General features: G+C 37.7%; 1 protein-coding gene and 1 long non-coding RNA gene across 3 annotated transcripts; one reads left to right on the forward strand and one right to left on the reverse strand.

The window, feature by feature from the left end:
- Nucleotides 1-771: 771 nt before the first annotated feature.
- Nucleotides 772-51230, reverse strand: LOC135239379 (uncharacterized). The gene is made up of 5 exons (XR_010325359.1): nt 51114-51230; nt 47627-47684; nt 17198-17276; nt 5150-5236; nt 772-2167 (listed from the first exon to the last, which is right to left on the reverse strand). It is a non-coding gene; the product is annotated as an uncharacterized LOC135239379 (long non-coding RNA).
- Nucleotides 42787-65050, forward strand: olfm1b (olfactomedin 1b). Of its 2 annotated transcripts, none has more exons than XM_064307988.1 (6): nt 42787-43244; nt 54973-55122; nt 56157-56312; nt 58223-58442; nt 62455-62561; nt 63974-65050. In XM_064307988.1, exons 1-6 carry the CDS (start codon nt 43179-43181, stop codon nt 64646-64648), a joined length of 1374 nt encoding a protein of 457 aa, XP_064164058.1. In that variant the 5' UTR covers nt 42787-43178; the 3' UTR covers nt 64649-65050. The 2 variants fall into 2 exon arrangements, with proteins under 2 accessions (XP_064164058.1, XP_064164057.1); XM_064307987.1 differs by lacking the exon at nt 42787-43244 and adding an exon at nt 51267-51773.
- The last annotated feature ends 79129 nt before the right edge of the window (nt 65051-144179 follow it).

Raw genomic sequence — 144179 nt, forward strand, 5'->3', positions numbered from 1 at the left:
AGCAACACCCTAACAACCATGTAAAACACCATAGCAACTACCTAGCAACACCCTAGCAACCATCTAGAACACCCTAGCAACTGCATACAACACCATAGTAACCACCTAGCAACACCTTGGCAACCACCTTGAACACCATAGCACACAAAGTTTTGATGAAGAGTTAATTTAGCTCTGTATATATGTGTCGCATATCAACTCGTTACCGTGATGTTATAGCACATACACAATACTCAGTTTCTGCTCATATTACAGACACTGTTCAGTCGACTTTGCATTGGCGGCAACCACACTTCACAATTTCTGCAGGAATTGTTTAGTTATTATTATTATTACTATTATTAGATGGGAATAGATACATAAAGAATACATATTACACATGCATGAGAGAAACATTCCAGTTAGGAAATTATACATACAATGTATTCATATGTAGTTGGAAGGCATTTTTCAGAAATTGAGCTACCTGGAAAGCTTTTTTATTGAACAGATATTGAAACTTACATTAATCAGTCACAAAGCAAATCTCTGCTGATCACAAAAAAGTTGAACCCTTATGTTGCGGTACAATGGGCAGTAAAATATTAAATACATGTAATTTTCAACATCATCCAGATCACCCAACAGACATTTCCTGCCCTCCCCTGGGATACCATAACATTATTATGATGATTATTATTATTATTGTGATTATTATTATTATTATTATTATAGGAATAGAAATTAAATTAATTCCAAAATGCATAATAAAGACGATATTTGTCTTTTTTAAAATTGTCCTAAGTCACTGGAGCATTAAATTAATATGATCCTCTCATGATCCAACACAACTGTTTCATTTGGTCACCCTGAATTCTCATTGTGTGTGACATGATGTATAGGCTATGTAAAAATGGTTTCTTTTTTACGACTGGTGCTCTGTTGGATTTACAGCAGGGACATCGAAGTGCTCAGTCATGACACTATGAAGTCACATGCCAGACCACAGACCAGGGTGTTTTTTTTTTATGACCATGATTTTACCTGGGCTAAAGAACTAGACAGCTGCTACATGAATTTATTGGTGCATTCATCACTGCCATTGAGGAATGAGGATTTATAGTGGAGCTGATCGACTTGATGGAGGTACCACAGAAGACACAATCCGCTGCTGCACACTCCAGTGACTTCAAGAGACACAGGGTTCCTTTCCACTCTTAAATTCCATCTATAAAACAGCATCACATCTGAAGAATGATACAAACATTGAGTGTTCGACATCGATCATATGTGCAAGACCGCAATATAGAGGACAGAAGGCACTACAAATAGGAATCAGATTTAATGGCACAAAAGGAAAATAAAACAACATGAAATGGTGAACAGAACAGAGCACAAACACAGTTTACAATGAGTAGTTAAGAGGTTCATCATAACAAACCCTGCAATGGGTGAATAGAAAGAATGCTTTGAACAAGACATCAATGCAATATTGATGCAATGTAATACAAAAAACCTAATACTGTAATACTTTAAAAAACCTTTTATACGAGAGTTAACTTTTTATTTCATAAAAAAATTATTTTTACTTTATATTTCAAATGTGACATAGTCAAGATAGCATACAGTACTGTACATACTTACAGTATGTAACTGATAACCATATATGTCTCTTTTCATTTTAACATTTGCACCCATGGGGCGACATAGCTCAGGAGGTAAGACCGATTGTCTGGTAGTCGGAGGGTTGCCGGTTCGAGCCCCGCCCTGGGCATGTCGATGTGTCCTTGAGCAAGACACCTAACCCCTAACTGCTCTGGCAAATGAGAGGCATCAATTGTAAAGCACTTTGGATAAAAGCGCTATATAAATGCAGTCCATTTACCATTTACCCTACATATGGTAGCTTATTTTCCAATGTTTCTGCAACAAGCTCTAGCTTAAAACATTCTTTGTAATTCATGAGCAGAACCCTTCTTCATATGTCACAAGTGAATTTAAATCAGGGCAAAGGAAAGAGAATCCTTGTTACCACAAACAAAACAAAAAAAAAGAATCATCATCAATCACAGGAAATCTGGGATTCCATCACAATTTTACCTTCTGCGTATGTAATTCACGCCCAGGCAGTATATGTCTTCCTTTTCCCCATGGGGGTTCCACATCTCTTCTTGTCTCCATAAGAGACCTGTTTCAGAAAATGAGGGAAAAGATGACATTTGATATGTAAATTAGCCATGCAGATTTAACCTGAGACATTTTCCCTTTAGGAATGGAAGTGAATCATCCATTCATCATGTCAAAAAATTAGAATATTATTCAGGAAGATTTGATCTGATACTTGCACGCATATACTAAATTTACCCTTACTGTTCTCCGGTGGCATTGTCAGGAAAAACAGCATTGCTTTCTGTGGAGTTATGCATATTCAAGGCAAATGTAAAAAAACGGTGATGTTCTTTAGGGAATGGAGGACACAACATTTCAGATTGTAGAAATATGTAGTATATTTTGGAACATATTCTTATGTTTGGTTGGAAATAAAGAAATAGATTCAGCAATCAAAGTATTTCCAAAAGATAAACTCAAACTTGATGCTTTTCCCCCAATGTGTGCAAAATGTAATGATTGAAAGGCAGACCTTATTTGACCATAGCTTTTCCAATCACCCTACAGGGTTTTATAGCTAAGTGTACAGGTAATAAAATATATACTTTTCTTGATGTCACCTTAAGAAAGTTTTTAGAAGTGATACTATGTATGACTGTATGTGTCATTTGTAACTAGTATTAATTGCAGGTGACTTTGAGCATTTATAAAGGCGACAAATAAATTATATATTATATATCAGGACGGAGTGTAGCGCAGTGGGTAAGGAACTGGGCTTGTAACCGAAAGGTCGCAGGTTCGATTCCCAGGTAAGGACACTGCCGTTGTACCCTTGAGCAAGGTACTTAACCTGCATTGCTTCAGTATATATCCAGCTGTATAAATGGATACAATGTAAAATGCTATGTAAAAAAGTTGTGTAAGTCGCTCTGGATAAGAGCGTCTGCTAAATGCCTGTAATGTAATATATAATTGTATTTTTTACTTAGGTAACTGCCTGACTGAAAGGTAACAAGCAAAAAAAAAAAAGAATAATATTATGAGTGACCTGGTTTTAAACGTTTTTATTTTTTCTTTTTTTCACAGAATTGTTCTCATTGCATAATTATGTTGGTCATTTTGCCAGTTTGTGAAGTTTTATATCAAACAGGGGCAAACAGATTTGTAGCACAGACAGAACCATAAAGCATCTTACCATAAACCATATTAAATCATTCAATGAAGTAAAAGATACAGTGCCATTAAGAAGTATTTGCCCCCTTCCTGATTCCCTCTATTATTGCTTATTTGTCATTTTTTAGAATCTTCGTGTTGAGTGCATCCCTTGGATTTTAGGTTCAATATAACTGAGGTTCAGTAGGGTAGGCTGCAATCACCATGAACCCACCTCCAGTCGACCAGATGTTGAGTCTGTGCACTTCCAATGTCACCACGAAATGTTGTGATTAATAATTTCCAATTATTATTATTATTGTTATTATGTGATACAGTATATGCTAAATGCATTACAATTATTTTTAAAAACTTTGTTAATGGATATAAATGCTGTGTTGTTATTCTCAGGTTCCTGATTAAGTGATAATTGAATGATTAATGATTATTGCTTGTTTGACATGTGACTTGAAATCACTTTCACTGTGAACTCAGCCCCATTAACCCCTTGGTGGTGGTGAACTATAATATAAATAATGCAAGATAACATATCAACATTCTCTTCAGACCCCAGTGGTGAGCATTTGAACTTTGCAGAGAAAATACTTAAATGTGTCTCATCAAAGATGAGTAGGCCAATAAAAAATTCCCTATGTTGGGGAAATAATATATAGTTTAATAAATAATTTGCATTAAGGAGCTGAGCCAGCGTAAAAGCTTTCTCAAGGGAGTGCTGGTTCAGGTCTGTTATATTAGCCACTGTGGTTCATGACATACTGTATGCAGAATTACGAAACCAGCAAGATATTAATGGCAGCTGGTGATATTTAAAGTGATAGTTTACAGCTACCATGATTTACATCTTCATTTTAATCTAGGTAATAAACCAGAACACATCTAACCTTGTGCACGACAAATGGTAATTTCTATTGCTTTCTATTGCCACATTCAATCACTCGTTCAGATTATTGCCATTAGCTACATGGCTCAGAATGCAGCCATTACTCCAGCCAACATGAAGAAGATCCAGAGATCATCTGTCAGTTGATCTCACTTTGTGGAGAAGAGTGTCGGGGCCACTCCTCACAGCTGAGAGATGTGTGGGTCGGTTAGTTCAGGCTCCAGATTGTTTGACCTCTTGGGAAGGCGTGGTACCACAAGCACCTAATTGAGCCAGAGGCAGTCCTGTAACTGCTGACTGTGCATTCTGACTTAATCACCAGAGTGGAGGAGAGCACGCAGGATGGTCTGATGTAATCAAAGAGATTTATAGTCTGCGGGAGGAGCGGGAGGAGGTTCATAACTGCTTAGAGACCAAGTGCAACACCTTATCCATGCAATAATGCCTTCTTAAATCCCTTCATTGTATTTGGCTGCCATGTTTTTGTTGATTCTCTCTCTGTTGCTCTATTTCTCTCAATGTCTATCTCCTTTTCCAGTTGTCTTATCTCTCTGTATTTTTTCTGGCAAAGACTGGACTTGAATATTGTGTTACTGTTTAACTGAAACATCCATTATGCAGGTGGCTTGTGAAATGTAAGTGCACTGTCAAATAAAACCCGAATTTCCAAGCATCATTAGCCACTTAAAATGGCAAATAGTATTTATAAGCGTAAACTCCATTTGTCTGTTACTGTGGGGCTGAATTATGAATAATTGCATTAAACCACCTCTAAACTCTAAACAAATACAGATTGATTTAGGAGGCACTGTTAATATGTACATGATTAAAGCTCACATACTGCCACAGATAGTAAGAATAGTTCTGGCAATTGCATCAGCATCACTTTGCATGGCAATTTGAGGGTACTGTTTCTTTCCTCAGATAATTGAGAGCCCCATAATATATTGACCTTTGAAAATACACATCTACCTCTACAGTGGCCAAATAGAAAATCTGAAAGCTCACCATATCTGCTACACGGTATATATCCTCCTAAAACCTGGAATCCCTTGTAGGGGACATGAGTCTCTGGTCTTCATCTCAAGAACCAACCTGTTGGTCAAGAGACATTCAATAAAAATAAAATAATATTTTCGAAAATATTTTCACTGAAAGTTTTTGTCACCCAAGAGACACTCTGTCAAGGGTAATTACATAAATGTTATTCAGTAGGTTTACAAGAGCAGCAGCTCTATGGCACAATGAAAGAAATTGTGCTGGGAAGCACTAGATGTTTTGTAGAGGAAGAGGAGGAGGAGAAGAGGAACACAGTAAATGTGCAGCTATGAACTTGAGACAATTTATTTCTGGATGATCTATTTTTGGATGAAGTGATTACTAACTGATTTGTGTTTCTGGAATTTTTTGCCTTACCTTTTGGCTTGGAGTTGGGAATCTGAGCTGGACTCTGGCCGCATTCACTTGGCTCAGCATGTACTGACTGAACATGTACAGAATGCACACTGGATCTTTGTCTAGGAACTCTGCTGTGGTGTCTTACTTGTTTTACTGCAGTGTCACACTGTCACCATTCAAATTTACAAACTACAGATGATTAGGAAGACTACCAACAACCTATTTTAATTAGGAAAACACACACACTGAATATCAAAGTTTGGCTTGAAAACTATTCCCCCACTTCTGAGTAATTTGGAGTAACTTGTTAAAAAGAGTGAGCAAAAGAATATAATCCCCAATAAATAAATAAATGTGTTTGCATACACGATTGCTCTTCTCTTTTAATAGGTTATTAATATTTGGCCAGCAGGAACAGGAATTTGATATTCTCTGAACGCTTTCCATGACAGTGGGTGTCTGCTGCTGAAGTGCCAGCAGCTATCAGCTAAGATGTTGAGGGGCTGACAAGTGCGATCTCTCACTAGTGTGGATCTTCTTCCCTCAGCCCCCACACCAGATGGCTGCTCACTCCTGGACACACGACAGTGAATATGAATACATGAACGCACAACAATGGAGTCTAAAATAATAATCATGCTTGGTTTCACACGGCCAGTATGAAATAAATGATATGAGCACTACTCACTCTTTCAAGGCTGGGACCAATTTGATATATTTTTGCTAGCCTAGAGTAATCAATGAGAAAATGTTTCATATCTACCTTGGTGCATGCATAGCATATGTGAGCAATACTTTGGGGGTTGTGGAAAATAGAATGAGACGATGGATGTAAGATGTGATTAAATGAGAATATATGGCCTTGCAAATGACACCAGAGGGATTGCATGGCATGATTTACAGCGCAGAGCTTCATGTATGAGTAAGTAATATTCTCTGCTTTGGCAATTAAATATATTTTTAGTCAAACAAAGGATATAATCAAAAAATTAAGCATTGCACTGTTAACTTTTCCAAAACTCAATCTGAGTTTTGTTGATGGATATAAATAATAAATCAACAGATAAAAGCTATTCCTTTCTGTTTCCACTACATTATTTTGATGTATGTGTTTCATCAAGCTTACAAATTTATGACTTTGAAAATAGAAAGTAATATATGTACATATATTATTATTCTGTATGCTAAATGTGACACAGAAATGAAGACAGCACACACACACACACACACACACATACTGTCACATTCACAGACACACATGTACATGCATGAAGTATCATATCATGTTTACAAGCACACACACAAGCGAACATGCACTTGTCACTTTTGCAGGTCCATACACAACCGGTTGCATTCATAAACCCACACATAACATATTGCATAACTGGCACACACACACACACACACACATGCATATAAAGCTGGCGTCTCATACCATTGACCTGTTCAATTGCATGCCATGTATATCTTGCAAACCATCCATCAGTTTAGAAGCAGGAGGAGAGCACAGACAGTAAGAGAAACATTAGTGAAGGTCAAGGACATGAGAATGAGCAGGATCATAAATCCCCATGGTCCTCCACTCAAGGCTAGCATCCGCACTCAGAGCGCTTCCATGATTCTAGCTTGGCAGGTTTTCTCCTTGCTGTATGACCACATTCGCTCATGCAGATTTGTGACCACTGTCACTTGTTAGGGTTTAGACCACTGTTACTGTTTCATCAGTGGAGCGGGATCCACTAACAAAACAATATCGTTGTCTAATCAGAGCATGGATAGTACTAGTTTCTGTGATTATGGCTGAAATTCAGTTGAGCTCCCTTGCATGATCCGTTGCACAATGTTCTAGACTTGGGACAGTCTTTGCATCTGTTATACAATTTAGTGTACAGTGTTTTACACTTAAAATTAAAACCCGTAGAACTGGTTCCTGATGTTGCACAAGAGCCATCTGCACTAACGTTATACACTCTCTTGGTTGACTCATTACCAAGCTACCTACTGTTAAACTCAAAATGTCAAATGCAAAACGTTGTATGCATGTGTATGCATGTCTCTCTCATAGCCTAAGTTTATATGCATTACTATTGCTACTCATAACAAGCATAGTACAAAAAGAAGTTATATATGAAGAAAAACGCAGTTTTCAACGGACACAAATGACAAGTTACTCACACATACAAAACACTCTCTATAAGTCATTAATTCAAACTTGGAAAATCTTAGCTATTAAAAGAATTGATATCAAAATTAGGCCCCAAGTTACAAGAAATAATATTGCCTCTTAGCCTCACAAATTATGCAAGTTGCATTCCAAAGCAATGCTGCTACCCAATGTTTCCTAAATTATTTCAAGTATCTTGGCCCTGTGTTTTTTCATCTTACCATCTGAAGAGAATGGTAATATATAATGCTGCCTGATGTATGTGTTGAATGGCTATACGCAAATGGCACACATGAGGCCATCTGACCAGCCTTCTCAAACCATTCCACTTTTTCCCCTATGCCAAGGATCGAAGGAAAACCCCCAGTCATCAAATAAAGACACAATCATAACAAAAGAGTTACATTATTGATTCTGCTTGTTCATTCTCTGTAAGCCTATCAAACCGGGTTAACCTTTGTAGTTCAGTTGGGTGCTGACTTGTTCAATTTTGAACGGTGTTCCAGAATCTTTAGTCAGCACCTACTGTACCACACCATCAAAGACACCAACTTAAGGTTTACATAATGCTGATCGAGTAGAATGTTTAGCAACTGCTATCGTCTCTTTATAAAACCCTTCTGACTCACTGTCCACAGTGTAAACACAGTCTGTTTTCCTTTAGGGGTCTGATGAGGGGCACAATTCTGTAAACCGCCTTACAGCTGTTGCAATAATTCTTTAGGTTTATCACAGAGAACTGTCCATACTTTGTCTTTTTATTTTTATATTTCACATCTCCAATCACACCCAAATTTGGAATGTCCAATGTGCAAACTATGTACAAGCATTCTCATATACACCCCTGCTGCTAGCTCAGGAGAGTGAAGACAACTTGTGGTTCTCCTCTGAAACACATGGTGCCAGCCAACTGCTGCTTTTCACACCACAGACACAAACTGATCATGCGCAAAGCGAGGGTGGAGAAAAGCCAATCATACACATTTGCAGAGAGCAAGCTGGGCCAACAGGGGTCACTGGAGCCATAAACACTGCTATCCACACTAACTGAATCCCTATATATATCTTGGATGGCACAAAGCCAACTGAGCACTGCCCCTACTGGGCAGCTGGCCACAGTTGGCACCTGCACAGGTTAGATTCAATCAGAGACCATGGTGCTCATTCATGCACTGCAAGCAGTGCTTTTACCAACAGAGCTAGATGACGGAAAGCCTTTACAGCTTATTACAAATCAATGCTATAAGCAGCACCTTTTATTACTTGTGAAATGTAATTCATGTAAAAACAGTAAATAAATAAATGAAATGATACAACAAACTGAACGATGAAGATTCAAAATAACAAAAATGCTCTCCTTTCCTGTCATTAAAATAAGGTAGAATTAGCGTAGTGCTGCAATGTGTCCTTTGGCACAGATGGGATCTCGGCCAGCACCTGCTGTGGGAGTCCTGTGGTTTGATGTATAATTATAAGTAATAGTATTAACAAGGATAGGAGGGTTTAAGTCAGGTCATCTGGCTCATCTGGTTGCTCAGCTGCTAGATAGTTGCCATTAATGTCACCCCCTCTAGCCCAGCACCTATGGGATTCTATTTTCCAGCCTTTACATTGCATGTTGCAAGCTGTTGCACTGGTTAAGTGGTATTTTTGTCATGGATCTGGACATGCCTGAGCCATTTGATGACTCGCCATGCAGGAGGAGAACTGCTGATGGGGGTGTGTCAGGACAAGATAGAGCAGCACACTGCAATTATGGTGCAGCGTGTATTCTTATTTACAAAACAACAACAAACGAAAAAAAACAGCAAAGTAGTTCTCATTTATTTAGCGCCGTTAACCAGCAAGTATAGCTTTGTGCAGATTTTGATGGGGAACAGTGGCACAGTTCCTCCTGGCTGTCAGCCATTAACTGAACAACCTTTTACAAGCACTCTGGTGCAATTATACAACTTCCATTAACCAATCAGGTGAATTTATATGACATTACTTGCAGCAGAGAAAAACCAACTGTCAATCAAAGCTCACCTCACTGGTGTCCCTGGTATGAATGCAGCATCTTATATGTGAATAACACTTGCACAAGTTAGGCATAAACTTGGCACATACAGTGCTGGGAAAATGATTTGTCCTCTTCCTGAATTCCTCTATTATTGCATATTTGTCATTGAATACGTCACTCCAAAACTTTACATTTCTTCCTTTTCAGATATCCAGTTGTGAATGTCCTTCTGTGTTTTGGATCATTGTCTTGCTGCATAACCTAATTATGCTTCAGCTTCAGCTCCCAGACTTTTCTGGTACAGAGCAGAATTAATGGTTCTTTCAATAAGTCGTCAAGGCCCCTGAGGTAGTAAAGCATTTCCTCACCATCACACTACCACCACCCTGCTTGACTGTTGGTATGTTGTTCCTCCAGTGACACGCTATATTTGCTTTATGCATACTGTATTTTTTCCAGACATAATGGGACCTGTATCGTCCAAAAAGTTCCACTTTTATCATCAGTCCGTAGAAAATTATCCCAAAAGGCTTGTGGATCATCCAGGTGTTTTTTTCTTTTAGTTTTTTTTGTTATTTTTTGCAAATGCACAAAGAGCATGAACGTTTCTCTTCTTTAGCAGTGGTTTCCACCTATTTACTATTTACTATTCTCCCATTAATCCCATTTTGGCCCAGTCATGAACACTGACCTTAGCTGAGCCTAAGACTCCTGAAGTTCTTATGCCCCATTGATGGGACCTTGATTGCCCTGATTGGATTTCACATCTATGAATAGGCATTCTGAGGGCAGCCAAGGAAATGCTCTGTGCATTTTTGTAATTTAATTTTTGCCTCTAGAGCTGTTGGTTGGTCTATATATAAACAAATTATTTTCCACAAGCAAAAAACTTTTTCTTCCCCCAGCTCCCTAAGGACTGGGGCCATAATGTACAGTAGGACTTGATTGGAAATATTCTCACCCTCACAGTTTGGCTGCAGTTAGAGAGCTATGAGAGGAGGGCGGTGTTGAAAGCTGACAGGTCCTCTCAACAGTGTGCATTGTAGACTGACACAGAGAATAATTCAACTAATGGCTGCAGGCTGATGCAGCCTGATATTGCTATCGCCCTCTCTTTTCTATAGATAAATCAAACTGTCGCTGAAAATTCCAAGGGCCAAAACACTGCTTGAACATCACAGGGAAATAAATGCTGACACTCATTTGTTTGTTAGCGGCCTGAATTGTGTTATGCAGATTTAAATGTGAGCCTCCCACTCTGTCTAATTACTCACTCAACATTACCTGATGAGGTTTAGAAACACTGTCAACATTCTCCTTGTATTTAGGGGTGAGTCTATGAGGCAACGCCACTAGCTGAACCAGAATGCACAGCTTTCTGTACAAATTTGAATTCCACAATTCAACCAACATTTATTAAACTACTTAATCAAATGAACCTCATCTTTGTGTACCATTAGCATATATGGAATTAACTAAACTGTTGTTCTTTTTTAGACAACATCTTCATCCAGGCATTGATAGTCCAGCATGAGAAAATATACTGCAGAATACTATTACTCACATACCCTTCAGGCAGTCCACCAACTTACCTGGGAAACAAGAAATTGTCCCTAAATTTCAAACAAAGTTCCCAAAGCATGATAAATCAAATAAGAATGATAAATTCAAGCAAGTGAAAATGTATACTACTGAATGTAGAAGTTGCTATAAGTGACCAGTTTTGTTTTGCCATTCATTTTGAAAGGGAGATATACACATGGGATGAGACACCAAATCCATTGTCGCTTTTTCCCCATGTCACTATAGAAGACACTACTGGGTAGGGCTGGGCGATATGGCTAAAAAATAATATCTTGATATTGTTAAGCCTTTTGGCGATGCATCTCTCAGTATTACTGTTTTTTTTTCTGAAATTGCTTAACAGTGATTCAAATCAGAATCATCTACTTAATGTAAACATATTCAGTACAATTGATTAATATCTTTTAGGACCTGGCTCAATAAAACAACAACAGTGCTCAGACACATTTATGATTGGACTAAGGATTGTTCCAAATTTCAAAAAATAATTGCGTGCAAAACAACTCATATCAAATGCAACATATAAAACTGGATAACTGTCAACTGAAAATAAATTGTAGCACATTGGCTCGATGACAGCATGACAAGGTAAACAAAAATTATTCCCTGTACACAATATATTTTCCATAGATCCAAAAAATTGAGTGGAGCCTCTGAAATAGTGCACACTAAATGAGCACAAGGCACACACAAAACAAAGTCCAAATTAACAGAAAAAATGGCTTCTTTAAGCAAGTAATCTTTCCAAGTATTCCCTTTCATGTTGGTGGGCATGCATCCTGACTCTTGTGTAAGGCAAACTTCTCTGGCTGCTGAGCTGCTTTTACAAGTTTTTAGCCAGGAACACAAGTCTATCTAGTTTCTGGCTTGAGTGATGCTCAATGGCATGACCCAATGTTACCACTGGAAATAACTGCCCTCCCAGTGGGACACAGCTCATTCAAAAAGTAGAGTCAACCTTGGAACTGTTTTTTTTTTTTTTTTTTTGATGCCAACAGCCAACAAAGATACAAAAATATAAATGTTATATGAACAGATATTAAATATAAAATAGAAGTGTGAGAATGGGGTTGAGGATGGAAGAGACTTTGATTGTAAACACGAGACCACAGCAGACCTAAAAAGCCTGCATAGATAGTATGCCTTTAAACTACAGCAAATAGTATTGTTCATTACAGATACTTAGAAAAAGTACTTTAAACTGTTTCTCAAATGTTAGCAGCACTTGCAATGTTGACAATAATACAAATTAACACAACTTGAAAAATGTAACTAATTGTGGTATTATCAAAAATTTCACAATAATGTCAAGGATTGTTGATTAAGGGATAAGCCGTGGAGCCGAATAACCCACCGACCAGAAAGGTCAATATTTCCCAATAGATGACCACCGGAGGGGGGATTATCCCGCTTATTACATGGCCTCCTTATACAACATTTACCAACAATGATTATACTGTTTATTACTTACTTGTACCTTTATTGATTTGAGATATTCTTTCATGACCCTTTGATTATATTGGTTTAGTGTTGTCAAGGAAAACTCTGGTTGTTAATTCTTTTATTCCATGAAAACAGTAATTCTATTGGGAAAAAAATAGTTCCTTCTCATTTTTATTCAATATAATTAGCACCAATTTTGGTTATTTGTCATTACATGAAGAAAATTGAAAAAACTCAAATTTATCTCCCTCACTTTTTAAAATGGTTTGGTCACGCAACGTAAACAGCGTCTTTTTGTCGCTCTTAAACCAGTTAGAATGTAAACTATTGTTAGCTTTATGCTAGATTTACTGTTACGTTACCCAGTGAAAATTCAGTTGGGTTTATAGGTCAAAATGGTCTCAAGGCATGCTTGCCTATTCGGGAGTTTTGACTAATGGGGTATTGGAGTAAGATACGAGGCAAGTTAACATTAGTAACAGAGTCTCCGTAATATATATTTATATAAAATGTAATAACTAATGGCTAACAGTGATTTCATAGACTAACACCAACTGAAATAGCTGTGCACAGAACCACTGTATCGGTAGCCGAAAGACAACTCCTTTTTGTTGCTCTGTCTCTGTATTTCTGGCTCACTGTCACTCTCCTGACATAGTCAGTGTCATTGACATTAATTTCCTCCCCAGTATCTGATTCAGCTTCACACATCTTGTAACATCGCTAACACTAGGTCAGTTTTTGCTTTGCCGTTGTAAATAACGCAATGTTCTCCATGTAGCTTCATTTTGTATCCCCTACACAATTTTATTGAATATTAAATTAAAATTCAACATATCACCAAGCCCTGCTACTGGGATAGTATTTCTGTGTAATACATAAGTACACTTCTCCCCATTAGAGTCTGTGGTGCCATCAATCCTCTTTTTCTGACACCTGAGCAATGAAAGCCCTCTTCGTTCAAGCAGATGTCTGGGAAAATGAGCATATGTTTTGTAATCATAGTATTGAACATTATATTTAGAGTGTTCACACAATTATTAGTCATAAAATGACAAGTTTAATGACTGTGCTTGGGTTAACCATGCACAATCCAACATTTCTTTTAAAAAGTCAAACGGGGCAAAAGGCTGATGCTGAGCACCATTATGCTTATTCAGCTGGAGAGACAAATTATACTTGACAGTTGAGCTGAGAAAGCATTGGATGCCTGAATCCTGGAGTTGGACTTGGTTTCTAAATTTTAATATGGCCAACTATGTATGCTATTATTAAACTTAACAAATATCTTTTAAAATATTTTTTTACTGACCCCTTCCAACACTTTTGATTTCTAGAATTTCAGTTGCTTAACCATAGACAGAAGTCTACAAAACAGTATTACTGTGCTACATTGAGCTAACCTATATATGATTAATACAGCCAAATGAAGTTCAGATTATTGGCAAATTGATTTACTGAATAAATAAATAAGCATAGACCGTCAACAATCTAGTGATTGAAAATTTACTCTTTGTGATCCCCAGAACTGTATCTTGTGGTTAAAACAAACCAACAGCATCACCAAGGCTCCTGATGTCACTCAATATTTATTTTCCATATATTTCAAATTCATTGACACAATATGCATTCTTGCAACTTGCAACACATATTCCAGCAACAGTGTGCAATCATTTAATCACGTCAGGTCTTATGCTGGGCATGAGTCCTCCTTCACATTTTGAACTTTATGAGTAGACATCTGCTGACCTACAAACTGCCTCATAAATACCATTTCCAATATGCCAGGGTATTGTAATTAATGTCATACCATGCTTTTATGTGCCACTTCATCTAACATGCTTGGCAGTCCTTCCTCATCTAGCAAGCATGCGGGCAATTATGTGGAACATAAAATAATGAGGCAGTTGAATAAGATGTGAATGCAGTTCAGCATTTATTCCTTCGGGAGTGAATGCCTCTATGCTGTGTAATCACGGTGCAGCACATGGCCCAACATGAAGCATAGTTATGCATTCAGGCACGTTATAAATGAAGGCTTAACTGTAGGAGGTGTAAATAGGGGCAGTTATTCACTGAAAATCTTGTTCAAGTGCAGTACTGCTGATTTCAAGGACATTAGCATTATCGGTGTCCCTCAGGATACCCAGCTTACAATCAGCAGGAATCAGCAAACCACTACAGTGCAAACATGCAGCACATGCTGCTGCTGCTGCCTCAGAATATGTTGCTCTCTCACACATTATTAACACCTCCATGCAGTAAAGTTTACTGATATTTACCAAGATCTGAGTATGCACATACACTGGACATAGAGGGAGCTACATTTGAAAATGTTGGCGAATGATGAGGGATAATGTTGTTATTTTTCACATGCTGTACTTCCGAACAGGTAGGAGGATGTTTTTTGTGTTTATTCAATTGGTTGATCACTGTAATGCGTATCTGATATTTATGCTGGATTACAGTCAACTCAACTCTGACTTGTATGACATATGCTGAAATGCCATATTTACATTTTGACTATGAAAATGTTCTCAAGATTATCTTTGCAGTTCTGTGAAAGTCTTACAATGGTTGATTCCTCCTCATAAGCAAGAGTAAAGTTAATCAGGAAACACAGCTGTGCACTGTTGAAGATGTCTCATCTCAAATAGGCAGTGTGGAACACATTCTGGTTTTATTTCACAGTCCCATGGTTATGGTAGTCAAATAACAAACACAAAAAAATTAGGCCCTGTCTCAGAAAAATGCTAGAGTACAGCATACAGGCAGTATGTTTCATTGAGATTATGGCTTAAAGGATCCTTTGAAAACAAAATCACCTGTGCTCCCATTTCCCAAAGCACTAAAACCATCATAAGAACCCTTCTATGATGCATTATTAATTTGGGTCATTTCCCCAAACCCTCTTTACTAACATTGCACTTGAACACTGTCATAATTTAACGAGCGGCCCCGATCACTTGCAGAACGGTGCACTGTTACCTCATCTTCAGGCCTCCTGAGTCAATGTACTGTACAGCTAGTAGACTGACCATGAAACACAGTAATGATGTATTGGTCCTGGCATGATAGCATCATAGTTGAATTCATTGATTAAGGAATGATATTTAATTAAATCTGAGATTTCTTTATAACATAGAAGGTATTTGTAAATAATTTCCATTTCTGACGCCTTTTATAGGCCACTCACAATCAGCCAATTCACTCATCATTTAATTAGGATACAGTATGTTCAATTTGCATTTTTAAATTAGAATATGTGGTAGTAGTAGTAGTAGTATCATCAAGTATGGCCTAAATGTAAAAAAATTATAACATTTGGAGGGCTGCATGCAAGTGTGCATTCTTCACTCAGTATAATATTTGCAAAATGCTTTCTTTCCTTTAAAAATGTATTGTCTTCACATGCATTATTACACATATAGATTGCTTTATAGATTGCCGAATTGAAGCCTTCTAAATGGATTTTTAAACCTTTTCAACACCTGACACCAGTGTCCTACCACATATTCTTTGCAGTGTTTTGGGGACGCACATTTGATATTGAAAAAAGTGGGCCCTGGACATTGATGTATTCAGGTGTGTTGCAGAGGTCATTGTGGATCACTGACACTTTCACTGGCTGTACTGTCTCCGTAAAGGCATGGGAATTACTCTGTGGCAGACTGGCTTTCAAAAACCCCAGGGTCATGTGGATTTTCACGCAGTACATTATGACAGAGTCATAGTATATTTTTTCTTGCGGACGTTAATGTGCAGCGTTGCACTGCAGTAACTCTGGCCAGATTTGCATGAGGCTGTAAATAGTTCAGATTGGGTTGCTGAGGCTGGTCGTCTGTATAGGGGATAGCATTGGAAAATGTGCATTTAAGCAATTTTATCGCATCATATTTCTTTAAAGCCTTGACAGCTATCCCTGAATGAACTGCAGAGAACTAGACACCTTTTTTCAGTATGGGTGGAGACCAAGGCAAGATTCAAATACTTTATGCATCCTTCCTTCCTGCCATCCTCACCTACTTTTCTTCTTGTGACCTGGAAGTGGCTAATTGGCTGTCATGACAGGCAATGTTTAAATTGTTTAGTAAATGGAGGACATAAGCATGATTTATCCTTGTAAATCTCCTTCAGCAGAGAATACAGGGAGGTGTCCTTTGTGGAAGTGATTTTGAAATGACTGCACATTCGCCAGCTCAGCACATCTAACCAGTAAGGGAAAAGAAAAGAAAAAAATAGGAAAGAAAGAGGAAGTAATGAAGTAAGGATGTTGTTCATCCATTCAATTTATTGAATTATTCAGTCAAATTGTGTTTGTTGTTGCAATTTCTTTGTGGAATTGTCACAAAGCAAAATGTATAGTTAAAACTAAAGTGTTATAGTGGATCTGCGTGTGCTGCAGCTCTTAGTGTCACTAATGAAAAACAATGCTTCAAAAGAAGAACAGAGTGAACTGAAATACCTGAGTGCTTTCCAGTGCATAAATCTGCTCTTGTTTCCTCGTCTCCTCTCCTGCTCCCCAACCTTGTTTCTCATGATTCCTTTTAGAAACAGAACATAATGAAACAAGTAAGAATGTCGCATGAATAAAATATTTAAGTTGAATGCATGTAGAATCACCAGCCAATCTATCAGAAAGATCAAAAGCCCATCAATAAAGAAAAAAATCCCCCTCATCTACTCATTATTTTCAATGAATCCCCTGTACTAGTACTTGCTTGTCATGTTGTAAAAATAATTACTGCTCCTTTGTCCTCAACCCCACCCACACCTCCGTTCAGGACACACCCTTGAGCACTGTAAACAAAATGTCAAGAAGAGGTGAGGTGGTCAGAGGGAAAATAGCATCTTTACACTGAGTGCAACCCTTAGCGTGTGGGAACATCTTACGGGAGCCACTTAGTGCTATTGTAACTATTTTGTGTTTTCCCTTTTTGGTATTTAGCTATTCTGGGCCCTGTTTCACGAAGTAGGATTGCCGAGTTAGCCGGATATCTGCACTGAGTAAAACTTGGAACCCTCCCTAATCTGAAACATGGACCAAAGTAAAATGAGATGTTCTGGGTTTTACTCCCTACAGTTATCCAGCTACCTCAGTAATTCTGCTAAGTGAAATATCCTCCTGGACATTTACTTAGAATTGGGTTGTAAACACGGAATCATGTGTGGAATAAGTAACGTTAGCAGGCCATAGGTCTATCATAGCTAGTTAATATACTGTACTTGTAAAGTGAATGACTTTTTCTGTGAAGTTATCTGTACCCTTTTCAAAGTTGTTAGCAATGTTGTTAGCTTTGTTAATGAAGCTGGCTTCACATGACGTTAGCTAGATAGCATGCATGCTGTACTGAATTCAGTTTACCTCATTGAAACAAATGCAGGTGAATTACCAAGGTAGTAAACAGTATAAACAGTAACAGCAGTTCCCATAGGGGGGAGACATCTTGATGGAAGAATGGAATTCGATACAAAAGCTACCCAACCCTGGGCATCTAGCTGCATAACGTAACTAGCTGAAAGTAATGTTACGTACAGGTCCAACAAAAACAGGCCAACTTGGCATCGCTTTTCATCACCGAAGAAAAATAATTCCAAGGTTTCAGTCGATACTACAAGCATTGTTTCTCCTGAATATTTTTTCCATTGAGTTCAACAGGAAAATGAATCAGGAGAAACAATGCTTGTAGTATCTACTGCATATCTGGCAGCAGCACCGTGGTTTGTGGCTCATTTGATACCTTGGACCCTTGATGACTTAAAGCCATTTAGCCAACAAATGTGTTCCATACTGTAATAGCATAATTTACAGCTGAATCTAGTCCCACCTCCCAATCCCCGTAGAAATCCATTCGAATGCAAAGGGTTGTTGTATCGCTTGTAGGACAACCTGACAATAAGATATCCAGACTCTGATGATGTCGATAGGTCACAGACATCAGGAAGTCATGGCATGTAAAGGATATGCGACCAAATACAAAACATGACTCTTTTATTTGGCATTATGTTAATTTGTCTAAAACACTGAAATGGGGGACTACGTGTAAAAAGTGCTACAATTACTACATGGTGAAACGAAAATGTATCAGAATACCCTTCAATAAAAGCTCCGAGTCTGCACTTTGACCACATGTGAATTGTTTGATTACAAACAGAGAAAATAAAATATAAAATTAGAAAAATGCAGGTGGTTTTAATGTTGTGGCTGATCAGTGTATATAACATGAACAAAATCACTCAGGCTCTTAAAATGCATGCTCTCATAACCACACTAAAATGCAGATTGGGTAAAAATAGTGCCTTTGTCTCCCTTTACAGGAAATCCATGCTTATGTGATTTCCCTTCTCACCCAGAGAGCATGTTAATCAAAGCATGGAGAAGTCCTCTAATTGAATTTCACCTCACAGAAATCCTGCAAGGACAGCATAGACAAGAACAAGACAAAGGACACTGTTGATTCTGAAGAGTTAGCTATCAGGTCAAACCTTTTCCTCCCCATTAATGTCCTTATTCTATTTTATTAATGCAATTATCTTTTGGTTGTCTTTTTTGTCAGTGACTAGCATATTTAAATGAGTTGGGCTTTGCAACAAATCACTAGAGGATTCGCCTCCGTTAATAGCAACCCTGCCCTAACTCTATTATGCTTGATGCTCGCTGTGCACATGTGGCTCAAAAACTTCCATTTCCTGCAGAGAAGTAAATTCATGCTGTCGCGTTTCTATCTGGTTTTTGCAGGCCTAACTATGTCACAAAAGCAGGCCTCTCCCAGATTAGTGGAATTAGGATCCAGCTGGAATTCACACTTGCTTTGTTTTACTATAAAATGTGCACTGGCAACTGCAGTAAGTCAGGAATGGATGAGGGACAGACTGCCTTGTCTCTTTTGGATTATTTCTTCCACATAGTTTGGATGGGGCCCATATTGCACCCTAGAGAAGGAAAAATATTTTTGTCTTTTTGTTCTTGAATCACATTATTTTTGGATTTTTGTGATGGTCTGATTAGCAGGGCTGGAGTTTTTATTTCTCAAACAATATTTAATAAATAATGTAGACAATCACAACCAATAGCAATTGCAGGCCAAATATCATATGGCCATGTTAGATGCCGAATTAAATAAATAAATAAATAAATAAATAAATAAAAACTAGTTATCAGGAATCTTGTAGAGTATAACAACTAACTTCTCATGTAGTATCCCACTTGTGCAATTTCATATTGTTCAAAATAGATTTTTTTGTCATCATAAAATTATTGTATATTTTATATAAGTATATATTAATATTAGTATATAATATTTGTGAATGGGCATATGCAAATATGCAACAAACAGTTGTTATGCAAAAACTAGATTTTTGACTGGACTAATATTGACATGTGGCATAACCTCAGACATCACACATTGATATTATACTAAGCCTGGAAAAATCCATGTTTGACCATGATATCAGGCTGAGCAAAACCAATCAATGCCACTGCATATGTCAATACGTAGCAGAAGAAGATCAGCAGCAGGCTGGTGTCTTGGGTAAAATTTGTTTGCCATCATTGATACTCCGAACACAGCTGGGATTTGGAGTTCTGTGCCAAATTTCACACTTGGTCCTATACATCTCTAACCAAATGAAATTACAGCTGGCTTTAATAACATATGGTACAAGAACTGTCTAATAGCATAGTATAAAATATCTAGTTTGATTTTGTACAATTTTATTTCAGTGTACATGTTAATTTGTTCACTGTTTCTATATATTAAGCTACAAACTCTGGGTATTCACCATATTATTATTTCTTTCCTCTGGTTTAGTCCAGGATCATCATTAGTATACAGATCCCAAGGGTAATTTCCATTCACCATTGTATTTACAATGTTCAGTAAATTCTACAAAAAAAAAAAAAAAAAAAAGTAAAATGAATACAGCACTGCCACATTTAACATCGTATGTCCTGGAATCACTTAGAATGCACAAATGTGAAATCTTTAAATGGTGCCTAAAATCCCTGGTGGTACTCCTGAACATTAGTAATTGGCAGTAACCTGCATGCAATTATACATATACAGGTTTCTATATCATCTAGTGTGTCCTTTTAGTGCCATTCAAAAATTGTGCTGACCCAGGAATAACCTCATATCCTTGTCAAACAGTTGAATTAGTAATGACCCACTTCCTATCACTTTCAAAAGGTTTTCATAATTTCTTTTCAGAAAATAGTATTTATAATGTATTTTGGTAGGTTTTTTTTATATATTCAATATTCAATCCATGTAATGTCTTGCACGTATTTTTAAATACCACAAATTGTGTGATGTTCTGCTAACTTATCCATTTCTCATCAAGCTTCATAGCCTACTGTATGAACCAATTCATTATATTTAGTTGTTCCACATGCTGGAAATTTCAAAGATTATTTCAAGGCCATACACAAAGACTTATAAAACTGATGATCACATGACAGAAGTTTATATTTTGTTACTGTGTGGTGGGGTTGGATATTAAGTGTGATTCCATTAACAGTGAATAATAATCTAAAAGGGCACAATGAGTTACTCAAGTAGCCATGACTCACTGAAAGAGGCATAGACTGCCAGGAGGTTGGGATATGCCATGTTGAGTGACTGGATTAGCTAGTGAAATGGCCATCAAATGTGCTGTAAACCCAGGCCTTACTCTGGAATGAGCCAGATGCTGGGGAAAGCCTACTATTCAGCCTCCTTTCTGCCGTGTATCCCCTTGAGAGGATAAAGCAAAAAGGCTGTCTAGCAGTCCATTCCTTTCTCAAGGAACCATGGCTATGTTAGCAACTAATCACTCTCTTTAATTTCAGAATGGACTGGTAGGGGTGGGGGGAAAAAATGGTGGAAAAAAAACTACGCTCTAGAATTGCATGCTGATGCTATACCTTTCATTTGAATAAAAATATGCTTAAAAAGAAAAGACTGCTAGGGGGTTTGGAACATATATGGTATTCCATCCTTTATCTATATCCGTTTATCCTGAGCAGGGTTGCAGGGGGTGCTGGAGCCTATCCCAGCATGCATTGGGCGAGAGGCAGGAATACACCCTGGACAGGCCGCCAATCTATCGCAGGGCACACACCGTTCACTCACACACTCATACCTATGGGCAATTTAGAGTCTCTAATTAGCCTACCTGCATGTCTTTGGACTGTGGGAGGAAACCGAAGTACCCGGAGGAAACCCACGCGGACACGGGGAGAACATGCAAATTTCACACAGAAAGGCTCCGAGCTGAGATTCAAATCCACAACCTTCTTGCTGTGAGGCGACAGTGCTACCCACTGCACCATATGTCTACTGAATTATTATTTTCAAACAGACAATCCATTGTGCTTCTTTCTGTGGGCCTTACAAAGTACAGAAGATTTATTCAGTGCTGTACACCCCTATCACAGGAATTTTTCTGTTTGGGCCATAGCCTTGAGGACCTTGCGTAACAGCTTAGATATTACAGACATCTACAGTTTTAAGTCTGAGAGCCAGCGAACTATTTAGTTGGTTAGCAATGGTATGTTAATAGTGGTTGTCTAGTAACCGAGTCTGCTATCAGCTGCAAAGCTGTTCCCAATCAGGTCATTAATTTTGTTTCAAGAGCGCATTGCTGAACAGGTTACCCTACAGGGTTGGAGTCCTGATCTATGTGGTCACTTTTGGCACTACGATCTTTACTTCACTCTAGTGTGTTTCTTTTGCACCTCTGCACATTGAACTGTTGCACTTGTTGTGCGTCGCTCTGGATAAGAGAATCTGCTAAATGCCTGTAATGTAATGTAATGTAATGTAATGCATATTACTTGTGCCACTGTTACCTAATGTGCACCTGTTATTATTGGTTTTTTTAAATTATTTTTTTTAATGCATCTTAAGCATCCCTTTGTAAACAAATGTATTTGGGAGTTTTTTGTCCTCCATTTTCCAATACTAGGGCAGAACCTCCCTGCATCTCATCACCCTCCCCCACTGCTAAGGCAGATGCATTTTTAATAGGAAGGAAAGCTCTGTCCTGATACAACACTGTGGTAATATAAAAACACAGATCTTTAATTTACTACTCATCTACTTTTTTTTTTTTTTTTGCTTTCGACAGGACTCAGTGTCTCTGTGGTACCTTCATCTTTCTCTCACAACCCACAGGTGAAAAATATGCTATCACTGTGTCACCAGCTGAACGTGTCACTCACAGTTCCTTGTTCATTACTCTCTATGCTGTCACTTCCCTCTGCAGTGCCTGACAAAAAGAAAAGGAAGAAACAAAGGTCTCTAAAAATGGTTCTAAAAATGGAAGTGGAGCTGATGGGCCATCCGTCGTGGAGCAGAGAGAAAACGAGAAGGTGAGAAGCCCAGCTCAACATGTTGCTTTAGGCAGACAGTAATGCAGAGGACAGTGAGAGCAGACAAACAAGGAACAGCTGGGTTCTGAAAGCACCGGAGCCTGAATTGTCATTCAAACATGAAAAATACTGGGTTGGTTGAATTGCAATGCAAAACAACCTTTTGCTATATTTGAAATACACAGCTGTTTTCTATTACCTTCTCTGGTCATTTCACCTATAAACAAAACTTCAAAACCCCTGTAAAACAGTTTTCAGATTGGGGGACAGATATCTGTGGAGAATTCTTAGTAGTTTTGTCGATATATGGGGTGATAGTTTTACTCCACGGCTTTTCCTATAGCATCTAATTTGTCCTTTAAGGAAATATTGGCTGATTATATTTGGGTTTCTGTAGAGGTATTAAAAATAGGATGTTGGGCTGTGGGGCTGTTTTCCATACGCAAACAGTTTTTGTTTGTTAGAAATTTACATCTCATAAATTGCAGCATAAGCAAACAGATAGGGACTGGGATTTAACTAACAAACAAACTGGCCAGTTAGCACGATTGGAGATATTGTCATCCAACTAATTAAAGAAAATGTTCAAAATGCTGTTCCAAGGAACTAGTCAGATTATTATTATTATTATTATTATTATTATTATTATTATACAAATGCAATCAAGCCAAATACATTCCTGTTTAATGTATCACTAATCTAGTATTCTAGTCTTGATAGCAGCTCCAGAACGAGTGTGTCATCTCTGTACTGTAAATCACTGCTTTCAATTATCCAACTTCTATTTGTCCTATTTCTAATCTTTCATCAGACTGATTTGTTACACTTTTGCTTGATGCATTTTAATCATCTCTAAATAAACAAATCTTTAAAAACAGAACAAAAACAGATCTCTCTACTTTAACTCTATATTGAAATCTCTCGAACTTTGGAGTTTGACTCTTAACAAGATCATCTCACTCTGCTGACCTTTTGAAGGATCTTGGCATAGTAATTATCAAATTAAAAGTATGGGGTGGGCAGTGCGACTACTTTGCTTTTGTTCCTTCCAATGAACACCAGGGTATCTGAGAAACATATGCAATCAAACATTTCCATTGGGTCTTGAATTTATTAATGTATAAATCCAAAAAAACCTTTTCACTTTGTAAATTGCAGTTATAGAAAACAAAGCATACCACCAACAGTTTGGCCTCAAGAGCCCAAACTGATTTTGTCTGACATCAACAGCAGTTTTATGAAGTTCATAGATCTTTATATCCAGGCCAAGTTATGATTTGGATATTGGCAGTTGACTTACTTTTCACTGCATGAGGAAATTAAGTGGGAAGAAGTTAAGTAGTTCACACAGCTTACTATATATCGTGAAGCAATTATAGTTGTCATATACTATAGTAGTTGTGGCAGTTGAGACAGTTGGGTAGCCAGACTAAACAAAATAATGTTTAAAATACATTAGCAAGACATCAGAATCAGTCTTACTTTCATTTTCTGTTGCTGAAGCACATGAAGGCAAGTCATTTGAAGGTTACATTCTGAAAATCATTGTTTTCATAACACAACTATAATTTGTTATTTGTATGCACTGTATTATGTAATGTCAAGTAGCTATTTAAGCACATACATTATTATGATAGATTTCCATATATATTGTGTTGAGATATACATCAGTTAATTATTAGCAACACTTAATGCATGTCCTACCATGTGATTTATGACAGATTTCTCAGAGGGTAGAACTTAGCTCCAAGGCTTGCAGGAAATTGAGCAGTTTTTCACAGTCAATAGTACAGAAGCATATTGCGTATTTCACTAAGCCAGTACTTATAACTGTGTTGTACAACCAACTGGTGAGTATGAGGGAACAGATCTGAATAAACTTTCTATGGTTTCCTCATTTGAAGCATAATTGTAATGGGAATAATATTGCAGGTGGCTGTTGTTTTTTTCTCGTCAGTTTTTTGTACATGAGTGATAGATGTTTCTCTGCAGTTTTTCCAACCAAACAGTAATCTGGTGATGGTTCCCCCTGAATGTACTTTCACATACAGTAGCCTAATCTGGCTTTAATTGCATTCTGATCACATTCAGATTTCAGAGGTGACTTTGCTCCAAAGTGCATTTAAATATACTGTGGTTTTGTAACTGGAAGCTGGCTCTATATTGAAGCATTTGTCAATCAGATATGTCAATGGCAATAAAAAAGGTTGGATAACTTGTATAGTGCACACAATACATAGTAAGCTTTGGTCACATCCTCTTTTAAAAAATAATAATCTACAAATTTCAAGGATTCATGTAGTTCATTCATTTTCATTATTTTCTCTCTACATTGCCTCTAAAATATAAACATTAACAAAGATCAGATAATCAATTTGTTTTGGCAAGATCACCTTCCATTTATGTGAGAATTGATGTTGTCTTGTATAGTTATGAATGTGTAACAACAAAATAGGTACTGTAAGGGGGTCAGTTGAGACATTCAAAATATATATATATTATTTTTAATGAAAGCATAATTATTATGCTCATTATATGGACACTGATTGTGACTCGATAGAGAATACTTTATGTGAATCCAAACAAAGGTTAATTTGTGCTGGTAGGAAATATGGAAAGCATGTCAAGGCATGTCTCATAGCTCTTTCTTAATGACCAACAAATGTATCCAACCTGGACCACTGCATGCAGTGATACTGAGAAATCATTTCAGAAAGGTGTGTTCTCACAGTAGCCCAGAGAGATAGCATGCCATTATCCTTGGAAAATAAAAAAATAAATAACATGTCAAACTTCACAGCTGATATCTGGGAGACAGTTTGCAAGTGCAGAGGGTAAAACAGTAGGTTGCTGTGGATGCCGGAGAGCCAATGCTGAAGTAAAGCAGAGCGTGACAGAACATGAGTGATGAGAATGAGAAAGGCTAGTCTGTGCTGCAGTAATTTAACACACCATCCCTGCAGGACCATTCATGGACTCCTTAGACTTTGGAAGCTGCTCAAGCAGTACATACGGGGTGCTGAACTACGCTGTAGTGTTATGTCTCTGCAGGTGCGTTCAGCAATACAAGGTCACATTTGCAAGACACAAGTACATAACGTGGAAAATTTTGTTTTTCCAGCCTACACTGTTTCCATACCGTGCATTGTGTTTGCACCAGAAACAAAAGATGCGGGGGCAGATCGCAAGGTACTGGCTGTCAAACTTGGATCTCTCATGCGTTCACTTTCCAACTGCACGCTGGGCCGCAGTACACTCTGTTCTCGATCTGTGCCATTATCATGGGCGGCTGCTCTCCGGTGGATGCCATTGACAGCGTGTTACAGAAACTAGCGAGGAGATTCAGCCGTGTTGCTGTGCAGCGTTCCCGGGGAGAGACAATTTGTGCAGTTAAGACTTATCCACTCCAACACCAGTGCGGCTATTGCTGAAAAGGTCACTCCGGCTGACAGGACAATCGTGTAAAGGGCATTCGAGAAAAGTACAGTATCTGAAGTATAGCGAGATCAGACACATTCCTACTGACTATCGAGATGAATCCGATGATCTCTTAGGCAGGGAATCTTTTAAAAATTTATTTGCATGTGACAGATGCCTTCAAAGATGACACTGTGCATCTGTGGCATCCTTGCAGTTGGTTCAAGCTGTTCAGGATTCTCAGCAGGGCTTTATACGAGCGCTCGGCAATGCTACTCGCTGGCTTCATTAATTAAATCTATGTGTTTACATCTCAAAGCACAGCTTACTTGTCCCACCACAGGGAGCCTGTTCCCTCATCTCAAGAGCTGATGATTAAAATATTTGGTAGGGCATTTATTCACTTTGGTGGCCTGCTGTCCATCTGACTCAATTCCATTGTGCCGGAGAATGTGCATTAAGCCCTTGCGCCACGTAATGTGATTCTAAATGCTGTTGTAAAGTGACAATATAAAATATTTCTTAAATATTTAAACACCAAATCTGAAAATGTAATAACAGAAAGTAAAGAAAAACAGCAGCAGCAACACTTCACCCAGAGTCCTACAGTCCATTAACTGCAATGTGCAGTTGAACTTTAAGAAGTAGATGCAATTATTCGGTTAGGTTTTCAAGGACACAGCTTTGTATCCAGTTTAGATAAATACGTTGCTATACAGTTATACTACAGTGTACATTTATTCAATTATTTCTGATCACTTTTTTAAATTTTATTTTGTTTGATAAAATCCATAAATTAAGAAGTCTCTAGACAAGCAGATGCTCTCCTCTGTAGCATGTGCACATACACTTCTTTTCACTGCAAACCTCAGGTGCCCAACCAGAGCTGCTCTTGAGCAATAAGACAAGAACAAACCTACCAAATAAAATTGTTCTTCTCTAGGCAACGCTATGGTAACTAATATGCTTTCAACAGGGCACATCACTACACCATATCACTATGTCTTAGCAGGAGCCAGCTGGCAGCTGTTACTATACCTTGCTGTATCCAATTTTAGATCACTTCTTGCCCTATGGGAAATTTAAGTTAAGTTTGGAGATACAAGGATTACAGAGGGAAGTTGCTTCACCAGAGCACGCCACCATATACACACACAGACATACACAAAGGACAAATACAAAAGAACAAAGGGATGAAGCATCAGCCCACGCCACTTTGCCGGACCTAGCTACATTGCAAACAAAGAAAACTCCACGACCTCCACTCCCACTCCACCTCCACTCCAACTCCATGTCTTCAGTTTGGCCTCAATCCGAGCAGTACTCTGGCAGAGGTAAGCACATCACTGTTAGCCCACAATCACCCTGTCATCAGACACTCACGCCCATGGAAACCCAGGATCACGTCCCTTAAGTGAAGGGAAGCAAGTTTTCTGGTGCATTCAGGATTCCAGTCCAGCGTTACCACTTAACCATTATTCTTTTTTTAATTTCTTTTTTTATCTCCACACACACACACACACACACACACACACACACATACACAAGCACACGCACACACACACACATGCACACTCACACTTAGGTCTTTCTACTGAGCTCTGTATATGAAATAAAGTAGCTTTCAAATGTATTTCTCATATGTTTAAATTTGTTGGTTTTAATCACCATCCAGTATACAGTTCCTATTTACAGTTAGAAAAATGTAATTATTTTTTAACATCAATCAGTAGCAGCAACCGTCCTGAGAATCAATCAAGCCACCTTCTAATTATGAAGTCCAGTTCCTCAAGCACTATGCAGCCCCTGAAGATGCAACATTTATGATAGTGCATTAGTGCAATCGATTCAAGAGCATCTGTAGCTACTTATGTCACAAATCAAACACCTTTCCTAGGGTTTCAGCCAATGTTGCTAATGACCACAAGCATAGACATTTGACTAAAGGATCAATGATATAGCCATGTGCCATGTGTAATAATTACAGTGTTAAGTCATCAGTCATTGAAATGTAGAAGCCCAAACTGAAGCCTTTTTTATATATTGTATATTACTCAAGACAACATAGAGACAGTATCCATCAGCCATACTTTTTAACTACAGTTAAAAATACATCTACTATTCGTGCTTGTTCTGTGCATTTATAGAACTAATCTTACGACAGATTAAACTTCCTGAAATCTTGTTGAATATATCTATTCTTACTTAAAACAGCATTGCTTACAGCAATCATTTCTCACAGCATGTTTTTTTTTTCTTTTTTTTTTGTTCCATTGAGTACAATTAAATTGGTAATTTATTTAAAAATAAATTATTTTTTAAAAAAGTTTGTGTAAGTTATAAATGGTCTTTTAAAAATGTAGCTGGACTCTGGAAAGCAAAAACACATTTGATCCAGCATCTAAACCTCCACAGGTCAATTACAGCGCTCTCATAATTCAGACATCCTGCATAATTTTGATCAATGGTGACCATGTTATGTTGTATTCTTCGCCACATGTTGTCAGTGACAATACAGAGAGTAGTTTTTCAAAGAGTTTTTATGCCATTACCATTTTGAATATTCTCAAGGTAATTCATTACAGAGCAAAAATCTTTTGTCAGTGTTAAAGTGCTAATGTCATATAAATGTGTGCTGACAATGACAGGATCGGCTTTCAGAAAAGATGAATAATCCTTGTTGCCATGTTTTAATCCTCGGATATATTCATAACAAAAGATGAGAAAATAAAATGGTCTTGTTCAGAGAAAAAAATGGCAGATATGTCCAGTAATATTATTACTTCCATGCACATGTGCACAAACATTTACTGTACATGCATGTCCACAAACACACACACACACATTTCTAAATACAAGGTCACAACATCTAAACTGTCTGTTACTACCTCAAAACATTTAAAAAAATGGAATTGATCCATTTAGAAAGCTTGATGATTCATAAAATAAACATAAATTAAACACTGTGGGTCCTATTTTCTTTGTGTAGAATTGTTTTAGCAAGTAGGAATATTCGAATTCCACTCAGCAGTGGCAGCCGCCAGCGCTGATGAGAAAAGGTCCACCCCCACACACAACATGGCAAGAGAAGAAAACTGCTATGAAATCAGCAGGTTACCTGCTTAAGCTCAAGCCAGTCCTGTGCTTCCCTTTACCAGCAAACTCAAGGACCAGCTCAGAGAAAAGACTTAAACCTGGATTTTAGACCTCAGAAATGTTTCAGGTCCTTTCTGTGTGCACTTTGTAAATCACATATTGTCCTGAGAAAGAGTTTGTAATGAGAGTCTGATGCAATATTCACAGCCACACACATTTTTCATTCATAAGCTGGCCATATATTTTGCTTCTGTTTTGATTATTTCCCCTCAGTATGAGTGATTGCAGCCACACAAGGTTACAAAGGAACACTATTCTTTTGAAAATACAGAAAGACATCACACAACTGCTTGTCATGCAAATTATCTGTTCAAAACCTCATTAAAAACCATACAAAAAATTTAAACAAAAGTCATATTTTATGGTGGTTGGATTGAGCTGTCAAGTTATAAAAAGAAATATTACAAAATCCAAGAAAATACAGTCTGTCACTGTTACCATAATTTGTATTGAATCAAATACAAAGAAATATAATTATATTAGAAAGATGATTTCCTGAGTAGAGAAATTGTGAAAGATGCCAAGCCAGAGCTACTGTTAGGCCAATAATTTGCCTCTGTCAATTTAAAATAACAATGGATTGAACAGAATTGATCCGTCAAATTTTGTCAAAGCATTGCAAATAGGATATGAGAAGCCATGAATTTCCTTGTCTTTTTCATGCCTTACAATGCCTATTATCTTTGTGAAGAGACTTGCCATACAATTTTCAAAGCAGTGTGAAACACACAATAAAAAAACCAGGACTAACTATCCTTCATAACGTATTAAGTTCAAATTATTATAGTATATAAGTTTCCTTTGTTCAGTACAACCATCAAATGAAAACAGAAAGTAGTCTCTGTATACATACTGGCACAGGATGAACGGGTATAGATTACTGACCATCAATTAGGAACCTCCCCTTTAAAATGATTACTTCAAAATATAATATTAAAGAATTTGAACATGGCTACTTGTAGCACTGTATTTTCTAATGTTTTCAGGGAGAATAACAAATAATATTAAACATTTTGTTCCCATACACAAACTAGAAATAATTCAAGTCTGCATCAGATCAAAAATCTAAAACTAAAATCATTGATAATAGCAAGTTTTCCTCAAACACCCACTTGCTAGTATGCCAAAAAACTAAAAGTCATTTTTAGAAAATGGATAGAAAAGATGTGAGACTGAGAGCTTAGACTTTTTATATTTAGGAAAGAGTGGTATGTGTTTGTGAGTGTGTGTGTGTGTGTGTGTATGTGTCTTTGGGGGGGTGGTTGTGTTTGCTGCTCATCAACTCTCACTGGAGAATAGGATTTTACACCTCCTGCTTGTTTTGGCATTGATCTGATACTCAGTGGAAGCTGGTGGCTGCTGTACGGATATAAACAAATAATGTTTTAAGATTGTGTATAAATGGATAAATAAATCACAAGATTTTTATTGATTTAGACTTGATAGCCATCAGGAGGGATTGCACACAAATCTTAATTTAATGCTTCCGAAACATACTGAAGATATAGAGTGTTCTACCCCTCTCCCTTCCTCCCTTACCCTGTTTATTTCTTTAACTCATTCGCATACTCATCATTCCACTTGCAGGAGGTTCAACTGCAAATGCTACTGCTGCACTATAAAGACTCTTCCCTTATGCATTTGTAATATAAGTGGCTATTGCACAGAGAAATGGTTTCTCTTATTCTGATGCATAGTTTTTTTTTTGTTTTGTTTTGTTTTAAAACTGAAATGTGACATGCGTTGTTTAAAGCGTCAAGGCCCAGAGCACTTTAACTTCACAATAATTGTGTGAGCACTCTGAAAATGATAAAAGTGGTAAAGGATAAAAAAAATATATGTCTTGGATTACTCAGTAGTCTTAACTACATTATCTTATTAAGCACTTATTTTGCAAGGAAAAGCACCACCACCTACGCCTGCAATTCTTTGTACAGAATGAATATGTATTTCAAGAATTTTCTAAATGTGGGGTGTGAATTCTGAGTTGTGAATTTAAATGTATTCCAGAATATTTGTTGCTGTGGGTGACAGCAGTGTTTCTTAAAAAGTTCTGCTTAATTACATATTTCACAAAACATTTCTTCCAGTATCATGCTGACTGTGGCCACATGTAAGCTGATTTTTTAGCTCTGTACCTTTTGCCTTGCTAAACCTGGTCCTTTCTATCAAGTTTAATTCTCAAAACAAGTAACAATAAATTAATCATACATGCCCCTGAAATGTTATTTTGTTAGCAGCATCAGTTAAGAACACAGGTAACTGTCAAAATAAAGGAAACGCTTGAGTAAATGAGGGATACAAAGTATATTGAAATGATTCCACATGTGTTGAGCTAATTGAGCAATTAACATCCCAGCATGCTTGTGGTTGTGTATAAAAATTCTGATGTTAAGTTGCCCAGTTGCTACCATGGCTAGAAGAAGTCAGTTACTTTGAAAGTGGGTCAGCTGTTGTGGTGCGTTTGGATGGAGCTTGAGTGACTAAGTCTGCTGAACTTCCTTGTTTTAAAAGAAACAATGACTAAGGTGATGCTGCAATGAAATCTGAAGGAAGGCTTCCCCAATTAGTTAACTAGCTATAATCAAAAGCAAATAATCATGGACCATGCTCTCCATACAAGCCACCATATGACATGTAGAAAGAAAGCTGCTAATTGGGAAAATGAGGCTGCTCGCAAAATATACCTGTAACTCAGTCACATTCTCATGCTCCCTTTAACTTTGATTTGTAAATTCAGTCAGATACATCACTAAATATTAACTGGACAATAATACCCCCACACCCCATTTTCCCTTTGTCTGAACAGATTCTTAGCACAGTTTAAACTGCTCAAAGTTTCTAATAGAAATGAGGGTTTCAAATGGAGGTCTGGGGCTTTAGTGATGCAACCACTCTGTAGGCAGCATGGTGCCTCTAGAGCATCATTAAGAGATATAAGAGACATAGGGTGTCAGATAGCTTTTCCTCATACAGTGCTTGACATTTCATGACCGTAGTCAGTTTTAATTGACATTGACACAGGTGTGAACAAACATTAGACTGCCCTTTTCTTCACTAGTGCGCTTCCAGCCCATCTAGCCTGACCTACAAAGCCCTTCATCAATATTAAATGCTGCTGAATGATTTTGATGAGCAGTGAATAAAGTTCTCCAGCAACTCACACCTTAACCTCGTTGCAAGGACACAATATAACAGTATGCCTTTTTTTGAGACACTGACGCTTTAGCCTGCGTGATTTGTTGTGCAAACTGGTGTACTCACAAAGCTAAAGCACTAGCATACTGTACTTGACAAGCTGATGCTTATCTGCTAACTAATCACACTTAAACAATACATGATAGATACAAAGTCATGTTTGAGATGGCATGAATAAAGAAAGATAGCAGGTTGGGATATGGCCTCTTTATGACAGCGAGGTTGAGGGATAAACAGTTGTTGCTGTGAGATTTAGTGTGTAATGTACTTAGTATTTTAGGCTACAGCATAGGGATACCCTACAATGTTGCCTGTGTTGACATGCCTTGAAAACCTGCTAGTGAAGACTGCATAATTACCTTGTTTGGAATGTTGGTAGTGGGGAGGAGTGGTCATATTGGTCACTGAAGTCAGCCCCTCCCCTAGCTTACTCAGCAGCTCATGTGTACAGCTGAAAAGATGCAAATAAAACTTCTCCCTCCTTTTAGCTCAAATCTGTCCTTTCCTCCCTGTAGCCTCAGCTGTCCTTAACGAGTAAGTCGACACAGGGCAGGAAACTGTAGTTGCAGCACTCCCTATAGGTTGAACATTTCAACGAGGTTGCACTGCTGGCCACATCTAAATCAGTGATGTCATTACTGGAATTCTTCCATTGACAGCTGAGGCAAAATACCTGTAATGACATTGCTGATTGGGTATGGCCAGCAGTACAATCAGGATGAAATTACATTTTTTTTTTTTTTTTGTTCTCCCATATTTCCCGTCAATATATATATTTTCCTCTTTGCCTTTTCTGTTTCCCTCTTCTTTGTCCTTCCTTCAATCTGAATCAATGCCTGGAAATCTGTCCTATTGGACTCCATTCTGTCTTTAGGAGAGTCCCAGGACTATTTACATTCATTTTTGGTACAATTATGTGCATATTCTTTGCTGGACAGACATGCTAGGTTGCATATTCATGTATCCCTGTGTATGCTTTTCCTCACTATCACGTCTTTTTAGAGGTCTCCTGGCTTTTCTGGTTATCACCACATCTTCCCACGGTGTCAGTGGTTGGGGTCAGATGTGTCAATCATATAAAAAGCTCTGAAATTAACTGTTTTATTATATTCTTTTTAGATATGCTCCACACCTCCCAGGAAGACTATATGATAGGCCACAATGAGTGTTATCCCCTCTGGAGGACAATATAATTGGAATGGGTATTGTGACAATGAATTTTTAATTGTCTTTATAGAGACAGAGATTTGGGAGGGAAGGTATCATCAGCAGACAAAAAGTTGCTGGCTATGTCAGACACACAATGCCTGTCCCAGTTTCTCAGGTTTCATACCCTCAGGCATATTACCAGCTCCCTTTAATCAGTACAGTCCAGCTCTGCATAGGAAAATGACTCCAGGGGAGCTCTTGGCATGAATATAGCTGCAGCCGGGAGACTGAAAATGACTGTATTCATTTATAATAATAATTCTGACCCATTTTGTTTGCCTATCAGCATTCCAAAAAGCCAACTGTATGCAGGCATTTATATTTACACATAACCACAGCCGTGGAGCATTCCCTCTTGCCCTTTCGTTTAACTTTTATCAAGTTCTGAAACAACTAAATGGTGGTGAGCTTTTTTTATTTAATTCTGAAACCTGAGGGAAGAAATAGACAGAAGAGGACAGAGTCTCAAATATTGTTACACCCCCAACAAAATAGCTAGCAAAGTGAAAAATGATGACATACGTAAGAAGTTGGTTTCAAACCAAACTCTATAGAGTTAACACATTACAGCTGATTCATTGGTTGGGTCTGTCCTCAGAGCAGGCCTGCATCTGTATTAAATCATGCTTTTATGAAGTTGGCACTGCCTAGGCAAGATCAATCTCAGATGAAACTAAAGCGCAGTGTCATTGTGTTCCACCAAAATGAATCACGGAGACAAAAGGGTGAAAATCTTATCCTTAATCTGTCCAGATCTTCCTTTCATTTCATGCAGTGAATCTGCCCAATCTTCATTCCTCACTGCAACAATGAGGATTGGATGTGGCAGAGACAGCAGGACTGCAAAGGAGCTCCATCATGAAGCTGTAATGTCAAAATTTAGCACAGTGGCAGTCTCCATTATTATGGTGTAGGCATTTCCTTGTCTTGAGTCAGAGTAGAGAGGTGGTTCGATAACAATTATTGCCATGCCCAATACCAGCTGCAATGCAATTCATTAGCCATGATTATGTTTCACAAAAAATCACTACCAATTAGTAATGTCTTACCTCCCCATCTCCAATAACAATCAATGATCTCTAATTCAACCTTCCTCTTTGTTTTCTGCACACAGAAATCATTCCATTGTTTCACCTGCCTAGATTTTTAGGATACATATTCTGTAAAATGGAAAAATAACTGGAAAATCATTAACATTATATACTATGAAATAACAGAAGACATTAAAAAATAATCTTTCACACACACACACACACACATATATATATATATATATATATATATATATATATATTACACATTCAACTGGAGGCTGTTTTCACAGGTATTTAGGAGCTTAGAGGATGCAAATACATCAAATTAAATTTTCTAGCCCTCTTGTAAAGGGGTAAGTTAGTCAAGGAGCTGTATAATATGGGATATAGAGTCACAGGAAGGCAGACTACATGAACCATTTTGAACTGAAATGACTTATGCATTAAGATGTTTGTCCAGCAAGAGTTGTGCTCTTTATATTCTCTTTGTACAGCTATGTTCAGTAGTGAGAGTAAGGTTAAGTACCTCATTTAAGTCTGAAGTACCAAATCTGAAATGCGTTGATATTTTCATACGCAACCTTACTCTGCTCATGTGAAGTAATAAAAGTATGCTTAACCATAATTTCCCCATGCTAAGGAACAACACAAAGCAATGTATTATTATTATTATTATTAGTATTATTATTATTGGTAGCAATTTAAATGAAGTTTTTCTCATAAAAGCTTTATATAGAATATATACTGCCTTCTTAAACAAGACATAATAGTTCCATGAATCATATGCAACCAAATGTCATGCTTCATAAATGGTGACATAACACCTTCTAACACAACATGTCAAATGTCATATCCCAAATGTGACATAAGCAACAAAGTCACCTGGCTAATAGCTAAACATTATAAAGGGTGACAAAACATGCTTATGTTGGATGATAGGCTAACTGTAACGTAACTCATGATGTCGCTTGATGTCAATTCAAATCGACCAGAGAGAAGTTAGTCTCCTTGACTCCTGTTACAATGGCAGAAAATATCTCTCTTATTAAAAGGCACACAGCTAGTAAGCAGGATGCATGGCACTGCACAGTACAGTAGGTACTAAAAGGAGGTTCAATTGGGACCATATGTACTCCGTACGAGTTGATTTAGCACTGAACATTTCACTGTGTAATGTTTCATGAAGGAAAGTACTACATAAGTTATAACTCTGGTAGGGTGGAAAGTCAATAGCCCCAGTTAGACCCTGGCATCTAAAAATAGCATTCTCTTAAATTATTGCTTTTATTGGTCACTGATTCAAGGTGCACTGCTGTAACACTGTTGTAAAGCTTAGACTCTTTGCACTTTGATGCAAAAAAACCTTGCCTCGATCGCTAACACCACTAGAGATAACAATAGAAATAACAATGCAGTCCCCTTCCCCAAAGGAGGGCTGAAATTGACACCCCAGGTTGAAGATTATGGTATTCTATAATCCAAGAACTATCCGCAACAAGTCAATCAACTGCTAATACTACAGTGATGGTATAACTATTACTAAAATCCCCCTCTGATCCCTAAGCAAATCAACATGTTCTTTGTATACGGGCCAGCAAAATTTACTATTCATTATGCGTTCTTTCCATTGAGCTGAAAGTGATTTCAGGAGCATTTGAAAACAAGCATTTCTATTCATGTAAATAGAATTTCAAATGCCATAACTGCCATTTGTATGAAAAAATGAACATCTTACCTTACAAACAGTGCAAAAATTATCTCAATTAGACATTCCAGTGCCAAGGAAATGACCTAGAAGCTAGCTACTAAGTCATTTCCTAGCTTCCTAAAAAATACCCTTTTTGACTTTTTGCCCCTGCTTAGAATCCACATTACAGCAATTTTACAGTGTTACATTTTTCAAGCTCCTTTACATAGCTTTCAAATGTAGTTTATGACTTTCTTGTCGTTGAAATGATGTCTTACCTAACCTGCTGCCTACCCAATTACTTTTACATAGCATTTTCGCATGGAGCAGGAGTGAAAGCTTAACGTGTGCTTTATCAATTGTTTATCGGAACTGTTTGTTATGCATAACTGTTATGCTTGCATAAAAAACACTGCAGAAGCGATAAAGGGCATTATATTATTGTAAATGGTTTGTGATTTGATTTGTATATATATATATATATATATATTTTTTTTTTTTTTTTAATTATTATTATTTTATTTTTTTCCGTAATTTTCCTCCATGTGGACTCTCACCCTGTTGTGATCGGGGGAGATCTGTACTGTATGTGTGCCTGCATGTGAGGCTGTTGGTGAAAGACATGAGTTCCCTCACTTCACACTTCCCTGAGAAATTCAAGCTTCGATAACTAATAAAAGTGGTGCTGGGTTGCCGTGCCTCATTTCATCCTTATGCAAATTGCAGCAGCTGACTTACAAGCCTGGTTTACAGCGAGCCGGACAGCTGAGTGCAGGTCAGAGCACACAGCAAGGTAAAACAAAAGTGGCTTGATTGTTCCTTAGTGAATTTGGTTAGTGTGATAAGCAACCATTATCACCTTTTGAATAACGTGCAAATCACAATTACAGGGAAATTCCAATCTGTGCATTTAGATAACATTCCCATTGGCAGATATGTGATTCATATTGGATTTATTTCCACATATGAATGTGGCCCAAAACGGATATATGAAAATATCCGATTCCATGTGCTTTTTTCCTGTTTACATGTTCATAATACATATCCAATCTGGCATATCCAATCCAATCTAAAGTACAATGCAAACATATTTGTTTCTGGGACGATGATAGTGATATTGTTCAATGCATGCATACTGGGGTTCAGGTAAAACCTGAATAAGTGGGTCTTTAAATGGCAGTGAGATGGAAATCTCTGATAATCTTACTTTGGTGTGGTGCTCGTTGAGCTCCGGAGAATGATATCCATCAACAGCAGAGAACTAGGTCAGCAGTGTAGTGCATTAGTAAGGAAGGGTGGTGTCAAGGGGTTCTAGATTTCATAGCAGGGGGTCAGACTCAAGACAGAGGGTGAAGTCTGGGATCAGACAGACTGGTCATTATTGGTGGACACATGGACTGGGTCCCATTTCAATCAATATGAAAAGAAAAAAACACTGGAACTCTGGGGGGAAATTTTCTGGCATTGTTATTGTATAATGGACACCCCCACATGTGAAGAATGAGAGTGAGAGCACTACTGATACTATGTGGGTCATGCAAACCGATGAAAAAACACTGTCAAGATCATGACATGTACTAGATAAAAATAAACCCTGTAAACAGAACCTTAAGCACACAGGACCCATTATATCATTAGCTTCATTTACAATACCGCAAATTTATTTCCCAGTTCATCTTCTCTAATGGAACTGAGCAGATGTGAACAGTAATTTTTGCGTTTTCACTGATTTGATAGCTTGAGGAAATGTGAATAAACTGGTCAAACTGAACATTATGACAAATTTAAATATTTGAAAGTTGCAACAAACCTACATCAGCACCCTGGCTGAATGATAAATTCAGTCATTTTCACATTCAAGTGATTTTTAAATCATCACTGACCAAATCATGTAACAATTGCTCAAATCATAATAACCCTTTTCTGAATATAACCAGTTTGAAAACATTCACCTTGATGGCTGTTTCATGCATCAAGTAGTAACAATTGTGTTTAGTGCTCTGAATTAAATTTGCTGTCACATCTTATTGGAAACACAGCTACAGTATTGTTCGTAAGCCAAACTGAACAAATTGTCAGATGCACTCTACTCAGTGGTAGTCTTAGATGGCTATAGAGTTGTATACATGTTCAGTAAACATGCTTATTCATGTAGGTTTAGATCCTGGTTTGATCACTGATGCATGGGAATGGAGAACATGCAATGTTTTGAAGCATGCATTACTGTGTGGCCATGTGACAGTTGTAAGATTTTCTTAAGTACTCTGTGTGATAGTGTCTGTGTAAGACATTGTGGCATGACCACTAGACTATGATAGATGGGTCATCGGGTCAACACCCTCAATCATGTTTTAATAACCCTTTGTTAAACTATCCCTTTTCAGCAATAGTACCTGAATTTGAAAGGCAAAAAGCTTATGCACCCCTTTACCCAGCTGAGACCAGTTGTTGTCAGTATGCATTTATTCCACGTTACTCGTAGACTCTCTTTGATCCTTTCCTGGTCTAATGAAATTCCTCTCTACTCGACAGTTTACATCCTTATGCACAATTCTGTCTAATAATAAAATATACAAATACTTTGCAATGCTCCATATCCTGTTTTTTGGAACCAGTGAAGCTCTTAGGACAAGGGCGTAACTTTAGTTAGGGTTGAAATGCATGGACCCAGAGAACCGCAACCCTCTAGGGGTGCCATGCCCCGTGGAAGAAATTTTTAAAAGAACAGCTGTGAAATCACCGGTTGCGGTGAATTCTAAGAGGAAAACATTTCAGATTACTGTTCAATAAGGCTGAGAGTTAAAAATATTGGATGAAGTCACAGAGCAGTCACAACTAAAGTTGAAACTGGAAAAAAAGCAGAAACTGGAAAAAAAAGCAGAAGAAATCAGAGATTTCTATTACTTTAATTAATCTCATGCGCAGCAGTGGGGAATGATTTAAATAACATTTTCAGCTATAGCAACAGTAACAAATTCTTGAAGTTTCAAAAAAATCAACGGGCACTTGCCAGCTACTAGGAACAACATACAAATGAAATATATTAATAGGCTGGTGCATTTACTCGGTTAATTCAGACCATCATGGAAAGAGCATGCTTTTTTTTGCTTTTAACAAAACGCTGTTATAAATAGAGCATGATTAAATTGCATCAATAAATAAAATATGGTTACTGTGTCCATTTATATTTCTTAAGAGTTTGTTTTGGCACAGTAAGTTGTACATTGCCAGGTCTGAATCTTTGATTTAGCTTTTATCACAGATGTTACCATAATAGGGAATGAGGGCAGGGCAACACTGCTGACAGGGGCAGTCAAATCTGATTGCAACAAGTGACAAGGATGGGAATCTTGATCCTGGCGCATTCCAGAATCTGTATGGGCCTACATTGTTGCAGTTTGTTTCTCCTAGCATTTGGCAATAGGCTGTTGTTATAATGCTTAGGTCTACACAAATACCATTGTATAGGTTACGTTAAGGTTGACAGGTTGCCCTCCAAAACTGCCAAAAAATCATGGAAATCACTAAAATGGAGGAAATTTGAAACTTCCATGGCAAATGCCCAGCCATACTAGTAATTAGAATATATATTATGCTAATTAGTATGCATATATTATCCCAATCACTTCCTCAAATCCCCATCTTTATTATATGAAATTATTTTTCTCATCATCATGCTATATTGTGGGGGGGAGAGGAGATTATTTGGACTGTTTTTTAATATTGGGAGGTTATAACCCTCTCTATCCCTCTTTAAGTTACGCTCTTGTTTTACGGTAAGGGCAGTCACGGCATAACCCTTGTCGCCTCAATTTAGTTTCAATTACAGCACGGATTAAAGTATCAAAGTATTTAAGCAAGGCATTTGTGTATTTCAGCCTATACACAAGGTCATTCTACAGAAATTGTGCTATTTGGAATTGTCATGCTATTTTATTTCTGCCACTCAAAACTTAAGAGTATAATATTAATTAACCTTTTAACTTAATGAATCCACACAAATACCAACTTGCTGTATGTTAATTATTTTTATACATTCACTCAAATAATGCTTGCACCATCTTTTTTGTGACTGGTGGTATTTGTACCCTAAATTAATTTAATACTTAAATGAATTCATATGCCAATAAGACATTGATGTCAAAAGGTTGGCTAGTTAGTGAATTTAAAATCAATTTGGTAAAAAGAAAAATTAAATTTATTCAATAATTGTTTAAATTTGATAATCAAATAAAATGGACATGTGCATTAGTGATGTATCTAATCTGGTTATTGCTAGTTATAAATCCAAGCAGTGAGGGCCACTCTGAGGCAAAAACAGAACTACGACATTGTTTAATATTGGCAAGATCATGAAACTGTTACTAATGAACAGAGTTAATTCATGTTTGCATAACTTTAACTGAAATTGCATTACATAAAAACAGAACCCTGTTTCCACTGTGTCATGTTGCTTGGTAACCCAATTGATTAGTATGCCTTATGCAAGCTCCCACTTTGTGCTTTTTGGAATTACAGGGAGTAGATAAGGCCACGTGGCTTTGAGCTGTTAATGCATGATACAATTCAGGCTGGATATAGGCTTTCTGAAATATAACTTCATCCAAGCTTGACTTGTAATCACTTGACAGGACCATTACACTTCTTTCAAATATAAAAAGCTATGACATGGCCTCACAATGAGTGAGGCTCGTACTAACAAAGAATGCTTACACACACACACATATGTGCATGCATGCACGCACATATAAAAACATAAAAAACATAGAACTACACATTATCAAGAATTTTTTTTTTCAGTACTAAAAATGAAAAAAAAAAAAACATGCTAATGAAAATATAAATTAGTATGCTAATTATAGATCATGGTCTTGCCTTCAAATAAGATTAAATACATTCAGTGTTTCTAGTTTCTGCTCTTAATGGAGATTGCCGAGGAGCCCGAAGAACACATTTTAAAACCCAAAAAAAAAAAAAAAAAAAAGCAACACTTTACTGGTATACCATGCACTGCAAATTACCAAATGTTTTGTAGTTAGATCTAAGCAGAAAAAAATATAAGATAGAATGAATTTAGCTTATACCTGCAAACCCCCTGCCCCTGTCCAGCTGTGTATAATTGATGTGCCCTTTTCAAGCTGTAATTGGAATCTTGGTTCAGCTTTACAGTGAGGTTAAGGGATATGACTCCTCTGGCTGTCTTCTTTCCTTGAAAAGGTCTACCCCAACATTGGTTGTAACTTGCTAGCTATTATATTTCTATGAGTTCAGTCACTTTCAGCACAGACTACTCTGAGGCACTTAAAAGGACATTCAGTTTACAACTGAAAGCATATTATACTGCCTCGCTGTAAAGAGTCTCCTGACTGAAGCATGTGCAGATTTTATTTGGTCAGCAATGAGAGGTAAATACCCAGGTGAATTTTTGACTCCTTACAAGTTTCTCTGGTTTTCGTTGGGTCATTCAGATGCTGATGTTGATATCAGAGAACACAGCAGTGATCTGTTTTCCTTTTCAGCTTTATTTATACGCTCCTGGGAAGTAAAATAACTGTCATGGTACATACAACTATATGTAAAATAATCACATGGGTGCCATGTTGTTAAACCTACAATTCGAATTACAATAATGCTTTGAAACTGTATGCAAAACTAATTTGAAGATTACACTGTAAAGTTTTTGGCGGTTAACTGCAATAAGGATTGCTGGTTGCTCACTCCATTGTGCTGAATGATAATATAAAACAGTACTACTACTACAAATAATAATAATAATAATAATAACAACAACAACAACATCAGCGTAATAATACGTTGTGACTGCTTTTCCAATAATTGAACACTCTCAAATTTCACAATTGCAAAATATGCATGCATGTATCATAATTAAGAGCTTAAACATTAGCCAAATTGTTGATTAAACAGTAATAAGCAAATTCTCTCTCTCTCTCTCCATCTCTCTCTCTCTCTCTCGCTTGAATTTCCCACGCTTGTTCGATGTCACATCCGGTTTCAGCTCCGTGGCTAGCTCCTGCTTTCCCAATTTTCCTCTCGCTTGTCTGTCTGCCCCTCTTTGAGAAGCAAACTTTTGGTAATAGTACTATAAATATTACGTGTTCCGTTCAATCGTATTCCTTTGCAAAGGCCTATTGAAGACTGTCGCGGCCAGCGGAAAGAGGAAAAACGGGCAAGAGCAACGAGGAAACTGAGATGCAATAAATATGCAAAGTGACGGCTCCGTAAAACAGATTTCTTGCTATCCTTTATTTGGTTGCTGAAGGCTGCAGAGTGGACTGCAACAAGACGAGGGTTCTCTGAAGTGAAGAATATTGAGAGGGAGAAAGGGACAATCTGTATGTAAGAGTGCTGGTGCACACGTCGGAGGCAAGAAATGCAGCCCGCAAGCAAGCTTTTGAGTCTTGTCCTCCTCGTCTTGATGGGAACAGAACTAACCCAAGTAGGTTTGCAATCGCCATTTTCCTCCCTTTAAAGCTACACCACCACTTATTAGCCCGCTATTAAGGAGATACTTGTGTGCATCGTTTAAAATGGTCTAGAGTATTGGGCAGATCTTTAGTTTAATCAGATCAGTGACTATTATCCCGGTTTTATGTACGTGTAGTATGATAGTCGACGGGTGGCCAGGGCAACAACAGAATTATAAAAATGCAGCATTTTCACACTATAAAGCAATTTTGTAACAGATTGAAAAATGGAGATGGGTGTGTGTGACCAGCAACCTTGTATGCTTCTAAGATTTCAGTACACATTCTATATGCTAGTTAATTCATAACCTAAGTTTGGTGTGTTCTGCTAAATAGATACGTTCAAAACACGGATAATATCAATTGCTTACATATTGATAGCGCCTAGCATTGTTCATGTGCTGCATTTCGTCATTCTTTTTTACATGTATATACTAAAATAAAATAGGGTAAGTATAAGAAGTTACTTGCAACTGTCGTAATACAGGTAGAACACCTTGGCATACATATTTTTGTGTTTAGTTATTGAAGTAAAACTCCATGTGGTGTGAACAGCTCAGTCAATGGATATTTATGTGAAACTATCCTTAGCCTAATTTTTTTCACTGTTTTTGTTTTATTAATATTTTTACTCATTTGCCTCTTACATACAACTTAATTGTGCCTAATTCTCTCTTTAGAGTAGGCTGTTCATAACATGGAATGAAACAAAAGATGTAATTACCAACTTCTGCAGAGTTTAAATATAATGCTAAGTGATTTTGAGGACGGAGCATATCTTGCCTCTGTGAAAAAAAATGGCATTAAAAATGTTGAGGTAGGTGCACAAACATGCACACACACACACCCCCAAATAGACACACAGACATGCACACACACACATTAGAAACATGTATTGTTTGGCATATACTCATGAATATGTCTCCTTTTATTTTAATATTTAAAATACTGAATGCTTCAGTCATTTTTACAGGCTTTCATCTGCTGAGGTGAAAAATATCACTTAACAAGAATGGTTTCAGCTATTCAATTGACCCCAAATATAAAACATGCATAGGTACCTAAAACCAGAAACTATGAAAGGATATGGCACAGTTCTGGCTGATGGTACACATGTATTCTACAAAGTATATCAAAGAAAGTAAAGTCACCGAAGAAAAAGTGGGGAAAGTACAGGACTCTTCATACCAAACAAACATTACATCAGTTTAACGTTGTTAAACTTTAACATTGTCTCTAATCTCATAGTTATTTGTTTTAAATTTATAGAACTGAAAACAAACATTGTATATGTATCTTTGGAATAGTGAAAAGAAAACGGACCTGTGAATTGTTATTTAACATTTTCTACAGAGAATCTGTTGCCTTCAGTTCATGTCATTCAAAATCTACTTTGATTGCCAACAGTAAGTACAGCATATTACGATATGAAATATAATTCATTTTCTTTGGTTCTGTTATTAATTCTGATGAACTTAAAAGGCACAAATATGTGTGTTACCCACAATTTCATGATGATTGAGCGAGAACAAACACACACATCCCCCTTTCAGCCCACATAACATAAGGTGCCAGAATCAAAGCTCCAAGCTATTTTAACAACTCACAATACCAAAACCTTGGATGGAAAATGAAACAGCACAATACAGCTTAGGATTCTTATTTCATGTCTCAAATATTCCTATTTTTCCTGTTTACATTTCAAGTGCCTTGTATTATGGCTTTCTTTACTCAAAGTGCTGGGTGTGGTATAAAAGTATAAATAAATGTTAGACAGGCAAGCATCAGTTTCTTCACATACTGCAGAGAGTAACTACTGTTGATAATGCAGTAGTGTACATGTGTACATTCCTAAATATTTGAGTAAAAACTATTATTGGAAGAATAAATATAATAAAGAGTGGATATCTGTAGTGCAACGTATACACAACCAAATATGACATAGTGATATCAAAACGAGATTTGGTGAAAACCTTTACATATCTTTTCTCCTTGAGGAAGGGTTGCCCTTCATTGGAAACTACTTAATGGAAAATATGAAATAAGAGCCGCATTGATGGATTATGTTTTGTGTTGCCCAGCTTTTGAAATGTATCATTATTGTATGCTTAATTTTATGATGAGATTTATAACATGCTGGAGAAGCCACAAGGAAAGAGGGACAAACTGATAAGTAGCACATGATTATTTCTTCATATTTAAACATATGTCACTGTCATCTCCTAAAAGCAATACATAACTCATGGAAAGCTCCAGAGTTGCCATATGATTTACATCTAAAGTGTGTGCATTTCATAGCATTGCGGTCTTTGGGCAATAGTGTTTGGGGGAAAGTGATGAGGCTGTATTCTCCACAACTGCTAAAATTGACACAAGCTGCTGTAGTATTATAGCTCAGCTTGGTGCTTCTTTGAGTATGCAGGTTTTGCAAGCGCTCACAAGTGTTGTCTAATTGAGTGTAGAGCAGCAGACCTTTCAGAAAAAACAAGAATTTTAATGAGGCATCTGCACTGATGGACTTCAGAAGAGAAGTGCACTGAGATGAATATTAATGGTTTTGGAATGGAGGGCTTTGGCAGAAGAGCCTTAAAGAGACTGAAGCCTACTGAAGTTCTTATTGTACATTACATTTGTGCAGATGGGATGATTCGTCTTTGTCTCATAGTGGTGTCATTATTACTAGTAGAGCATACTGAAGCTAATAGAAAGACAGGAGGAAACCCTATGATGGTTCGAGTCGAGTCTTCTTTTTTATTCTTCTGTTTTTTTTTTCATGATTGTTCAATGAGTAGTTATTCTCACTGAAATGATCAGCTATGTTTAGGGTGTCCAGTCTTGGGAAATGGGCCAGTGTGGGTGCACATTTTTCTTTTAGCCCAGCACAAGGACACCTGATTCAACTAAATAGCTAATCATAGTCTTCATCAAGACCTTGACAAGTAGAATCAGGTGTCTTAGTGCGAGACTACAACAAAAACCTGCACCCATACCAACCCTTTTTGGATAAGATTGGGCATCCCTGCTGTAGAGCTTACTTAATTAGAGAGAATCTTCTAATTAATCCGTGGAAGTTCAATTTCAGAGAGAAAGGGTGGTACACTATTAAAAGTCTTAAATTAGCTTGACAGATTGAGGAATTTAATATGTAATAAAGTCATTTGCAGATGGCATTGCATCAAAATCCTCTATATTTTTATGCTATTTGTGGCATGTTAGTACTAGACAGATTCAGGCTGAGCTATTATAGAAGTTCTAAAATTGCATTATTCATTCCTTTAATGACAGCAGTTTTGTAAATGTTAGCCTGAAGAGACTGAACGTGTTTGCTTATTTACTAGAACTTGTGTCAGTGTCAGGGCAATTGATACAAGGGAGAGCTTAGGTGAAAGTCAATACTCATTAAGTATAGCTGGATTTAGGTTGTGTTTTCTCTAGGTGTGTCGCATGATTAGGTTGACAATACCTCCTGCACAAAAGCTCTTCCTTTGGCTATTTTAATCGTTATCATTGTGCCGATGCATATATTTACATATTTTCATTCAATATACATCATTTATTATTTACATGAAGCAAGTACATGCTTATTTGAGCCTTGCTGTTATCACAAATACATATGATGTTATGTGTTAACATACCTTGCAAGGGCTGATGTCCATCTGGCTGGATAATGAAAGGATAGGTTGTGCTGTGCTTTCAAGTGTTGTGCTGTTAAACATTCACTGGTGAGACTGAGTAAATTTCTCTGTTCACAAAATGCATTCACATGCTTAGTTGAAATAATCTTATGACAATGAAAGGCAGCCAGAAAAGTATGTAGGGGAATACTTGTTTGCAAAAAAAAGAAAAAACACATCTCAAAGCAGGTGAACCGCAGCATGATCCAATGCAAGTAAGGACATCATTCTGTAACTGTTCTGAACTTATCTTGTCTCTCGCACCCAGCCCCAATCCTTCACGTAGTGTGCTTTAGATTGACAGCATTGCATTTGTCTCTACCGTTGAAGCGGTACAGACCGACATCTACACCCCTGCTTACATTCATTCACAGAAATTCCTTAAAAACTCTTATAGTGAAAACCACACATGCACATGCTTAAATATTGTCTATAATGGGTTTTATTTTTTTTCAGTCAGTGATTCTCAGTTGCTGGTGTTGGCCCCTGTAGCACCCCAAGGGCTCTCTCTCTCTCTCTCTCTCTCTCTGTGCACATTTCAGAGGGATCTGAGCAGAGTTGTTTAAAAATTTAACACCCCACTCTCCACTATACATCACACATACACGCACATGCACACACACAGACCCAGGTGCGCGCACACACACACACACACACACACACAGACCAGCTTCTCTTACCTTAGCTCTTCCCCCCAGCCTCTAGAATTTTCCCTCACAGTAAAATCAATCACCAGTCCTGGAAAATAAAAACAAATGTTTTCTGTGCAGGGACATGGGAAAGGATGTGTATTTTATGCAAATTATCTCCTGTAATACATCACATTTTTGAAGGAGAAGGAAAAATAAATGGCCACCGTGACACCTTGCATTATAATAAGGAAGGATTTATATGTGCCCCAAAGAAAATAATTGGTAGGTCACCCTTCAGGAGATACTGGAAATCTAGCATGATTGTGTTACTTTTACAAGAGAAGAACAGATTGGTGTCTGTTGGCTTTTATGGGAATAAACTGTCAAAATATGCATATTAATCATTTCTATCTATCCTGTGAATTCCGGTATATCACTTTGTAAGGACCACAAATGTATATAGTTTTACAACAAAATAGTACATTTCCTTTCCTATGACATATTCTCTGTGATCTTGCAAGGATTGGTTGAGTAATCACGTGGTAATATATTGAGCTTGTATCTGAGCCTTCCCCCTACCCTCAAAGACAAATAGCAACTGCACTGCATAAACAAATGAAACAGCACACAGTCACATCTACAGAGTTATGTATGTGTTTCAGCCTGCTGAGGATGATATGCTGTTTTAGGCCACAAATAAAATGCACGTGGGAGAGGAGGTCATTGAGTGCTGCAGTCTGGGTCAGACAGTTTACAGCAGTCACAGTGGTTATGTGTGACCTTAGCAACGGCCATTTCTAGACTAATAAATATAGTACCCTGCTTCCAGTCCAGAAGGTCAGTGAGAGGGACAACAGAGATGAAAGGTTCAGTAACAGCGAGATCAAACTAAGAGCTCAGAATATCAGAACTACAGAGCTATATCTTTTTCTTTGTTGTCTTTGATTTCAAAATGGAAACCTGTAACATCATTATGGATTTCTTTATGGGAGAACTATGGACATAAGAATGTTTCATATCGGATATAGATTTGCCTTCCTGCCTGTTGATGTGCCAGTATGGTTGCTTTGACTGTATTGGATACAGCATCTCAGGATACTGTGCTATAAAGTATATAAAGTCATAAAGTAACTTTTCAAATACCTTTCAAGATATTGGATTATAATGGTGAATTCCAGTACAGTGGATAATTATCAATGCAGTGCATGAAATCCTCACAATGAACTGTGCTGTTCCTATAGTAACTGACACTAGTGTGCATGCACAGTGTATGTTGAGATAAATATTCTTCTAGAATTTTATCACATGGGTGATCTAATTGTTTTCTGGTTACTATATCACTTTGTATACATGTCTTGGCTCTGATTCACTGAGGGCACACTGTCCCTATTCCATTCCTCACTGTGTGGACAGTTTCAGTGTTAGTGCTACTCAGTGGCTCCAGTAACACTTATAGGCCAAGGACAGGAATGATCCAGCTGTGCATAGCTTGCTTGCCTTACCTTCTGCCTCACACATACATGAGTGATTAGACATTGCGAGTGCACACAAGCAATACTGACACTCACAGTACATCTCTGTAACAGGTGCACACAAGGCCATACTCATAGGCATGCACACACTCACGTGTACATGGCCATGTTCACCCACAGGTCTGTACATGTGTTTGTATGCAAATATGGCTACGTATTTGTGTACAGCACTTTGGTCAACACCAGTTGTTTTTAAATGTGCCTTACAAATAAAATTTACTTACTTACTAATGTACTTACGTTTTTTTAGCATCAGCTGCTCACATTACAAATCACCCAAAACATTTTGACATGCTACCATGTGGAAAAACCCCAAAAGAGCCTTTAACATTACCTATCTCACTACTGAAAGGATTTATTTTAATTCAGCTTTTGTATATGAATAATATAAAACACTGGGAGAATTGATTGATTGATTTGTCCTTGGTATCTATAAAAAATGTATATTATTTATTTATTTATTTATTTATTTAGCCTACTTTTTTTTCAACGGGCCAAATTTACACATTCCAAATGTCGACGTTTCATTGCACTGGGCTATTTGTTTGGTGAAGGAGAAAGGGGAAGGATTGAGTGAAAGTGCATAAGTAGATGTGACCTACTTTAAGCGTTCTGCGGCGAAGATGCACTGTGTGCGATGTTTTATTAAACTGATTTTCGGAACGCCCACTAATTGTAACAGATCGTATCTGTTTCTGCTGTGGGAATTTAATTACAAGAAACAGGGTGAGCAAAAAATGGCTTCATTATCGCATAATAATAATAATAATAATAATAATAATGTTTTTTTGTGAATTTGATAGTTAATTTGTTGAACAAACTACGAATACTTAAGAAAGAATAAGAACGGGAATATACGATAGCCTACAATACGATACGATACGATGATACTTTACTGTCTGATTGTTCTGAAATTTGTCTTGCGTCCTAGTGCCAACAGTTCCACATTATCACAAGAGACAAGCGCTGTAAGCTACTCCAAAATACATTAAATAGTATAAACAATATAGTAGTAGAACGGCGAGATATATGATACTAGATCAATATCGAGATATTGTTTAGTATTAATTATATTTTCAGACAAGCGTACATCAAATTTCACATTCAACATAAGGCGTGTCCATGTTGTTTCTTACTGTGCTACTACCGGTAACCAATCCTATATAGGCCTATACGTATTTAGATACATATTATACTTATAATACGAATTAATTAGTTGAAGTAGCAAATGTCATGATTTGTAGGCCTATATAGAAATTATTATCGGCTACTTAATTTTTTAAAAGTCAAGGGAAACGTGGAGCAGTGCCTCAAAGTGACCATATCGAGGATATAACAGAATTTAGGACGCCTCAAATCTAATTAGGGTGCAGGGCATTCCATAAAGTGTTAATGTGTGTCGTCAGCATGAATGCTTGACCGTGGTATACGAATACAGCAATGGATACTCAAGAGCAATACCACCAGTAGCAACACGGTGGCGATCGAGTCATTCCGTTCATTTTTAACACTCCTGCGGTAACAGTCGCCTCTGCTTACTTAGAACTGGCGCTTCTCTGGCGTTTTCGATAAATCACATTTTTATGTATACAGCTAGACCTATTGTATTGACGGTGTCGTAATTATGTGCGTCTTAACACAATTAGTAGGATACTGGGTTTTTTTTTTCTCTCGAAAGTACCATGTTTGCAAAATAAATAACTCTAACATTAAATACATCACCCATAGCCTACCCTGTTTGTGTAGTTTTATTGTTAGTCAATTTAAGGTTATTTTAATAACATAGAATGATTGTATGTGTATATACATCATAACCGCGGCGATGTCTGTCAGCTATGTAGACTATTTTATTCATGACCAACAGTTCGCATGGGTTGTGACATGTCAGATGGTCATTAAGCACTCTGCTTCCAGATACCACACGAGAACAACGACCTTCGCAAACCTCCCTACCATTACACAAGGGATGAATCCGGGACAATAAAACGCAATTTAAGACTCACAGGCAACGGATCCCAAGCGGCATAGGAAGGGCGTCTCGTAAGCAAAACGAACCTGACATCACATTGCGCTTCGTTACATAGATCCATAGAATCACCTCCCCCTTATCCTTTCCGAACAGCATTTCTACAGTCACTCGCACTTTCTCGGCGAGCAAGAGAGGCGGATCTAGGCATTTCACGAAATAGAAAAGACTGCCGCCAGAGCCAGCAGAGCACAGCAGAACAGGGGATAGTAGACACTGAGCTAATACCCCCTCATACCCACTTCTCGTATAGACCTGCAGGGAAGCGTCACAGCTTCTCCAGACAACCACGCCGGGATATTTTTGCTCTCCGTTACTAGGCACAATAAAAGCTCCTTCGATCATATGCCAGCAATGCCCAACGCCAGACTGTCCGAACTGGGTGCACGGGTGCCGCAACAAGCTTTTCCTGGCAACATGGATTGCCACGAGTGTCCTCGGCTGGAATCTGTAGAATGAAGGTTTTTGAGAGACGTAGAGCGCAGAGATGTCGGTGCCTTTACTCAAGATTGGGGTTGTGCTTAGCACAATGGCTATGATCACCAACTGGATGTCGCAGACGCTGCCCTCCTTGGTGGGACTGAACACCACCAAGCTCGCGGCAGCACCTGGAGGGATACCAGATCGGAGCACCGGAGTAAGTTTGTCTCTGCTGTGGTTTTTAATTGGTCAGGATTTAAAATCTCGCTCGTTTATTTCGAGTAATACCTTTAAATTTGAGCATTTTTCCCCCCGTTAAATATAGTTATAATTGTGTAGTACCACTACCACTACTACTACTAGCCTACTACTACTACTACTACTACTACTACTAGAACTACTACTACTGCTAAAAACCGTAATACTATAAGACCACTACCACCACCATCATTATCGCCATATGTTTATTGAATTTACGACTATAACCATTATTTTCGACTTGTAAAGTAATGCGGATTTTCGGTTGTTTTATTGAGGCTAAAAAAAAAAGATTTAGTTTTAATATGTTTATTATATTAAAATATAAACACGGTTCAGTCCATTGATCAGACCCAGAACGATTTATTTTCTTTTGTTAGACCTGTACAGGAAGACATGAATCTTCCAGCTGTTCCAAGAAGGGAGGGGGAAAAGGACCCATTGTAATTGTTGTAGTCTAATTGTTGAACGATAGAAAAGGGAAGCGAAGGTGTCGGCATCAAAGCTGACCGGAGTCATGGGATTACAAATAATTTCAGTTTTATATAGGAGAGAATTATCCATATTACTTTGTCCATTGACGTAATCCATGGGGATTTATGTTTTGGATCATCTTTGCTGAGCTTTAAAAGGTCCGCAATTTAAAGGCATTGTAGAAGCATATTTCAATTTGAAAATCGTGTGTCAACATGCCCCACAAATTTCTAGCTTGTCTCTTGCCCCTTTGCCATGTTTTTATCCACTTTCTTTGTTTGCTAATAACTGCACAATAATGATGTTTTGCAACATTTTTGTGGTATGATATTTAAATTGAGGCATATTATAATTGTGGACATAAATTAAGATACATTCTGGCTAAGGCCAGTTTATAATTGTGTGATAGATGACACAAACAAATGCACAATCCTGATTTAGTTATTTGTTTTGCCATATTAGATTTAGTTCAATTGTTGTCATTGTACTGCTCACCTGGACTTACCTTACATTTGTCAGATTTACCAGATGTTTTGTCAGTACCTCTGATGTTGATAATTAAAATGCTATTATAAGTCAGAGTGCAAGTGTTTTAAGATAAATAGAGTAGCCTGTGCTTTACAGTACAATGGGTGCATTCATCACAAATGTCAACATACTGTAGCTAAAATCCAAGCCAGGCTAAGAATGGCATTCTTTGGGGTGAAGGGCAGGAAAGACATGCAACCAAAAAATATTGATAAGGACACAAACTTATGGTTTTGCACCATATTAGATACAGTTCTGCAGGGGTCGTTATAAATTAACACAATTCAAAGGGCCTTGAAATAGCCTGATTGTTTTAAATCATTTTTTGTTATGCCGTTAAGGACAACATTGTTGGGAATACATCTGGAAATGAGTTGCTGGCTATTTGTGAGAGCTCCTCTACACTATGTGTGTGTGTGTGTGTGTGTGTGTGTGCGCGCGCGTGTGTGTGTGTGTGAAAGCTTTATTGCTTTGTAAATTCTTTGCACTCATCAAGCAATCAATATGTATTAAGAAAATGGTCAAGATCCATTAAAGGCACACACATGTTATGGTAATCCTCCATTAGGTCTTAATGCCTTGAAAGGCTACTCAGAGTGGTTTTTGCTTATCTTTTGTTAGTTTTGCATTGCATTGTCTAATATAAGGCCAAGACTTGTCCACGGATTATGCAGAGCATTCTTTGTTGCCATTTCTTTAGAATGGCAACAGTAGTTGCAGGGTGATTACAGTCATTGACATACTGAAAGAATTGGTAGTTTAAAATGAAATTGTAAAAATAAATGCTGAGTATAGTACATGGAAGAAAAGGCAAAAGCGTTTTTTTTTTTTTTTTTTTTTCCAAACCATGTTTATCATACTAGAGTAAAAATGAATTAATGAAATATTTTACAGATCATTCTAGAATTAGTTTTAAAAACAATTGAAGTCACTATGCCTTAAGCTGAGCTGGTTCTGACCCAGCACAGTCAGAGTGCAATGAAGTGGTTTCATTTGTTTGGAATCCAGAGATATTTTGCACTTACATATTAAAGGCTGTTATCATAATTCTACTTTATTCCATTTCAATTGTTTACACAATGATGGGAAGGGCATCAGTTCTTCTTGTCTTTTGAGTGGTTAAAAGAGTAGGCACTTGATCGTTACAGTCTTATCAAAGTGATTCTATTTAATCCTACTCACTGTCTGAAGATAGTGGATGAGCCCAGACCTCGGAACAAAGTCACCTTGTGACTAGAGACACAGGAATAATAGCATTATATGATCCAGCTTGTGTGGTGGTAAACTGAACCATAAAAGTGTCCATTTGTAAGGGCCATATAAATGAATATTTTAACAGCACAGGCTCCATGGTGGACCCCCATGAGAATTGTGCAGCATGTGGTAGACGTATTTGTCCAGATTAACGGAAGCTCTTAGTGTCCCTGTCTGTCATCACTCATCCAATAGCTGATACCTGACGCCTGGCTGTCTGAATTATGGGACAATCAATATCACCCCGGAACAATAATCAAATTAATGACAAACATGACATAGTCCTCCAATCTGCTGAGGCTCTGTTGGTGTATGTGGGGTATTCACACCCTAGATCTTGTGATGTTATTCAATTCAAAATGAGCTGAAGAGCAATATTGTATTCTATAGTGTTTTTAATCTATTTATTTATTTTCAAATCAATGGGAAAAAGTGGAGTGTAATTGTTGTTGTGAAGGTGTGTATCAGAATATCAGGTAGGGCTCAAAATATATTAAATTCGACAATTTGAGCCCTCAATACAATTATTTGGGGCAGAAATTGATTACTGGAGATTGAACACACTGCAGCCTCAGTGGAGAGCCACAGTCCAGATGGCACATTACGTAATCATGCGTAATCATCTCACAGACGTGACTTCAAAAAAAAAAAAAAAAGTAATAAATAAATGGATCGTGCTTTGCACAAGTACAGCTCAGTCCCTGAACTGCAGGACAAAAGATATTTACAAAATTCGATTTTATAAAATTTTACAACAAAATTTCTGTAGGAGACACAATTTTATTTTGGTTTCCTAGATTGGACCAGTGTAATGATTCTGTCTTTTGTTTCCCCGCCTGTCCTTTTTCCTTCCTCCTTTTTGTCTGTGACTGTGTACCTCCTCCTGATTGGCTCCTGCCCAGGTGCTGCCTGCAAACCCAGAGGAATCCTGGCAGGTGTACAGCTCAGCCCAGGACAGTGAGGGTAGATGTATCTGCACAGTGGTCGCACCCCAGCAAGCCATGTGCTCACGAGACGCCAGGACCAAACAGCTGCGGCAGCTGCTGGAAAAAGTAACCACGACAACAGTTGCTACAGATACCACCCTTCATCGTTCTCTGCGTCACTCCACTCCATGCCCCTGACACCAGCCGCACAGGCGCTGCACCCCACTAAACCCTCAAGCCACACACTTCTTGTCTAACCCAAGTCTTGGCCCCTCCCCTCACCCTACCATAACTAATTGCCCTGGGAGATTGAGAGGAATCACACACTAATAGATTCCCTTGATAATAGCTTTCAAAGGGAAACAGTTCACACAGGCTTTTCACCACATGGGTGACACTATCAGGAAACAGGAGAACAAGCTCAGCAAGAAAAGCCCTTTCTGTCCTCGTTGCCGTAGTTCAAACTACCTTGCTGTCAGCAGCACATCTACGTGACCTGCATTAAGGTGTCATCTGTGACATTGCCACTTGTGCTGATTAGTTCCTCTCCATAAGATACAATACAAAGTTCAATCAGTTGCTGCAATCTGAAGACATATTTTGATGATATATTATTTACCTCTATGGCTGCAGCTTGGTTTAAAGTGTAGATGGATTCAATTCCCAATTCTATAAAGTTTCATTAGTGCATGAAAAAATGTTGTATTATACTTATGTATATCTTACCTGGCATACACAAGACTGCAAGTGTGTAATTTAAGTATTCAATTTGATTTGAAATGAGCATTTTGTGAAAGGGCTGTGTTATTTTGTTAGTTGAAAAATAATGTAGGGCTGATTATGCACTTCCTCTGTAATATAGTAGTTTTGAGGATTGTCTGATTTTCAGATTTTCTGACAGATAAAACGGCTAACCAAAAGAGTAAACACCTTGGTAAAGCCTTTAAATGCTTTTTTTAAAAATCTGTGTTATATGATGTTTTGCTGTGTTTGATTTGATTTTTATCACAATTGATTCAGTAAAGGGACTATAAACACAAATTTATCTAACTAGATGTGTGGGATGCAGCAGTGCCATATTGTTTAGCCCAATTTGAGTTGAACTAAAGAATAAAGCATATCCAACGCTAAGTGACACACTGCTCTGCTGCCTGTTTCAGGTCCAGAACATGACACAGTCCATCCAGGTTCTGGACCAGCGGACCCAGAGGGACCTACAGTATGTGGAGAAGATGGAAATTCAACTGCGCGGTCTGGAGACCAAGTTCCGACAGGTGGAGGAAAACCATAAGCAGAACATTGCCAAACAATACAAGGTAAGCTCCTATTGCCACCATCCTTCAGATCCAGAGAGATCTTCTCCCAAAGCCATTGACTGCCCAATTGACTGGTTTTAGCTGGGCTTAAGGTCAATGTACCTTATATAATATCGCTTCCCCCAAAATTCACCTGAAAGAAAATTGTGAGCCTTTTGTAGTCATGTCAATGGCATAGTATAAAGATAGACAAAGAACTACTGTGAACATTACATTCACAAATTTACAGCCTTCAATCATAACTGCTAAGCATTGTATATCTCTGAAGAAAGAGTTCACCTTTATGTATTATTATTATAATTATTATTATTACTTGTTAGATGAGTGGCAAAAATGTGCCAGTTCTGCATGACTGGGAATGTAAGAGATGTAGATGGATAAAACTGGGTACCTAATACCTATGCATTGTGAAGCCTATTATTGCAAAGCTTTACCCGCCTATAGGTTTGATTGGCTCCCTTGTTAATGGCCATTTAAAAATGAGAAATCCTGATGTCATGTACAAAGACACTGTTCATTTAAGTTAGCCATTTTTGCCTCTTTATTGAGTTAAAACTATTCTGCTATATTATAATGTAGCCATAGCTGTCAGGTTGCAGTAAAACAGTTTGGAATGGCTATTCCCACCATACCAATTTGTACTTTCCACAATCACAATTTCCGGCAAAAGAAATGACAGTCTTATTATCAAGTTTTAATTAATGTTATTTAGTAGTGAAGCAGCATGACAAATGTGTATTATATTGTGTGCAGAAATGTGCAAAGCTATTACAGTTTCTATTCTATTACCTATTACAGTTTCTTTGGTATACAATGCTCCACCATTATAGCAGGTGACTCCCCCATAGCAATCCTGCAATTTGGACAAAATGTATAGTTGACGCATTGGCAAACGGAATACTTGGAGCTATGAGCTAAACATATAACAGCAATTTTGTTAAAATAAAAGGTTGTTTCCTAACAAGGAGACTGAATAGGACTGTATGCCATACTCACTGAAATTCACTGAAAAATAACAACCTTATCAAATATAGTTTTATGATTTTGTAGGGCTGTCTTTGTTAATTATTGATTACTAATTACTAGTTGGTTTGGCCCATCTTAACATCTCAACATAATATTGAGCCTGTGTGTCTGTGGATATTTGTGCATGCCATGAAACTCACCCCACTTGTGCTTCTGGTATGTCACGCGTGCAGTGATGTGCATCTGGGAATGTGGAGACTTGTTTATTCTGTGTACATTAGATAGGCTAGTGAGCTAGATCCCTCAACAGTATCTCATTTTCTTGCTTGCAGGGCTAACTTTAAGAAATTTTATCAATGCTGCAGAGACTGAAGAGGCAGTTCTATCCAATGTTACCCTGAACTGGGCTACTGATTTTTCTTTTCTTTTCTTTTTTTCTTTTTTTTAAGCATCATGCAATTTATTTGAATTTAGCACCTTAATCACTAAGGACCCCAGCCCATCACTGCTCTCTGCCTGCATGTTAACCGTAGCGTCATTCCATACATAGCTTTTAAAGCTTATTATTATTATTATTATTATTATTATTATTATTATTATTATTATTATTATTTTGTTTGTTTGTCAGTGGATATTTGGTTACTAAAGAAAAACTACTAAAATGACAACAAAAGAAACACTTTGTTGTATGTGACATGAAGCATGTAACCCTAAGATGTTGCATTTTAAAAGATGAAAAATAAAGAGCTTTCCCAATTGTTTTTCGTGTACTGAGGACTCGTTTCATACTGCTTGTATTTTTTTGGATATCTGCTCTTGGTGCTGTGGAAGGTCTTAGGCACACCTGCATTCACTATAGGGAGACAGTCAGTGTAGGGCAAGGCAGGTGTTTGGACAGCAATTTGCACGCATGACACTGAACCAAGCTTATTTTAACCTTTCAGGCAATAAAAGCGAAAATGGAGGAACTTAGGCCATTGATACCAGTGTTGGAGGAGTACAAAGCCGATGCAAAATTGGTATTGCAGTTTAAAGAGGAAGTCCAGAATCTGACGTCAGTTCTAAACGAACTTCAGGAGGAGATGGGAGCCTATGACTACGAGGAGCTACAGAACAGAGTGTCAAATCTTGAGGAGAGGCTCCGTGCATGCATGCAAAAATTGGGTAGGCGCAGAGAACACCCCCACCCTATCCCAGAGGGAGGGGTCAGACCGGAGCTGAAATCACTCACACCTCCAGACTCCTGCTGTCTCACACCTGCCAAACATCTGCAATCCAGTCACTGCATACCACATCACACACACAACACACCTGTGATATTTTTGTCTCCCACCCTCTTCAGGTTTCAACTGTCTGTAAAAAATGTTTAAAAAAAAAAAAAAAAACATCACCTATGTTGCCTTTCTTAATTCTAACACACCTGGCCTGAACATATCTATGACACTTACAGCTTCCCATCACTTTTTTATTATATTGTTTATAAAATTAGTACACATGCCTATACCTTTGCCTTATTTGCAAATAATGCACCTTTGGCTTCAAAATACCTGCCTGACCACATTTATTCAGTCATAAGGTCATGTAAAATTTCACAACTTACACATTTTTCATTGTATTTTTTTATTGTTTTATTTTTATGCAAAAAACAAATGCTCACCATTTACTGTGTTCCACATTCGTACAAATTCAACGTGTAGGTACTGTACACTGAGGCTTTGTGGAGCAAAGTAGATGTGGTTTTTGTTTTTAGTTATTTATCTGCCCACATTTATATATTGTTTTTAGATGAATTGTCAGCAAGCTTGCACTTATCTTGCCTTTCATACACTTGTGATACAACAATGACTGAGAACAGAACATCTATAACAGTTTAATATCAAAACAGTATGAACAAGAATGAGGTATGTGCCATTTTCTCACTGTTTATATTATGACCACAGTTGCATTTAATTCTTATATGTGGACGTTTATTTTAGTTGCACAGATGCAGACACACTATGATAATCATCACTGTGTCCTATATAATACGGTTACCGCTTGTCTATGAAAAATAAAGGTAGCTAAGGGAACACAACCGTGGGAAATTTGAGGATCTGTTTCTCTAAATTGGCTATATTGCTAGGAATAAACTGCTTTTTCTGCATGTGGCAGTATAAAGAAATGCAACTGAAAATGAGGGTCGTGGCCCAACTCCACCTCAGAAAAATCACAGATCAACATTTGTTCTCGTTTGACATGCAGTATCTCCTATTTCACCCTTTATGCATCCCAAGCCCTTCCGCAATGACTGATGTCCTCAGAATGTTTGTTCCCTGCCCAGGGCATCAATACAGAGAGATGGATGGCAGGAATCAAGCCAAGGTGCACACAGTTAGAGGAGACAGAGAGAGGTCAGCCTGCATTGGGGCATCTTATTTCTCAGCCGCGGCCCCTCTCCTGGCTCTCCCTCCCCATGGTGATTGGCTCGGTCCCTGTCGGGCCAAGCTGATTTCACCGGCTGGCTCGGTCTGAGACGCTGATTGAATAGCTGAGAGGCGTTTGGCCCGCACTTCTGTGCGAGGGGAGAGTGATGGCATGTGACGCACGTACAAAGGCCATTTATCAGCGGGGAGCATGGCAGCTCGCTGTAAAATAATCAAATAAATAAATAGTGTTGGGCTTGCACAGAGATGGGCTTTCTGTGGAGGCTGTGGCCCATCTGTGTGCCTGTGGGCAGGACAGACTGCTATTCCTTCGTGAATGATGGAGGAAAAGCACAAATTGCTATCCTTTTTTCTGTCCTCTCTCTATTGTTTCTGTTAGAGAAATCCCCTGGAAAGCCCAGTACATTGCTGAATTGACACATCGACTGCTAGACAGCTGCCCCTGTGAACAGCTGGCTGATCAACATGGATGGATTAAGAGCCTTTTCAGTGCATGCACAGTACAACAGTTGAAAGGGCATTTTAATTTCAGGACAAAATGGCATTTTATAAACAAGAGGGGAAAATGAATACCTTGTAGTTGCAAATTTGGAAGATTTAATGATAGAAATATCTAGAGGAATTAAAATGTCCGGTTTTATATGCTTCATCTACATTGAAAAATATTGATTGTGAAGGAGTAATTCCTTTCACATTTGTACAAATGAGCTGAAAACCAAATACACCAAATTATTATTCTTTTTTTCGTAAAACTCGTTTAGAAATATAGTTTTTGCTCAGATGTAACCCTGTTTAATTTTCATTGGCATAGGTTTATAAAGCCCTTACAATTTTGTTCAGTTAATGCCAACACGAGATTATAGCTTCTGTCCTCTTCTTGGTCCAAAGCTATGAGCAGTTCTGACACAATATTATAAAAATAGGACAGATTACTGCTTTCAGTAATCCCTAGGCTGCATGTAGTTCTGGATATGCAATGTAAGGGATCTATCTTAGTATCATTACAAACACAGTGTTGTCTTTCCACTGACGTTTAGTGAGCTTGACTTGATACTCGTTGAGTATTTGACATAAATGAGAGCACTTCATGTTATTTCCACTCAAATTTACCAGAGATGCTAAACTGTGCACTCAATTATTCAGAACTGGCAACAGTGAGTAAACCAGCTTGTCAGGTTTGGTAACAGTCCATTAGTGATAAAAATACATGAAATGTTAAAACTGTATATTTATACTATCCAACACGTAGCAGAAAAGAAAACACTGCACTGCTCCTTTATGGTTCTCTCTGGTCCATGGCACAGTGTTGGTGGAAAAAAAATCTTTAATTGCCCTCTATCCTTAGAAGTAGTTTCGCTACAAACAAATGGTCTCAATGTGTGAGAATGATGCATTGCTCTAAGAGACAGATGCTGTTATCTATAGCTGTGCCTGAAGATAGCACAGCTACTGCTGTTCACTGTGATATGATTAAGACTCATAACAGTTCTCAGATCAGCAGCTCAAAGTTAAAAATACAAAAGAGGTGTAAAATCTATCAGCTTTTTTGTCACAATGAGGCACATAAGGGGAAATGGAAGGAGTGTGAAAGCAAGCAGTAGTTAAGGAAAAATATATTTAAAAAAACAAGAATATAATTCAGATTCCCTGACTCTACTCCATGGGGGGGGGGGGGGTGGACAAAAGGAGAGCATTGCTCTATGCATGGAGGGATTAACAAATAGTGCAAGTCTGTATCAGGGGATTATCAAGAGTAGCAACAAGCGCATGGCAACCGTACCATCTGCCCTTCTTCAGACAGTCATGGTGATACAGAAGGACCTGACACACTGGTGGTAGGGAGAAAGGAAACAACTATGTGACCATCAACGATTCACAATCACCTCAACTCTTCAAGTGAAGAATATGCTTTGTCTCAGTAGAACAATGACAAACAATTTAGAACCTTGCAACACCTCATCTCTTCAAGGATAAATGTTAATGATTCACATACACTACCCACCCAGACAGCCACCTTTAATTGCAGTCTATGAAAGTGCAGTAGTAATTGTCTTCTTCGCCCACCTATTAAAATTGTAATTAAGCAGCTATGTAAGGTATAATTATGTGTTACATTATGTGTCAGGACAATTAACACCTTGAAAAGAGGACAATTTTGTTTGCCCTACTAAACTTTACATCTTGTTTAGCTAATTGAGTGATAGCTCACATTGTTTACCCAACTTTAGTGGTGGAAGACCTTATCAATTAATAGCTCCATGTGCAAGTTCTTACGATTCAGTAGGACCTACAGTTAGTGCAGAGCAGAGTGACTAATTATAGCCTAATTATAAAGGTGCTGTATATGCTAAGGAGAGAGAGCTCACTGAGCACGGCAGCGCCTAACTCTCTTATTAGAAAACATTGACAGATTCCACACATCTGCCCTAGTTCTGCCTGATTACATCAGCCATCGAAATGGAGGAATTTAATTTAGCAATGAAGAGTGTTCTTTACTGCTCACCCCTTTGACTTTCATTCTGTCATTGCCTGTGTCACATTAAATGTGTGTGTATATATACACTGGACAGAACATCAATCATGAAATACATTTATAGACATATATAAACCATACACAACTAACGCATATTTGGTCAGAAATGCTTTTGTGTGGGCTTGCGCATGTGTGTGTGTGTGTGTGTGTGAATGTATATATGAACCATCAACTGTATATTTTTGGAAAAGGAACTTACAGCTAAATTTAACCCTTGCAGCTTGCGGCAAGCTAACGGGGATAAGTGACCCTATCACTATAAAGACGTCTGGGTCGAGGTTTGGATCTTGGATGACTGATCCCCTGGCACCTGAGGGAGATACCCGGGTAAGTCCTGGTTGCACACAAACTGGCACGCTACGCACATTAGTCCTCAGGGGTGCATTACCCTTGCCACACAGTGCAAGACACCATTTGCTTAGTATTTATCAATCAATTATTCCAATTATTTTTCACCTTGATTCACTGGTGAGGGAGGCAGATGTATGGATTTGTGGATTATCAGATCAAAGTCCTGTTGATTCCTCTGGACTTTGATATGGACAATGCGCATGATTAAAATTCAAGCCGCTTGTAAGACTGTTAATATCAACATAATGCAGTGAACTGGACACATCAAGAAAATGGTTTGGATGGCATTCCCAGGTAGAGCCGTGATGCAAAGCATGGCGCATCGCTTAACCCAAATTACTTAAATAAAAACCTCAGCTGTATCAGTGGATAATATGTAAGCCATGTAAGTCACCCTGGATACTGGCATCTGCTAAGCATATAATGTAAAATATTAGCAATGTTCATTGGGCAACTGTTAATCAAATGGACAGCACAGATTTCATTATGGCAACGCATTAAAATGCAAATAGTGGGGGTAAATCTCTCTGGTTAATACTGAATCTAGGCAGTCAAGTCATTAATGAAAGAAGCAGAGTCTGGAAGGACATTAATGTCACTGAATAGTTTTGAATACCAGTCTGCAGTTTGTGTGCAGTAAGTTAAATTGTGCAATATAGTATGCATAAAAATTCCAGTGAGTAGAACTGCAGTTTTAGTTGTCCCCCCTCCCCACGGGAAGGTTACATCAGTTTGACTATGGAACAGGATTGGAAACTACCGTTCATACTCTTACATTACACGTACATAATCAAATGCTAACTGTCCATATCATTGCGATTTAATGTTTTTATTGATTCTTTTGGTTGGCAGGCGCTTGCTCCAGTATGTGAAACAGAGCATGTTATGGGTTATTAGAAAGGTATATTAAAGTTAATTTTCTGTTGTCTCTTATTTGAGAGCAACATATGATGGTTCTTTACCCATCCACCTAAAATTAGCCTTCTGGTTGATTCTTCATCAAAGCAGTGCTCAGAAGTGATTGTGAAAAGGAAAGGTGATGGACAATTTTAGGTTATCTGGAAGTCCCACTTCCCACCACAGGAAGCAAGGCAGGCTGCTTTGAAGCAGCTGAACAAAAAGGCTTTTATCTTGAAAGGTCTTGATTGTCATTACGGCTCCCAGACAGCAGTCAAATGATCGCAGTCATCCCCTCTTCTGTAAATTAAGGATGAGTGGAAAGAACAGCATCTTTCACCATTTTAAAAAAAAACTTTCTGCATCAAGGTTAAAATCTTGGTAATTACTATTATTTGTGTAAAATTATATGGATTATATAATACTTGATAGATTTTTTCTTTTATTTTTTGCTGTTCCACCTGACCTTTTTCTTTGGTTATGTCTTCTAGGTGTGGTACATGGATGGCTACCACAACAATCGCTTTGTGCGTGAGTACAAGTCCATGACAGATTTTATGACCACGGACAATTTCACTTCGCACCGTCTCCCTCACCCCTGGTCTGGCACTGGTCAGGTGGTCTACAATGGCTCCATCTACTTCAACAAGTTCCAGAGTCACATCATCATCAAGTTTGACTTCAAGACCTCCTCTATTAGCAAGTCTCGCCAGTTGGACTATGCCGGCTACAACAACATGTATCACTACGCCTGGGGTGGCCACTCTGACATTGATCTGATGGTGGATGAAGGGGGCTTGTGGGCCGTGTATGCAACCAATCAGAATGCGGGGAACATTGTCATCAGCAAGCTGAACCCCAACACTCTGCACATCATCAAGAGCTGGACCACAAACCACCCGAAGAGGAGCGCCGGGGAGGCTTTCATGATCTGTGGCACACTGTACGTTACCAATGGCTATGCTGGGGGGACCAAGGTGTACTATGCCTTCCACACCAACTCCTCCACCTATGAGTACATAGACATCGCCTTCCAGAACAAGTACTCTCACATCTCCATGCTAGACTACAACCCCAAGGACAGAGCCCTTTACGCATGGAACAACGGTCATCAGGTGCTGTACAATGTAACCTTGTTCCACGTTATCCGCTCTGAAGAGCTGTAAGCACCCCCTCAGAGACATTCTGTGTATCACACGACACGTAAATGTAGTGGGATTATGCTACAGAGAAACATAACAACATAAAAAATATCAGTTTTCAAAAACTATATGTGATGTACAAGAAAAAAAAGAATCACTAATAAGGACAGATGCTAAAACGTCACGCCGTTCTTTTTTTTTCTTAATGAACACCAACAAACAGGATTGTTACAGTTGCAGTGTATCCCAAGTATAACCTTCTGATGTTTGATCATTCATCAGCTTTGGGAGCTTACTGATAAACTCAGATGCTTTGTTTGCAGAGAGTAAAAGGGGAAAATGTGCTGTGGAACACACAATGAAGAACATAATCCAATCATATCCTTTTATTGGTAGCAAATAAAAACAGGTCTTGGAAAAAAAAAACACGCCAACTCAAGAAATGAAGGCAATGACTGTTGGAAGCACCCTGTTTATGATTCTTGTCTTTGTGGTTGTACGTGAAGCTCTTCTTTTTTCTTCCATTCTTTTGCATGGGCTTTTTTATATGACCATAGTCTGCTCTTATGGATGTTTTTGCTGTATGATGCTATAAAATCAAATGGGGTTAGTTAACTTGTGGGGCAAAGCTTTTTCTTGATTTAGCTGTCCTTTCCGTTTTTATGTTTTTGTATCACCTTCCTGTTGGTACTGACTGTGCTACTTTTGTTAGATTGAACTGTACAGAAAGAATCTATCTAGCTCATACGTATCTTTTTATTGAACAAAAAATATTCCAAGACTATATATATATATATATATATAATATATATATATATATATTATATATATATATATTTATGTTATATATTAATATATATATATATATATATATTTATATATATAAAACAAGAACGTATCAAGCTAATTATCTTTGGGGCAATGATCTATCCGTTGGCTCCTCTTTCATAACTGAACTTACAAGTCTGCTATTTGTGTTTCTTAGCAGAGATAAATGGCTTACACTTTTGCGCTTACTTGGATGTGTGTTGTACCTGCCATGAGATAGTTCATGTTAATAAACAAAGGAGTTTTGATCTGAGCTCGTGTTTGTTCTAAACTCGTCTGGAGTCAACCTGGATCTTCTCCCACTGTATCACAAGGTTTGACACTCAGTTTTGTCATCATTAAAGCTTGGACTAAGTTGTATGGGGCTGCTTGGCACAACTCTTGCTATATATCTACAGTCAACACTTTCAACCCTCTACAACAAGTAATTTATGAAATGGATGACAGTGACACACTGATGAAAAAAATACACCATCAGCCTGATGCACTCCAGCAAATCTTTACTATAAGCAAGTTAACTTATGGCAGACAGACAGGCCAGATTATACAGATAAATTCCATTCCACATTAATTTCCACATTCAACTACATTTTAGCTTCACTGCACATTCACCAGTACATTTTCCTTAACTATAATGATGATGATGAGAATAATGTTATTTTGTAACAAACGTGGTATTATACTTATATATCTTCTGAGCAATAATATTCAAAACAAGACAATTTGGCACTCCAGCCGCTTTTTAAATATAAAGGTACCTTTTTAAGTTTTACATTTTTCTTAAAGAAGTAAAAAATGTTTCACTATTTAAAAAAAATAATTTTACTGTTTTATAATCACGTAAATGAAAAATTCTGTTGTATTCATTTGAATTATTTTGCAGAGTTACTAGTCACAAATCTACACTCAAAAATTAAGTGCACAGGGGCAGCATTAGAGGAAATGGTCATTACCTGGGCCATCTGTAATGTGTTTGCCATTCACCAATACCACAGTCAATACTACACAGACTGCAATTGTCAGGGTTAATGAAATACAACAGAGGACAAGATGCTTTTGAAGAAATACAGTAAGAACATCTTAACTGTAATACAGTAAGAATATAGAATAACAGTCACTGTGTCCAGCAAATGTCCATGTCTGTGATTTACTCATCTGGATCCATCTAAGACACTCTGTTACTCTGGTCACTCTGTTAAGATAAAAGACAGCTAACAGAGTCTATGTATAATGCTGCAAAGGACACTGTCTCCTAGTTGGCACCTCCTGTCCGCTATCTCCATCTTTTTTGCTATCTCTGATGTTTCAATCAATGAATAAATGATGGCTTCTATTTTCAGTCAAAGCACAAACTGTTCTCTGCCAGAAAATTTATCTCAGACCTCAGTTCTAGGGGCAAGAGTGCTGCCCCATATCTGGGGCTTTGAATTACAATCAGCACTGGGAATCGGAGAGCACCTGTAACACACAAGGGCTATATGAAACAATGTTCTGTGCAATAGGGATGGAGTCAATTTGCAAGAGAGAATGTGGTGTTTTTTCTCTTCCCGAATCCACCCTTGTTCCAAGGAGCTGAATTGCCCTCAGTATCTTTATTTTATTTACGTATTTTGACTCGACAGATCTGATCCCTGCAGAGTGTCTCTGAATTAAAAGCACTGATGTAGGGGGATGAGAAGAATCAAAAATAATGTGCCCTGGTCATCAGCTACACAGTTCTCTAAGAACAAATCACTGAGCTGTGGTGTTTATAGCAGTCCTGGCTGAAAAGAAGGCAGTAAAATATATAAAATCAATCAGTGGGTTCTTTGCCACCAATTATTTAACAGTGGTCATTTCCCGGGGAAGCAAATTGGTGTTAATTGTTCTTTTTTATGGCGGGAGGATGTTAATGAATTCCCTAAATTGTATTTTTCAGGCCTGACAGCTGAGGGAAGAAGCCTTTTGCTTTAACTTTCCACCTGCGCCATCACCTCTTAGCACCCTGTGCTCAAACGTCTAAGTCTTGAATTGATGGAATAGACTTCCAGAATTTAGTTGAAAAATGCAGTCTAATTGAAAGCATGGTTACATAAGGAATTTGGGGCAAGAGCTGGCATTGCAGCTTATGAATTCATGTAAACCAATCACCATTCACTCTACATCTTTTTATTCTTGCCTTTCTACTTAAGAACTCTTTCTAAGCAGATGTATTTTTACGTACATTTGTGGTGACTCCCCCATCCCCCATTCACAGGGCATTGCTACAAAAGAACACGCATACTCAGTCAACCTGCCCTGTATGAATAAAGGTTAATGAATAAAATATGTGCAAGCAAAATCTTAGCAAAGGCTTTTAGATATATCTGGTTAGGTTTACTTCTTCATAGCACAGTGAATTAATTTCACAGGGTTCTAAAAATGAAAATAGTTAAAGCAACTGAACACAAAATACAGCAGAAACCTTGGATTAAAGTAAGTCCTGATCAAGATGATTTTAGTAGTACGCACACAAGTGCGATTGTTTCATTATGGCACAGCTGTCAAGCAAACATTAACAGGCTAGCTATCAACACTTATAAAAAACAATTCAGTGGGCTGAAACTTTAGTTTTATGGCTTCCATGTGATTTTCTTGCTTGCATATTAAAGCTGGTGACTCCTTTTTACAGCTTAGTACTGAACATGCCCTGAAATACTAGAAACTAGAGCAGAAACAGTGTGGTAGTACATACAAGTAGTTGACTCAGCTTTAAAAAAAATACCGAAGATGGTCCAGACAGGCCAGTGGGAATGTAATATATATCCGGATTCTGGTAATGTAGTTAATTAATAATTTAGTTGTACATGGGTAGCTCAATAATCAAATATTTTCTAGAGGCCCAAACTACAAAATCAATTGAATCTGCAAGCAGGTTTTGCAAATGTGATTTGTTTCAGTTCCCAGTACAGTCTTATCCAAAGAATCAAAAGGGATTAAGAAACAGGAACAAGTGTAACCATTGGGAAAATGTTTCAAATGAAATGATGAAATAAATAAAAAAATACTTCATGCATACTTCAAAACATACAGTCCAAGAAAATAAGTGTATATTTATATGTGAATATTCAGACCCATACAGTATTGAAATCTATATTCATGACCTAGTTCATCTTTAGCAAGGTATTTGAATAATTTTGGGTGGGGGCAATGTATTTATCAAATGTATTGACTGTGTGTGCAAAAGTGAAATCAATTAATTCCTTGTCCTGATCTCTTTCCACCTTGAAAGATACCTACACAGAAATAGGCTGGGATGTGTCTGCCTAACCTGGTCTGGATTTATAATGTGTAAAATGATAATGAGATGTAAGTAGAGCAAAATGAAGCAGGAGAGGAAGTGGAAGCCTCAGGCAAAAGCACTGCAGCTGGGTTAGAGATAACCCCCACACCATCAGCAGATCCAAGACTCAAGAAACAATAACCTTGTAACTGGCAAATCATGTTAGAGCGTATCCTTAGGATTTATCAAAGCAGTAGGAGCATTATGCTCTAAAAGTATATAAATGTAATGTACATTTCCATAGTAGCCATTTTGCCTTAGGCTCTTTGTGTCTTGGGGGGAAAAAAGTTCAAATGAAAGCACTTCAATACACTTGGGTAAAGTTTGCAGGCAATAAATTTAATAAAATGTACATAGTGTATGATCACATTTCATGCTAGCATCTCTTCATAAATAATTTAAGGGAGTAAATTGGGTTCATTTAAATCACTATTATTTCAATCATTGCTTAGCTATACATATAACATTAATTTTATAGAAAACAGGCAACGCATCTTGTTAGATTATGAAACATATTCCATGCAATAAGAATGCATTTTATTTTAGTTAAATCTTGGAGAATTGTAAGGTACATATACCAAATGCTGTATGTATCAACTTTCTCAAATTTGTCCATGGGACAAACCATAGTATTTCCACTGCATTTCACTTCATTGCTAATTTAAGAATTGTATCTTTTGCATCTGTAAGCACTGGGATAATGAAATCTCCAAACATAGCATTGTTCTTTGTGCTTAAGTGTACGTGTGTGTGTGTGTGTGTGTATGTGTGTTTGAGGAAAGCCATTTATCAAGGATATGTCCCTACATCCACTGTACTCTTAAAAGGAAATGGATGCGTTATGGCCTTAGATGGAAATGTCCTGGGAAAAATGAATACAGGAAACCAGTTCATGATGGCCTTTAGGGAAATCTCTACATGAAGCAGCTGGCTGACTGATATATACAAGAAAGTGGCTAATGAGGAAGAAGAGACAGGTTCTTTGCTGTATCAAACTCACAAGTAATTGGCAGCAAGGAACTTGTCAAACAAGGGTATTATTCTGAGGGAACACACATTTTGTGACAAAAAAATAACCTTGTTAAATAATTAACTTTCTTAAAGTACAAGGTTGGGGGTGGACATATTTGATTATGACTATGTAATCAAATGGAAGTATGATTTTCCTACCTGGTGGCCAAATGTCATAAAAATCATTGCATCAAAGGTAGAAAGGTAGAATCTATAAATAGTCTAAAATGTTTCAATGGTTATTGTTATTATTAGCTAGCTAAAATGCTTGACTTACTAATTTCACTTCTCCTGAATTTTACAGTAGTAATGTTACCTTACATATTTTCATATTCAATACACATTCAATACAGCCATTTCATAGCATCATAGCCAAACCCCAGCTAAAACTATAACCCTTTTTATTTCTTTGTTTTCTAACCAAAGTTATACTTGTATGGTAATTTTTTTTATTACTTCCTTTGTAGATTAAAATATCTATGCATGATAAATCGATACGCCCTCAGGAAAGCATAAAGAGACAAAAATCACTCTCTTTAATTGTTCAATAATAAATCAAAAATATCTGCTTGTAGTTGCAATTTAGAGCAGCATTTTCATTTAAATGTGTTCCTGTCAGGATCTTCCACAGAAAATATTACTCATAAAGATTTTTTTTAAATCCGGGTGGAGGGATTTAATCACTTTAGGTCTATTGGGCTGGCACATAAAATCAGTGCCAAAGGAATTACAATAACTGAGAACATACTCTGATTTCCGCACGTTGTGCTAAACAAGTACAAAGTTTTAGATGTATTTCTGTACTGAGCATTGTTGTCAAATTATAATCTACATTGCTAATGTAGCTAATGGGCAGTGTTTCCTGTGTTTGTCAGAGTTCTGCAAAACAGTTTTTGAACTGCAGACATTTTTTTTCTGCAAATACGGTCAGGACAAATCTTCTCTTAGAGTTTCAGGAAGATAATGAAGAGAACAAGCATGATCATACTCACATACCATTCAGATATCACCTCACAGCCACTACAGTGAGAAGGTGACCTGAGGGGCACTGTGACATCTGAAATTGAACTGAATGTGACACTGAGACACTGAATCTCTTGCATGTAATGCACCAAACTGTGTGTCATCTGATATATGAATTTGTCGCTTGGCCTCTTTCATGCTCTCTTAATGAATCCTCTTACAATTTATGTGCTGGAGCGAGGCGACTGCCATAACATGGTCTCTGACAAGGTTTTGATATAGAACAATGGAATATGAGGACGTACAGCAGGCATCACAATTTGTTGGTTTATGTATGAGCACAGACAGGGAACGAGAACATGGAAGAACCATGAAGACCCAGAATGAAGAGTGGAAAAAAACATGCACCTTACATTGCTCTGAGAAATCGCTGAAAAAAACGTGTGGCCATTCCTGCCTAATGCACATGTGAGAAAAGGTTACCCAAGACTTGTCAAGACTGACGTTAAACAAGAGGACAAACAAGAGCTGCTAATGAACATTTGTTTGGATTGTCTTTGATCTGAAATTGGCACCATTATTTCATATCTTCAAAACCAATGATTGTAATACAATTTCAGCGCTATTTTCATTGCGCTTCTTATTTTAAAATCAGTTCAACAGTATTCCAATCTCCTCAGCTAGTGTGAGGATTGCGGTTGGTTATCAAACAGGACGTGGCAAATGGTGGTCGTCATATTTGCTATATTATTTTCCATATTTTTCACCATCTTCATATTTCATATTTCTTCAAATGTACGTCCAAAGAAGTGATAGAGCATAGTGAACACAAATGTATGCATATGAGCACAGGATGCAGACAAAGAAACCAATCGTGTAGAGAAATAAAATAAATCAGATAAATGAGGATGTGTCCAGGATTATGATTCTGGTACTCATAAATGCCATGTCAGCAGGTGGGCTGCAGAAATGTTAATGCAGACGACTGTCAGCTTCCACTGTAGAATATACCATGCTATTTATTTTACTACAGAATCACTTTATTTTTAATATGAAAAATCTGTACAAATATCCAATCGGAATGAACCACATGATTCAGATTCTTTTTTCACCTTTATTTTTTTGTATAATGAAGTTTTTCCTTTTTGTATATCATTTGTCTTCAGCTCCCATACAGTAACAATTGTACTCTTCACTAGATTTAACCAAGTGTGGTTCATTTGAAAGGCTGAACCTAGATCTTCCTCTTCCTTAATACCTTTAATCCACAGGATTTTCCTCCAAAATGTACATTTTATTAGATGTTGAATTATGTTCAGAGGATATGTTAAAGAATCGATTCATTATTTAATTGCTGATAAGAATAAATTACTTTATGGCACCTAACTATTGTTTGCTGCATTAAAAATAAATAAATAAATAAATAAATAAATAAATAAATAAATCTCGCAGTAAATTAGCATATGAGAAAATATTAGGGTGAAAGCCGATAAATTATTCTGTACACATCATTACATTGTATTTTCTAATTGTTATTCATTTTCTTCTAGTTTGCACTACCTCTTAACTGATTAGCCCACTGTGCAGCCATAGAATGGTTGTTTCCTGGCCATTCAGGATGCTAAACATATGGGTTGTGGATGGTTAAAGAGTATTAGCCATCCACAGTCTTTCAGACTTTAGCCTTGGGCTACAAATATATATTTTTCTACTGTAACACAGTAGAAATAGCCACTGGGTCTGACCCCATCAGAGGAATGCTACTACTCACCCCCCAAACCCCTGTCAAAACAAGAGAAATCCCAATGCCTTAACAGAACCCTGAGGCGTTGTTCGGATTGTTAATAAAACGTCGTTTTTATCTCACAGACGCAATGCGGATGCCTTTGTTATAAGCCATAGAAAAGCCATTTCTATTGGAAGTGGAGGGAAGAGCATTGCATCTGAATGGTGGAATAAATTGAAAGACAGATGAATGTTTCCACAGATGTGAGTGCTTAAGTGGGCCAGATACATGCTAATCATTTTCGCCTCATTATTCTGTATCAAGAGATAATAGCTACACTGACAGTGATTTGCATGAATTCTATGAATGCTTAAACTCATTTGAAAAGCAATACATTGCATAAGCATACTCATTAGTGTGCCACATATTTTCAGTATTGTGACAGGTATAAAACAGACAACTAATGCTACTCAAAATATTAATGAGGCCTATCTAATTTCTATATTACAAATCAACCTGCAAACCGAGCAAACAATAAACTGTATAAATAAAGTGTGTTTGATTGTCCATGCAAAACAATGACAGAAAACTCAATATATTGATTTATTCTACTTCTAGCTGCATAAAATTGAATGAAAGAGTGTTACTGCCGGTCATCCAGTTAATGCAATGTGAGAGGCAGTTTTAACCACGAGCACTGTACCACAGTGTCAACATAATTTTGAGCCGTTCAGTTCATATTTTAATCATTATTATCAAATCAAAATCTAATGGTTTGGGAAAATTAAATCCAGGCTGGTAAATAACTTTTCAAAGAGCATATACTGTATTTCCTTAATGTATCAAATTTGCAGCGAAGAGTGAAGTCGAGCCATTGGCTATGAAATATTTATTTAATTATAAATGGTTATAGCTCAGATCCTTATGTCAATTAAATCCTGCTCTCCCCATATTATCCAGTGCTTTATCTATCTTCTTACCATCTTCTTACATTTTACAAGTGATGAACTTTAGCTTGTATTAAGTTGTCATACTTCAAAGGTAATCATTTTGCAAATTTCAGTGACTGCAGCCATGAAATTGAACATGACTTTTCTTTATAAATTGATAGCTAGCTGTCTGGTGCAATATTTATGGCACATGGCTGTCATGGAATTTAAAATATACTACAAGAAATATAATAACAGTGAATTGTCACATGTATAATTTCATATTATGTGGTTACATTTGTGGTATTATGTGGTACACATTTTTATTTTCTCTCATGTGTTCAATGAGCTGGCCAGCTGACTGCAGGTTGAGTTGAGTTGGCTACAGAAGACAGGGTTAGAAACGCAATCCTGTCTTTTATTTATACTGTATATTTTGGCCTGAATGTGATTGTTATGTGGATATCCCTCAAAAATCTGTAATTTGCAATCCAGAGGTTAAATTAATGTTGATTGGATCCTGTTTAATGAAAGCCTACTTAATATCACCAATTATGTTTAATCAGCAATGAGGACCCTGTATTTGTAGTAGTCTCTACATTTAAATTTGTAAGCATCCCTTTATATGGAAAACACAACATAATATAGCAGAAATAAAGAATAAACATTTTTGAGGCGGTAGATCATGCTTAATTGGAAGACTAGCATTATAGGAAATCACATTTCGGGAGCATTTTGTTTACTCAACAAGCAGTAGATTGAGACTGGTAATAAAAACAGTTTTACTGCAACTATTTTACGGCTGAAGGCTACTGCTTTCACTGCCATACTACCACTAAATCAATAAACACTTAAGCAGAGAGATAGAATAATGAACCAATGAAAGGACTGGACATGCACCAGGTATGGAACACTGGGCCTCAGAGGCAGGAAATGGATGAAACCACTTGTGTGTGATCTGCTTCAGAACTGAATTACATATCAATGCTATTTGGTAAGGATGTAAAAATTATTTCCTTTGGTTAAAGTTTTTTTTTTTTTTTTTTTTTTTTTTTAATTATTTACTTATGGTAAATCATATCTTAAAGGATCATTTGGCCACTTTGGGACTAGAATTGCATTGTGTAGGATTACTTGTGTACCCCATTGTGTGGGCGTAATATTGAACTGTATGGTCCTCAGAGCATAATTGTCACGGTTGCGGAGGGTGGCACACAATTGCGGACCGAGGGGATCTAAAAGTTAACCCCGAGGGGTAACCACAAAACCGCTGAGCGATAGAAAGGGACAGGGGAAATACCAAATAATAAAGAGCTAAATAATTGCTCCCTCCACTCACTGAAACTTCTGTCAGTGGACTCAGAAAACTAAAAGAAATGAAACACCGCCGCAGCGTAGCTACCCAGAAAGAAAAACCCCACTAGAAAAACAGAGTGGAGTAACTTACAAAAGAAAAAGGACACTCGCATCCTGGCGGGCAGAAAACAAAAGGAAAACTAAAGCGACGAGGGCAAAATGTCCTCCACAGCGCTAAGAGATAATCAGTTAGAGAAGAAACTAAATGGTGACCAAATCTGGCAGATAGGATCAATGCAGTAACTTCTGCCGATTCTTACACCCCTACACACCAAGAGCATGACGAACAATGAGTCTGCGCTAAACCGCAGAAATCAGGGGCTAGATATAGGCCTCCCACACCTGACCCTCATCAGGGACAATTAACCCACAGAAATCAGTGAGAGGTGCCACCACCTCACAATAATAAAATAGCAAATTTGAACTAAAGCATAGTTTTAGTTATAGCTAAACTCAATCAAGGTGCTTAGCAAAGATTCGAGTGGTTAATTAGTAGAATCTGGTGTGTTGGTTGAAACAAAAGCCGACATCCACACTGGCCCTTTCTGGATAAGATTGGGGTCCCCTGCTCTAAAACATGAAAGCACCTAATCAAGAAAAATTAACAGCTTGTTAAAATTCTGCGATTGCAATTTTGCTTAGAACAAAAACCAGCATACATAGTGGTCCACCAGGACAGAGTTTGAAAACCACTGCTCTAAAAGCAAGCTAAAATGTATCCTCTTTAGTGTTTCATGTCAAAATTTTACCTCACTAATAATAAAAAATAATTTCTGATGTCAGATAACCCTACAACATCAGCCTCTATTCTGGCTTAATTTGGAGTTGACCTTTTATGCTCTCCAGTGGCATTTGCCTAGAAAATATCAAAGTATGGATCTCTTCCATGATCCACTGATGTGCAATAGAAAACACTTATTCAGAGTAGAAAACCTGTTTCTCTGGTGATCTGCAATGTTCAGTTAAAACAGCACTCTTAATGATTCCCTCTTCACCGATTACTGTACCTGCCACTCAGTGTAATCACTCATTCAGTATTTAATGGCTTGACCACTGATATCCAATGTCTTCCTTACCTGACTCATCATCCTTGAGTGACAGCATTTAACTTGCTTACCAGACATGGGATCAATGCCCTTTTCTACACCAACACTATGTCAATTCACTTTTAATAATCCATTCAAGCAACTCGTACACAAACATTCAAATGCAAAACAGGCTGGAAGTAGAACTGACAATATAATACTGGGTAATCCTTTCCATCAAAATTCAACTGAATGCACCATTGCAGTTCATCCCTGGCTCTGTAAAAGGCTACTTTTGTGTGAACCATATGGCAAAATAACCCTAATTCAGAATTATAGTCTGTGTCCATGCTTTAGAAGAAAGAAATGTGTCAGAGAGCATTAAGTAATGAAGAGTAATGTTGAAAAATAGCAAAATAAGGTTGAGAAAGCAATGGGGAGTGCATTAATAGATTGTAATATATTCAGTTAAATTACAGTTAAATGCAGTGACATCTGAAGTTGTGAAGAGCTACTATAGAGCATGCCCTGATACAAAATCAACCTTAATTTTTAAACTCTTCATTCTGGATGTTAGCTGACAGTATACAGCAATCAAATAGCCCTATTCTATGGATTCATCAAATATGAACCTCACAGAAATATTCACGTTTTACATGCAATTTCCAAGCGTTTTTGATTCCATGGGTGGCGGCACTGCCATTCATTATGGATCACATACAGACCTCCCTGCATAGAGATACAATAGCACACTCACAGGCCAGAGTCACTGCACGTTCCCTGCATGATTGATGCGGAGCACAACAGCAACATTGCATGCAATGAATAGTCAATGAGACCATCTGCTCCTTTCGCGGGATCTGAAGATGAGGTTCTATATTCATAATCGCTTAGGCTTTGTGCTTGTCCCCTCCTCCAGCCTCCACCCCACCCCCTTTTAAAGAATTTCTTTAAAAAGGGTTTGTTTACAGTTTGTTTCATACTTGTGATAAATAGCCTCGGCTTCGAAGCCACACACATCCACTCTGCAAACAAAACGGACCTGACTGTTTTATTGCAGTGTGGAGCCGCTGATTCAGCCCCGATCTGATCAATGGAAAACATATGAAGGCTAGCAAGTCCATAGGCACCTGACATGTGGTTTCAATGCTCAACATGGATGAAGAATAAGACATTACATTCTACATTCTAAATTGCTTGACTGTAGTCGAGGGACAAAAGCATTGCCTAGAATGCCGAGGCAGCAGAACTCCAGAAATACATAATGGGATAATGCATAATGAACACCAAAAATGTACACATATTGTAACACAAGAGAATTTCCAAATGGCCTAATTTAGCTTTTTTCGCAGTATTCGGGGTCCGTTAGAGGTGAAATAAGTCCGCTTCTGCGAAAGCCAGAACTGCATTCTAATCATTTAGATAGAGAAAGCCAACATGATTAAAGAGTACATGGTGACTTGAAGGCTCCCCTAACCCAGACACAATCAGTGCACCTCAGTGTGTTATTCCACAGTGTACTTAATATTACCTTAATGGTTTTGCCCCAATGACGTCCAAGCTAATGATAGGGTCAGCATGTACAGTAAATAGTAGCTAAGTGTCATAGTTTGAGTGCACTTGAGTGCTTGTATGGTTCTTGAATTGGTTTATTTATGTGTGTGTGTGTGTGTGTGCACGTGCAATTCTGTTCATCACAAGATTAAAACATTTCTCAGTCCAGAGGTTTATTTGAGGTACACAGTAGGGCTGCATTCTTGGTTTCTATATTAACTTGAAACTATTACAGGCATTGCACATAAATTCAAAAAAAATCAATTGAAGGGCCATTTTAAATATAGTTTCTTAGAATGCTTTAGAATGCATTTAAACAGTGAGGTTTATCAAACGGTTTCACTTTTCACTTACCTGTCAGTAATACCATGAGCTAAAAAGATTAAGGTTAGGTTTCATGGAAATTAAATCACCGTTTGGAAACCTGCAGAAATATACAATTGATTAGGCGATTAGTACAGAGTAATATTCAGAATTTTGAAGTGAGCGGCATGACCAGTTTTTGTCTTCATAAAATAATGAAAAAGAATACATATTAATAAAAATATGATACTAATGAGAGACACTGGTCAAGAGACACTGCTGATAATGTTGATCTCAAGCTTCCCTTTTTCTGAAGCAAAACACCCATGTTCATTACTCCATTTTGCCCAGCTCTCTGCATAGTGGGGTAGGTATTAGGGAATAAACAGCATAGGGTGTTTAATTGGCTCAGACCGCTTGGTTAAAATTATTTTTGACAGAATCGCCCCAGGGATTGCACTCCATGTGATATCGCCCGCGGGGCAGCGAGGAATCCAATCAGCCTTGTGTCAAACCATTCATTTGGAGTTAAAAGAAAGCATAAGAGCAGGCAATGCATGCCCCTTTACCCGTTTCTCAAAGATGGAAAACAGTGCGTTCTATTCCCACTGAGATTGAGATCTCATTATCTATGGGGATGATATTTTTTATGTCAATATTTTTGTCCCCATTATTTAGTGTGGCAGCATGCCATTGTGGCTGAGGATTTGGAGCCCAAAATTGTTCTCAAGGTGAGAGACTGTGTCCTTTATTAAGGTATTCACCGTGGATTGCATCAGCAAACATTTAGCTGTATAAACAAGTAGTACAAAAACTTGTGCTTAATAATGTGAAAAACAGAATACATCTAGCTAATTTTGGTATTCCTTTCCAAGGTGACATTTAGCTACCACCCCCTATCCCCACCACAATCTCACCACAATATATTTAAGTTGATTTTATATTATTTAAAAATCATTTTCAGACAGCTGATTCCTTTAAGAGAGACGTAATACAGAGTTTAACCATTTCAGAGAGCACTTGAAAATAAATAATATTGCTTTTTCATATGTACATGCATGCACTGTGTAGGATGAGCTATGGACCACGTACATGTACTTTACCTAAATGATAGAGCACAGTGTATTGTCACTGCCACTCTATCCTCAGTGATAATCACTGAGGTGGTCAGCTGGAGAGTTGTATATTGATGCTGTACCTCAGTATAATAGCCTCACAGTTGTGCACATCACAAATCTCAATACTGTCCAAGATGAACTTAAAACAGACTCTCAAAGAGTTTGAACCCCTCAAATCAGTTTTTAAACTATTCATTTTGAGAAAAGTTCACATGAGAAAAATAAGCAATGTAGCACCTTTTCAGAACAAAAACTAGATGATTTAGTCTTGTTAGTCAGAAAAAAGAGTCATTGATATTCTGAATATCAAGTCTCAGGCTCTCAGAGACTGCCAGTAATGAGAAACAGAAAAATGGGTTGACTTTGAATGATAAAAGAAAAATCAAATCAACGAAGAATAAAATTACTAATGACATATGCAGGCAACTGAATAACATCCAAATCAGTAGTGTTACATTCTTTCTCTGTGTCAATAAAAATGAAATAATGAGACACCACCTGGAAAAAAATAAACATTTCATAATCCCATCATATAAACTAAGATAACATAAAATACTGTGGGTGCCTAAATCAGTAAAGTAGGATATTTCATAAGGTTGTTATTATTATTATTATTATTATTATTATTAAAGAAGTGTAAAAGAGGATGAAAGCACATTTTGTATCCTTCCTTAAGCAACTCCTCAGAAGTCACCAGTAATAACTCTTGAAAAAAAGAGCATCTGTTCTTTCTATTTTTTGCCTCTGATTAACTTCCTTGAGCACAGCGGGAGCTACACATTGGACTCCACTCTCTCCTTACAGCAAGGCCCCAAGACCTACTGTGAGAGGTTGAATTAATCCCAGAATGCAGCAAAGCACTGCCAAGTCCAAGCATTGACCAGTCAAGACACGTTTTAGTACCTAGCCTCAGACAACACCACCCAGAGCAGAAGTCCTGAATGTGATTTTTAAAAGTTATCCCAAATGTTCTTTTGGCTTTAATAATCTGCTCCATCTCATCCTTCTTTCTGATAGAGCTCTTTCTCTCTCTCTCTCTCACACACACACACACACACACATACATACACACTCACACATTATGGGTCAGGGATCACCAAAAATTAGGTTTTGAATTAGTCTATTACACAACACAAAATCAAACAACCAAACCAGGACCAACATCTCTGCCATCAAACTCAGCTTTGCTCTTTGTTCATTTTTTTCCCGAAGACCCAGCAGCTCACAATTAGAGCTGCCTTGTTGCAGACCGGTCTGTATGCAGTCTTAGGAATGCGACTGCATTGAGACACGGTCCACTTTATTTATTCTGTCAACTGTAATACCAGCTCTGGAACTAGGAATATGGAAAGACAAACTCAGTGATTGCAATGTACCTATGTAGATTGCAACAATAAATGTTTGCGTAACTGCATTATCACATTTTTATGTGAATGTGAGAGATGGAGAGAATGTTTGCTGCTGATGTTTTCAGTTTCAATATAATGACATTTTAAATCAAATTGAGAGCACAATTTCTTAAAAGATGAGAGATTAGTAAGGTCTGCACCATATACTGTAGTCAGGGCTATATAACAGAGTGTTCCACAGAAAGAAACAAAAATAGAGTTTCTTGGGTACACAATTACTGCGGTGCTCTCCAGGAGCTAAAGCCAATGAAGCAGAGCAGTTAATCTACCTATTTCAGTTTGATAGTTACAGCTACTTTGATGTATTTTCCAGTGGAAATTGTATGTTTTTACTGTTTCCCTAGCAATAATGCTTCCTTCACTTTAATTTAAACCTATGAGAAATGGAATTTATGTTGGTACCAGACAGTGTACTCGGGGGCTGAAGCACCATAGAGGCTTTATTTATGACAAATACAGCAGAATAGTAGGATTTGTGCCTCCATGAAGACCTTGCCAGGGGATTCAAACAGCATGAGACACAAACTATAGTCAATATCAGTGCCGCTGTAGCAATTCTGCTGTAGCAAGAAACAGATGCACAGCCTTAAATACACAAAAATGTGTCTTAATTAAGTATTTAATTACAAAATAGTGCTTTGTATATTGTAAATACATTTGCAATACCCTGCTTAAACAAGAAAGAGGCTATTTGCTGTAGACCTATCCCTCCAGCCCCCTAGTGGTTTGGGCACCAGTGTCCAAGGAACGGTAATAAAGCAAATATCCGCAATTTATTAAAAAATGGGCCACTATGCGTCATGAAGATTGTACTGATAATGAGTAAATGCGCACAGCCGAAATGCCAGCTAGTTCTTCTAACTACTTGCCATTGTGCTATACAATGCATTCATAATTATGGCGGATCGGAGAAAAAGGTTTTAAGCTGTGACAGAAGTATTTGAAGAACCTGAAAAAGCATATTTCAATTAGAAGCTTCATTTTCATGTATATAAAGTGGAGGTTTGCTCAAAGATTGTGTCCTAGACAAAGTTATGGCCCCACTGGAGGGCATTTAAGTTCACTGATAAAGCCAGTTTAGTGTTTTCTGTATTGTTTCTTCTTATTCCACACCAACATTCTGTATGCCACTCGACATCTTTTCAGTAAGCTTCAGCAGTGTAGGATTATAAATCACATCCTTGACCATCACAAACCTTTTGAGCCAAGACTAAAGACTAAAGAAGATATGAAAATATAAAATGATTGATTTTGTTGGAATGGTCAAGACGACAAAAATAAACTGTGACAAACTCAGTCGGAGCAGTCTTAATATCGCCTCATACTAATTATAAGTCGTAACGGGGTACTGAGGTAAGACTTACTATGACTTCCAAGACTGTGACATCATTTAACACATTGTCAAGTGTAAGGCCAGCAAAAGACTCTCTCATCTAGGATTCTCAGGCACAATACACCCAGTATGTACAATACAACCATATTTTTTACTTATTAAGAATGACTAAGGCAAGCCATTAAATACAAAATAAAATTAGTTCAGTATAAAATTCTGTTTAATCTTTAAATGCAAATGTCAAATTTGTTAAATACAAATGCATGCTGTACAAATTTTCAGAGACAAATGAGGAAATACATTGGGGTAATTGAAATACTACCCATCCCTGCCCACAGGTCTGCTCGGAGGCTCTGGATATGCTGTGAGTTACCCACAAAGACAGGTGTGCGGCATTCTGCCACATGGTTCAGAACCTGTCCCTTGCCCTTGGGGTTCCTGGAGCAGCAATGCAGCTTCGCAGCCCCGTCAGCAATGAGACACCCATCTGTTACTGAGACACCTGAGAAATCTGCGTCACCCTCACCCGCCTGTCTCTCACCATTGGGGGGCTGGTGCAGAAGAGAGATAAATGGAAACACACGATGAAAACTAATGGGCTCATTAAGGACAAAACCATAAATGCTGGATATATCTGCAATGCAGCAGGGTCAGCTAGACGTAGGGAAGAGAGAAAGGCACTGTGCTTCATTATCAATGTGCCTGATTATTTTTGAATCAGATTAATTTATTTTCTTCCACTACCAAACCGAAGCAACTGCCATTGGGAATTTTATTTCTGATTTTGCTTGGGAACTCAGAATGTCTAATTTCTCAGTATTAAAAACAATTTATTATTGGTGTCATGGTAAATATGTCATTCAGCAAGCATATGTATTAATATCCGCGGCGTGTCAAAATGTTGAGGACAAATTTTTTCCAGTCCAATTTGCATGGACATTCTTCATTCTGTCACTAGCAAAAGCCCAAAATAGACAGCCTTTCACTGTACCATTTTGACAAATGCCTATAACATGAGAAAATTTAATAAACCAAAGAACTAGAAAAGAATATGGTCCATTACTGCAATGCAAGCAGTAAGTACAACAGTGCAAAGCAAGCAATATACGTAAACCTGAAAGAACCACCGCTAGTCAATACCCTTCCCTTCCTCAGCTGTTTTCAGCCATTGCTCTTTAACATGTGACTGAAGGACTAAAAGGGACTGGGGTAGCCTCAGTGGCAGAACTCATTACAGCAAGGCTCTTATGAGAGAATATAAAACCCTATTAATTTCCTCCGCCTTGCTCCATCTCATTTCCTCAAGATTTATGCAACGCCAGATGAAAATTGTGATACCCCCTTCGTTTTTTGTTTTGATTGGTGCTGTCAGTGCAACAGTGTGTGGATTTATATTACAGCACACAGATTGCATTAATTAATGATCTGTAATTAGACTGCCTTTAATGGGATACCCAGCTTGAGGGTGAGATGTGTCCGATTTGGATTACAAAGCCGTATATAGCAATAATTAAAAATACACTTTTTCACTTTCAACACAGTCATATTTTACGGTGCGTCTTATGTTTCAAGTACTAAGTATCCAGTTTCTAAGTCAATTGCACATTTGTGATTTTACTGCGAAGATGAACAGAAAACCCCTGCCCCTGTAGAGATCGAATGGATCGAGCGAAAAAGATGTGTAAGTTGATATTCATTCTGTAGGATCTTGTGCAGTAAATCACAGATGCTGCATAGAGTATAAATGAATGTGCAGATAAAACAGAGGAAGATACCAGGAAGATACAGTGACAATAATGCCAGGGAGGCGTGTCACCTCAGGTGTATGAAAACATTTCATCCCATCATGCACCATCCCTGGGCTGCACCGCTAACGACCGTCAGGGGAGTTCGCTGCCGTCATTTACATCTGTCTCCTGGCAGCCCATCATGGAAAGGGAACCATTAACAAGACATGTTTAAGCTTCCAATGCGTTGGTTTGCCTCCACCTCCTCTCTCACCGTCATATCCCTTGCCAGCTCTCCCCCATATCTCCGATATTATTCCCATAAAAAAATATACATTCTCTGTGCCAAAATTAAAATAAAAATGTATAAATCATACACGGGATGCTTTCTTCAAAACATATAAATATATTTGTATACCCCACAAATACTTATGTATGCATTCACTTGGCTTGTAGGTATTGTGCACATTAAAGGTATGTGATATTTATGACATATAGATGAATAGAATAATTCATATAAGAAGTGGAGGACTCAGAAAGAGGGGGGATACGAGAGCTACCTGTCATATAAAACCAGTGAAGAAATATGAAAGTGGCTTTAGAGGGCATTTATATATTTATACATTTCCGTTATTTTTCTTTTTGTGTATTAAAACGCGCTGTTTCTGAGAAAAGCATTCTGTGGGCTGACTGAGAGAACTGGCAGGGAGATGGAATTATTAGACAAAGCCCCAGCACATCAGGGGCTTAGAGGCATATCCAGGGATCATCGCCGGAGCTTGTCATGGAAATTACTGGCTGCTCCCCGGATTCAGGCAGCAGATGCATCTGTGTGAGATTGCTGGCACCGGGCATTAAAATCAAACGTGATTAATGGCCTTCACAGCGAACAGTTATTACGCCAAAGGTAAATGGACAGGGATTTGGAACCAAAGGATAATACTCGCAATTGATGGAGAATTAATTTATACTCTGTCCTATTTGCATTTGATGAGGAGGGTGTTTAAAATATGACAGTGAAATCCCAGCAAGGTGTAGTCAGAGAGAGAAGGATAACAAACACCAGAGCTGAGCACGCTACACAGCCACCACCATTCAAAGAGGGTCTCAGAACAACAGAGATATCCATTTTAACTCCTGTTTACAGATACGGAGAGGATCTTAAAAGCTGAACATGAAAGTGGTTTCGCGAGTCAAATATGTTTCATAAAAATATGTTTCCCATAATAAAAAAACTGCCATTTAAGGTGAACACTGCATTTGTGGTGCGGAGATAAAATATTCATTCCGTGTTCCCTTTAAAAGAAAGACTATTTTCAGATCAAGGAGGAGAGAGAGAATCTGAATTTCTTCTCATACGTATTAAATAATTTAGAGTTCCTGCCTGCACTCTCATTAAGAATCTCGAGTCAACACAGCCAGCACAGAGAGCAGAAAAGAGAACAGCCTGCCTGTGACAGAATGAGAAGATTTATATCTATCTCTCTCTCTCTCTCCCTCTCTCTCTCATTTCTATTAAAATGCATCAGTGGGATAAAAGATTTTTGCCACACTTCAAAACAAAGGGCTCCACTGAGCTCAAGCTTTGAATTAGTTTCAGTCTTTCTGCAACTCCGTCTGAAGGGTCTGCTCAGCAGGGTGTCCGAGGGCAATGCCACTGGGATCTCCAATACGATGTGAGAGTATTATTCTGCCCGTCTATTTCACTCCATCCTTTCCAGGCTCCCCTCAGATTCACAGTACAGCAGGGTGAAAATTAAAGCTACCTCCACCCAGATGCTCTTTGCTCTACACCTTACAGCTCTTCTGCCATTTCCTACATCAAGGTCTGTGTTCTGATTGGCTGCATGGCTGGCTCATATCTATGCATTCAGCCTCACACAGATGGAGACACGTGTCAAAGCAAAGCTTTGTGCAGATGCCAACTTGGTAAATATTCACACTGCACCCACTGCTGGTGGTGAAGTCATACTACAGGAGGTGAGCTGCTCAAACTCCAACTTGATCTAGGAGATACAGCCACACATCCCCAACAGCTTGGTGGAGTAACGTTTCTGACAGCCCCTTCACTCATCGCAGTAGCAAAAATGTTCCATTAATCAGATACACAGCATTATGCACTATTTATTCAAAATGTCGTAAATGCTGCGCTCTTGGCTCCCCCCCCATGCACCTCCCATACAAAAACCTTGTGCTCCTCTTGTGAAATGCTAAGGACCAAACAGATGACATGGAAACACCACAGCTGCTCATTTTTTGAATATTTCATTTCCTTGCCATCACAGATGTCACTATGGAAAAAAGCCATACTTTTTTGATGCATTATCAGCGTCTCTGATATTTTATGTTTCTATGGCTTGATCGTATTTTGTTAGTATATTTTTATGACTGATTAAGGTGAACAGTGTGTGAAAGATTAAAGGTCAAAACCACAGCTGTCATAATCAAATAGCATGGGTTATTTATATCTTTAAAAGTCATTCACAGCTGGATTATTTATATAATGAACAATGATGTTACATTTAATGAGTTAATTTTGGTGAATTGATCATTTATTCAGACCATACTCTCTTGATTATTGACATATACTGAATTTCTCTGCATTTAAAATATGTTAAACAATATAATCTAAAGAGTATAATATGACAGTTCATGCAAAGAAGCAATTCATGTATGAAGACAGTTCACAGTATTTGCATTAATACTGTCATTCATATAAGTGTTGCAAGAATGGTTTAATCCAACAAGACTAAAAATATAACTACACTGGTGGTAACAAGGGTGTAACTTTAGTTTGAATATTAGGGGTGTTGAAATGCAAAGACACTGAGAACTGCAACTCTCTAGGGGGGTCCAGGTGCATGTCCCCCTGGAATAAATTTTTTTTAAAGAACAGCTATGAAATTATAATTTCTGGTGAATTCTAAGGGGAAAATACTACAGATTACCTATCAGTAAGGCTGGGAGTTTGTCACGAAAAAAGTCACGGAGCAGTCACGGCAAATTTGTTGAAAATCACAGAAGCCATTCAGGCTAAGTACCTTGCTTAAGAATACAATGCAACAGTACAATGGCATCACCTGGAATTTGAACTTCTAGCCTTTAGGTTAAACGCTCAGTACCCTACCCATGATACTTATGGTCTGATGTAAATTAATGTTCAGATGTGGATGACACCTAGGAATACCTGTTGGACCTTGCAGTAGATTTCCAGTGTGACTGCATTCAACTGAAATAATGCAAGTTATATACTCGAAGGTTACCAGGAAATCCTGAAAGGCTTGATGCCAAATGTTATCCATTTAACTTGTAATGCCTACATTGTGGTACTGGTGAGTGGCATTTGGCCAAGCAATTTCCCCAAACTTTATAAACTTGTGCAGAAAGTTGCACTACACACCACTTCTAATGAATCTAATAATGCAACAAATTTCAGTACTACAAATAACAGTGCACAGTCAGGAGAGTCACTGCATCAAAATGTTCAGAGTCGTTGAGGAGAAATTGATGACATGTTGCAACCTTGATGGACACTAAAATAAACTGTTTCTTTCAATGAGCTCCATCTGGATTTGATTCCAGGATTTGACGAGAACTAACAATTACATATTATTTGCACAAAAATTCAGCACTGCAATGGAACTGATGGAGTTATGGTACAAAGCTCACACAGACACACACACACACAACTATATTACATTTATTCGGCAGACACTTCTATCCAAAGCGACGTACAATAAGACAGATGTACATACAGACAGACACACACACACAAATATTATGGAGAAAACAAAGTTGCGTGTCATGCCAACCAGCTGTTGAAGAAGAAAGATCTCTTCATACAGATACGTTCACACCAAGCATCATCAAGCAATGACAGGGGATATTTATTATGAATTTATGTATTAAGAACTGCCTTCTATTTATCTTGTTGTGCAGGTGATAACTGCATTTCTACATGTCTGCTGTTCTAATTAACACACTAATGACTAATGACATAGACCACACTAATGATTTACCAATGTGGATGACTGGGAAGGTGCTAATTTTCTAACATGTACTGGCAACACTGACCTCATGCAGAGAAATGAAATGCAAGTGTGAAACTGCATTAGAAAAAATGGTGACCCCAATTATGCTACACCGCCACTGCCGACATTAGTATTATATGGTTGCTATAATTCAAATGTCCCTGCAAGCCATGAGCCTATAAATCAAGTTTTTTTTTTTTCTTACTTTGTGAAATCACCAAGCTCTCCATACTGTCAGAGACATGTGCAAACAACATAATAAAAAAGAAGCCATAATAATAAGCCCTCATCCCTTATTTGCTCAGAGAAACTCTTGCTAAAAGCATCAGAAACGGATGTGATCAGTATAGTGCTATCAGAGTCAGAGAGTTTCTCTGGAGCATAGATTAGTATTCCATGGCAAGGCTGCGCACAAGAAGTACGATATCATTGGCTGAATTTGACTGGAGCCTCTTTCTCCTGGCAGAATATTTTAAAGATCTAATTGAATATTTAACTGCAGTAAAATACAGCTCCTAGGCTTAGATTAACACAGACCTGCATTAGCTTGGTCAGAAGGAATGTGAATTTGCTGTGCTTCTTTTCAAAATGTATGAAGGATTTCCAACGAATGTAATGAATTGAAGCAGCCGAGTGCAAATGTAACTTGACATACAAAGTAAGAGGTGCACTGGCATGTATTTACAGCTATCTAGGTGTGCGTGTGCGTGTGTGTGCATGTGCGTGTGTGCTTCAGTGCACATGGTTTGTATATTAAAGAAGGCTAGAGAATACATTTTAAGGTGATTTGGAAGCAGTAGATGAATAAAACAAGTGATTTAATGAAATTTTGTAAGCATAAATTGCATTTTCTGAGATCCATTATTACATATGTATAATTATGTATGTAAGACTCAGTATGATTATGGGGTGAAAAATGGTGCAATGCAATCACTAATGGCTAAGGGAATTTTAACTACTGGCTGGGAGGATATGGGGGATATATTTACCAGAAAGAGTGGGTAATGCATACACCTTCAATTTGAGGAACCCAAAAGCATAGTGAAACGTGTATCAGATTTTTTTATTATTATTTGTTGTGCTATATTGTGTATGCATTCAATTATTTCCTTTATTTGTTGAAAAGGCCATTCATATATATATATATATATATATATCCTGCTTCCTCTAGAGCTGCTGTTCATGTTAATGGACATTGCAATTTCCAGATGCTTTAAGTCTAAAAATGAAAGTGAAAGCATCATGAATCATGGAACTCCCCTGGCAATGATAGACAAAGGAAAATTTATCCAGTGACGTCAATGGGGATAACATAATTCACCCATAGTTCATCAGTGGCAGCAGTTTGTTAGATGTTATATAAGTATTCTGACAGTTTTTGGGACGGTCATTGGAAACACAAAGTGCCACTTTAAGAATTAATAAGCTTTCAGAATGATGTTTATCTATCCATGCATCCATTCATTATCCAACCCGCTTACTCATGGGCTATGCCCCAAATCACATTCCCTATATAGTGCACTACTTTTGGCATTGGCCATTTTGTAGTGTCCCATCTGAGAAACAAAATTGTAGCACACTATGTAGTGAACTACTTCCGCCCCACAATGCACTGTAAAATGTAGGGTACAAGCTATGTACACTATGCGGAAGCCCAACATCCCACTATACACTGCGGTAGGGCTTTACGGTTTATTTCAACAAAGATGGCGGTTGGAACAAGGGAGCGGTAGTTGCTTGTATAAATGCAAGTTGTCCATAGTTATGTCAAATCATGAATTATATTTGCATATTCAATACAAAAAAGTCACCAATTTTCGTTAGAGTGCCAAGTGTAACGTTAACGGTTTTTCTCCGGAGAGCTGCTTGCTAGCTAAGAAGCTAGCTAATCTCGGTAGCAGTGCAACTCAAGCAAAACGTCATTTTCGGTCCCTGATAAAAGATTTTTGAACAGTACTGCGATACATTTGGTCGAGGCCAACATTAATGAATATTTAACCGAGAATTTTATGTATACATGTACAGATTACGTTCAAAAAATATTTTATCAGGGACCAAAAAACAACGTCGCTTTCTCGCCACATCAATAACGAATGCAATTTCTGTTATAGTGCGACAGACATTCAAAAGATAGTAGCGGCGCAGGTTGATGACAACAGTGTCCCAAAGCAAACGTTCGGCCTGCCGCTCACTCCCTATGTAGTGTGCTACATATTTCCCACTACATAGGGAATAGTGAATGAGTGAACAAGTGAGTCATTTGGGACACAGCCCTGGTTAGGGCCATGAGGGGTACTGGAGCCCATCCCAGCATGCACTGGGCAAGAGACAGGAATACACCCTGGACAGGCCGCCAGTCTATCGCAGGGCACTCACACCATTCACTCACACACTCATAAGTAGGGGCAATTTAGACTGTCCAATTAACCTATCCTGCATGTCCTTGAGAGGAAACGGAAGTGCCTGGAGGAAACCCACACGGACACGGGGAGAACATGCAAACTCCACACAGAAAGGCCCCGGCTGGGATGCGAACCACCATTCTTGCTGAGAGGCAACAGTGCAACCCACAGCACCAATGTGCTGCCCCTTGATGTTTATCATTAGCCTTAAATTCCCAAGTAAAGGACTGTACATTTACCATGTACAGTAGATATTAAAATAATAAAATAATTAGTGAAAACTCTCTGCATATGTTATTCAGTTTGCAACCTATCACTGAAACATAAAATAATTAACAATTTCATTAACAGAATGCAGTATTATAAAATATGTTTTATATGTTTTGTAAGCAGGGGGCATTTTGTAATTGTAGCTACCAGCAATATTTAATTCATGAAAGTAAGCTACAATTATAGCAACTAATCTAGACAAAATTATAAATGTACAGCCTACAGGAAAGGCATCACTTTAAATTCATAATTTAGCCTGAATTGTATTGCATAGATTTTAACATTGCCAAGCATAAAGAAACACCTGTCTACAATCAAAAATAATCTGCATGAATTTAGTTAAGCTTTCAAATACAAATGGAAAGCTTAACTGATTAATTACAATCTATAATAGTATATAGTGAATTATTATTGTTTTAAGTTGAAATAGTTAATAATACTACTAGCAATAATACTTAGCCATCTAGTTACACAGAAAATGTTAATACTGTAAGTTATAGAATCTAAAACAATATCCAGTTTGAAATCTGACAGAAATCTGACAGTCTCGTCCATCAGAGTCTAATGTGATACTTCCTAAATACAATTACAACTAACTTAACAAGGGTTGCTGCAAAATGAACAGACATCACCCAATAAAAGTTGAACAGCCTAGCCAACAGTTTTGATCATGGCACTGGCATGCATATATTATGCCCTTTTCATTGCTTCCAGTCACTGCGTTGTCCTGTGTGGCTTTGCAACTTCACTTTGTCTTATATGCAAAAAGGCACAGTTCAATAATATATATTTATGTATTTATTTATATAATAATATAATATTTTATGTTATATTATTATATTTATGCCAAAACAACACTTTTTTTTAAAAGAGTAAGGGGTGTTAACACCCACAGACTGGTCAAATTGCAACAAAATTTGAAACTGGGTTACCAGATCTGGCCACAATAAGCCCCTAAATCTGACAGGCTACACAACCTTGTATGCCTACATACCTTGATGTCATCTATGCAAAGGTAATTTGTGTTGTCAGCTGACTGACCTAGTTTCAAAAACATTTTTTAAATTAGTATACAATTAAAAACAGTGTGGAGAATTGTGTGCTGCAATGTACCCAACAGATACAAAAGGTTACTTTTCAGTTGTAGTCCCAGGGAGTACTCATTACATCCTCACATCCCTTCATGGCTAACATCCCCTGTGGTGTTCTTATTGCGTTGTTTTAATTACACACAGTCACCATTAGGTATAGCATAATTTCTATTGGCAGCATAATTGGAAGTCTTATTAATGAGCACAAGAGCAATATCTAGAGGCGGAGCAAAAATGGCTAAAAATTCAAATACAGCACATCCATAAAAAGGATGCAGTTGAGCAACATTTGCATTTAATGCCGTGATGTGACACTTTTATTGCCACACGAGGAAGGTTATTCATGGTTACAGCAAGTTTTAGACTGGTGCTACAGAGAAAAGCCACATCAATGTCTGGTTTGCTGATGCAGAGTGCACTTCTTGAGCTGCTTTAAATGGTAAAGGCACTGCATCCTTCTGAAACGCATGTGCTAACTGAAAATCATGGAGGTGAAATTTGCTTCACTGCTTTCTTTATTAATTAGTAAGAAATGCATTTGGTGAGAGGATGCAAGAACAGATGGGAGTAATTGCTCGTGCAGAAAACATGGAAAACTGGAAAGCATAATTGATAGGTAAAAAAGTCATCTTTTCTTTGTTGTGATTTTAAAGAAATTGATAGAGCATACAGAATTTAGTAAAATTATTATTGTCCCTTTTTTCTTGCCCAATGGTATCTATGTACTGTGGTTAGGAGATTCAACATTGATTCAATATAGGTATGGTGCAATTAGCGTGTTTCATAAATATTTCTCCGGTAAGGTTCTGATGTATAAATGTATAACTAAAAAAGATTAATATATGGTCCCCCAAAATGGGGGGACTACAAATAAAAAAGGGCTGCAGTTTGTACATGGTTCAATGATATGCATGTAAATCCCTACAAATTAAATCTGACATTACGCACTTTTCACCGTTTCATTTCACATGCAATATGACATGCATGCTAGGTGCGCTCCTGCAGTTGCCCTTGACCAAGGCACTGGCCTCAGAAATGGAGTTGGTCCCCGGGCGCTGCACTGTGGCTGCCCACTGCTCCTAAGTAACTAGGATGGGTCAAATGCAAAGGACAAATTACCCCACGGGGTTCAATAAAAGTATATCTTATCTTATGTGCTGGAGTACTTACAGTTTATTACAATATTACAATAACAGCCTTACTTTCAGCATACCTTATGAGATAAGAGTGTTCATTTCTTTCTGAGCATCAAGATGAAGGTGACATTACATAAAATTGTAATCTGATGAGTGTTGAGCAATATAAATAGCATTGTCATTGAATAAGAGTATGGATTGCAAGCTAGACATATCAGCAGTGGCCCTGATTAAGGACACCTAATACAACCCCAGATATTATAAACTTAATGGTACTGAGAATCATTTCGATGCGCCTTCAAATTGCATATGCATGATGCAATGACCTCTAAAAATCACCGTTACTAATTGGAGTATCACAAAAAACCTATTTGACAATTACTCACTTTGGCAATGATCTAAGCACAGTGGGATGGGAGGAGCACTGTATCTAAGGCTAGCGCTGAGACCAAAATTAGAAGTGTCAAGGAGTCCTAGGGAACGCATCCTAACAAGCCAAGCAAAAAAAAAAAAATGTTTTGCTGGTTGGCTTTCAACCTATTTCAGGAAAGCTCTGTGGCTGGAGACAGGAAGCCTGGCTCCTTCTTTTTTCTTCCCTCGAATGTTAATTGACTAAAGTGAGAGTAGACCGTAGTGTTGTGGGGTTATGCAGGGTTCTCACAGCCCACTTCTCACAAGCAAAACTGTCAGTGACTGAAAACAGACGACTGTTCTCAACAGGAACGCTTTTTTTTTAACCATCACCTGTGCAGTGAACCGAACAGCCACAGGATGGCAAATTGGCAGAATTGGCTATTGTTACTCCAACCAGTTGTGCAAAAGGGATTAAATCCGCTTCCGTTTTAAGTAATATGCACTTTTCCATTACCTTGGATTAAATTCAAACAAGTGTTTCATGTTATAATTTAATTTGAGATTTAAAAAAAAAAAATAGAATATGAATGTAGCAGTTGAAATGGATGTAGCAAATTTAGAATTATATGAGATTCACTTGTGTCACAGTTCAAATTTCCTCTTTAATTGATGTAAAAAGTACCAAAGTGATTTGTTATTTGGTCTGTTTAGATTAATATCGATCGTATTGTGTCAGGAATGTAATGGATCTGTACCTTGCTCAGGGGGTAAAACAGCAGTGATGTATGCTGGCATTGACATTTATCTCTCACCTGTAACATGCTGTGTTTTAATAGTACCACTTTTAAGACTAATTAAGATGATAAATGTTCCATAATGATATGATTCTTTAACAAGATGTTAGAGAAGGGACTATAGTGACCTCATAGTGCTAGAGAACTACAGGTTACAAAAGAAGTCAAGAATGTATATGGGCCATAATTCTACTGCAGTGCACATTTACATGGTGTAACAGGTCATTTCCAGCAATACATTACTGGGAAGTTAATCCATGACCGGGCTGTGACGGGCAAAACCCAAAAAGCCCAACATTAGCAAGGGCTAATAGGTCACCTTCTCCTATCCCTAAAAAACAGTGGCTTTTCTGCACCCACTGCTCCACCACTGACAGCTCAGATTAAACTGAAATAGGCTTCCTCCCATTTTCCCATGTCTTTTGCATCTATTATTTAATCAATCACAGTGCGGTTCAGCAATGCTCATCCAAGCTCAGTGAAATAAAAAAATACATGATCCTACTGCTTTGCTTTTCAGCCTTTAAAACTGGCATCTTAACTGGCACTAATTGACATTTGTTCTGACAGCTCTTCGATGTGATCCAAACTTGAATGCCGTGTTTTATTCAGTGCCATAATTCCAAGGCTTTGTCGCAAATTAAAATGTGTCCTCTGTTTCATTTCAAACACAAAAAACACTGCTTGTCAAATGATTTATCATCTTTACCAGGCTGGTTGTTTCATTAACAGGAGTACTTCTGTTTACAGTAATACAGTGCTTGAGGATCCATGCTGGATACATAAGAATATTACACTGCAGAGGGTGCGATGGAAACCAAACATTCTAAATATAACAAGTTACTTTATTACATTCTTCATTGTTTTTGCATGCAGGGATGAATGCTGAGCACATTATTTATCCATAATCCAGGAACCACGAAATACCGATTCCATTAATCATGGTTAAAGAGAAACGATACAAGGCTGGAAGATATATGCCATTATGGTGTTGGAACCTAATTTTGGGGAATGACTGTATTAGCTGTAGGACCTCTTTCAGAAAATATGCAGTATCCTACCAGGTTGGGTCTGACACCCAAAATCTGCAGAGGTGGCAAAGGCAATCCACCATGACTGAAGGAATCCTACCCTGACAATACACAGAAAGCAGAAACTCCCAATCTGCATCTAGAATACTAAATATATGGTAGAGTAGAGAAATGTTCTAGTGCAGAAAAGCACCAGAGGCAATTACACATTTTCTGCCCATATTTTCCCCAGAAGTAAATATTCCTAAATAAATTCACAAGTTGCTCAAAGTCATGCAAGTATACACATGGCTGAGCTTAATAAGTATGCACTCAGCCATGTGTGTAGGCACCTGTCAAGGCTCTGTAATGTGCACTGTAGATAAAAATGTAGTGTGCTTTTATTTAAGCCCTTTGGGTCAGTTGCCTTCATCACAGACACTGAACTAGCTGAAATAAATATACTGAAGTTTTTAATTTTTTTTTAATTTTTTTTTTTTAAATGGGTTGGAAACAACAATGGATGCACAACTGTAATTGCATGTGTCGTGTGACTGTTCTGAAATATTGGTGTGAGTTAGCTCTATGTAACTAGTGTCTCTATCCAGTTGTCTGCTAGCTAATTTGTGCTAGCCTGCACACATGATCTATCCATAGCTAACTTCATAGCAACATAGCTACAGGCATATGCTAGAGTGTGTACAAGCTATTTGTTGGGCAGGGGATCAAAGGGAAAGGGGCACCCTTTATTTGCCCAGTGACTCTCCATTTGCCTTGGTACATGTCATTTCAAATGTTATAGCTTGCTAGTTACAGTTATTAGCTAAATAGTTATTTAGCGTATAACTGTGAGTATTACGTGTTATCCTAATTTTCAATGGAGATTCAGTTAATCTGGACAATAGGATGGGTGTTTTGTCTTCCAGTAACACAGATGGATAAAAATTAGTCTCATGGACAGAGTTAAGAATGGAATAAAGAGTTTATAGTAATCAGTTTTTTTTTTCTTTCTGACAATTAGAGGCAGAACAAATGTCAACATCTGGAAAAAGAGACAAGGTACTGGTACAGAGATGAGTGGACTCATTATCTGGAGAGAGCTTAAAAACTTAATTAAAGAAACACTTCACAGCAATCAATCTGGAAGTTGCACTATGTCCTTTCTCAGACAAAACAAGACTCCACATGACTTGTATTGATTGCCTAGCTCTATACACTGCTTATCAAATACAAACTGTATTTTAACTGACAATCTGGGTTTTTTTGTTTATATCCAATCATTTCCCATATTCATACAGCACATATGGCCAGATGTTTGACATATAAATCCCAAGGTGTGCCTTCAACTGAGATTATAAAGAGGATGGTTTACAGAAGATTCTGTGATTTTGGAGGAGAGAACCTCAAGAGGACCCAGAGTTCTTGACCTACACAGACAGAGCAGCGTAGTAATCCTTTGATGATCATTATCATCAAAGATAATACTATCTACAGCCTTAGGTGGTGACCCTTAAAAAGAAATCATAAAGAAGTGCATTCTCAGGTCTGGACACATTACTATAGACAAAGATAGATGACAGTGGGCCAGTTTATTCCACCTGCACCTCCAGTTAACAGACAATGCATCACGGTGATTGTCCTGTAGAGTTATGGTCTGTCTTCAGTTATACTGTACACATGCATGTCTGATTTGGAACATGTAACTCCGACCAGAATAGCCAACCATTATGATGTGTAGAGAAAGAATGCTCATCATTTTCTTTAAAAGCTGTAATTAATTTTTATGGAACTGATTTATAAACTATTAGTTTTTATAAAACCTGCAATCTTATTAAATTGTTTAAGATACCCAGTGTGATTACAAACATAATGTATATAAGCTATTTTGCACACCTTATAATGTAACAGCAGGGACTGTAGAGGTAATTTGATAAATATTTCAGAGGATTATATAAGTGCACAGTTGGTGTGAGAACCACACAGAGACCCCCACACAGAACACTAACACCTTAGCAATGCAGCAACATAATATTAAACCATGCCGATCTTGGTATTTTGCTCTTTTAAATGTCTGTTATACATGATTAATTAGCTGAATACAAATAATTCATCCTCATGAATAACGCATAAGGCAGACTGAATTTGTCTGCAATATTTTATGTTACGCTCACCCTGTAGTATCTTCGAATGCAGGGCAATGCAACCAGGGTCATTTGCAGAATAAATTCAGACCAAGCTCATTTTTAAATCCCCTGACAGCAAATGGCCAACAGTGTCAAGCCTGAAATCTACAAGATGATGTAAGAGATCCTCTTAGAAATGCTTACGCCCCACTCCTGGCAGACAAACAATACATATTACAGCGTCAACAAATTAGCTTTAAATAAACACAAGAGGGATCATACTATACTGTACCATAACATAACACGACATAATGATGAGAACAGGCCATTCAGCCCAACAATGCTCGCCATCTGAAAACATTACCATTGCGGGGGGGGGGGGGGGGACACACAATGATATAGAATGCAGAAACCGATGAATACAGTAAACAATGCAGTGTAATGAGTAATTCCATGGTTTGAAGAATAGTGCTGGGTGGAGCCACTGAGGGAGAAATGCTGCTGATTTCCACAGAGAGAACTGGAAATAGCTTCAATGAGCAGAGCTGAGCAGAGAGCTTTCTGTGTGAATATTTAATATCGCACCCAGGAAAAAAAAGAAAGATGAACAAATTCGCTGCACGGACAGCGTAGGCATCGAATGGGGCAAATGCAGAAGAAAAGCATGCAGCATTGTACATGGAGTGCAAGACGCAGTCCATTTTAAGCCTCGGAGCTCCAATGCTGTTGGAATGAGAATGATTTCTCTGCAGCAGTGCAGGCCTGGATATCAGTGCTTTTTTTTCTCCTGGGCTCGGCCACATGGCTCCCAGCACCCGGTGCAGCAGAAGACAGGCTCATCTGTTCTGAGAGACAGACAGACCTGTTTTTAATGCTCACAGAGGCACAAGTGCTCTGAAGAGGTGCTTCAAGGAGGCATGCGGAGCATTCGTCTTCCTTCCGTATCCCTTCATTTCTCAAAGGATCAATAGAGGAGACTGAGAGAATCATAAAACTATTTTTCGCTGGTGTCCGTAACAATGTAATCTGATAATGACACAAGCAAAAACTATATATACATAATCCCCCTGAGTCTCCTAGTACTTACTGTGAAGTAAAGAGATGTCATATGAGGCCAAATCCAGCACAGTACAATAGCCCTCAGCTAATATTGCCACTGACCCTTGGCTAAACAAATATGTACATCTTTAGGAATTATTAGGTTATTACTGCCATTAATATGTAATGTGGATGGAATCCCATTCCCTTTTCCCATGGCCATTTTGTAAAAGACTGCACAGACTCCCTTGGGGGACGTTCAGAAGAGGCACACGCGCTGTACATTGGAACCCCCACAAGGCTAAGCTGATACTTCAAGTGTCTGCAACCAAATTCAGTGTCTACAGCTTACAAGAAGACGTGTCTCCAACCTCATATTGTTAAAAGCACGATATCCATTAAAATGCATCAGCAAATTAAGCTTAAAACATGTTGTATGAGAAAGAGATAGTCAAAATGGCTACGTCAAAGGTTTGAATCTTAAGCAATTTGCCCAGTGGTGATTATGAGTTCTTTGACGTACAGTTAGGCCTGTAGCAGTTGTCAAAGCTCTTTGCTAATACACCCTGCAAGCTGATGTTAGCATTAGGGCTGATAAATGTAAATTCCTGTCTTTTGAGGCTTTTGGTAAAAGCAAACATTGAGGCCGGACATACACTACACAATGTTTTCTGTCATAACATCTCAGGACATCTCACATTTACCAACCATAGTTGGGTTCTACATAGTCAAAACAGACTCCTAGTACTACAAAGAGAGTTGTAGGGGAGGATGTAAATATTGATAATAATCAGGCCACTCTATAGCTTCATTCATCACATTGTAGCTATAACTACTCTTATTATAGCTTTAAAATGTTATAGCTATCAGCCCTGTGCAGTATGTTACCTTATTGTGATGTATGATTGTGGGTTTATGAAAAATCAAATCTGTCATTGTCATTTCAGTAGCATCGCTTCCACATCGCACTGCTGAAAGTCTCACTGGCCAAATCACCTCGTTGTACCCGTCACATTACAAGAGCAATGACAAAAATATCAAACATACAACAGCAAATGAGTGAAGCAGTATCCACCTGGTACATTTCGCACTGACAGACTGAATTTATTTTGCACAATTTGCTATTTATTAGTAAATCCCAAGATGTTAACAATAGACTGACATATAAAAAGGAATAAGCATGAATCAAGGTCTGAAATAAACACAGGGGGAATCAACTGTCAGCAGTGCCTTCAGCAGCGACATAATGTCATTCAAGATTTAACAGGTGCATTTTTAAGTGCAAATATTCCACTTGAAAAAGTTACACTTGAAAAATCCAAATTGTGTGCATTTTTAAACAAGAATGTAATTAATAGGGGGTAATTCCATCAGATCGACAGCTTTGACAGAAGTATGTGCAGCAGACTACTACGTTGCATAAGAGAAAAAATCATTCAAGACCTGATTGAAAGAACTGACTGCATGTGTGTGGTCATGGAGGAATCAACAGATGGAAAAGACAATTAGGTTTTACATATTTTATTTGTTCTTCAAGTGGAATCCCTCACAACCGATCTGTAAGATCTCTTTGCTGACACAGTGTACCTAAGTATCACAGTATTAGCTCCACATGGACATAAGAATGCACGCCGAGTATGTACAACCAAGCCGTGCATTTGCAGTGTGTCAGCCTGGCATTTTCATTTGCATTTGCATACATAGGTATACTATGTTTCCAGGCTTTAACTTGCAATGTCCACATTGTGGCACTGGCGAGTAGTGTCAATTTCCCTAAAATTTTCCAACTTGTGACCACTGTCAAGAAAGTTTTTAAGCATTATCCAAGCCAAAAAATGTGTTACATGCATATTAGGAGCACATTTACCAGACAAGGTTATTCTTTGTCAATAAAACTCCCCCGTGAACCATGCAAAATCATGGGGAAGTTGGTATTCTGCTGTACCATTCATACTTCTATTTTTATCCCAGATTTGTGGAAATGAAGATGGATATCACACCAAACACCATTGTGCTGACAGAGCATGAGGCATTATTGAGGGATAAGGGCTTGGAAACACAGCTCTTGTTAATTGCTGAAAATGGCAAGAGCCTCATTGACATGATCTGGTGGCACGAAAGTAATCCATGAAACCTATAATAAAATTGAACAGCTTACGAATGAATACTGTGCACTTGCTCAGCAGATGCATAGTACAGACAAAACAATAAACCACCAATTTGTCAAAACTTTCAATAAAGTCGCAGAGAAACTCACAACATATTACAACATTGAGCAACTCAAAAAGAATGTTTCTATAAACCAACTCACAAATTTCTTAAGGGTGTTAAGATTTTTGCTCTCAAGCTAGTGCACAGACTCAATGTGTCAACCCTCTCACTACACTCAATTCCGGGTTTTGACAAGAAAGTCTAATAATTAATCAGTCTCATGAAATGAATTATTAAATTATGACTATGAAATGTCCGCGTGGGTTTCCTTCGGATACTTCAGTTTCCTCCCACAGTCCAAAGACATGCAGGTAGGCTAATTGGAGATTCTAAATTGCCCATAGGTAAGACTGTGTGAGTTAATGGTGAGTGAATTGTGTGTATGTTTGTGCCCTGCAATAGACTGGTAACCTGTCCGACGTGTATTCCTGTCTCTTGCCCAGTGCATGCTGGGATAGGCTCCAAAATCCAACATTCACACTACACAAATACAATGGGGTAAGCTCCACGAAATGACTTGTGTTATACCTAAGGGAAATGTCCCTTTCAGCTGAATTAACGATCAACAACTATTCTTCCACAAAATAATATATTAGCTAATGATTTGTAAATATAATCATGTGATGACTTGGAGGGCCACATTACTATCAGCTCATGTATTTAGATACTCATAGATAACAAAGTAGATGTGTAATAATACTGGTAATAATTCTGATGTAATGCTAGCTACAGTATTTCGTTTAGATGTAGCTTACAGGGCCACACACCCAAAAATGACAGAGCTCACTGTGTGTCATGAAATCAGCTTCACCTCTGGCAATTGACTACCTTTGTGTCAGGCGTTCAAACTGCATAATGCCCAGCCCTGAGGTCATTATCCCTATATGTCTATATTGGAGAGCTGACCAATGCAAACATACCCAGAGCATGGCTGCACTCTAGGTAAAACAGCTTCATGTCAGGCAGACCATTCAGTCAGTCAGTCAGACAGCTGAGGATTGAAACTCTAAAACAAATATTGTCTTGGATCGTACGCTGTATGTTAGACAAAGTAAAGCAGTGACAGAGCTTGGCATATAGCTGAGCAATAAAATGATGAACATGTACACCAAAAAATCCAGTGAGGAAAGTACTTTTCTTGTAGTAAGGATGAAGTGGTGACTGAAAAAAAAAATACAAGACTGTGTTCCCATTTTGAAACAGACAGCTGCCTGGTTGCCCAGGTAGACAACTGCCTTCAGAGACAGCTGCCGTTGTAGGCTTCAAGTATCTGATATTTGACAGGTTTATGAACTAGCTATGAAGTTACCCAGTAATAAGTTGGATAAAAATATACATTCAGTCAGGACAAATTTTGTATTTAGATTAAATATATGCATTGGCGTTTATGAAAATGTATTCTTTTTTGGTTTGGCACAGAATGGATTTGCTTTAGGTACATCTGTGCACGCACCAGCATGCAATGCCTATTAAACAAAGATCACGACACATATTTCATACAAAATGGGAGAATTTCCAAAACCTCCAACAGCAGATCATCCAACCGTCAAATCCTAAACTATGTGTACAGCAGAGGACCTGCTCTGAAAGATCAGGAAGACCATATCGATATCCCTCCAGCACGGAGACGGCACACAAGCTGTTAACCTTGGATCAGACGTTAGCCATATTAACTTTATGTAGTGATGCGTTGTATGTGATTGGTTGAGTATGAGAATATGCAGGGTTGGAGTCCTGATCGATGTGGTCACTTCTGGCACTACGATCCTTACTTTACTCTAGTGTTTCTTTTGCGCCTCTACATCATGAAACCTATGCACTTGTTGTACATCGCTCTGGATAAGAGCGTCTGCTAAATGCCTATAATGTAATGTAATGTAATGTAATGTGTGTATGTGATAGCTTGAGTATGAGAACATGTGGTTGCTGTGGATTAGGTCAGTTTCCTGACCAAACTTGCTCTGCCCACTTCATGCACGTTGATCATTTATAGTCAGTCTCTTTTTCTGGAAACAGCTATCCATACAGCAAATTAAAACACTAATGTTACCATAACCAACAGTTAGCCAATGTAACTACCTATTTCAGTGCCTACTGCAGAAATTTCAGTAACTGGCTGGAAAATACTGACCAGCTCCAATCATGTAAAAATAGAAATAGTTTGAGACTTGATGAAGACCCATTGCAGTCAAAACATTCTCTGTTTTTATGTATTAACATTTCCTAACCTCTTAGCGCACAGCCCCTAGTGGTGGGCACGCCCGCGTGCCTAGATTACTAAAGTCAAACATTCGGTGCTACTGCAACCAACGTGTGAGATGAAAACAGAAACGCGTTGTTTCAGTTTCATTAGTAGACGATACATGACAACTATGCCGAAAACGGAGTTTCGCAGCCCCATCATTGTCGCTCCGGTCGTTCATTTAACACGCACCCCCTCCCTGCAGTCTCATCTAAAAAACACCCCCCACCCTTGACATAATGGACAATATTGTCTATCTTGGCATTCATAAAAATATTCTTTCACCACTAAAAAATCGTATTCCGTCATAGCAACAAGATAAACCCGACAATAGCCCTAAGATATGCCTATACAGCAGTGAAAACGCTGCTCACTGAATAACAAAATAAAGAAAAAGTTTTAAAAAATGATACCATGTCATTCTACAGTAAATATCTGGGACTAAATATTGAATAAATATAAAACCTTACTATTGGTTTTACGTGTAGAGATGTCCCTTTTGAGACTGCGTGGTCATTGTCTTGGACAATCCGTTTGGGAAATATACGCGCATCTGTGACGCCTGGGTATCTTCCAAAATAGCTGTGCGTAACACCACACCTGTTGTTTACGGCGTCGTCGCCCTTTTTAGTACAGTCTGACTTGATTGACAATTCATTTATTCAGTAGGCGAGAGTATAAGCTTTCGAACGATGTATAACATGTGTAATTCTGCTTTTGGAATAGCGTTTTATAGGTCAGCGTAACAGAAAATATTCTTAGCATCGCATTCACTTACGCATTCACTCTGTTAGCAGACAAATACGATGCACCTAACGAAACGTGTTCAAGGATATTTCGTAATTTCTTGGAAAATACTATTATTATTGAGGACTTCTGAACATAGCTAAGCCATATGTTTGCTGATAGACCTAGCTGACATCGTTTTCTGGAGCAAAACAGAAGCGAATAGAACAATATCATTGATACTGTCTGTGTCTCTATCTACTGAACATAGAGGAGATTTCATCATTGCTATGTAAGTATTACCGCTCAAAATATTTCGGTTATATACGTTATTTTTGAAATTGAGTATCTTTAAATAGGTTAGTGGTGTTATATAATGTAAATATTTCACACTGTAATGTAAGCGTTAGATGGAAGTGTAATAGTTTTTGTGAAGCATACAACAGTGATGACGTCAGAGCTGGAACATTGCCAAAACGTGGTGGACGGGTGAAAATTGTTTTCCTGTTGTCTCATCCCCATACAAGAAAACATACGAGAGTACAGAGTATAGAAATACACACGAGTTAATTATTACACATTTAGGTACTGTACCGCATTGTGTGACAATATTTTTCCATTATTTTTTTAATCTGATAGCAATGTTTCATCTTAAACCCTCATAAGGGGCTCATTTATATGCTTTATAATGGACAAAAAGCATTTTATTCAATTTTGGAGAGATTTTGGATATGTTTCTGGACACCTAGCTATTTTAGACCACTGTACTGACTGAAAGCTTGTAATTCCCATTTGAAAATTATGCAACAGTGATTTTCTTGAGTCAAAACAGTTGATTTGTAGTGAAATACGTGGATATGTTATGATTTACAGCAATGCATAATTTAGACATTTTGGATAGATTTGGAGATGCTGGGTACACTGCTTAGTTTTTGCTTCATACATCTATAGTAGTTCTACATATCCACCCTTAGATTTTATAAACTTGTCTCTCAGTATTTCATTGCAAACTTAAAAAGTGCAAATTTATTTTAGTTTTTTTGTCAAAACAATTGCATTTGTGGCACTTTATTTCTTCCAAAATTATGAATATAAACAAATCTGCATTAGTATTGTAAATTGTACAAATGTCTTGCTTCTTTTAAGCCATTTTTCAAGTCTTTGTGGTGTTCACATCTGGAGTTATAAAGCTTTAAATAGGGTACCCCCTAAATGGGCAAGGATTGGCAAGATTTGGTTCGTGCCTTAAGAGGCTAATAAAGTGGCACAGCTGAAGCAGACTGATTCATGTCCTAATTTCTCTTTTTCCAATCCCAGTTTTCCAGACAATGCAGCCAAATTTCAGGCACAATCAACTGTTGGAGGATGATTTAGATGATTTAGCCAGACTGGCAAAACCGTTTTTTTATTTTTTCAATTTTTTTTTTTCAATTTCAATGTCCTTATATTATTTTTAGAAAGCTTCACAGGATATTTGATGGTCACAGCAACTCAGGGCTTTATTTTAATATCTGTGTGGAATGGTACCTTCTAGAGCACAGAGTGCTCATCACTGTGCTGGGGCTTCCCCAGAGGTATCACCTCCCAAGAGATGGCACATATTTTTATGGCACTGTTCCAGTGAAAGGAAGGGCCCTGTGGTCTGGTATCAAATTGGGGCTATGCCAGTGCTAACTGTGACTGGTAGCCCCATCGGATAATGCACTGGCGTTAGCATTACTCAGGAAGGGCGGGTTTCCCTTAACTATAAATGTGAGTAGAAGTGGTGGCAAAGTGCTATTAAGAAAGAAACTGTCCATAAAAGATAAAATGCCTTGGACACTATGAGTGCCACAAAGCTGATGCAACAGTGATGCCATACCAGGCAAGGATGATGATGTTTCATTACGCACTAGCACTCCCCGCTGGTAGATTGGACCCTCGCTTTTCTATTGTTGAGATACGACCATAGTTTTCCTCCGACTTATGTCTGTGCAAGCCCAGCTTGTTGACCATGGTGTGAAAATAAATGGCTGCGGCATTGTGTTTTAGGCAAGAGCGCGTGCTTATCCTGCATTAGCATGATTGAACATTCTGAATTGGGGGAAATGCATTATCTGTTTTTTAAAGCCTGGCTTAGCTTCAAATGTTTAATTTGATACAGCTATAACCTCACACAAACCTCACCCACATAAACACTCTAACCTTATTAGCATGGATTACACTGTATTTTCAGGATATGCCAGTAAGCTGCTGGCGGTGGTCAAAGTCAGTGTATGTAGTAATACAAGAACCTATTAGAAATACTCCATCCCCGTGAAGCACAAGTGGTGACTATTCTTATTCCAAGCAGTTCTTTTGACAGAGGGAGGCTCAGCTGGTCACTCTTCAACCAATGGCCAAAAACAGCCAGAATGATGCCAAACCAATTTTTCCTTCCAAACCCACTTATATCCAACATTATAAATTTGTGCTGGGTATCAGCCATGACCATCAGGCTTGACAGTTAAATGAAAACTTGTGCAGTTCCAGGTGACTTTATACAGAAATAGCGTAGCGGGGATGATCCAAAGTTCAAATGCATTGGCTACAGCTCCTCGCTGCTGTTCATTTGGGATTGTGACAATGTTGTTCTGAGAACAATTCCAAATAGGTGTATAAACTTCATGTAATATCACATAGAAGTTGCCTTGGCCAGTTGATAGGACTGGGCACTGATCAGCAGAATGTTCTCACTCGCCAAAGTTTGCAAACTGCCAGCCAGTTGCTCCGCAGGTGTCACTGGAATTTTATGATTCTTGCTGCGCTGCAACCTATCAAAATGCAAATAATACTGGCCTCACTGTCACAAACCAAGGGCTTTGATTGTTGAGATGCAGGACAGATATAACCTTGGTGCTGTCTGTTTGCTTCTTTGTACTTCGTGCATTTCTTGTTTGGGTGCAGACAGCATAGAAACTCCATGCTCAGACTGAGAGCCGATGGAATTACTCTGAAGGCGACTGGTATCCGAGTCCAATTTCCTGTGTCTTATAAATAATCCACAAAGCACACTTTTCAGATAACAGAAAAAGACATACAGTAATGCTGTAATTAGCTTGCCATTTTGTGATAAATTTGAACCTTTCTGATTAACCTTTCTAATTACTATCTTAAATAGTGTGGCCCCAATTAAATTGCAATTAATGTTATTTATGCATCAGAAACAGTTACAGCCCATTCACCAGCCTTGGGCATAATTTAGAAGATAGCAGGTCAAAGAACATTGAATTTGGTTGCAAAACCTAGAAGTTCAAACTGAGCTATTCTACCCACAACATTTCATCAGTCACTCATCATCAATGATTTAACACAAGGTACATTTAATCAATGACAGGCAATTAATCACGGTAATTAACAACTGCCATTTCTGTTTGGGGTGGCTGAGAAGACTGACAAAGCACTAAGTGAAATATTGTATACACTTCTCTGTACAGAAGAGTCCCTGAATGCAACCAGGAGCAAGTCTGGGCTAATACAGGGATCCTGAACACATAGCATCTTCTAACTGCAGGTTATCAGCTAACTATGTTATTTTTAAGAGAACAGCATTACAGTTATGTATTGCACAAACATAACCTAATGAATTCCCTTAAAATGAATGTACTGTTATAAAACACACTGAGAGGAAAATTAATGACAGCAAGAATTATATAAGATAAAAATGCCTTGGACACTATGAGTGACACAGAACTGACGCAACAGTAACTCTGACAGCCAATCTAAAAATATAAGATTTCTAATCAAACCCTGCATTAGACAGGACCTTTATATTGTGTTCCAGTCTTGCAGGCAGGCAGCAGTGTCAAAACTGCCATTTGCACAGCCCAAGAATTCCCAAAAATATGTAGGGATAGACAGAAAATTCATAATTCAAGCTACAGTATCTCCATGCTATGTAGAGAACCCTGATTTTTAGAAATTCATCCTAATTATGTTACTGAAAAATGAAAGTAATTATTCAAAACTCCTCCCATGTACTCTATTCTGACTATCAGCATAATAGTATTATTATTATTATTATTATTATTTTTATTATTATCATTATTATGGTGACTAGACATTTTTCTTGCTGCACTGAGTTATTGGGCTACAAAACTGAGACAAATGTGTCCTTTTGGAATCCCCTTTAAATCAGACAATTTTTTTATTTTATTCTATTCCTTGTTAGAAAAAAAGCAGGAGACAGTGAGGCTATGAATCTTTGCTGGTGTAATTCCCTCATGGTTCAAAGTTTTATTTTCTCTTTGTTTATTTTTGTGATTCCTTTTTGTTGTTGCTGCTGTTGTTTCTTGGCTGGTCAATTTCCAGCGCCCATTTTAGAACACATCTCCCAAGGCCTGCCGCAGGACGCCTGAAGCATCAGGCAATGTCATTGCAGACAAAGCCCAAAAGAATGTCAGCAAACCCTTTAATGCTTTTCATCACATTGAACAGAGTGCACATCTTATAAAAATGCAGTAGTTTCACTTGTGTATGGTGTGGAGTCCAGTCCAAATAAACAAAAGAAGATTGTGTTTTACCAACAGATAAAATGCAGTACCAACAGTCCTAAAAGCACTGTTACACCTGAAATTGAGTAATGAATGGAGTATATCTAATATGCATGCAAAATACATCAGAATGCCCTTAGTGTCCTTCCTCTTCATCAGTAACGATTTCATACTGATATATAAACCAAACTACAGTCAGTTTAAATTATTACTTCATTATGATTTACTGCAATGTAAAGATAATCTGACAGTTTTTCTTCCTTTGTCATGCTGCAGTTGTTTTTTCCCCTTGTTTTCTGTGATCAATTAATTTATTTAACAGCCTGTGGCAAAATAAATTGTATGGATTAAGGCATAAGCTCTTGAATGAGAAAAATAGTGATAAAAGCATGCAGACAGAAAAATCAGAAGCCAGAAATGACTGAAGCTTTACAATGTGCTTTAGTCTCATAAAATTAAAAAATTTCCTGTTACAACAAAATCAAAGAAGCACCGTTAGGAGAGTAGCTGGAATTAAACATTAAGAATCTGCTTAATGACGGATAATATCAGTTTGCCAGGATGAAGATAAATCTTATTCATGATGCAGTTAGTTGCTTCTGGTTGATTAATTACCCTGTTTTAATTACTCATAGGAATGCAATTACTAGCTTCTCTATAAACACACATGACGTTTGTTTTATCGTGTTAGAAGATAAGGCAAAAGCACAGGCCTGAGTGTTTATGCATGGTCTTGTCTTTGTGTATGTATGACCGTGTTTGTGTGTGTGTGAGAGAGAGTGCGTGTGTTCCCACGCACATGAAAGTGAAAGATGTCACATGTATCAATATAGCCCATCTAGCTATCTAGTAAATTTACTCCACATCACTCTCCACCCACCCAAAAAAATAGATATACTGACATATTGATGCCAACTACAAATTTTATTTTTTCATTGTGATTCTATCTAGAAATAAACACAACACAGCCCTGTTAACTTGCTGCTGAAGCACATTTATTGTTCCTCAGAGAAACCCATTGCCGCAGGATCTGCCTCTGAATGGAGATGTGCTTTATTTTGGAGAGAGGAACATGTGTTCATTAAACAAGCAATCACCAAAACTAATGAGTATGTGTAGGCACAGAAAATAAAGTCAAAATAACAGGTTAATATGTTGTGGCCAGGGCATTAAAATCTGTAATACATGTTACAGCTATGTACTTCCATACATTTTTGTAATTTTTCCTTATATTTAACTTGCAAGTGTATGGGACCTGGGACAAATAAGTGTTGCTCAATTCTATGTGACATTTTGCTGAATGCTGGAATGGAATCATCATTGCCAAATTCATTGAAGAATATTGTGAGGGAATAAAAAATGAAAATATTATTGAATAGCCTGAATTCATAATTCAAAAAAGACTATTTATACCACACTCAGATTTAATCTGGACCCTACTGTTTAAGGGCATACAATACTGAAGAAAGGTGAAAATGCACAAATAGAGATTTAGAGTAAATGCACCCAAGGTCTGTGAGGTCAAGATCAATGCTTCTTTTTTGATGCAGAATGAAAGCATCATTTAAAGGTAGAAAGGGTTTCTGTTGAGGTACTGTTGATGTGTTTTATGGACAAGAATAGTTATCAGACAGCTAAATGGGAACAAAAATGCCCTGCTTTTGAGCATGAATATTGTGTGTTGCCTGAAAGTGAAGTGTATAAATTGACACTGCTGTCCAATATTTCAAAAAAATGCAATTTTCAAAGAACTAAAGAGTATTTCATTGCTAACAGTGCCAGTAAGACATTACAACAAAAAGCAAAATTGCCAAATGCTTCTTCAGCAAGTCTCCGAAAACAAGTGCAGATAGTGTGATGCTATGGGTAGAAATTCAAAGATCGTGAATTGGATGCTCTCTGAATATATCATGAATTTCATTTCATTAAGTGTTGCTGTTTGAACAAAAATAATCGACATGTGGGACAGCTGAAGAACATGCTTCAACTATCCCATGAAAGATATTGTCAAGCAACTGACTGTAAAAAATGTTTTACAGTCAGTTGCTTTCATAGGATAAGTAATAACTTTGCATTTAAAATATTGAGAGGAGACAATGCACCACTCTTTCTTCAGTGGATGTGAACTTACTGTGTGAATACACTGTATGATATCGGTTAGTTGTCTTGATCTGTTTTTCCTCTTGGGACTGAGACATAGCACATAGAGAACAAACAGCTTAAGATTGAATTGATTCTACTACATTTCTTGTGTAGAGCTGTGGCCTTACAGACTCTTACCTGCCGAGAGGTCAGCTTGCTTGAGTGCGCACAGATATCTGGCTAATAGAGCTGATCGATCAACATCAGGCGGAACTAATCGGCCTTCCTCATCACTCTCTCTCTCCCTCTCTCACCTCCTTCCCTACACATATGACAGGCATGCCTCTGGAAACAGAGCAAAGAGCGAGGAGTCATTTTCCTTCTCTGTCCCTGTAATTTCCTGTCCATCCATTTCCTAGTCTCTGTGCTCTATAACTTATTTCTAGAGCAGATTCTCTTCTTTCGCCCTTGCCTTTTCTCCTTTGCTTTTAAAAAAATATTTTATATGTTATGTTGTCCCTCCATCATGTATGTCTGGCTTAAGAACCTCATATGTTCACACAGTGAATTTCACTGGACCAAGAAAGCACAGAAAAAAACAGAAGCTCTCATTAGGACTGTTTTATATGCATAAGGGAATTTTGTTCTGCTCTTGAAGCTTTTAATAATGAACAGGTCTTGATGGCCTCTTGATCCGTTTAAGGATGACTGTTAAATGTTATAATTAGTGTGACTATTATAATACTGTCTCTTCAAGGTTATTTTTGAAGGCAGATGTCTTTGTCTGGAAATATATTTTAAAAATCATCTTCAAACAGTAGAAAACTACAGACAGACTTTTCAAAATTGAAATACTGTGGGTGAAATGTTTATGATTGCATTTTAAATGTAAAGGTTTGAGTCACAAAGAAAATGATCCTGTTTTACCCACCTCTCACCCCTCATATTTTAGATAACCTGTTTGGAAACCATTGTTCTTTTCTTTTTCATTTTGTTGTCATTTTGCCATTTTTTGGGCATGCCTATTAGTCATACTTATCCATGACTCTGATTGATTTTATACTTGGGAAAACATATTAATGTGCATAATGTGCATAATTCATTGAATCAGTATATTTACTTATACATCATTTACACTGTTTCTGTTTATGCATTTAATGCAGCATGTTAACCAAACACCTTTACAAGGCCAGAGTTACACAGCAACAGTAGGATATATGAACAATACTGGATACTTATTTTCATTGTTAATTTGACAAAACTTCCACCTTCTTGTGCTATTGATCACCAAATCAAGGTGAGCACTTTGTCTTGCTCTTATCCCCTGACCATCCAATCGATACTGCACACTCCATAGGATAAAGATAGCCTTTGCTATCATGTCCAGGATAGTTCTCTAATAGGGAATAATCTCAGAGTATCTAGTTTCACTGATATAAGTTTCAATTATAAACTTATTTTTGAAGATAACTATGATCTCAAAATAATAGAAGAGACCCAATTGTGATGGTGGGGGAAGGTGGTGATGGGGGGTTGGTGGGCAGGTGGGGGCCATGCAGGGAGCACCAACTATCATGGACACAGCTCTTTTTCTGTGTCCCCCTTCATTTTTCCCTCCTACAGATGGTTGGTGCCCCTATATACGAAGGGCACCATAGGCCATAGTTTATATGTGTAGAACTGGCCACAGTTCTGGTAAATACAGAGACAACGTGCTATGTTTCTAAAGAGTACAGGCTCTAGGACTTTAGTGTCATACAGTAAAGGTGTGAAAAAATAAAATGCACAGGTGAAAAGATAATTCATTTTGTTAGCCATTTCCACTTATAAAAGCCAAATATCTCTAGATTTAAAAATTGACCACGAAAAAGCCATTTGGTAAGTAAGTGATAATTGGATTATTTTTTTGATGGCCATATGTACAAAACTGATCGTCACTTCGGTAGAATAAGTATTTGGCCAGGTGATGGATTAGAGTGCAATACTTATTTCCACCATAAATTCCCATATATGAGCAGGTGTTTCTACTATAGGACATTTCCATCTGTCTTATAGCTGAAGTAGGGCCCCCCATTCATAGGACATATTTATCATCTGCAGGCAGAAAGCAGCACGACCAGCTCACAGAAATCCAAATGGACTCCACCATGTTTTCTTCCTTTTGCACTGCTGTGTATGTAATTTATTAGCTCTCTTGTGAGGCAGATGGCGTATTTGTCATTCTGCTGTTATTGTGCCTTTTTCCCCACTAGGACCAGTTGAAGCCCCTGCCAAAGATATAGCTTTTCTGGATCTCTCTGTAGAATATTTGAGAGCTCTGCTGATGCACACTGAAAGGGCACTAGGTATTGAAGTAGAAATACTGTTTAATCCTTTTGGGGAGGATTACCACATGTGGGTTAGCTCCTGGTGCTGGTGCTGAGGCTGCAAGGTACTCCACAAGGGTTTTCTGTTTGCTCGTACATGATAAAGGAGACAGATCTTGCATCTGGGTTGAAGGATTTTCTGGATCGTAACAAGTTGCCCACTATTTTTAAACAGTCCCTGGTCAGTTTCAGGAAGTTGCCTCGCAATACCATTCTTCAAGAGAGTTAGCCAAGATGAAGTTTACCAAAGGTAGAGGATGTCTCTGCCAAGAGAGAGGCTTGTGGTGTCTGATCAGGATGTTCACAATTAAAGTATCCTTTAATGTAATGTAATGCAATCATGATAAAACGTTATATTGAAAGTTGCCTCTCAAGCACACATTGGCCCTGAATAAGGCTAACCTCACACTGTCGTTAGTCGTCCCTGCATTACTTCCATGCCCTACTCCTTAAAAAATCCTCGTAAGATAAAGGTCTGCTCTGTCTGCTGAAATACTGAGCTCTTTCTGCAAAGCAAGCTGTCCATTTTCACTATGGCCATGTTAACATCTGAGTTACCTGCTCTTCCTAATCCCTCAGTCAAAACATATTCCACCAGGAGTGGTTTCCACTTTTGTAAAGGTGTGGCATCCACAATTTTCAGTCTTGTCTGAATGTGGCTGCTATTCCATCTGCTGAGTCTAACGTGCCTGGCTTCCTTGGCCCTTCTCCTTTTAGGATTGAAGTTTAGCTTTGAGTCAGGCTAAGGCCCTCCATTTTGAACATTATCTGTTTGAGTCAATTCAATTTATGGTGGAAGAAATGTATTGGACTTCAATGGAATTGCCCTACTCCGCACAATAGCCTCTGGCTGCCTCGTGAACATCGTGCTCCAGGGGCTTCTCCCTCGCCTGTGGGTCTTTGAATGGTTAGTTCATTGTCTCTGAGATGCACTGGCTACTGCCTGAAGACTGTTCTGCTCCAGGGCTTTCCTGTCCCTGGGAGTGTGTGTATAGTACTCCAAGAGGCAGTTTCGGCTAACATATTAATGTGAGGTTTAGGACACTATTTCCTGAGGACCCATCCATAGTCATTTCCACTACATCATGCATCCCTAACCCAAATAGAAATGTGTACTGTACAGCCCAGGTGCTGTCTTTCTCCAGTAGAGAACGTGAGACTGTTCAAGTAACCTTGTTCTCTGAGGGACATACTTAGTTAACCCTGTGTTATACTTTGAAGTGTGCTTAATTGCTTTTTACATAGGAATATGTGTTTTGGCATTTAAACAAATATTTGTTTTGCATTTATTTGTATATTAATATTTTTATATTTGAATACTAATTTGAAACTGTGTTTTCAATTCAATCCACCTTGACCATAGTTTATGGTATGTTTAGTATCTCCACTAAACATGCTATAAACATAATGTCTCCATGTTTAGTGCCCAGCTTTAACATTAACTTTTTTTAGTTTCTTCTTACAAAATGCTATCAATTTATTTCCCTTGTTGGGTTCTTTTAAAAGTAGATCCATATAGAATGATTAGCAAGTTGATATGTGTTGACATATGCACATGGGAGATGTTTTGTGCAAGGTACAGACACATTCTCAGTGGATGGTCTGTACCTTCCACAAAACATCTCCCATGTGCACACAATCACTTATCTTGCTATAGACATTCTGAATGGATAGTTGAGAAAGAACAGCTTTATAAACACATTTTTCAGCATGGTCTTATATTATCTTCTGTAGCTGTGCAGTTTCTCTATTCACTTAAAATCCCACAGTACAGTGGGAAGGCACATTTTATACATCTGCCTAGGCACTTGAGCAATGAAATTACAGGAGCACCAACATATTTCCACCTCATGTTTTACCAAATGTGTGATGAATTAAATATATTATTTCTTCAAATATTTTTCACTAAATGTTTGTTTCATAAGCAATCACTCCATAAGAAGTCCCCCCCAATCCAAGTTTCAGAATCAGTAGTCTGCAAGGCTCTGTGCTAGGAAAGCAAGTACAGTCAGATTTAATGTTGTTCTTTAGTTAATTCTTACAAATATGTTATAATCTAATGTCACAAGGTAATACTGCATTTATTTTCTATTACGGTTATCCAATTCCTTGTTATGAGGTTTCATTGCAAGATTGGATGAAGCAGCTTAATAATATATGATATACTGTTAACAAGCCAGGTAGTGTTCATTTTAATGTCCTTACTGTCAACTAATGCAAGACTGCTGACTGTTGTTGTGATCAGGGAGTAGAAAAGATTGAACAGCTGGTGGCAATTTACATAGCAAAGTATGCTAGCCAGCCAATGTTAGCTATGTAGCTTGCTAAGGCACTGTCTGGGCCGGGCTGACCCAATAAACAAAGTAAACATTTGTTTAGGGCCCCGTGATTGGTTCAGGGCCCCCTCCCTCCAAGATATATATATAAATATTTTTTTAAATATTTCAATAAATAATTGTGTTCCCTAAGGCTTTTTCATTAATCTAAATATATTTCTATTGGTGCCAAATCTTGCTGGCTGGGGCTTGGGGGGGTGGTTTTCAACCGAAACAGAGGACCCCATATAGACTTTTTGTTTAGGGCCCCCAAAAACCTTGGGCCAGCCCTGGGCACTGTTATATTATAACTAGACAATATGAGGGTGGGGAAGTGGTAACGACCACATGCAACTACAGTGAATTCAAAAGGAGTTTCTTAAAGTTTACCCACTGAAGTCAATAACCACCAGGTCTCAGAAAGAGACTTAAGGAGGGGGATAACGAAAAGAAGACTCAACTCCTAAGGGAGAATATCTCAACACAAAGTAAATGTCTCTGCAGGAGAATGAAACTAAGGCGTAAGGAGTGAGTGAACTTTAGGAAGACTGCAGTGCAGTCTGAAGAAAAGCAAAAGAACAGGGTGGCTCGTAAATGAGGAAGGCAAAAGGCGGAAAATAAAGAATTAAAGCCAGGTGACTAGTAGGACAGGTGTCTTACTACTAGTCAAAACAAAAGCTAAATTCAAAAATCCTATATCTTTTTCTTACCACCGTTTCTCCTAAGAGAGCTTTTCTCTGTACCGGCTTTCATGTACGTAAGTAGACACTAAAGCGAAGAACAGATCTCACGTGAGCGTATATAAGCTCTCTCAATCAGGTGCAAACAATCTGTCGTAATCAAAAGCAATCACCGAGCGCCCTCAGGCGGTCCTGAAGATTACCACACTCAGTTACCCGAAACAGCACTCAGTTTCCTCAACGGGGATACTGAGTAGCCGATTAGCATGAAACGGCATCGATTAGCACAACCCACAATGCCGCACCACACACGGCTTAAGGAACCATGACAGACAGATCATTTAGCTAATAATGTGCATTAATCATAATTTAATATTTATAGACTTCCATCAGAACTAAATTTGGGACAGAAATTCTGCTCGTCTAAAATAAAGCGTTTCTCTAACTATCTATTAAATCACTGTAACCATCAGCTAGCTATAAGTTCTCTTCATTTAAGCTCAGAAAGATTCTAGGTTTCCAGCTCTTCACCTGTGAATTATGAGACATTCAAGTTAAATATAGGTTAGACTCATTTTATTGATGGGCAACGCCACTTTAAATAACTAGCTCACAGAGGGAGAGAAATGCATCTGAATAACAACTGACCATCTTACTTGTTTCTTCCAGTGCACCCACTGGGATATGTAAACATATGTAGAGTGTCAACATGCATATGTTTCTTCATGTACTTTACATTACTTGTAAATGTCTTAGTATTAGCCTTAACATATTTTTGTCTTTCTTCTTTCAGAATCACAGTACTTTCTGGACACAGCACTGTTTGTGAAAAAAAGAGTCATTCTTCACCTGTAACTGATGTTTATTTTGTATTTTTCCTTTGTCTCTCAAGGCTTCTGTGGCTCAGAGTTTAATCTCATTCCAAGCTACTGAAACACTTTCTGCTCCAATGACAAGTGATGTAAGCGCCTATGCTTTGAATTCTTTGGAGTTTCATTTGCAAGGCTCTGGGAAGGAAGAGACATCAACAACCTCCACAGTAAGCATCAAAAAGAGATTACTTTCACTTTTCACTCAGAAAATATCAGAAAATGAGCACAAACTCAAACAGTTTGAGTAATGATATTCAAGCACATAAGTTGCTGAAACATGTGTCTCTCTTAAAGATGGACCCTGGACTGCATTGCCTTTTAAAGGTAAATAAGCACAGTAAAGGACTGCAATGTCTCAAGAATACAAACATTTAAGGATTATCAAACAAAAATATGTTGGTGTGGTGTCTTAAAGGTTTTTTCTCATTCAATATATTTTCCTTGCGATCATTTTCCCCAAGGCTCGCAGGAACTGCCGCCGTGGGCTATGCATGGCAAATTGTGGTCACTCACTCACGCATGGACAATTTTTGAGGGACATTTTGTGGGACGCATGCGCAGGTGGTGCTTCCTTTAGTAGGACACATGCGCAGGTGGTGCCAGCTAAAATGTGTCTGCGGAATTGAGTTGCGCCGTGGGTCTGGATGGTTCCATGCTTGTTATGAAGAAAATTTGTTTGTCTGGTGTATTTTCAGGTATTAGATAATTGGAAATTTTATGGAGAATAATATATCCAACCAAAGTAATGAATAATTTCAAACTGCAGTAAATAGTAGGATGTAATTTAAAAAATGCATAAATATATGTATAACTGTATAAGTAATTTATTCATAGCTTTGCTATATCATTGTTTCAAAAAATAGCTTTGATTTCAAATTATATTTTGTAGCACACTCACAGGTTGATTTAGACTTCTTTATTTACCATGTACAAAAGATGTCAAGCATGAGAAGTTTTTCATCACTAGTGAGGCATTCAGAATGAGGAGAAATAACTGGGATAAAAATATAAAGGCTGAGCAGGTGTAATTAAGGTACTAGTTAAGGTACACACACATGCACACACAAAAACACATGCATGCATTCACGAATATAAAAACACTTTAACTTTGCTTTCCTTGGCTTTTCTGCTGCTGTGAGAACACGATGGTGCTTTCCCTTTAGAAACATGTCAAATATTTGACTGACCTAAGGGAGCAGGGAGAAACATGGAAAAATTAATTTCTCAGAAGGTCACTGCATGCTAATTTAATTTCACTCCACGCACTGACCCCAATGTATTGATGAAGCTCACTGTGAATAGTAACATTTGAAGAATTATGAGACGTATGTGAACCAGGGGGGAAAACTCTTAGCATGTGTTTAGTTTGATCTCAGTATGCTGCATCCTTAACTGAGGTCAAAGAAATAACCAAATAACAAAGTTGTGTAGAGCATGATCTAGTTTCAATTTTTAGTTGTCCAGTTGTCCTTAACATTGAACATTGACTCTAAATTAAATGCAAACCAAGCAATATTTTTTGTTTCTTTGTTTTGTTTTTTTAACAACATGGCAAGTTCAGCAGTCAGCACATTGTGTCTGGGCAGCACAAACTACAATACTTGTTCTGTTATAAGCTCATTATGTTTTGGTCATGGATACATTTATGGGCAGATGTTGATTTAATTCAACACAGGCCTATGAAAAAATGTAACATTTTAGACCTGTTTCGCAGTTTAAAGTGCAAACAGCAGTATGGTTAGGTAGAATATATGCTTCCAAACAAAAAAGGGTTGGCATAGAAAAAAGGATGATTCACAGCCAAAGGATAAGCAAGGATAAGATGAGTTCAAGTTCCTCATCCTCTGACTGTTATGCAATGTGTTTAATAGTTATAAAAATACTGCCTTCTGCACTTTAACTGTCCCAAATCAATTTATAAATATAAGTACTGCTGTACTTCCATTTTGTCATGAAAGGAATGGATGGAAGTATTTTAAAAGTATGCTGAATAAAAAATGTTCACCATCTGCTTGTAGGCTTTATAACCTATAGTGATTGTGAGACTGTTGGTCTTTATATAAATAAGCATAATATGTGTAAAGAGCAGTTCGTCACGAAAAGACAATAGGACCACTCTAATGACTTACATCAAGTAACATCAAACATTTCCCGCCCTTAAAAATGTAGCTTAAAATGACTGCTGTATATGTGTGGGGATTGCTAAGGGTGTAAACAAATAGGATGTAGTTACTGATAACGAAGTCAAAGAAAAATATTTTTGAGTTCTGTTATTGGCAAAGCTGTCTGGTACTGATGCCTAGCTCTACAACCAACCATGTGTTTCAGATAGCTGCAGTTTAGCCTTATCCATTCATACTGCATGTAAGTAGTAATAAGTCACCTTTAAGGTAATAATAAAAAGGGGGCTCTCAAATGGTGGCATGCGCCAGGGGGATCACATATCACACTGATGAGAAGGCAGGTCTTACAGTGCAGAAAGGCAGCTAAAGGTCCCTGTACCTGCGGTGTGAAAGGGGATTTGTGATTTTCAAACTGTTTCCAGCAGTCCGGTTTTCTGTCTTTTCTGCTGACAGGTTACCAGGGGTCCCTCTCCGTCCCTCTTTCATCTCTCTTTCATTCATATTTCAGTGTCTGTCATGGAGCCAGTGAGTTCAGCCCTCTGACACATTGCCTGAAGGCCATCTCAAGGGGACCACTTGGACTCCACTCAAAAATGCCCTGAGTCAAGGGCAAAGGCGCCTCTGCAGGCCTGTTTAACTACTGCCACATAAATAATTCTTATTGGTCAGGTCATAAAATATCATACCCTATTTGACATGCCGTTTACAAGCACATTGCTGAAATCTTTGTATAACCTTACTATGTGTAACCTTGTCGAAGAAAAATTACATTTATGCGGTGTTTTAAAACCATGCTATGCACAATTTTTACCTTGAAAATATTATAAAATAACTATGCTCAGTCATATCTATGATGCACTGGCAATCTGTCTTCATGCACATATGCCAGATCCATGCTGCTCTGCCTGTAGTTCTTCTTCTAAGATGTGTGACAACCATTCTATGTAGGGAGGGGTGGGTATGGCTACAGAGCCTGTGGGGTAGGAGTTTCAGTGTAGGGGCGTTTGTTGCTATAGCTAGCTGCTGCAGTGGTGGAATGAAGAGTACAGCTAAGTGAAATGACAAGCCGACAGGACTCGCTCAAAGCCCGAGTCAGCCTCAGAATTTATTTGATGGCAACAGCTATCAAAAAAGGAGATACAAAAATAAAAAACATTATAAAAACATATATAAAATGTAAAAATGGTGGTGAGTGGGCAGGGTTGAGGATGGAGGAGACTTCTTGGATTGTAAATACAGGACCACAGCAAGGCTAAAAATGTCTGCATATTATGCCTTTCTGCATAGTACTGTATGCATATACATGTGCACGCACACATGCACACACATTAAAAGTCCACACTCAAATATCCAGGGACTGTCATATTTTATTTACAGTAGATATACTCACACTGCTCTTAATGAGAAACATATTTTCTCAGCAAGTTAATTTAGCAAGCTTTTGATCGAATAAAAATGCAGATTTACTCTGTTTTCAGTCTTGTAATTACTGTAAATATATTTTGATAACCTTGTGCTTATGTGCACAGATATTGCGTTTTGGACTGAGGGAAGGCGAGAGAAAATGGCTGAGAATGGAGAAATACTTGGCAAATCCACCTATGCCTGACTTTATGCTGAAATCTTCAGATCTCCTCTGAGTCATTGAGGTGAACTCAACCAACTTCTTCATTGCTCTCTGATCAAGGTGACTGTCACATTAATTCGATAGGGGAGTCTTCAACGTCTAAACTGTAAATATGTATTGAACTGTCTCTGCAGGCAATGCTTATCTAATTTTCATTTCAACAGCCTCTGCCTTCTCTGGGACATAGCGAAACGGTAAGTCCATATCTCAGACAATCTTTCAGCTCGACATTCAGGTGGAAGAGAATCTTTCCACTGCCTTTCTGTACATTCTTTCTTCCTTTTTTGAGCATTTTCAGTCTCAAAATAATTCACAGAACTTGTTACAATGATAGACCTCTTATTGTAAATGCATACCAATGGCAGAACCATATACAGTGCCTCAAAAATAACTCACATGCTTGATAAACATGAGCAAAGAATGTTTTATAAAATAAACAGAACAAGTAATGAGCTACATTGTATGTTCATACAAGTTTTTCCCAAAAAAATGTCACAATTATTGACACCCCTAATAAATATTTTAAACACAATTCAACACAAATGTATATTATTGTTTAAATAAATAGTATTATTATTTACATGCTACAATGCTCTCCAAAATCATTTGCACCCTTGATAAAAATGAGTAAAGAAGGCTGTATGAAATACAACAGTAGTAAACCTACCTAGTAGAGGACTTATTAACAGTACCAAAACTTACATGTATGGTTTAGTTACGAAGTTATGCTGTTAATCTATCAATATTGCCCAACAAATACAATTGCCAGAGTGTTACTTCATCTACAAAATAAATTGCCAGCCAATGTTGATAGATTTACATATATGTAAATTCATGTAAAATGGTAAAGACTAGTTGAATGCAGAAAATTAGCTATACGTTTAGTCTACTTCACTGTAATTTTGTAGTAGGTATATACTATTATACCACTATAACTACTACAACTATAACTCTGCTGCCAGACATTTTACTGTATTACAGGATTTCTATTTATTTCTTTACTTATTTTAATTGGCATACCTTCATTGCAGCCACACAACTAACACTTGTGGTTCCATGAACATTAGATAAAATGCTCCCACACATCCATTCCATGCGTGTGCTATGAGCTAAAACAAAATACACACACCTGAAGGCTGCTGCATCTCTCATTACAATTAAAAATAATGACAGCAGCTTTTTGAGTTCACTTTAGAGACAAGAACAGGCATATGTTGGGAGTTTTTAGTACCATTACTATTTATTCATATATTTAGGTTATATTTCAACAATTCAATTATGCTTTCTTTATAAAAACATTTTGACACAGTATCCAATAAAGGCATTCATTTGCATTTCAAACATGTAAATTTAACTGGCCTATTTATGTGTGTGTGTGTGTGCGTGCATGCTCGCCTGAGAAAACAATACTAATAATTCTGGAAGGGCCAGAACAAGCCAGAACAATGGAATATTTAATGGTGGAAAGAGATGAGTCTGGTGCGGTGAGAATATTGTGTGTTATTCTGTGCCTTTTGGGCTCCATTTCCACAGAGACACAGAACTGGGCCAGTGAAGTGAGTGGGTGTGAGGAAGGAGGGAGGGAGAGGGAGAGAGAGAGAGAGAGAGCAAAGTAAAAGTAGACAAGGCAAAAATGTGTTGCAGCAAAATCAGAAAATATAAATCAGATGATAATTTTCACAGACATCAAGTGCTAATTTTCAGTACATAATTGTTCCAATATCATGGTATGTTCTGTATGCTTCATTTTAGTATTGTAAATGGATTATATTCTGCAAATGCAAATGAAAAATGAATTTGTGAAAACATTCTGGAAAATATTACAAGCAAAACAGTCATACTGATTGTACAATATATTATATCGTAGGAATATTCTCTCATATAGTTTGAATTATCAAAGCCTGCCTGCCTGGGCAACATGAAAGTATGGGTGGCAGCAAGTGGAACTGATGACCCAAGATTACAGTATTGATGTAAAAAAATCATTAATTGAACATCCAAACCTATGAAAGCCGATGCACTAGCATTTCTTTTTTGCATTCAACACTGATTTGATCAGGCATTTATTTTGGTACTGGTGCATCATCAAAATTAGATTTTCCTGCAGAATTCATTTTCCTCTGCCCTCGACTGCATACCTTAATTAGTATACCTTAATTATTAATTTTAAGATTTCTACTGTTTTTTTTTTTTTTTTTAGGATAACCATCTTTTAATTTAACCAATTTTTTTCTTTCAAAAATGGCAATCTGTTACAGTAACTCTAAGCATGACTGTTAACATGGTAGAATACATGCTTATTTTTTAAAAAGGACATGGTCTATTTGTTTCCCAAGGCTTGAGAACTACAGAATGGAGTTCACCAGTGCAAATAGATCCCTGAATAATTCTGCTAAATGAACCACATTATTGTATTTAGGTTCTATAAGCATGGACACAACAGAAATCTAGCAGAAGAAATACATACAAAGGATGATTAGCTCAGTATTTTTCATAAAAACACATGAAAAATGACTTCACTGAGAATCAGGCACATATACTCCTTCTGCTTAGATGCGTAGGTGTATGTGGGTGTTTGAGGGCATGAGTGAATGCTCTCAGTTGGCATCTTTATTATTCTGATGAGAAACTGGTGTGAAAATGAAGACAAATTAAATGGGAAATAGATGTTAAGAGTTAGTCCTATCCTTTTATTGCAATATATTTTCCTTAACTCTCTGTACGATCTCTGTAGAATATAGAACGTTGAAATGCAAGACTTTACTAGTCTCTTGACTTAACTATTTTTGGCTCACTGTCCCTGTCCTCACACTATTGACCTTCATTTCCTCCCTGGCATGTGATTCAGCCCTTACTCACCTCTTGTAATTTAACATAGCTAACATTTTGTTTGCAATCAGTTTTCGCTTTGTCAATGTAAATCGCTCTATGACTTTGTAAAACTTTGTATGACTGGTTTATAGCTAACGTTAACTAACTGAATGTACTGTATAGCTTATTCTAATTATTACAGTTATTACTGTAATAACAATTAGATTTAGCAGGCAACACAGGCATGTACGGCATTGGCAGCCTTGTCATTTCTCAACAATGTTACATGCAGTGATCAAAATGACCATTCATGGCTATTTAAGCAAGTAAATGTTTAGATATTTAGTTCCTTATGCAATATTGATATATTTATTTAACATTCTGATATAATTTGAATGTTTAGGAAGTCACAAAAGGGGAAACTTACAGAATTTCTCAAAGCGACAATGACCAAATTGGCCTCCACGGCACTTCTTTCTGCAGAGTGACAAGCAAAGAGTTCTAAGTTAAAGCAGTGTGTTACCCAGCAGTCAATATTCAGAATTATTCGACCACAATCAGAATTGGGCATTCAACAAAGCTGTGTAATATAATGAGAATAATTCCATTTCCAATGACTTTCCATTCATCTAGCTATTTGCAGCTCATAAATGAACAAATTGCCTGCAGCTCTGCATTGTTTTGCAAAGGCATTCTTCTATCGAAGCAATGTTTATCAACCCGTGTTTTACAGGAAAGTAATATGCAAAAACTATTTACTTTGATTCTTTTTTCCAGCCCAATATTCATTTCTGTGTCTAGCTAATATTGGGCAGAGAAAATACTGATAATTGCTTCAACTGCAGATAAGTCTGTGAGTAGTCAAATAATGAAAATCTACTGAAGCAGAAACAAAGCAATTCTGAAAAATGTTGCTTTTTCTGGAACACCAGACTTTGAAAGGGCAACCATTCTTTCATGTGCTTTAGTAAATCATAACCTATACACCTAAAGGTTCAATTTAATATTTCAAAGCTGTTGTGAATTTTCTGTGATCAGTTAAAAAGGTATCCCCTCACCCCCTGTGATCTTTCGCGAATCTATTTCTAAGGTGATATCACATAATGAAAATCCGCAGATACAGAAATAATGATTGTATTGTATTGCTGAAATTGTGCTGATTTTGTACAATATGTCAGACAGTTTGATGTTACATTATGTTGAGCCAAACATCTCTGCAAGGTGGCAAAAATGTCAGTAAACTTGATTCAATTTTTTTTTCAATCAACGGAATTGAATTACAGAAAACATCCCTTCCCTGGATCAATATGATTGTAAATGCTGTCTTATATGCATCTCTGAATTTCACACCTCTCAGCTGTGGCCCACCGGCCCAATACACAACATAATTTCATAAAAAGTGCTTTGAAATGGGTGGCATGCTTATTCCCATTTGCACAAATTTGGACATTCCCTATATATTGGGTCATATTAAAGACAGTAATTACACACAGAAAGACAGGGTGTGCTAAACAAACTTGTATGACTCATTGATGCCCAGGTTAAATACAACAAAGCATATGCGCAATTAAAATACACAGACCTGGATTGAATCAGTATTTATTGAAATTAAGCATAAATATTATTATGCTTGAAATTTAAGTCAAAGTTAATACAAATCTTGATTATAAACAGGCTGTTAATGGATCTTGGATTGTAGTTTGCGCTCTAGTAAAGTATCAAGGTTTATGCCTTTTTAAATTTGGATTAAAGAGCGCATAGCTATGGACTCTCTGAAGAGCGCATGGAACAGCATCAAAAAAATTACAAAATTATATGGAAATAGTCATTCTAGTTTCAATTTTGAATAAATGACTTCTGCTTCTTACATCTTGCAATGAAAGTAATATTTATGTTTTGAACATTTTTAAAAGCTACTTGAACAGTCTCTAAACTACTTGAAATTAAATCATTATTTATTCTTATCAGCTAGTAATAATAAATTGAACCAGTAAATGAAGAAGTCAGAATTCACAAAAAGCTTCCAATCTTTCCAAATTGTATTCTAGATCTGGCACCTAAAACCTGTACAGTAAAAGTCAACTACAGGGTTAGAAGTGCACGACAAACTTCAATCTCCCATTCTGTCAACTCTATTGTTCCTGTGTTGCTAGTACCATCATATATATAAAAATATACATGATTATCAAAACTAGCAATGTGGTCCTACTGGTACTTATCTTAGTATTCAATGTAGGCATTGATCATAGAAATGTTTTAACACCATGTTTATGTGAGGTTCGTTGCAAAATCATACCCAGTCGCATATAAGCCGGTTGCGAACCCCTTAATTTTTTGAATGAGGGCAGTTGGTTTAAAGACCCTGCCTTGAAATTCAATCTTGGAGAAGGTGACTTTTGTTGACAATGCACTTAAATCTTCTGAACCTGAAATTCAGAAGAGGTTATCTGGGTCCAAAATCTGAAAACCGAAATCTATATACGTGAACTGGAATCTCAATTTCAAATAAAAAAGTGAGAGTCCCACAACAGATTAATTTAATGCATAAACACCCTTAGGAAAATCTTTGGCTGTCTCAAAAGAAAGGGAATTTTTTTCAGATGGCAATGCTCACCTGTCATTCACAACAAAAGGTGGAAATCCAATCCTCAAAGCACTTTGCAACTTCTTGAACAATTTGAATGCAGTTGACACCTTTTAAATGAGAAAGTCAAGAGCATGCTTTAAATGAATAGGATGTTGATGCACTGTGCATTTTTCATTAGCTTTGGAATTATTGTTGCGTATGGGACTGGAGAAGTAAATGGAGTCTTGACAGGTTGTTCTTTTCAGATGAAGGCAGGTGTGAATTTCTCCTCTATTTCTCACCTTTCAAAGACAGGAGCCTGTTAGAGAGCCGTACCCTACGCCTCTGGAAAAAGTGCTGACAGAACGTGTGAGTGGACAGTGTCCTTTTCAGATCTGAGGTTGAGAACCCCCCCTTCATTCTGCAGGATCCAAACATATATACCCATGTAATCCCAAGTTCAGCTAATGAAAAATTCTGAGGCTGCAATGGTCCAAAAATCCTGTCTCGCTCTAAATAACAAAGGCTTCGTCATCCAGGTATTTTGTTTTCAGTTCAACAGATACAATGATTTTAACATTATGGTTGCAGTACATGTTTTTTAAACTGCATTCAAATGAAAGTGAATGAAAAACACCACTTTGTCCTTTTCTCTTAAAAACATGATATACTGATATACCTGCAAAATCTTTTTTTTTTCTTCTGCTTCTTCTTCAGCATCTCCAAGGTTGAGCATTTCGGAAGTCATTGTGTGACAGCTTTTATGCAGCCAGACTAGAAGACTGGAGAGCTTCAGTTTATCGGCAACAGTTTTGTTCTTGACATATTTTTGTTTCATGACAGTTAGAACAACCTTCGGAGAAAAGTTGTTAAGAACCCAATTTCCAGCCACAATGGTTATACCCCTTAATTGTAAATCTCACTTGGCAAGCCAATACTTTGATGATAAGTGTACATGCCAATAACAATTGAGACAATAAAAAAAAAGCTTGATTGCGGTTGATTACATCACACACTATGTTTATTGTTTATTGTTTCCTTTTATTCTTATTTTTATTACTTTTATATTCATTTTTGGTATTTTAAGCTTGTTCAAGCACTTTGGTCAACTGTGGTTGCTGTAAATGTGCTATATAAATAAACTTTGACTTGACTTGACACCCATTTGAGGGTTAACAGTTATTTAAGATTAGAATTTCAGATGTTGATTTGAGGAGACAGTCAATATCAAAACAATCCAAAAAATCTGTTTACACACCACCTTGCTGTAAAAAATGTTCTCCAATTCATTTCACGAAAACTAAACGATTCCTATTCCAAAGTAATGCTAATCATGATTTCCTACATGTGGTCAAGTACTGTAAGTTGACCCTATGTTGTCATCTCAAGATAAAATGTGGTATTGATAGGTGTGACCAACATATGAAATCTCCACTAGTGTCAGCAGGAAGACTTTGTGATTAAAGCTTGCTGGACTGCTTGTGCTAACGTATCAACATTATTAAGTCATACAATATTCCGTCCTCAAATGTATAAACTTGAAAGATTTTACACCAACATTCTGTACAAAGACAAATGCAGGTGTACAGATTGTATAGTCTAAAGTCTTGTTGCAGCTGTATAGTTGCAAAGTCTAAAGACGTTTGAATCACACCAGTATTGTATTTCAAAATAGTATTTTGGGCATTCTGGCTATTTGTGTAGTTATTTTAAAACCACCTTGCAATTTGTAAATGGCTTTGATATCAATTACGTAGTTGGCAATACGGTCAATTATTATAAAGCAAAAAAAACTGTTTGTAATACTAGGATAATGGGTTACTGAAAATAATAAGTAGGCAACTGTTTGGAGAGCCTACATAGAACAAAGATTATTCAACCTTAGAGGTCCTGCTCACTATTGGCATGATTGTTGGTTAATATAAACTTAGCAACAGAACGACAATAGCCTGTTGAAATAATAAAGCTAGTTTATAATAAGTAATCACTTCAATATTAGATTAAGATTCTAAAAATTGTACTGTAGTGTGTTACAATTTCACTTTCAGTCACAAACATTTTCACACAACCAAAAGTGCTTGTATCCTTCAACTGGAATAATCTGAGTGATAAATTTGCAATTTACGTCCAAATACAAGGGCTAGCATAGCATCACCACAGTGGGAGGGTTTGATCTGGCATAGAGTCCCCTTTCTCTTTGTCCCAGGTCAGTTTGGCACCTGCTGTCAACCTTTACCAAGTGGATAAATCACATAATTCCCTGGAGAATTAATAATAACAAGTATATAGGTAAGATATATTTTGCATATCAACAGGAACAGTATTCCTGCTGTAAGTTGTCCGGACTTATAAATACTGAAAACTTGTTAGTTTTATACTAAAGCTCTGCAACATAACAACAAGGTATTTCCATTGGTTATACGTTTTATAGTTGTAGTTTTTTTTATTTTATATTGTCAACTCAACATTAATCTCACTTAAGAGAAGTTCAATGTGCACTGTGTTTTTCCCCCCCATCAATAATGAGGGGGGGGGGGGGGGGGGTGCGAAATTGACAAATTGATTGTTTCTTGTTTAGACAGTGCAGTTCAAATTGGCATATTATGCTGGAACTTGCCCTTCGCTGCCAGACGGAAAGTGGCTCCTCTAACACGCCAGGTTGTCATTTGTTTTGTGAGGGCTGCCATTCCAAAAGCATCCATCACCCCCAGCCTTTTCAGATGCATTGATTGGACATTTCTCATATCCTGTGCTCATGGACATTGCAGATGATTAACTATGGTGCCTGAGAGAGAGGCCTTTTTTTTCTTTCAAAAATCCAGACAATATTCTATCTGCGTTCCACTGATGTTCCTTATTGTGTACTCATCCTAAATGCCTAAGAATATTTATACTTATTTTCCATTATGTTTTTGGACTCATGCCAGAGACTAGGCTGTCAGGCTGTCATGTTTTCCAGTGCTCCTCAGCTGAATGTATTTTATGCAAATCATACATGCTGATTTGCATTATGTCAAGTGCACACCGACCAGACGGGATGATTTTAAAATAAGTCCATAACTTTGTTATTTACATAAATGAATAAAAACAATCCACCGGCCAATGCATGAAAGTCACTGACATTGGCAATGAATTCAAACAACATGCTGCCTTGAAATTTCCTATTCTTCAAAAGTACAAAATATGGCAAGGTCAGAGAGTTCCAGATATTTAGCTCTTAAGTCTGTCACTGCTAACTGAAGAACCATGGAGAAAAAAGCGGACCTCACCAGAAAAAAAATTGTATTCTATAACTGATAAACCATAATCTATTACTGACGCAGTATTTTGAACATTGTTGAATAAAACAAGATATCTGCCAAAAGCCGTGAATGCCACTCTATCGATAGATGCACAGTTTAGTAATGGCATCAAATAAAAATCTCTAGATATAATTTTCGTTGCACATATAAAATTTCTGTATGGGCTCTAGATAAGTTCCTAATTTCAGTCTTATCCTCCATTGAAATTACCAGACTGTAAACTGTTCTAGCCACACTAAGTGACAAGAGTTCTTTAGGGGAACTCACCAGAAAGGGAAAGAGACTCAAAAAATAAAGCCACACGACCATGATACTGAATGTACTGGGTCAGTTCTATCATTGAGCAAGTTATTTACAAAGGAAAGGGTAAGATTTTCTATTGTAAATGCCCAGCTGGATAAATGGATATTATGTTAAGTGTGAGCAATGTCAGGTCCTCCAGATAAGGCTGCCTGCCATGTGAATTCTTTAATGGGGATGATAAAAGTAGTAATGCTAGAATACTGTGAAAGCCACACAGCTAGTCTTAGAACAACTTGTGTTCTTTTAGTATATTGCCATTTGTACTCTTTAAAACATGATAGCTCTCAAGCTGGGTGCTGTACTCTAGCAGAACAAACTGAATGAATATGAATTTACTGAAAATGTTGGATTGTATGAAATTCTCAGACAATTGCAAACAATTGGGAAGCTTCTGACAATAGCGTCCAATGCCATTGTGATGTATGTTGAGTAAACAAACAAAAAACAATCTTCTTGCTCCAATGGCCTCTATTGCTATCTGGCAGGTTGGCTTTTTCCATGGGTAGCACTGCCCAGGGTGTGTTCCTGCCCCCCCCGTGACCCTGTTCAGGATAAGTGAGTATAGATAATGGATGGATGGGTCTGCTAGAATGACATTTAATATGCATCTATACATCTTTTCTGTATCTGCCTGTTATTGTCAAAAAGCATATTGTACCATTCCCAGAACATTAATATTTAGAGCATGAATAATATTTATTTTTGATAGGTAAATATAACATGAAGATACTATATTTCATATCAAAGCCGTAATACTTGATCACTTTTCAGAAGAAACTCTTTTCGCTGAAGAAACATTTCACACTTTTTGCATGTTTTTTTATTTTTTTATTTCTCACTCATGAAATATTAATCCAGAGTACTTTCTGGCAGGAATAACAGCAATAAACCCCAATATGAGACCACTCCCTGTCTCACTCTGTTGTGAATATTTAATTGGACCACACTTTAATATTCATCGCTGCACAACTAATGCCTTTTGGATTCAGGACTCTGAAGACACAATGCTGTAAACACAAGCTTTGTCGCTCTGCAGAGAAATCATTTTCATGGCTGCTCTTCACAAGATAGGAAATGTATGGATAGACCTAATTGGTGACAATGGACCTAGGCTCATACCCAGAAAGCCATGGGTTTGAATCTGGGTGGTATACTGTCGGAAGGCATCTTGCCTGAATGTATTCAGTAAAATATCCATCCATTTAATCTGTGTGTGCAGGAAATTGAAATCACCATGAATCAAAGTGTCTGTAGAGAAAATAAATAATTTAATGCAGCCTTTATCTACAATTGCTGAAGACCCAGGTGGATGATTACAATTTTTAATTTCCCTGCCTAATGCAGACATGTGTCTCCATCAGACCTTTGGAGCCTGTTGGAGTCAGATGGAGTCCATTGTTTTAGCCTACTAAAAGGCATATTTATGAGAAACACAAATTTTGTTTTGATGTTTTTGGGAAATTGCAGAGCTGTTTTGATTGCTAGCTGCGTTGTTCATTCAGTTTTTCCTCTTGAGATATAACAGTCCAAAAGCAAACATAACAGAAAAGAAACTCAATATTCTGATTGTTAGAAAACACTGGCAGAAAAACAACTAAAAAGTAAACCTAAAGTAGTCTCATTTTGTTTCAATTACACTTGGCTAAGCAGATTGCATCCATATATTATAAAAGAAAAACCCAGCCATTTTAATAATTGTCCATAGTATGGAGAAAATCGGCCTATAAATAGTTGTTGGAAATGCCTGGATGACAATTAAGTAGTAGGAGGGATTAAAATAAGCTGCTGTTTCTTTTTCTTTTTAACATTGAAGTTTCACTTTAAATTTATAGCAGTAGACCTGACTCCAGTTTCTTTAATCTTAGATCTTTGATCTAAACTCTTAAGACAGGGGAAGTTGCCCTTCATCGTTGCAATGTTTTATGTATTTATTTATTTATTTATTTATTTATTTACCCACTGAGCTTTGATCATTCTCACTGTTTTCTAATTTCTTGGTTCATGCATCAGTGACATTAAGCATAATTCTCAAATGTTCAAGTTTCCAGTTTTCAAGTACTTCACCTAGGACAGTGTCTCTGGTTTAAAAGTTGACAATCAGAAATGCAATCATACACTTCATTCAACATTTATCACAGATCTAACAGAGATATTCTTATTTCACTGATTCCTACACCTCATTATGAGGCTGACCATAGATGTACCATCTTTATGGCCCCTCTTCTCAGTCTAGGCAGCATGCAAATTGAGGTAATGAATCAAACTTCACTGGTGAAACAAATGTAATAATTTGCCTGTATCATGCTAGAATTTGCAACATTGTAAGGATGGCAAAATTTCACACTGATTTTAAGTGGTCGCCACTTGACTGAGCTGACTCCACCTTGCCTTTTACTCTTAATGTGACATAATTTTAAATCAGACACAAGACGAGACTCAAGTTGATTTGAAGTATTGGTGGAGCCCGGTTATTGATTATGTCAACCTGCCCAACAGCCACCTACTTTGCCTGTAAGATGTGTAATCTGCTAGTCTTACGTTTGTTGTAATATTTTCAGGCAGAAATAGCTTATATTAACCAGTTTCACAGGCAGCAATATCTACTATTGACTAGCTTGTCAAGCTGCTAAACCCACAACACGATAGACCAGCCTGTCAAGGGTATAAAAAAAATGATTCATGCTTCATACAATTTGAATCAATCTATAAGACTGCCTTCTGCCTCTACTTTAAAAGCAAACTACACATGTATGAGTGACACAGATCAGCACTCTGAAGAAATGTACTCCTCTTTGTTTATTGGTGTGTGTACATCAACTTAAAGAGGGATGTATCTTCAACACATCCACCAAATATCTATTCAAAGTCATGTCCATAACTATAATAACACACCTTTCCAATCAGTCATAAAATCAGTGCTGAAAAAAACCTCAGGATTGTTGTATGGCCGTGGTTGGGAGCACCCCGCGACCTCACCTCCCCGCTGAACTCCCAAACGGCCACACCCACACGTAAACAAACACACGGGGCTAAACAAATACACAATGGTATCCCGAATGCTCAACGGCGCCAAATTCACAATTATCTGTCATTCCGGTTTATGTGTAAATTCTGCCTTTTAACACAGATTCTGTGATTCCGTTCGATTTCGCAAAACGGGAAATATAAGACCTTACATATATAGCCTACTGCAGTCTACCTCATAAATGAAAACAATTAACAATAGTCTATACCCAACTTCTCAATATTACAGAATATTTTCCAGTGCATGCTTTGGTACAAATAAACCTTAAAAGTGAATGTACATTACTGCACCAAAATCACTGACAGTCTATGTTCTGCACTATTCATAGGCAGCTCCTGGCTTCCTCTTTTGGTTAACATTAGTGTATAGACTATTTTATTATATAGCCTAAGGTTATGAAAAACACTTGATAAGAACATCATATAGTTTCATTGTTTCTAAGTCCATCAAAAGACGCTTCGTGATGAGACCGTTGAATAGTTTTATTTTAAAAATTAGATGATTGATGTTAATGTCTCAGCTTTTCTTTCTTCATTAGCCTTGAGAGATGTATGGCTGTAATAGTATTTAACAAAATAATTATCCATTGTTTAATGTGTATTAATGTAGAGAAATTAGAAGATGTATTGTTCTTACAATACCACTGCTAGTCTAATGTTAATAATAATAGGCTACGCTAATTCTAATATATTGTTGTAAGTGTAGGTATACAAAAAAAAGAGAAACAAACCAGGCAAGTTTGTAAAAATCTTTATTTCTGTCAGTTTTGTGCATGCAGTTTTACAAGAAATGATCATGCCAGTAAAGTACCTGAACTTTATTTTATGAGTCTGGAACTTTATTGGAGCTGTTTGCTATCTCCTAACCCATACAAATGAACCTGTGAGGAGAGAAGAATATTATATCAATATTTATAACACAGACAATGATTATCTATGGCAAAAGAATGTTTCACTCAACTCAAAGAAGCTGAGAATACTTTTATTTGCCTCAAACTATGGGAGGAGATATGCAATGAGACTATAACATTCATTGGCCATTATATCAGGTCTGTCATGACATCATGAAGGACCTGGACCCAAATTGACCTCCATCCATCCAATCCACAAATAGGAACTGATGGAAATGTTTAGACTCATATAAGTCGATATTGCAATGCAATTGATTTACCATACTGTTGCTGATGCTTAATGCATATTATAGTAAGCCCATACAATAGTAGCCATTCACGGATTTGCCTTTGCAGTTACTTTAATGTAAGTGCATTTTTTACATTTCATACCTTTTTATCTACATGTATATGTTGATAAATTCAGATAAATTGTAAACTAGTGTTCACAGAACTTGTGATTAGAATAAATTCACGGCCATAAAATACTATGTAAGGAGCTTGGAATTCCACTGCAGAAAATTTCAAGAGGTAGTCAAGACAAAAAAAAAAAAAACGTCTGAAGCTAAGATTGAAGTGCTGTTAATGGAAGTACAAGCCCAAAAATATATTTTATTCAGTAGCATAAGCTGTGAAGTGTCAGGACTGGGTAAGACTAAAGCCTGGAAAGATATTGCTGTTGTAAACTCAGTTTCTCAAGTTCTGTGTACTATGCCACAGGTGAAACAAAATTGTTTGACATGAAACTCGAGGCAAAGAAAAACCTAGCCCACAAATGGAGCACATCAGCCACAGGGGCTGGTCATAGTTTGACCCAGTTGTCTACGCAAGTCGCAAGATAAACGCCTTGGCCAAATTATAGGAGAGACATTGCTGTATGGAATCACCCCAGAGGGTGACAGCGTCCTGTCCTTTCACAGGCTCAGGAGGTGTCTCGGCAGTCTTTCTTCATCCTCAGCAAAACAAATTGGCCTGGACTTTAAAGATGCCCTCTCTCCAAAGTGTGCTATGCACCAAATCTTCTAATTAAGTGAGGTCAGCCATAGCAACGAAGGCCTAAGGTATGGCTTCTATGACCTATTTATAGTGAACATTTTTACCTATTTTACCCATTTCAATTTCAATTTCAATTAAGCATTAATTTGATTTATCAGGATTACACAAATTAAGCATCACTAAGTTTTAATATTGAATCTGATTGATTTTTGTATAATAATTTGAGAAATTATAGTATAATATTCAATTGACTTATTTATGAAAATAATTTAGCTTCTCTTTTAAAAATAAAAAGATTAATGAAAAGATTATTTAATTAAATGATACAAGCACAAATATCCATGGTTTTGAAGCCATGTTTTTTAATTTATGCACACAATATAAATGGTTTAGAGCACTCGTGAAATCTGTTCGGATCCTACAAACAAACTGAAATATGAAAATTGATAGATCCCACATTTTGTTAGCATAAAAGCATTTACGGATAATATACAATCAAATTTGATTGGCTCACATTTGATAAATGAGGCCCAGTGTGTTTGTGCATATGTATGTATTTGTGAACTTGTAGTGCATAGCGACTGAACACAAGTTGGCTCTATGGATACGAGGAGATCGTGCTGTCCTGTGGGTGCCAAGTAACTGATTCTATATAAGCTGGACTCCAGTATGAGAGGGTGGGTCACTGTGTCTTTGGCAAACACGGTGTCCCTCATGACTAATCTCACCTCATGCTGTGCCCATCTGCTCAGCAGTGGCCTGATGCATCATGGGAAAATCACTCCTTCCCACCCCCGAAGCAGACCCACACAGACACAAACATACACGCATAAGCATACCCACACACACACTCGCACACATGCACACTTGGAGCCTAAGTACCTGCCCCTTTTGCCCCAAGTGCCTGATGTGATCTTTTGATTTGAGTAAAAAAGTAATATGTGTTTTATCATTGTTGCTGTCATTAATTTTCATTCATTAATTTTTGTTAAATATATTGTGTACAATAACTGGATGTAGCATAATGATAGTTTGGTGTGCCCTTTTCTCACTTTGAGCACCTGCCCCTCAATAGGTCCCTGCACGGCCTTAGCAGGGAATATAATGTACCTGTAATGCAAGCTTTTTTTATTACTTTGTGTGATTAATAAAGTATACAAACAAGAATAGCCCACTTGGAGCTAATTCATTTCAGCTTAACTGGAATGAAGTATGTGCCACTTGACATCACTTGAAGTAAAGAGAACCAAAGAAGAACCAGCATGGGACAGGTGTCTTTGTTCTTACTTGCTAAAAAGTGAGATTGCAGCTTTGTCCAGAACAGTGACACTAGCCCCAGGTGCCAGAGGGTTTCTACCGTGGGTGCAGATATCCGGGGAACAGGTCCTGGAAGGGCTCCAGGACCTGCCAGTCAGTAGGAAGGGAGGGACAGATTGGTGCTGGCATGGGATACTGTAGGGACAGATGGCCATTCCCACTTCAAAAGTGGCCGTATGGGAAAGGATGCCAGTCCAAGTGTCGCATTAGTTTTGGACACAAGTGCCAGGAAGGCTGGGAGTTAGTGAAAGGCGTTTCCTGCTCAGCCGCTGTCTTTGGAGATTTACCACCTCTGCTCACACAGCGGAGGGACTAGCTGACCCCCAGCATGTCGAAAGTTGTGGGCCAAGAGCATTCACCCGTACGGTCAATACTGCAGCGAAGGAAGAGCAATCAATTCTCAAAGGTTAGAAAAACTGGCTGGCCCTTTAGCCACAGGGAGAGAGGGGCTCCTCCTGGAGGCCTGGGGCTCTGATGCAAAACCAAGGCCTTATCAATCAGCAGTAATTGAGTCTGCTTTACATCATGCTTCTGCCCAGCATTCAGAGTCATTCCCATCAGTCTAGTTTTTAATTTAGGCGCTCCGCATCTCAAATGAAAATTTCTAGTGAAGGAAAGGATTATTTAATCAATGTGTTGACAGGAAGTACTTTGTTTGGAATTACTATTAGTTTATGTCAGTGTGTCCGTATCTGTGTTCTTAAATAAAAAGAACAAGAAGTGCCCATACAAGTGCTGAGTGCCACTTGGCTCCCCCACCTCCCAAATGCAACTAAACTCTGTTAATAATAAAATATTACTTCAAAACCCAAAACCCCAATCTCCACCCAAAAATGGAGGTAATGTAGAACAATACTACATATATAAGCTACATAAGTCCCATTACATTCCTGATGCCATTATAAGAAATCAGCACCCACATGCAGTAATAAAATACATCAGCTCTTAAAATAGTGCAACTTGAGATCCACATAACACCACAGACTTCTGCATTCCAGGCTAGTTAATTCAATAAACACCAGCAATGTCAATATCATATCTATTAGCATTTCTATTAGAGTATATAGATATTTTCCATGAAAAGTGAAAAAGACTGCAGGGATTGATAACATGTAGAATACCCACTCATTCCTATTTACGATAGATAACACTTTCATAGCCATCTAAACCTATAGAATGACAATTGCAAATTTAAAATCAAAAGCTGCCAGGTTTTTGTAATGAAATTACCTGGAAGACTGACTCTCTGTAGTGACAGATAAATTATTCCAGCATGTGGCTTATCCCATCCCAGGAAGTCAGTTAATTTGATGGTCAGTTCAAAGAGAAACAACTCATTATACAATTATCACACTGTTGAGTACCTAATATAACGTTACTGCATTTAGCATGCATCGAAAATAGGCATATTAGACAATTACTTACAACTGTACTGTAGTAAAATGGAGTACACTAGGAGTGAGTCATTAAATTGAAATTCAGCTGGAAAATTGATTGCAAATCACAGACCCAGACCAGATCTTTCTGTTTATAAAAATGTCCAAAAAATCAAGAGGACAAGGGAAAGTCTTGTTCAGTCCTTACCAGCTGCTGTGGAGGAAAAATCAATGAACTTTCCCTTCTCTCTGATTCCCTAGCAGTAATAACATGGACATTATGACAGACAGAGGAGCGGGAATCACTTCTTCTGTTGGCCCTGTGCTTTCAACATATACCCAGTAATGCTTCGAAATAAAACCCTGGCATCTGCCTGTGCTACAGGGACACAAACAACAGGCACTGAAGCTGGTGAAAATACTATTGTCAAAAAAGAAATAATTGACTAAGAAACACACTTGCGATGACTTGTGGAAGAGAGGGCCAGCTGAGCTGATCCTGTTTGAAGCAGTCAATTAGGATTACCACAAGACAAAGGATTAACGATCACAACTTTCCCTGAAAGCATGTTTAAAATACACACATAATGAAATGTATCATTTATTTATGCCTAAATTGTAAAGGACTCATACAATAAACATGAGGCTAGAATTCATTAAACAGGGGCAGAGCTGCTCCTAGCCAAGAACATATAAAAATGCAATTTACTCCTGCAGTGCAGTGTTCCATTAGGAAATGTATTGTTTCTCCCTGAGTCCTGAGCACCACTGCAGTTGCTGCTTAACACCATGTGAATTTAAAAAGCCTGAGTCTCAGAATGAGAACTTGAGAAAAATAAACAAATACAGACAGACTGTGACTGAGAACACCAGATCTTAATGTCTGCCTGTCAGGTTGACGCAACTGCACAGCAAAGGAAAGGTTGCGTGTCTTGCTTTTCATATTTCACAACGAGGAATCATGTTTCTTTTGTCAGTACTGTAATTGTTTTCACACTTGTCTGCTCTCTATCATTTATACACAAAACTGGTTAAATTGTGAAAAAAATAATGGTAATGCTTGTTTGAGTGCTAGGGTCCTTGAATTTCATAGCTACTGAGGAGGGGAATTATATTTTAAACAAACTGAAATACACGACCACAGTGGCAGAGAAGTGGAGTACTTCAGCTGGTGTTAATGTCTTAGAGCAGGAGTTACTCTTTCCAGAATGCCTCATCTAAAAATGTCTCCAAAGGTCTGATTAGTGGCACAAGAACAGAATCTTTAAGAGGACTTTTAGCACATTAACAACGAAAAGCCCTCTTATCAAAGCAGACAGGGGGAAGAGATGTACAACAGAAAACCACCTCACGTTGCCTGGAGTGTGATAATTGGGAGACAGTGCAGGAGATGTATTTCAGGAGGAGACAAAGTTTGAACTGCTGCCCAGCGGAAGTCATGACTGCAGCTGTAGCCTTGCGGAGGATGAGTTGAGAAATATGTTTTCAGATCGTTCTCTGTGTGGGATGTGTGATAGTCACAGCACTTTCGAGACGACTGTCTGCGGTCTTTTTATGAGCCTGGCATGAAGGCTATTCATCAGAGCCCCTGCACATAAAGTAAGACTTAAAATATTGTCTAAAGCACCTTCACGTTGATCAGATCTTAGCATTTTAAAGATCATAGCAACTATCAAAGACATCCCACATTCCACAATTTTGTTACGGAGTGGTCTCCAGGGGCCAACATCACATCAATCAAAGCAAAACACAGGCATAGCTGAAATCCATGATAAAACCCACTACTGAGGGTACTTAATTTGTGTTTTTGGCCATGTTTTTCCATGAAATATAAAAGCAGTAAGAGGCACAGCAGCAGAGCAAGATGCCTTCAGGGATGAAGCATGTGCATGAATATTTAAAAGAACTGGTGAGAGGAGGCATCAATACCGAGGAGGATTTTCCTCACTTTTTTCCACTGCAATCTAACAGAAAAGAGCAGGGTAAACACACACAGACAGACATATGGCCAAGGCATTCATAAATATGCACCCCAAGTTACACTTTCCAAAATCTACCCATAAATTCATTTCAACTGCACATACATAATGTTCCATGATGGTTTCTCTAACCTTAGAGTTGATCACTTTGATGTCAAACAATTTTGACTTAATACACATGATATTATAACATTATATACTCTATTTCCTAGCCTGCACATGGCATGTTGCGAACCGTCACACTGGCGAAGTGGCATTTTCATCTTTGACGCATGAGTTTCATGACTCACCATGGGTCGACGTGTGAGAAGTGCCACTACTCAGGGTGTGTCAGTCAAGGTCAAGCAGCACATTGCAATTTTTGTGCAGCTCATTGCAATTTTTGGGTCAGTATAGTCTGCCACTAGTACTCTTGCCACCCGCTCAGACCAGATCTACGGTGCTCTCATGCAATGCGCGTATGATCATACCCTATTCAAAAGCCAATCAACTATTTTTGTGGATCATATGTTGTCCAATTTGACTCTGATATAAATCCCAGGTGCAGGAAAAATGCTTAATTTGCATTTCTTATTTTCCTTTTTATATTATTCCTGTATTTATTTATATTTTTAATTGTTTATGACTGTTCATATACTTTCTTGTCATCCCTGGGGTATTGTATTTAATTCTTTTTCTTATACCTGTCTCTAAAGCGAAGAATGACTATACTCAACATGGACACTTTATTTTTTATTTTACTTGAATGTAGTTAAAATGATAAACACAATACATTAATTTACAATACATCTGATAGGAAAATATGGTTCAATAATCCACTCCCGCCACGTAATTTGGAAGCATTAGTTACACTCAATCATCAGGTGATAAGCACGCCAATTATGGCCCAGTATAAATGAACTCCCTTTCTACCACTCATAATTAACATTCTTTGTTTTCAATAACAGATGCAAAGCCATCTCACATGAAAACAATCCCATTAGAAGTCATTAAAACACAGGTATTCATCATTTTCCTTTTTGACACCACTCATTGAATAATAATTAAATTAAAAAAATAAAAAGGATAATTAAAGTTTTCAGTACAACTCATTGCAAAAAATGCAATTAAAATAAATTTTTGCATGAGGGAGGTCTGTATTCTAACATACATAGCTGAGTAGGTGAAAAATTCTGTTTTCTTTATTTTTTTTTAATTATTTACTGGAATCAGTGTAAGCCTATGCTTCATTAAAATGTATTTGCTTTGAATTAGTCCCTCCAGTTTAGGAATAGACCTCAACTGCAAGGCAAACTCATCATTATGTGTCCATTCATCTCACATTATAGAAGGCAGTGGAAATACCATCCTCACATCATTATCACACCCTAATGATAAAGAGCACCTAATTCCCAGGGGTCCTTGCTGCCATTTAATCCCATGATTCATTACTACAGTCAAATTATTTAATCACCACCATCCCCAGCTCAGCTTATTCAGCCGCAATGCACCCTCCTCATCAGAGTGCACCAGCACACTGCTAGAACAGACAGTCCTGAACTATCCCCACTCTAACAAGCCAGCTTCTGTAAGCAATGGTAAATGAGCACCTTAGATTCCCCAAGTCTGTAAAATCCATTCCTTACAGAGAGAGGGAGGGCCTCCTGTCCAATCTGCCATTTCCTTTCCCTCCCTCTATATCTTTTTATCTCCAAGCCACTCCACACTCAGGAGATGCCATTAATGAGGTGCGCTGCTCTGGAGGAGAACAATGAAAATTCATTAATTTATCAAGTGCATAATTCATCATGGGCACACAAAGGCACCATTTTGTTTGTGCCTTTCCCTCGGTTCCCAGATGAAAATATTATATGTATCAGGTTTTTATGAGTAAATGTATATGCACATCTCACAGTTGCAGGAACAGGTATATATCAGAAGTAGCTTTTTTTTTTGGCATATGTTAGAACAAAAATAAACAACTAAGCAGTTACATAATTTTCCCTGGAGAGCAAATTAGTAGATCTTTACAAAGCTGAAATAACCAAGACTGGGGTCCTGTGGTGCAATAAGGAATATTAACTGGGACATAAAGCCAAGGAGAAAGGCTAGAACAGAATTACTCCAGAAACCAGTAAACACACCCAACGAACATCTCTGTGGCATCAGTCATTTCCTAGTTATCAGTCTCTGAAGCTGCTCATTGTATCTTAGACATTTCTACAGGACCTAACAGGCCTCAGTTTCTCAGAATGAAAAAAATCCACATTTGTACTGGGTATATTTATTCTATTTGGTGAAACTCCCAGGTGGTGCCAATACTATGTTAGAATTAGATGTTTCAAGGGAAATCTTCTCTGAATGAAATGTAGAAATGAAAGGTGTGTTCTACATAAGAGTTTTGATAATGTTATTCCATTCAGATACTGACAAAATTTACAAAGTTTATTTTCTAGAAACTGCAAGGATACTGTAATAGATACCAAACATTCTGCTTGAGATAATTGCTGGCAGGGCAAAACCTGTTTATTCCCAGAGTTTTTACAGTTTTTTTTTTTTTTGCCACTGTAAATGCACTCCTTCGCTACACACCAGGCGACTACAGGTTACTAGCAGTAGTCAGGGAGAAACGTGCCTCTCGTCTGACTGTCACCAGCTCCACTGTAGTAAACCATGGAGCTAAAAGAGCATTCACTGTCCTGTGGGAAAGTGTATCAGCAGAGTACACACACTTCAGCTGCAGTGCTCCCTGAGCTCACATTTTTACTGTGAAATTATGACAAAATTATTCAAAGAAAAAAATCCAGTGAACTCCTCCTTTAACATGAGACTGGCTAGACTTGCTTTCATTCAGTACAAATATTTATAATGATAATTATACTGTATATTCATCATTATTACCTTTCCTTTTCCTTTTTAAGAGACAAGCATTAGCATGGTCCCCTGAGTTTTTCATTTATAATATTTTTCATCAAATGGCGTCCGATCATCAAAATGGACATGTTCTGTGCCCTCCATTCAACTGCAAAGATTACCATTTAATGTTTTGTTTCTACATTGTGCTTTTTGATTTGTTATTGTGGAGCCCCCCTGTAACCAAGGTCATGACTTGGTTGTGATGCCAAAGCTCGTTCTTTGTTAAATAAAGATCTCCTCTCTTCCAAGCCCTTCATGCACTGTGTTAAGACACATCTCTTTAAAGAGTCTGCCCAAGACTCCCTGGCAACAGGATCCGGACCAGTCAGCTTACAGCAAGCCATAATATTGAGCCTAACTCAAATTTATCCCCACTTCCCACCACAAATACGCGAATACATTCCCACACAACAAGGGTATATTTACATGATAACACTAATAAAAAGTCCTGTCCCCATCTTACACTGATTAAGTCTTTAGTGTATCCAAATGTGCGAGCGCTGCAAGGTTACACCATGCCCCTGAGAGAAAGACAATGGGCCTACATAGAAAACAAACAATACACACCAATACGTCAAAGCCAGCTGAAAAATACTCATCCAATGATAGCATGATAATCCAGAGACAACCTTTCCAGCTCTTTCCAGTGTAACTTTAATGCAGAAATCACTGTTTAACCTGAAGTGGAATCCCAATTCATCTCCTTTTCAGTTTTCCACTTTCACTTTTTCTTTTTTTGATTGGGAGAGCTCATCGTCGACACCATCTGCCATGTATTCATTCAGCACGAATTGGGCTCAAGACAAGGTTAAGGCTCATCTTCTCTGCATGTGTAGTGGCGTCAGTGCATTAGAGACACGTAGAAACAGCACAACATGTTGCTTGTGTTTCTATAATGGTTCTGTTTGCTTTGCATCTATTGCATTCTCTATCCAGTGGGTTTTCATATAGGCTGGATTTGTTAGACAGCTATATTTTGCTTTTGTCATGACGCATGAGTAAGATGTAATCTGCATTCATAAATTCTGAAAAAAAGTGATTTTTTGTATTGATATTACATATTGAATTTATATTATATCACAAAATTACTTACCAGGTGCAATGAATCAAAATTGTTAATATATTGCATATATAATCAACTCATATAGACAGAAATATAGATTTAATTAATAATTTGTGGTTTGGGAACTATTGACACAGCTCAACTAGAGAACTCATTAATTTGCTGGGGCAGAATATCATTGGAACTTCCATTGGAAATGTGTTCTTTCTCATGGTAGCATTTTCTGTATTCACCTCGAATAATTCAAATGATCACAGTCTGATTCAGTAAAGACAGTTTACCACCATAAGGATAAGCATGTTATCTTGAATGGATACCATGGCCCTAGTCACATCCCAAGCTTTGAGCAGCAAATGTTATAATGGCTTGTGCAAAACTTCTATCACAGAATTTATTTTTCATTATCAATCAGAATATATTGTTTTAATGCTGTGCATATTGCCCAAAGGCCTTGCTGCAAGCACAGAGAACAAATATCTGAGAGATAAAACAGGCTAGGAGCAACCGTCTAAGGATCTGATTGAACGTCTTACTGTATGTTTCCTGTTCACAATCTATGGCTCTCTCTCTTTCACTTCTTGGTTATGTCATTTGATCAGCATTTATTTTTTGTATTTTCAAAATCACCCTGCCCCCTCTACAAAAATTAGCTAGTGACGCCACAGTTTTATTTGTTTATTTATTTATTTTTTTCACATATTTAATTGTATTTAATTTCTGCCAGGACAGAATTTAATTAGCTGCTTATTAAAATATCTGCTGTTCTCAACTGGTACAGAAGGGAACTAGGGATGCACCTGCAGTGATATAAGGGTGTAATTTACATCAGATAATAGGCATCCAGCATTTTAGTGCTAATTTATGTGTGCAAACACATTGGTGTGTCGTGCAACAAGCTGAAAATATAGAACAGCCACTTTCTTCAAAGCTGCGCAGCAGCAGGTCTGTTCCAGTTCTGCCTCTGGTGTAGACAACCTCCTCCACTACCATCACTCTGGATACACGTCTCTGATGGACATAGTATGCACGGATTCACTACATGCCCAGTGTAGAAGATCCTTGCAATTTCACAATGAAAATTCAATGGAAAGGGTGCTGTATGGCTGGACATGTATTTTTTTTTCCTTCAGGTTGACTTTTGTATGTCTTACAAAGCTCAAAATAAGTTATGAGTATATACAGAATGCTGTGAATGGAATCTAAAAATAATAAATATTATTTCCCAAAATAATATTTTCCCCACACACCCTGTTTGAGAAGATTATAGGGTGCAGCACTGATGGCTAAACAATTATTTTATCTCACATCAAGACGCAGGAGGAAAATACCCTTCCCTTTCAGCTGCCATGATTAAAGGGATTGAAGTCTTCTACATGGCTCTCCTCACCATGTGACCTGCCACCATGAGAAGAATAACAGGAAATATATTTCACTGAAATGTACCCATAGGTAAGCAACAGCTCACTGAAAGCTCACTGAAGCCAGTAGGCAAATGTGAAGCTGACAAACACATCCGAGCACAAAACCGAGACAATTTTTCAGCAGCTCCTTGGCAAAGGTGTCGATTGTAAATCTGCTGAAACATTTACTCATGGCCCAGTGGAAAGCTTCTTGTGATCAGGGTTTATTTAATGAGGGGGTGAGTTTTTTTTTTTCCTATCCATTCCTTACCATGGATGATGGATTGTGTACTAAAGCCGTTGAGGTGATTTGTCATTTTTTCCTCTTTTCTTTCTCTCAGAGGCATTTCCCCACCTGGTGCCGGCTTCTGAGATACAATTAATATATACACCACAAAGCATTTAATGTTTATTTTAAAATAATTCATTACTATAACTCAGTGATATATAATAAATAACTATCACCTCCAAGGTGGTAGATCCACCCATGCTTAGAATGGGTCATGTACATTGCTATATAAAGATATACATAACAGTTTCATGAAGGTATTAATTCTCCACGCATTCCATTCTGCAGGAGAAAAAAAAAACAAAAAAAAAACATTTCTTCTAGCTTTTTTTTCTCTGTTTCTTTGTCTCGTGACAAAGCAATGTATTCAAATATAGCTTCAAGGATGTGCCATTTTATTTGAATCAAGATTGTTATACCTCAAATTGAGCATTGTAATATTTAATGCTTCAGCTGAAAAATAATGTGACAAGCTGTAGCTTGATAAAGCTTAGAAACAAATATCTCATGCAGAGTCTGATATCTGAAACATGATAGAATAAGAAGAGGTGCATATGGTGGTTGTTTCTGGCCATGCAAAAGGAACAAAATAAAGCTGTTACGGAACATAACATTTTTACATTTCAATGCATATAAACAGTAATACACTCCTCTGGTCATGTGCACGCACACACAAAGTGTGAGAAAGAAAGAACGAGAGATATGGAGAAATGATCCATTGTATATAGATGCCATGGCAACTGAATTTAGCTTTGGA

This window comes from Anguilla rostrata, chromosome 14, assembly GCF_018555375.3.
Source record: "Anguilla rostrata isolate EN2019 chromosome 14, ASM1855537v3, whole genome shotgun sequence".
Lineage (NCBI taxonomy): Eukaryota > Metazoa > Chordata > Actinopteri > Anguilliformes > Anguillidae > Anguilla > Anguilla rostrata.

Bases quoted from the DNA above. Each gene is read 5' to 3' on its own strand.
- olfm1b (XM_064307987.1), top strand. From the start codon at position 51,624: ATGTCGGTGCCTTTACTCAAGATTGGGGTTGTGCTTAGCACAATGGCT. The intron at 56,313-58,222 runs GTAAGCTCCTAT...TTAACCTTTCAG, and splicing joins ACATTGCCAAACAATACAAG to GCAATAAAAGCGAAAATGGA. The intron at 62,562-63,973 runs GTAAGTCCTGGT...TATGTCTTCTAG, and splicing joins CACCTGAGGGAGATACCCGG to GTGTGGTACATGGATGGCTA.